The sequence below is a fragment of the Glycine soja genome, chromosome 20 (assembly GCF_004193775.1).
Source record: "Glycine soja cultivar W05 chromosome 20, ASM419377v2, whole genome shotgun sequence".
Lineage (NCBI taxonomy): Eukaryota > Viridiplantae > Streptophyta > Magnoliopsida > Fabales > Fabaceae > Glycine > Glycine soja.
The window spans coordinates 36,334,748-36,478,926 of NC_041021.1; the positions used below are offsets into that span (position 1 = coordinate 36,334,748).

A 144,179-nucleotide genomic window follows, 5' to 3' on the forward strand; every position below is an offset into this window, starting at 1 on the left:
TGGATCTTGATCAAATTGACGAGAAATGATATACTCAAAATTATTCCATGTGTTATACATGAAAAATTACTCATACCTTTTTGTGTTGCCCACTCCAACATATCTCCGCCACCACATACACACATGGTTTGCTAGCAATTTTAGGTTATGAATTTTGAACAAAAAAATATTTATTTGTAAAATGCTGCTGATCGAGGTCGAATCTGTGACTCAGAAGATGATGATGGTAAGGAAGTAGCATGAAGAAAGAGAGGGTCGTGTACAGACATTTTGAGACCTAAGGCGAAAATGTTAAAGTGATCTTTTTTTTACAAATTTTTTAAAGAGACTTAGTATATTATATAAAATATCAATTTTTATTATAATATTATATAAATTATTTCTCAAACTATTTTTTTTAGTTTTTTTATGAATTTTTTTTACCAATTAAAATCATTTTTATATGCTTTTTTTATGAATAGTAAGACATTTATCAAGAGTACTATATATTGAGATTGAATTAATTTTTTAACTTATTTTTTGTTTTAAGTTTTGAAAACCAAGTTCCTACTTTCTATTTAATTTTTTTCCTATTACTACAAAGTATAAGAATAAAATAAAGAAGTACTACATAATATAAAAAAATATTTTTTAAAATCTGATATCAATTAAGGTATTGAATAAAAGCTATTTTTAATTAAAGGAACTGATAAGTTATGCATCAATATCTCTAGCCCTTAATGTTGTAAAAAAAAATTATCTCAACATTAATAATCATATTCCTAATTAATGATATAATTTCTTATAATAAGCTACAAATTCAATTTTCAATTATATATATGATTTTGGTATTTAGCTTTTTCACCTCTAATTGTTAATTAATTAAGACAAGTAGCTAACTTTTGAGTAATTTTCCCATCATAGAACATCCTTGTCCATTGTAATTTGAACAATAAGAACTGATTCATGTAAAAGCTTACATAATAACCAGTAAAATAAAATTAAGAGGCCTAAGACAATGACCTTAATTGTCTTGCACTATCACGGCATTGAAGAAAGGTTCCTTCAAAATTGATGGACTCGAAAAGATACATGCGCAATTGGATGAGGTAGCTAGCGATGACTATCAAGTATCAAGGAACTTAGTTGGAACCAATTGAATATATTGATTTGCTGTTTAAAGAGGTGATGGGCATTGATGTGGGATTGATTGTCGTTTAACTTTAACATTTTTGGCTTTACCACCTTAAACAGAGAACAAGGGAAGTATAATTTTTTCTTTCGGTTGTCTAGACCATATTTAAGTAACCTGAAAGTTGAGTGTAAGATGAGATCTCTGTTGAGATTTTTTGTGGATTATTTAATAATAGATTGATTTTTTTTAAAATAATATGGATTATATAAAATATGAGGAATACAATCCCTCAAATACTATATCATGCAATGTAGGCATTTAGAAAAAAAAAAAGAAGGAAATACTATAAACTAGGAAGATAAGTTTGTTTACTATAGGGACGGATATATGAGTGTACTGAAGGGGGACAGATTTTTTGTACATAATAATTTAAATATTTAAGTTTTAAAAAATATTTATTATTAATTTTATGGATAAAATTAGAGATATGATCTGCTATTAAGAAATTTTTAAGTAAATTTCAACTAAAAAACATAATTTTCATACATATTTTCCTTTATTAATTTTTTAAAAACTTTTTTTTTCCATATATACACAAATGATCTAGGGAAGGGAGGGGTTTGCCCCCACTTGGATCCGTCTTCTATTTCAATAAATAAACTTATAAATTAATAAACTTAAGTTATAAATTAGTTAAAAGGATGGTACTTACTAGTTAGTGACATTGAGAATTTTGACTTTTTTTTAATTGGTGTTTATTTAGAGTCAAGAGAGAGTGTTTTATAGTACTAACCCCCGTACAAGTTAGTTTTGCAAAGCTCACACTTAGCCACTAGAATTACTCATGGCAGCTTGGAATCCTCCAATTTGGTTCTTCTTCCTTTAGCTTCGGTTATGATATATTCTCTTAGGCCGTATCTATGATATACTCCTCTCAGAGGGAGTGAGGCTCTTCCATTGGGTTAGGCTAGTTGAGTTGGGCCTTGTTAGTTATGGTCCACTTTAGGAGTGTTGCTAGGTGCACCTAGCATTTTTGCTGGTGCACCCAGCAGTTGATGCAAAAATACCTTTGTATCCTTGGCTCAATTTTTTTTTTTAAAAAAAAATGGTTCATCTCTCTCCCTCCCTCCCTCCCGCGTTGGCCTTCTTCTTCCTCGTGACCCCTCACCATTTTTTCTTCTTCTTCCTTTCGTTTTGTTTGCGTGAAGTGGTTGCAGGTTTCAGAAAAGCTTGACCCACCGTCGAGGTCCTCCGTGCTGCGTTCCCCCCGTGAGCGTCGTCTTCTTCCTCCGCGCCGGGAGTCTGTGTTCTGCGATCGTGGTGCTCGTTGGTGTTGAGTAGCCCAAGCATTTTAAGGGTGGTGTTCTCCCTCCGCGTCGACATTGTCAAGGTAAGCAGCTCTTCGTCTTCGATTGTCGACATTGTTATTTAATCCGTAAACGTTTTTTAGGTGATCCGTAAAAAGTAGTTAGCAGAATTGAAGATTACGGATCAAGTTGATCCATAAGCTCCTTTCGGATGAAGTTGATCTAGAATAAGCTTACGGATCAACTTGATCCGTAAGATGTTTGATGAAACTTACGGATCAAGTTGATTCGTAAGATGTTTGATGATAGTTACGGATCAAGTTGATCCGTAAGCTTCTTCCGGATGAAGTTGATCCAGAATAAGCTTACGAATCAACTTGATCCGTAAGTTTCATCAAACATCTTACGGATCAACTTGATCCGTAGTCTTCAATTTTAATTTTTAAAATTGGGAAATATTTAAAAAATAGTGAGTTTTTTTTAAATTAGGATTTAGGGTTAGTTGATTAAGTTTATAATACTTTGAAATTTGGGGGATTATTTGTAGAATACAATAACATTTGAATTTGGTGTCTTTTTGTTCTGAAATTTGCAGGTTACTCGTTAAGTTGGTGGATTGAGTTTCTTTCTCACAAGGTGTTTGTTTGAACTCTGAATTGTATGTACTTTATATATTTAGAATTTTTTTTCAACATTGTGTATTACTTTGGTAGAAGATTAAATAATACTTGTAATTTGGATGATTCTTATTATTAGATTGTTGTCACAATTTGGTTTGTCAATTTAGCAAGAGCATTGGTAACTGTGATGTTGTATATTATATTCTTGGAACCTGTTGGGGCTTTTTTGGTTTGAATTAAATTTTACTATGCACACTACATTTTTGGTTTACTATGCACACTATATTTGGTTCACAACATTTTGGTCATCTTGGCCTAGTTCGAGTTGTAATTGAAGGCAATCTCTTGGTCTTAACCCTCCCAACTATTCAAGCCTTCTTCTTTTCTCCTTCTGAAAAAAAGGGGGTTTATGTCTCTTGAGCAGCACAATTTTATGAAAAAGAATTTTAGTCAAAGAGGAAAAACATTTTACCTTCTCTTGTGAGGAATGTGTGTCCCATAAAAATAGCTTCTTAAACATGCTAAACCAACCTTTCTTAACCATTTAACAATATCACATGGACCAACTTCAGTTTCTATTATATGAGAAAATGCTCATAAGAATCCTCTCTTATATGGTAGATATTTTGGTGTTTAGTTATTTAATGGTCCCAGGTCAACTTGAACAAGTAGATGGGTGAAAACATAGATTTAAAAGCATATACTAATTGTATAGTGTTAGACTGCTAGTCAATGTTTAGTAAAAGTTACTTTTTGTTTATTTTGACCTTAGTAGTCACAATGGTGGATTGGACAACAGAAATAACATCTGATACAGAAAACAACAGGTGCATTGGACAATCCTTTAGGCCTTGAAGCTGTTATTTGTTGAAAAATACATATATTTTTATAATTTGATTTGCTTTCCCAGTTGAATATATTGCCTATCATGGATCAACTCTACTAAAAGCCATCATTGGAGTGCATATTAAAATTTAAATGAGGATAATGCATAGGCTTATTGTGCCTCATTTTAAAATTCAAATTTAATTAGTAGAATCTAGTTGACAAGAATAAAGGTCTTGAGTCTTAACCGCTTAGTCATGTAGATGTTTTAATATTATGTCCAAGATTAGTCTTATATCTTCTATTATTACCAATGTCTTTTGTAGTTGTTGCTGTCATTTAGAGTAAGTAGTGAAGCAACCTAATTGAGTAGCAAGTTAGGAAAATTGTTTTTATTCCTATCTTATGAAATCCTGACAACTTTTAAAATAAATAATTGAGTGAATGAAAGCCCTACAGTCAATTAAATCATGACAACTTGCATGACTTTGAGTCAATGAAATTTGCATTAGACCAATGAAATTTGAGTGAATGAAATCAGTGATGGAATTTGTGGTACTCATATGCAGATCATGGTTAGGACTTGAGAATTAGGTCGTGCCTTAGGTCACGTTATTGGCAGAGGTGTGGGCAGAGGAGATCGTGATGATTCCGATGATGCTCCGCAGCGTCGATGGCCCACCACATCCACACACAGGCAGAGAGTAGTTGTCACTGCTGAGCACGATGAGCCAGTGGTCCCTACGGCAGAGGCTGACGTATTTCCAGATGAGCCGATGGCAGGAGGTGATGTAGAGGACACTGGGGTAGACATTCCTGCACATACAGGCGCACAGGCTGCTGAGAATGAGCCTGAGGGATTTCCAGGTGGTCCGAGCGACCCATCCGTGCTAACCCAGTATGCGGATCACGTTGCAGGCAGCGTATGGACGGGAGATGTATTTATAATATTGAATTTTAGTTAGTTGTTAATTATACTTTATCATTGAAATTTGTTTTGTTAATTATACTTTATCATTGAAATTTGTTTTCCTTTAAATGATGATGTTAACAAATTATGTGTTCCTTTATACTTCAATTCAGGAGTGTCCTGAGTTGAAGTTATCCTCTCACGGGAGGAAGGTCCATAGTTTAGGCAGGCCTGTCCCTGCCATTGAGGGCCTAGTTCCTGGGACAGGACTAAGTCCTCTGATCGCGTGTTCGGTAGACACTGGCGATCGGGGACTTTTGTCATTGTTTATCGAGCGGTGGCACCGGGAGACGTCAGGTCTCCATCTCCCTATGGGAGAGGTGATGATCGTGCTGGACGACGTCTCGTCTCTTCTGCATCTGCCCGTGGTTGGTGACTTGCATGCCTTTCAGCCATTGCACGTGGATGATGCGGTATAGATGCTGGTGGACTTATTGATGGTCTCTGCAGAGGCTGCCAGGGCTGAGACAGTGCATTGTCGTGGATCGTATGTACGCCTGCAATGGGTATGTGATATCTATGAGCGCCGATGCCAGGCAGGTCATTGGACAGCTGCGGCTCACGCGTATCTTCTTCATCTTCTGGGTTGCACTCTTTTTGCTAACAAGAGTGCAACCAATGTTCATGTTGTGTTTTTGGAGGCCCTTCGTGACCTCAGTCAGACCGGGAGGTACGCCTGGGGAGTAGCTACGCTGGTCCATATGTACGACCACCTCAACGATGCTTCTATCAGCACCAGCCGAAGCTTAGCGGTTATATCACGCTGCTGCATGTAACAAACATGTTTTTGATTCGTTGAGGTTCAACAATGTTTAACTTTAAATGTTTGTAGACTTTCATTATTAATGTTTATGATTTTCATGTTACCTCTGTAGTGCTGGATACACGAGCACTTTCCCTCGGTCGCGAAGTCACTGCTGATCCGGACTACGACTAGGATTCACCGCGCGCCTGTAGGTGGATTGCTACGAAGAAGATCGTGAAGAGCACACGTACATCGGTGTACAGGGAGCGCATGGACCAACTCCGGATTTTGGATGTTTGTTGGATCCCATATGGGGAGCACTGACCAGTCCGTGACTTCCATATGATTTCATGCTATTCCGGTCTCCTGCGTTGGGGGCCCGTTGTTGTGTATTATCGACCAGAGAGGGTCCTACGACAGTTTGGATACACCCAGACCATTCATGCTCCACCTGTCAATTCATGGGTGTCGTATGATGATATACACGACAGGCGAATTCACTATTCAGATCATATTGTTGCAGCAGGTGAAGTGTGCACCGTGCCAGGTCAGTGTGCCAGCGACTACATAGACCGGTTCTTCCGCATTTCGCATCCTTTCATGACACCAGGCCAGGCATCAGATCCTCTACTAGATGGTCATGCTTCACGACCCCGAGTCGTCCCTCAGGTCCCAGAGATAGATATCCCTCACGTGCTGGAGCCAGGAGCACCATCGACATCTGCAAGGCCCGCTGTGGACGAGCCTAGACATGCAATGGTAAATAATACTAATAATTTACGTCATTTACGTCAATATTTTCATAATAATTTGTCTAATCTGTTTGTTTTGTATTTGACAGGAAGTTTGCTATGGGATTGCTGAGAGGTTGGAGCGCTATCTGAGCCTATGGGTGGTCACGCCAGGCTCATCGACATATGAGGTGATCGAAGAATGTCTCAGGATGGCCAAAAGTGTCACACAGGACCAGCTAGTATATGTTAGGCCTCAACGCAGGCGACGCACGGATCAGGCGTAGTTTATTTACATATTTTATATTGATATTCGATGTATATACATTTATTGTACTTGAACCCATTTCATTAGTAATGTTGCTTTTATTTATTTCCATTAGTAATATTAGTTTTATTTATTTCCATTGATTGTGTATCCCCTTTGCCTAATCTAGCTTAATGGATGATATTAGGATTGTGATCAACTCGCTGCCTATTAAATAATTATTTGAAAAGTGTGTTTTTAAAAATGTTTTAAAATTTAATTATCGCTATACTAGGTATAATTATAGGATTGTGATCAACTCACTGCCTATTAAATATGTTTTTTTAAATATGCAAGGGCTCGACAAAATAAATTAATAACAAATCAAGCTAATGATAGGCTCATCAATTGAAATAGTCAAAATTAAGCTCAACGTGTAGTTTATTTACTCCAAGTAGCATATAATCCATATACTTATAGGTTTATTTTTTCTAGAATATTTTTACCCCCTTAAGCAAGAGAAAAATTATGATGAACATACATTATAAAAAAAAAGAATCAGTATTTAAAATAAGTTTAGATTTTTTTTTTCCCTTGGTGTACAATAGTCTTATAGAAATTAGAATCTACAAACTTATACATACTACTTATAACCCCAATTTTTGGCCAACCCTAGAAGGTTTAATATGTTTATATCTGATCATGATCATGACTATCTTTACACCAATACATTTCATTGAAAATAACTCATTTTCTAGTGAATTTATACTTCAAATATAATGCTTTTCATTTTAATTTTTAGAATTTCAATTTTAACTTTTCATATTTTTTGCACAGCTTTAACTTTTAAAAATAAAGTATAGGTTTTATAATTGTAAATATTTCCTTTAAAAAATTGTAAATATTTTTATTTCTAAAATAGACTATTTTAGTTCTACTTGAATGTATGTTTTATTTATTTATAATCTAAGCATTCCTTTAAGTTAATCAAATGATTGAATACAAATGGTTAATATAAAAATTAAGGTTGAATTGTTTGAATAATACACGAATTTGATTTTTAATAAAAATAATTTTTAATCAAATTTAAATTAACTTCTAACTGAATTTCAAATTAATGAATTTCAAATTAATGAGAAATCTTTTTTTTTTTCTGATGAATGGGATGATTGAAAAAAACAAAAAATTCCTTGGTGCAAGGCCCACAACTCATCTAACTGACCATAGTTTTTTTTATATTTAAAATAATTTTGCAAGATCGACAAAAAAGTAAAAGTAGTAGAAATCAAATTTAACAGAGAACGACAACTCATCTTCCATTTCCAGAAAAAAGAACGATTATGCGATTCGTGAATTCGAACAGTACATTAACTTCAACATAGTCTAACGAAATTAAATTTGCATCAAATACTACAACTAACTCATGTTAATTTTGCGACAAGGACAACTCGTCTTCCATTTTCAGTACAGGTTTACTGAAAATAGCTAAAATTTCTATTGGCCCAATCTTTTTCCAGTAGTTAGACTCAATCAAAACCTTCATCACGTCATCGTTGGTTTTGAGTTCAATTATTTCAAATTTTATACCTTTTTTTGAATACTCATGGTGACTTGGTTTCCGAAAAAATAATCGCCTTACCATTTGTGTTTCATCAATACCATAAGGGGGAATCCCAGGAGGCGCAACTTGCTTGATCAAATCCTTCAGTTCATCCATAGTACATCCGGTGGAAATGTCAAACGTTTTGGGATTTTTTTCCTGTGAACGAGTAACCAACAAACTCATTTTGGCGTGACATGTTCCACCTCCCATTGTAATATAGCAGGGCATCATGAGTAGGGATCATAGTGGTTTGAAGTAAGTTTAAAATACCATTTGGGGTTCTTGCAATGCTACATAATAACTCAATCGGACCAACAAACGAAAATTCATAATTACACATTAACATTGTGTTAACATCAACATCATCTTTCAGTTGCATACATTGAAACCAAAATTGATTACCTGCATATGTGAAAGGCTGTCGGTAGTAAATTTCATCCAAAAATTGTTTGTCAGTTAGCTTAAGGGTATTGTGTATTCTGGTTTTTAGCGTTTGAAAATCACAACTGTTAGGTACTCGAATGGGAACTGGAGTGGAAGCTTGAAAGGAAACACCACTGTCGTTGTGAACAATGGATCCATTTGGAAAAATAAAACCCAATGTGGAGTTCACAACTGTCTGACTGGTTGTCTCTCCCAAGAATGCCATAGTTTTTTGTAAGAGTTGGGTTACGATTGAAACTTGTGGTTTTTTACAGTGTTAGGTTGTGTCATATATATAGATGAGTTTTAATATCAGTGCTGCATTTTTTAAAGATTAAAAATACGCATGCACATGCTTTTTGTATGTGTTGTCAATTACACCAATGACGTGACATGCTTTAGCTTGCATCAGAACTACATGTGTAGTCATACCGTGCAAGGTCCTTTCATGCACTTTATGTTAATGCAGATAACAATTTATCATACACGTTTTTTCACAATGTGTTGTCAACTCAGACAACGATATGTCATACATGCTTTTTTAGAATTAAGTAATAATTTTGTTGTGGACGTAACAAATATATAAAGACACATAAATGTGAATATCCAATTCAAAACAATCAATCATTATAAATTACATGTTCAATCATCATTTATATCAACATAGTCTCTCTTGAACATCACAAAGCTCTTGTAATGCTGCATTATACTAATATATGGATTTGGTCACGGCTTCGCTTGAGGATGATAATTGCTAAACCATAAGTATACTACAGGCGGTAAGGGACAACGTTCTTTTAAATAAACTTGTTGTACATGCGAAAAAAGTGTTAACTCAATCCTACAAAACTCATTGCATAAATATAAAAAAAAACACTTCATATCTACAATGTACCTCAACAAAATGATTGTCATTCACATGACCGATACAAATTATACGATGCAATGAAGAATTTGCTAGCGGTTGACTTCTAAGAGGAAAGAATGTCGTGCTTTGTTGTTTAGACAATGATACAACGATTACGTTATACCTTGATGCAATCACATGTCCCATGTCCGTTATATCCATCCACTTTTCTGTAGTCACCTGAGTGAAACAAATATACACGTCAAACTTAATTTCAAAGTTAAGTTTTAAAAATCAAATACATAAATTACATGCCTTGATTAACCCATCAACAAGTAGTGACATCCTTAATTCCTCAAATCTCTTCGTGCCACCAAAGAGCTTGATATAGTCTTCTGAGAATCTGGCAAGTTCTTTAAGCAGATGGTTGCAGAACACCGACCAAGAGTCTTCACCCATACCTAATAAATCAACAACCGACTGATATCCACAATTACCATCAACTTTGACATCAACAATCTTATCAATGAAGTCATGCATAAATGATTGAAACTGGTCCAACATGGGCATCATCGTTCTTCGATTCGGTTGCTCAGAGGATGATGCAGTACGCCTCACCGACGAATTGCTATTTTGTATAGATTCAAAGGCATCCACATACTCCAGTAAGATGGATTGTGCTTTGTTGACCTTGGGTTCCTGCTCATAACTTTCTTCGGTGCCCCCTTTGTGTTAACTTTTTCCGAAGGAGGACACATCAAATTCTGATCAGGGTATGAAATTTCCCAAAGTTTTGTCTTCAGAGTAAACTTGCCACAAACATCAAGTTCTTCGAATCTTTTGGATATTGTTTTTATTTCTGTCTTGATGCTCACTTCGGGCTCAGATAACCCTTGGTCAGAAAAACTTAGTCTCCTCCAAAACATATGGATTGAATCCAGTGGGATGCAATCACCAACATATTTGGATAGCTCATAAGCACATGGAAGACCAAGCGTGGTTCTCACCATGCAACCACAACTTGAGGGATTCTTGCCAGCATAGTCAAAACGCTCTAATTTAGAAGCAATCTGATTTAAAGCATACCTTGAAATCATTCCAAGAAGCCTCCTGTATAAGGTTTTTTTGAACGCATGTCCAACGACATGTGTACTTGTTTCAAATAATGCTTTAATCTCCGTGTGCTGCAACGTAATCATGTTGTTCATGGCATCCCACACACTGCATAAGTCTCAAAGGCTATTTTGTAACAATCTTTTTAAAGACGAATGAACAGATTCAACCCTACATTTCAAATACACAAATAAAAATAAACATATACAATAATACAATTCCATCAATTCATCAACGTTAATAGAAATAGTTGAACAATTTCATACTTGTTTGTTGTTGTGTTTCCTAAGTGCATCACCTTATTAGTCCAAGAGGAAACAAATTTTTCCTTGTGTGGTATTATCCATGTTTCCTTGACATAGTCAACAAACATTGGCCAAGGTGCGCAAGCCATTTCGAACTTCTAGAGGCATTCATCAAATTGTTGTTCTGAAGGACAATCAGTCAGACATCCCCAACAATCCATGACATAATTCCAAGCATTTTTTTGCCCAATTAGTGATTTACATTTGACCTTCACATTCTTATTTATGTGAAAGCTGCACAACAAATTTGTACAATCAGAGAATACAACCTTTACTGCATTCATCAATGTTTGGTCTCTGTCAGTGACAATAACTCCAGGGAGGGCATCACACTTTAAAAAAAAGCCTCGGAAGTGTTGTAAAGCCCAGACCAAATTATTAATATGTTCACCCTCCACATATGCAAAACCGACAAAGAATGTCATCCCAGTCGGTGTCACCCCAACAAAATCGAGCAGTGGGAGTCTGTACTGGTTTGTTTTGTAGGTGTTGTCTATCAAAAACACCAAATCACATGCGTTGACTAACTTCACTGCATCAGGGTGACACCAAAAGATATCACAAACCACGTCTTCATCCTTTATTCTGTACCAATGGATATACTGATCACGTTCAAGAAGCTTCATCAGATGTTGCATTTCAAGATCGCTTCCTCTTATGGAAGAACGGAATGCACTTCTTGCATTGTATATATGTTTAATGGTCGTACAACTATTGACATTGTGTTCCTTCAGAGTTAGCAGAATGTTTCTTGGCTTCACCATGGACTTCGTCATATCAGCAATAGGTGTTTTTTTAGCTTTAGTCAATCGCCCTGCATATGGATGTCCAACTAATGACTTGGCCAATTCATGATTATGCACTCCACAAATCAACTTCACCATCCAACCTTCTTCTCCAACCATTGGCTTGCAATGAAGCTTGAAGGGACACCCATATTTCCTAGTTCCAGTATGTCTTCTGATAAATTCTTTTTTCCTACACCTATACTTGCCACTCCTTTCACAACCAATTAACACAAATGTAGTCCTTTCTCTACTACCTGTGTTTGTGTTCGACCTTAAAATCACCGCCACAAATCTGTTTTCATGAGCAACGGATCGAACCCACCGCAAAACATCCTCTCAGCACTCAAACACCTACAAAGCAGTCTACATAATTTAAGTTTTCTACCAGTATTCATTTTATTAAATCATTGACAAACATTAACATTATAACCTGAGAAGTATTGAACGCATCGGAACAATCAACATGTGGTTCATTCGCACCACATGCTTCTTCATTTTCATAATCCATATCTGCTTGTTCAGACATTATTTCATACATCCACTCATCTTCGTCCATCTAACTAACTCAAATTAATACTTACCTTCACCTACACTGCACCTAATCGTTCACAATGAACCCACGAACCAGAGACAATGCCACACGAACAAAAATGGAGCTGTGTGCATTTCTGAAAAAAAAAGCTTTTATAAGGAAAAAAGAAGCCAGGGACATTTTTGTCATTTATAAATTTTGGTGGGTGCACCTAGCAACACTCCCACTTTAGTCACAAAGATTTCCTAATCCAACCAATAAGTGTTATTCTCACACTTCTACTATTCACACATCCATGTGCTTTAAAAAAATTTCTATTCCAAAAATACCATTTTCATGGAAACATGATTATGTTGACAAATACACAATGAAATCATGTTTTTATTGTATAAAAGGGGGTGTAAAAAAAAATATACAATGAAAATGTGATTCTATTGTGTTTTGTCAACATTGTGTAAATTTCTTGCACCTCTCTTACACAATGGAAACATGTTTTCATTGATTAAATATATAACATAAACATGATTCAATTGTGTATTTTTCTCAAGGGAAATTCATTTTGGGTTTGTTAAATTTTTAAAATTGTTTTTAACTAATTATAGATGTAAGTTGCTTCTTTTTTTTTTAAAAAAAGAAGTAATCAAATTAATGATGATATAAATTATATTTTTTACAAATTGAAATTAAATTAATTAAGATGCAATTTACCTTTTTTTAATAGTCAATATCATTTATATTATCTTTTTAATCAAAATTGAATTGATTAGACAGAAGTTATCATTTATGAAAGTAATCAAATTTAAAAGCATCCAAAAGAATGATACAATTATTAGGAATTTTATAATTCCTAATTAATTAATTAGTGTGGGATACATATTATATTTATCATTTATATTAGTTATTTACATTTATGGGCTCAATAAAAGTGATCTAATTTGGTGAGCCTATTAGATTATTATCAGAAATTAATATGGACTTGATAAGCGGAAACCAGTTTGACCCGTTAGGGAATAATGGGAGGTTAAAACCTAAAGCAAGGTTGTGGTCCCTAATACACCAAAATCAGAAATTGTATTCTCTTCTCCCCATCTGACGAGAATCCTAAGGTTCCAAAAGGAAAACCGTGATTTGGTTGAGGAATAACATAAAACCAACAATTCCTCAGACTCATCAATTCCGCTGCTTATCATGGATTCAGGTATTTTTCACAACCCCTCATGATAATTTAATGTAATGTGTTTCCGGTGATTATTGGTATTTTATTAAGATCCCTAAAAATTCAAACAAGTGGTATCAGAGCCACCATTATTGTTAGATTATTGGGAATTAAAGTTATTTGATTTGTGTTATACTTGTATTATTTTGTTACATGAACCTTTATTTTATTTTGGGATTTTATCTTTGCAATTATAATTATGATTGTAAGTTTGGAAATTTCTTTTTCTTTTTTCCTTTTTGATCAGGATATAATAATCATCATATGTGCGTTCATGTTTTGCGTTTGGATTTCATGAGAAAACTATTTTTTTTCTCACTCCAGAATAATCAGTCATTTTTGTTTCTCGTTCACGTGTTTTTTTTATGGCTGTTGGTTTTGTTTCCTTATGCATGCCATACATTCCATGACATGATATACATGTGATACATAATCTTCAATTTTATTATATTATCATAAGAAAACCACTGTTGCGTATTGTTAAATGCAATTTGGCTTTTGCATTTTATTTTTGTTTTCCTTGTTTTTATATCTGAATTATGTGTATTAATTGGTGATTCCCATTATGTTTTGATGTAAATTCAGAAATTATAAACCCTGAAAATTATTCATTTTTTATGTCTGGTAATTTTGATTGAGTTGATTGAAAAAATATATTGTCAAAGCAATCTTTATTGCATAAATTAATTTAATTAAAATTGCATAGATATTAGTATAAAATTATTTATGCGAATTGTGCTCAGTCCAAAGGAAGACACAATTTGACCAAATAATTTTGTACCTGTGATGATAAATGTGTGACAATTATAAGGTATTTTCATGTGAATTATAATCGGTTCAAAGAAAGACTATGATTTGATAGAATTTATTGTCAATATTTGATTATTGCGTTAAGAGTACCAATTACAAATTAATTTCTCCGTCCAAAAACTATGAATTAATGTTGTGCTAGATATCTTGTGATGGATTGTTATGTGAACTATTTTGCACATGTCTTGTTATATATATATATTTTATATAACTTATTGGCATATTTGTGAGCATGTAATTATTTTTATTTTTATTATTATTCAGTTTCTGTTACTAGTGCTGCAAATGTATCTGCTCAAGTGAACAGTATCCCTGTGCTAAATGGGACAAATTTTAAGGTCTAGAAGGAAGTCGTAGAAATTGCTCTCAACTGTATGGATTTGGATTTAGCACTAAGAACGGAATGACCCACTTCCACTTCGGAAGCCTCCAATGAGGTTAAAATTGAGAAATGGGATCGTTCCAATTGAATGTGCATTATGATCATGAAGCGCTCTATTCCAGAAGCATTTCGGGGTTCTATTTTTGAGGGTGAAAATGCAAAAAAAATTATTGATAAAATTGAACAGTACTTTGCCAAAAATGAGAAGGCGGAGACGAGTAACCTTTTGGCTAAACTCATCTCCATGAAGTATAAGGGCAAAAGTAATATAAGGGAGTACATAATGGAAATGTTTAACTTGACATCTAAACTGAAAGCATTTAAGTTAGAGCTTGGTGAAGACCTGCTTGTGCATTTAGTTTTGATCTCACATCTTGCACACTTTGAGCAATTCAAAGTGAGTTATAACACTTAGAAGGACAAATGGTCTCTTAATGAGCTTATATCTCACTGTGTGCAAGAGGAAGAGAGGTTGCAGAGAGATAGATCTGAAAGTGCTCATTTAAGCTCCACCTCTCAGAATAAGAAAAGAAACAAAACTAAGGATGCTGTTGAAGGGTCTTCTCAGCAAAAGAAACCAAAGAAGGATGAGGAATTTACCTGCTACTTCTGCAAGAAGTTTGGACACATGAAGAAAGAGTGTCCCAAGTACGTCACATGAAGTGTAAAGAAAGGTAAATCTCTTGCTCTTGTTTATTCTGAAGTTAATTTAGCTTTTGTACCTAAAGATACTTGATGGGTAGATTTTGATGCTACTACTCACATAAGTGTAACCATGCAAGGTTTCATGTGGAGCTGACTGCCAAGTAATGATGAAAGAGTCATATTTGTTGGCGATGACAAAAAGGTTACAGTGGAGGCTATAAGAACTTTTAGATTGTAGTTAAAGACTGTATTTTATTTGGATTTGTTTGAAACTTTTGTTATACCGTCTTTTAGACAAAATTTAATTTCTATTTCTAGTTTGGACAAATTTGGTTTTTCTTGTTCATTTGGAAACAATAAAGTTAGTCTCCACCAGAATTTGAATTTGATTGGTTCCGGTTCCTTAATTGATAATCTATATATGTTGGATGTTAATTGTTCCTATAATGAAATACTACAAAAAAATTCACGTGGTACAAAAAGGAAATTAAAAGAGAATTCAACCACTTTATGGCACAAACGCTTAGGTCATATCTCTAAATAGAAAATTCAGAGACTTGTGTCAGATGAAATTCTTGAACCTTTAGATTTATCAGACTTTGAAGTCTGTGTTGAATGCATAAAGGGAAAACAAACAAACATAAGGAAATTAGGTCCCGAAAGAGCTAAAGACATCTTAGAACTGGTACATACAAACATTTGTGGTCCTTTTCCAACACCTTGGAATGGGAAACAATACTTTATCTCGTTCATAGATGACTACTCTAGATACAACTACCTTTATTTGATACATGAGAAGTCCCAATCCCTAGACGTTTTTAAGAGTTTCAAGGCTAAAGTTAAACTTCAACTTGGAAAGAAAATTAAAGTTGTCAAATTTGACCGTGGTGCTGAGTACTATGGTAGATATGATGGATCAGGAGAACAATGTCTATGACCTTTTGTGCTTTTTCTCAAAGAGTGTGGAATTGTTCCGCAATACATTATGCCAGGCAAACCTAGCATGAATGGTGTTGCAGAACGACGAAACTGAACTCTTAAGGATATGGTGAGAAGTATGGTTAGTCATTCTTCTTTGCCAGAGTCACTTTGGGGAGAAGCCTTAAAGACCACAGCTTACATCCTTAATAGTGTGCCAAGTAAAGCAGTTAATAAAACCCCTTTATGAACTTTGGATTGGCAAAAAGTCAAGCATTAAGCATTTGCATATTTGGGGTTGTCCGATTGAGGCGCGACCTTGATAACTGTTAAATAATTGTATTTTGATAATAGAAAATAAGGCAAAATTGTCTTTAAAAATAATTATTTAGCGGTTATTTGCACTTAAATATTAAAGAATTGATGTTTTGTTTAAATTTTGGCTGCACATATAAAAATTGGAGGTGCTAAAAGCAAAAAGTGGGAAATAACGAAGAAAAAAAGAAGAAATCAGAAAAGGCCCAGCCCAGAGCTCGCGCTTAGCGCGCAACACGCGCTAAGCGGGCTAGGAAGCACAAGCGCTAAGTGAGGCGGTAAGCTCGAAGACTGACAACACACGCTGAGCGCGCATTTCGCGCTAAGCCCGTGATCCAACAGAAGCACACGCTGAGCGTGCAGCAGGTGCTAAGCGCGCGATCTGAACGCGCTAAGCACGGGGTGTCGCGCTAAGGGCGCCTACGAAGGTCCAAAGCCCACTTCAACAACTATAAATAGAGAGTCAGTCCAAAGGAGAACGTACACCACCATAGAACCCCCACTAATAGGGGTTTCATTTACTCCCTTTCTTTCTTTCACCCCCTTCTCATTGTAAAGCCCTCAATAGCCATGAGTGGCTAAACCCTTAGTTAGGGCCTGGCAGCCCTAGAAGCCAATGCGATGTATGATTTACTCTTCACTATTTATCAATGCAATACCAGGTTTTTCTTTCCTATTTTCTTTTCTATTTTTATCTTGCATACTCATCTTTTTATATTCTATTAAGGGTTAGATGCTCAGGAGAGGATAACTTCTAAATAAGATTTAAAGAAGATATGCATGCATTAGTTGTAGGGGTTAGACGCTCGGGAGAGGATAACTTCTAATAGAACAAGAAGAAAAGATATCATAATAAAATCATTGCTAGACATGGAGTGATTGCATTATGTCCATGCGTCAAAGCAAACATCTAGAATTAGAACTTCACGCATTTTATCAATTGAGTCTTCGCAAAGACATTTGGGAGATAGATAGGTAAAATAAGCTTGTCATTGTGAGGCATCAGGGACAAGTAAATGAATAGATGTGGGTAGGATAGAATCACCTGAATTGGTAAAGAAAAATCATAAACTCATACATCCTAGGCAGGCTAGGCAAGTCAGTTCCCAATATTATCTTATCTTGAATTTATCTTTTTTTTTTATATCTAAATCTTTTATCTTTCTTATCTTTCACTTTTCTAATCTTCTATCTTTTTCTTTATCTTTTAATTTTATCTTTAATTCTTTTATCTTTTCCTTTATCTTCTAATTTTATCTTTAAATCCTTTATCTTTTCTTTACCTTATGATGCAATCCTACCCCTAAGGGCATTGGATAGAAGACTCCAAGAAGATTGGGCCAAAGATGCAAGAGAAGGCCCTAGGGTTCTCATGAGCCTTAGGGTAGATTTCTGAGCTCATGAGCCAAGGTTGGGTCCAATTATCTTTGTACATATTAGACTAGGATGTCATTATATTAGGTCCTTGTATTTAGGGCTCCATATTGTAGGTAGGGTATCCTAGAAATATAGGATTTTTCAGCCCTTGTATTTTAGGGCACCTAGACTAGTTTTTGTATTAGGGGTAGTTTTGTAATTTCGCATGCACTAAGTGGATATTTGATGTGTGTGGTTGGAAATAAATTTAATTGAATTGGTAGAAGCCCAATCCAATTAAATTTTAGAGGGGGAGGTGAGTATTTGCTTACTACACCCCATTGCCACATCATATAGTCACACTTTGTGCATGTCCTTCATGCTTTTCATGCCTCATGACACCTAAGCACACTTAGTGGAGAATCTTGGAATTGATCTTGGATTAGTGGGCTGAACCATAACTAAAATTCACTAATCATAATTAGTGAAATTTTGGCTCCACAAATTCAATTTCAAATTCAAGTGAAATTTGAATTTCCCTCCAATTTTGTGTGACACTTAGGCTATAAATAGAGGTCATGTGTGTGCATTTTTTTCAACTTTGATCATTTGAATATTAAACTTCAGATTTCAAAGCTCATTTAGAGCACAAAATTTCGTGCTCTTCTCTCCCTCTCCCTTCATTCATCTCCTTCTTCCTCCAAGCTCTTATCCATGGCCTCCTATGGTGGTGAGCTTCTTCTAGACTCATCTTTTCCTTGAAGTGGCGTCTCCTCTCTCTCTTCCTTTCTCCATTCCGCTGCCATTCATCTCCCAAGAAGCAAAGGAATCCATTGATGAAGAAGATCCTAGGCCTACAAGCTCCAATGGAGCTTGCATCATGTGGTATCAAGAGCATCTTCATCTAGGTGATGTTCTTTTGCTTCCTCTATCTTTTTGTTCGGTGAATTCTCTTTAATTCCTTGTTTTTCATCTTATTCTCCATGTATATCCTCCATTGTCTTGTGGTTTGGTGCTGTTTAGAGTAGATTCAAAAAAATAAACCGATTAAATCTTAGATCTACACTTGTTCTTGCATTTCTATGGTTCAAATTTTGTAGATCTAGTCTTGAATCTTATTTTTGTGTTGATTTTAGGTTCTATCATTTTTCATTCATAATATTCTTGTGCTGAACCTTAGATCTAAATTTTCTTCCAAAATATTGATTAGAAAAAAAAAAACACAAAAATCTAAGTGTAAATCACTTAATCCATGTTGTCTTAGAGTCATGTTTAGTCATAGTAATTGTCACATTATGTTCTAAGTTTGTGTTGAATTTTATTTTGTTGATTGAATTCTAGATACATTTGTTCATGTATTCTTGTCATTCTTAGCCTATCTTTTGAATTTTGAGTCTAATTCATGCATGTTATTTAGTTCATAACATGTTCTAAATCAATTCCTAGAAGTAGTCTTGTTGTTGAACTTTTTTTTTTTTCTAAGTTTCCTACATGATGCCTATGATGAAGTTGAGTTGTGGTGCTGAGTTGTGGCTGGATTTGTGAATCAAAATAAGTCTTAAGCTCTCTTTAATTGTGTTATTCAAGATAATTGAGCATAAGCAAACACAAATTGTAACTATCCAAGCCTTAAGCAACATAAACACTACTCTTGATTTCTAGGTTGAAATCGCTGGTGCTGGCAGCTTGAACATACGAACTTGTATAAATTACTGGGAATTGGTCACTACGTTTTTTGAGCTGAAACTTTTACTGAATTTTCTAGACATCTGGAACAAAATTATAAAAAAAGAACCAAGCTATTTGGATTAAAGGAAAAAATAAGAAAAATCGCACAAGTTGGCAGACAAATCAGTGTCCAGGAAAAAAAAAAGTGAAAGGAAAGTGTGCTTGTTGTTTTGGCTCAAAATTTGTTCTATAATTGGTGCCTATTTTATACCAATCCTAGTTCTGAAATTTAAATTGAAAATTATTGTGAAAACAAGTGCCAAAACTAGAGGTTTCTTGAGTCGTTTTTTTTTTAGAGTTTTTCTACTCTACTCTAGAGCCATTCTAGGTTTCTCTTTGAGTCCTAGCTTGCTTTTTTGTGCTTTCCATTGCTTTAATTGTTGAATAATCCTTGGAAATTTGTCTTGTTAAAACTCTATTGGTTTAGCTTTCATTTCATTTTTTTTGGTCTTTGGTTATTGCTTGTCTCTTTGTTTCCTTGGTTGTGAGTTGCCATATAGGGAATTGGAAAGGAGGATTGGTGCCATATCTTGAAGAATTTGAGTCAAGAAGAAAGGGGCCAACCACCTTAAGAACTATTGGACTAAGAAACACTCCAAATTGAGTGAAACACTAAAGAGAGAATAGCCACCACAATTGAGGACTTTTTTTTTCTTTGTAATTTTGTAATTGGCAATTTGCTTTGCTTTCAAATTTTGTAACAAAAAGGCCTTTCATTGGAAGTAAGTTGGGAGCCTCCGCTAGGTCACCCTACTTCCATTTGTGTGTAATAATTTTAGGCAATTTTCCCTTAGGATAGTGAGTATTTTGTTGGGAACCTTAAATGAGGTCATCCAAACACTCTTAGGATCCGCCTAGTTTGCATTTCTTGCACTTTAATTTCTTGCTTACTTTCATAGCTTATTTCCTTTACCCTCCATTGTCAAACTGTCTAGATAGCTTGCCTTTTACCAATTAGTTTTTACCTTCTCTTTCACACCTCTTTTAGTGTTTATTTTAGCTAGTTTCAACCATAGTTTCTTTTACCTTTCTTTCAAACCCCCAACAAGAAAGAACCATAACTTAGGAACCAACATGAGTCTTCATTCTTCATCTAGTGTTAATGGTGAGGGTTCTACTCCTAAGGACCCCTTGTATAAGATATTAGATGAGTTGAGATCCCTTAAGTTGTGGAAAGAAAAACAAGAGAGAAAAGAAAAAGGTAAAAAAAGAGTGGAAGAAATAAGTCAAGATGAAAGAGAGAAAATAAGAGAGGAAGAAAGAAGAAAAATAATGAAAGAAATGAAAAGAGAAAAACATGCCTCCTATAGTAGTCATGACTCTTGCAAGAGTTTAAGTGAAGAACTTAGCGACTATTATAGAGGGCGTCATAGTTCACATACTAAACATCACTCCCAAAGAAGAGAAAAGGATAGAAGGCCTCAAGAGGTTAACATTAGCCTCCCATATTTCCACGGAAAAGATAATGTTGAGGCCTACTTAGATTGGGAAATGAAGGTTGAACAACTCTTTGCTTGCCATCATATTAGCGAAGAGAGAAAAGTTCCATTGGCTACCCTTAGCTTTCAAGGGTATGCCCTCTATTGGTGGACTTCCCTTGTTAAAGAACGAAGGATTCATGGGGATCCTCCAGTAGAGTATTGGAATGATCTTAAGAGTGCCCTTAGGAAGAGGCACATTCCCTCCTACTATGAAAGGGAGCTTATGGACAAGCTCCAAAGGCTTAGACAAGGGAGTATGAGTGTTGAAGAATATAGACAACAAATGGAACTACTCCTTTTAAGAGCTAGACTTAGGGAGGAGGAAAGAACAAGCATAGCTAGGTTCCTTAGTGGGCTCAATATGGAAGTGAGGGACAAGGTTGAACTCCTTCCATATAGGGACCTAGATGAGCTAGTCCAACTTTGTATAAGAGTGGAGCAACAACTTAAAAGAAAGCCTTCTTCAAAATCTTATGGCTCTCACTCTTATCCAAGGAAGGACCAAGCCCATGGAATTTTAGGGGCTGCACCTTCAAAACCCAAGAAAGATAAGGGTAAGACCATAGAGAAATACACCCTTAAGACTGGTTCCCAAGAAAGGACTAGCAACATTAAATGCTTCAAATGTCTTGGGAGAGGTCACATTGCCTCTCAATGCCCCACAAAGAAAACCATGATCATGAGGGGTCAAGACATTTATAGTAGTCAAGAGGAGACTACTTCTTGCCCTTCCTCTAGTGGAAGTGAAGATGAAGTAAGGGGTGAAGAGTCTAGTGAGGAAGTCTACCCCCAAGAAGAAGGTGACCTCTTAATGGTTAGAAGGCTCCTTGGAGGTCAATCTTGTGATCTATCTCAATCCCAAAGAGAGAACATCTTTCATACAAGATGCAAAATTTTAGATAAAACTTGTTCTCTCATTGTGGATAGTGGATCTTGTTGCAATTGTTGTAGCACAAGATTAGTTTCCAAGTTGAACCTCACTATCATTCCCCACCCAAAACCTTATAAACTTCAATGGCTCAATGAACAAGGGGAAATGATAGTTAACCAACAAGTGAAGATACCTTTCTCCATTGGGACATATAAGGATGAAGTTAATTGTGATATAGTTCCCATGGAGGCAGGACATATTCTTTTAGGAAGGCCGTGGCAATTTGATAGGAAGATCATTTATAATGGCCTAACTAATGAGATTACCCTCACCCATCTTGGCACTAAATTTGTGTTGTATCCTCAAACACCTTCACAGGTGGCCAAAGATCAACTAACTATGAAAGATAAGAGGGATGAGGAAGAAAAATTAGAAAAACAAAAGAAAAAGAAGGATAGTAAGGCCTTGTCTTCAAAGGCCAAGGGGAAGGAAAAGGAGGAAAAGGATTTCTCCAAGAATATTGTTAACAAGGAAAATCATTTTGCAACAAAATGTGATATTAAAAGAGCACTCCTTCTTAAAAAAAATTTCTACCTTCTCCTGTCAAGGGAAAAATCCCTTAGCACCACCATACCTCTTGAGCTTGAGGTTATTCCTCAAGTAAAGGAGTTGTTGGATGAGGATTTGGTTCGCAAGAGCTTAAATCCTTGTGCTTTGTTGGTGTCTAAAATAGGTATTATTAGGCACCAAATCCCTATGATAGGTGGTATCATGAATGTGTTGAGTGGTGCAACACTCTTTTGTAAAATCACTCATGCACCCAACATCTTCATCATTTGTGTACATAGGAACTCATTAGGTAGGTTTGTTCTTATTTTTTGTTTCAATGCAAACCTAGGTGCTCATGTGGGACACCTTAGGTTTGTCGTAATTTTTTGTAGGAATAATCAACATGAAAATAATGAAAAAGGTATGTTTTATTCCATTACTTTCCTTAACTTTTTAAATAGTGATCAAGGGCTTCCCATGGACCCTAAGAGAATAAAGGTCATTCCTGAGTGGCTTACTCCACCAAGTATAAGAGAAATTTGGGGCTTCAATATCTTAACAAACTTTTACAAAAGGTTTGTCCCATATTTTTCTATACTTGTAGCACCACTCATTGAGTTGGTGAGGAACTATATTCTCTTATGGGAAGATGACCAGGAAAGGGGTTTCAAGTCCTTACCGTACTCTAACATACCCAACATCACTAATACATATGCTTTTATTCTTTTTACAGGTGTTGAGGGAAAAATTAATGACTTTCAAGAACCTCTGGATTTGAGGTCAAATCATTTTCAAGGGGGAGGGAATGATGCAATCCTACCCCCCAAGGGCATTGGATAGAAGACTCCAAGAAGATTGGGCCAAAGATGCAAGAGAAGGCCCTAGGGTTCTCATGAGCCTTAGGGTAGATTTCTGAGCCCATGAGCCAAGGTTGGGTCCAATTATCTTTGTACATATTAGACTAGGATGTCATTATATTAGGTCCTTGTATTTAGGGCTCCATATTGTAGGTAGGGTATCCTAGAAATATAGGATTTTTCAGCCCTTGTATTTTAGGGCACCTAGACTAGTTTTTGTATTAGGGGTAGTTTTGTAATTTCACATGCACTAAGTGGATATTTGATGTGTGTGGTAGGAAATAAATTTAATTGAATTGGTAGAAGCCCAATCCAATTAAATTTTAGAGGGGGAGGTGAGCATTTGCTTACTACACCCCATTGCCACATCATATAGTCACACTTTGTGCATGCCCTTCATGCTTTTCATGCCTCATGACACCTAAGCACACTTAGTGGAGAATCTTGGAATTGATCTTGGATTAGTGGGCTGAACCATAACTAAAATTCACTAATCATAATTAGTGAAATTTTGGCTCCACAAATTCAATTTCAAATTCAAGTGAAATTTGAATTTCCCTCCAATTTTGTGTGACACTTAGGCTATAAATAGAGGTCATGTGTGTGCATTTTTTTCAACTTTGATCATTTGAATATTAAACTTCAGATTTCAAAGCTCATTTAGAGTACAAAATTTCGTGCTCTTCTCTCCCTCTCCCTTCATTCATCTCCTTCTTCCTCCAATCTCTTATCCATGGCCTCCTATGGTGGTGAGCTTCTTCTAGACTCATCTTCTTCTTGAAGTGGCGTCTCCTCTCTCTCTTCCTTTCTCCATTCCGCTGCCATTCATCTTCCAAGAAGCAAAGGAATCCATTGATGAAGATGATCCTAGGCCTACAAGCTCCAATGGAGCTTGCATCACCTTACCTTCTATCTTTTTCTATTTTTTATTTTAAATTTATTATCTCTTGCTTGTAAATTGGGTTTGCATTATTCTAAGTACAAACAAAGTCCCTGTGGATTCGACACTCGGACTTCCGAGTACTTTACTACTTGTGACAATTTGGTGAACTTGTCAACGAGTTAACATACCTTATAGGCCACATGAAAGAAAGTTGGATTCAAGAACAATTAGCTGCTATTTTGTTGGCTATGTTGAACGCTCTCGGGGCTATAAGTTTTATGATCCCATTTTAAGATCAATATTTGAAATGGGAAATGCAAGATTTCTTGAGGAAGTTAAGTTTGGGAAGGAAGATAATATAAGGAAAGTTGTTTTTGAGGAAGAACCTATTATTGACAGTGCTCAAGTCCTCATACCTATTGCTGTTCAAGAAACAACTTCAGTAATAGAAAACAATGTTCAAACTATTGTTGATGACATTGTTCAAGAACAAGACAACGATGAGGTTCTTCCTCAAATACCTATACAACAACCTCAACAACCTTAAGAAGTGCCATTAAGGAGATCTGATAGAGAGAGGAGAAGTGCAATCCCTAATGATTATATTATGTTTTTCCAAGAACATGAGGATGACATTGGTTTAACAGAGGATGATCCGATTAACTTCTGTCAAGCCATGCGTAGTTCTAAATCTCAAAACTGGATCAATGTCATGAAGGATGAGATGAAATCTATGCAAGACAATGACATTTGGGATCTCGTCGAATTGCCTGAAAGTGTGAAACCTATTGGTTGCAAATGGATATTTAAAACCAAAAGGGATTCAAAGGGCAATGTCGAGAGATATAAGGCTCGTCTAGTCGCTAAAGGATTTACCCAAAAGGAAGACATTGACTATAAAGAAACCTTTTCTCCAGTATCTTCAAAGGATTCTTTTAGAATAATAATGGCACTGGTAGCTCATTATGATTTAGAGCTACATCAGATGGATGTTAAGACTACGTTTCTAAATGGTGACATTGCAGAAACAATTTATATGATGCAACCAAAAAACTTTGTATCAGGTGACTCAAAGTCTATGGTTTGCAAACTAAATAAATCCATTTATGGTTTGAAACAAGCTTCCCGTCAATGGTATTACAAGTTCCATCAAGTCATTACCTCATATGATTTTGAACCAAATGCAGTTGATGATTGTGTATACCATAAGTTTAGTGGGAGTAAATACTCATTCTTGGTGTTATATATCGATGATATACTGCTTGCTAGCAACGATATAAGCTTCTTACAAGAGACTAAGAAATTTCTGACAAAATTTTTTGAGATGAAAGATCTTGGGGAAGCCTCTTTTGTATTAGGACTCAAGATACTAAGAGATCGCTTTCAAGGTATCCTAAGGTTGTCACAAGAGAGTTATATCGATAAGGTCCTAGATAGATTCAGCATGAAAGATAGTAAACCAGGAGATACCTCGATAGCTAAAGGAGACAAATTTAGTCTCAAACAATGCCCCAATAATGACCTTGAAAGAATAGAGATGCAAAAGATTCCTTATACATCAGTAGTAGGAAATCTAATGTACGCTCAAGTTTGCACTTATCCCGATATAGCATTTGTAGTAGGAGTTCTGGGCAGATATTTGAGTAATCCTGGAATGCAGCATTGGAAAGCAGCAAAACGTGTGATGCGTTACCTAAAGAGAACAAAATGATACATGCTCACTTGTTAGAAGTCTGAGAATTTGGAGATCATTGGATACTCAGACTCTGATTTTGCTGGATGTCAAGATAGCAAACGCTCCACATCTGGATATATATTTATGTTGACTGGATGAGCTATCTCTTGGAAGTCTGCTAAGCAGACTCTCATAGCTTCTTCGACCATGGCCGCAGAGTTCATTGCTTGTTTTGAGGCATCCAACCATGGGATATGGCTAAGAAATTTTGTCACTGGTTTGCGTGTGGTTGACAACATTGAAAGACCATTAAAGATTTAGTGATAATAACTCAACAGTTCTTTATTTCAATAACAATAGGAGTGCAACCAAATCAAAGTTTATTGACATCAAGTTTTTGGTTGTTAAAGAAAGAGTTCAGAATAGACAGATTTCCATAAAACATTTAAGGACTAATGATATGCTAACTAACCCACTTATGAAAGGTTTGGTACCTAAAATTTTTCATGAGCACACTGCTCATATGGGAGTGACTCCTTATAGTACCTTAGTTTAGTGGGAGTCTCATTTATGTTCTATATATGCCTTACGTTTTTCAGATATTTGTATAGATTGATTTTCTATAAAATAAAGTTGAAGGTTATCATTTCATTCTGAACTTGTTTTGTTTGCAATATTTATATTGTGTTTGGATTGATCTCTATAATGAATAAAGTTTGGACTAGTTGGAAATGAACATGAATGAGATCACATTTCATGTTATTTTCATGCCGCTTATCCATATTTGATCTATGTTATCAAGTATATGTGACATTGGTGACCATTGTGGCTCAATCACGTTGGATTGTGAGGAAAATTGCAATGGTTCTGTGTTACTATATAAGATAGACCAGGTTGTTTAAGGAAAGTCTAAAAGTAAATAACATACGGTTGCGTGTCTAAAGAGTTTTGCAATATAAATGATTAAGGTTAATATGAAACTCAAGTGTGAGATTGTTAGGAATTTTATAATTCTTAATTAATTAATTAGTGTGGGCTACATATTATATTTATCATTTATATTAGTTATTTACATTTATGGGCTCAGTAAAAGTGATCTAATTTGGTGAGCCTATTGGACTATCATCAGAAATTAATATGAGCTTGATAAGCGAAAACATGTTAAAACTTAAAGCAAAGTTGTTGTCCCTAATACACCAAAATCAGAAATTATATTTTTTTCTCTCCATCTGACGAGAATCCTAAGGTTCCAAAAGGAAAATAGTGATTTGGTTAAGGAAAAACACAAAACCAATAGTTTCTCATACTCATCAATTTTGCTGCTTATCATGGATCCAGAGATTTTTTCACAACCCCTCTTGATAATCTAACGTAATGTGTTTCCGGTAATTATTGATATTTTATTAAGATCCCTAAAATTCCAAACAACAACATCCTAAACAAATAAATAAAAGCAAATCTTGATTTAAAGCTTACGATCCAAAATGTACAAATATAAACAAAATTTATATATAAAAAATAAGCACAAATGGTAATAAAATGAGCGCTTTTACTTTTAAATTATTCCAACGAACTAGTATATTGCATTAATTCAAACTAATAACTCTTTTCTGTTATATAAATGCTCCAACATAATTTATTTGGAAAACATTTGCTATAATATTAGTGTTATATTTAGCAATCGATGACTGAATTGAATGAATGGTTTACGTATACCAAAGGGAGTTCTGTATACAAATTCAAAATGTGTTTGATAAGAATTTTGGGAAGCTTATAAGTTTCTTTGATTTGTTTATAATTTTTTGATCAAATATATCTATAGCTAACTAACTATTGCATCAACAGAACAACTATAGCTAAAGGAAATAGTTAAAAATGTAAAAAGGCTTCCCACCATGCTCCTCTGCATCAGTGTATAATGCTTGCAAGCTGTAATTGCATTTCAATCACTTGAACCTCACAAACCCGATTCTATGCCCTACATTGTGTTGGTTAATATTCTTCATTTGTAATTTAAAATTTTAAATGCAAGCCTTTTCTATTCTTTATTTTCTAATTTGTTGTTTCCCAATTTTTAGGGACTTATATATTTATTGACCGGGTATATTGTTATTGGTCATGCACGTTGCGGCTTTTATGGCTAGCAATAAAAAATAAATCACACGCGTTCATAACTTTTCTCTACTGCCTCTCTTGAAAAGGCACCAACATCTAATCTTATTTTCTATTCTTTTAAGAATATTTTTTCAAATTCAAGAGCATTGGTGTTTACATATATAATTCACATCCTTTGTTGCACATGATCGGTCCAACAAGTTTGGAAGGAGCGCATAACATCCTATGGATAGCACATTACGTGCTTCAACCTAGGCTTCTTTGAATTCTTTCTCTATCATACTTCTCCTTTGTTTTAATTGATTGTAATAAGCATTGTTTATGTTTTGACTCTACCTGAAATACTGTTGTATTGTATTTTCTGTTGCTCTGTTAATTTTTATATAACAATTATTCCTTCTTTCCTCACTCTCGCCTACATACATCTCTCCATAACTAACTTTCTGCAAAATGAGTAAAGATAAGGAGGAATCACGTAACATTCCTCCAGCTCAAGATCTCAATAAAGAAAATGTAAGTTCTTTATTTCTCATCTTCAATCATAATCAGCAAGGTTTAATTTTAGCTAGGTGGAGTCAATCTTGAGATCTTTATTAAATCAATCTTTATGGTCACCACAAACGAAACACAATCTTTTTATCCTTCAATTACTCATCAACCTACTTTTCGTGTTCGCTAAATATAAGTATTTTTTTTCCTTAGAGATTTCTGCACCAGTGTTAATTTCTAAAAGAAACATAAATTCCCTGCATGCATAACTTTTTCCCAGTGCTGACCATTTTATGGTAGTGGTTACGAAAGGAAAGGAAAGGAAATACTGTAGTTTATTTCTTGTACTTTTTCATGTCTCTTGCACGAATATCTTTAATGATGTTTATATTAATTTTTCACAGGTTGAGAAAAAACGTATTGCTGAGAATGGTGGTATGTATCACATGGTTTAAAGGTTTTTGTAATTGCTTATCTCTGGACTTCGTATTGAGTTCCTAAATTAATTATCTAATAGTTAGTTCGGTAACATGCAAATGGCAAGATATCCTATGAAGACGTGAGTTTTGTATTACAGAATATTTTGGGTATGTTTGGTTTCCATTTTTATTTTTTGTTTTCATTTCTTGTTTTTAATTTTTGAAAACTGTTTTTATTTTTAAAAGATTAGAATTCTGAAAAAATGTTTGGTTTGCCTTGTTTTCTGCTTTTAAGACATAAAAATACTGAAAATGCGTTTTCAAAAGGAAATGTATTTGATTTCAACTAAAAACGAGATTTTATTGTTTTCAATTTTTTGTTCATTTGGAAGAATATTTTCACTGAAAATGAAAACAGAAATCCAACCAAACACCTTTTCATCACCATATTCTATTTCCAATAAAAATTAATACATAAAATAACCAAACCAAACACCCCCTTACTAAACACTAAGAGATTTAAACCAATGGATTCAAAACCTTAAAGATTCTGGTTTATGAATCTTTTCTTTACTTATACAATATTTAATCTTCTCATGGGATTTCACCTCGTATTTATATTTTAACATTATCCTTGACTATCATTTTCCTTCAATTAGGGGAGGGAGGCATAAGATGACATTTATGTAATTAGAAGTGAGTACAAGCATTTTCACAAACCAAACTGGCCAGACCTCATTTTCATCATTATGGATTGATAATGTTGGGCATAATTTGTTAGTGTAATTCAATTTGTGACTTATATCAACTGCTGTGTATGTCTTATATGCATGCATTCCAACTTGTGACTTTTTCTGGGTGTATGCTTTGTTGCTTTCACACGGGGTGCATTCACAATGGCTTTACTAATTATCTATTGAAGTAGGGTTAATTTAGTGTTGTACTAAATTACTAAGTATCATGTGGCAGGTGTCAAATCTGCTGACCTTTCTACTACCTCACCAGTTGCCAATTATGAAATCAAGGAACACTATGGCAATGGAAAAACTAAGCCTAAGGATGACAAGAATGTTGAAGGACCTAGTGGTATGAATACTCCCCACACTGACGATGAGACTGAGATTAATGAATGAGTGCTGCATTCGATCACAATCACAATTGAAGTGAGATTAATTTAGTTTTGGGACTAATTATCATATGGCAGGTGTTAAATCTGGTGACCTTTCTGCTACCTCACCTGGTGTGAATGCTCCTCCTCACTCTGACGATGAGACCGAGTTTGTTGATATCATCGGTATTGATGAGGATGAGAACAAAGGACTTACAGCTGCACAAGTTCTGAGAGCCCAACTTGATGCAGAAGAGCAGAGGTGGAATATGCAAAGAGCTTCAAGACAAAGACAAAGACAAGCCCAATTGGATGAACAAGAGTGGAGGAGGAGGAATGAGCAAAGATCTGAAAGACAAAGACAAACGTCTAGTAGTAGCAGCAATGACATTGAATCCTGTGACGAAAATTCGGTTAACCCAATAGTTGATTAACTCAATCAAAAAATTGCATTTTCCTTTGTCATTACTTTTGCAGAAGTCAAACACAAGGTTTTGTTAAAAGTTCATTTGAATATGTTCCTTAAAAAATATTTTTATGATTCACTTTTTTTTAGAATTTACTTTCCTTAATTTTCAAGAAAAAAGTACTAATAATTTTGTTTTTCTTTTTTATAGTTCTTTTAGTTATTATATCTAAGTTTTGTTATACTTTATTTGTCACTCAGTCGTTTAATATGCATATTATTTAGGGTATGTTTGGATTAATATCATAAAGCTTCTAAATATCATTTGTGTATTTTAAGACATCAAATGTAAAAGTAACTCTTTTGTTGGATTGGAGAAAATGCTAATTGGAAAAAACGCCACTTACATCTAACCTCGTTATGTGTAATATTTTAAAACTATCCAAGAATTATTTTAAAAGATTATTTAAATATATCTTTTAGTAAAAAAAAAAAAGTAGATTGTTATAATCTTTTTAGTAATAGAAAAGGTCAGAGGTGTTAGTATAATAATTTATTAGATAATTGGTTTAAAAATAATAATAAAAAAGAGAAATTGGCTTATTTATAGCCGCTGAACGTGAATTGTTTCAAGTGAATTATTAGTTTAGTTAGAAAAAAATAAAAAGAAAGAGAAATGGTTGTTGATTATATTTTAAATAATAATGAGTAAAGATAATAAAATAAAAGATAAAGAAATATTGGTATACAATTGGTAGTAAAGACCAAGAATAATGAAGAATGTCCATTACTTACTTCAAGAGGTGCATAAAACAATTTTTTCTTCTAAATCTTGCATGGTACCGTTTGTTAAAAAAAAAAATATAAGCAATTGGATTTAATATGATTATGTTCCATGTTGGTCAACGTTGCGTTATACTTTTCGGTGACAATATATTTTGTTTGAATTTTTCGGAATAGAGCTCTCCTATTTCCTGCGCATGATATAGTTGATTTGAATGTGATTTGGTGTTATTCAAAATCCTATTTAAGCATATATTATCAGAGAGAGAATTATAGATTTGGTATTAGCGATTCTTTGATTGCAAAATAGAATAATTCAATTTCTTTTATATAAATACATGATGAAATTCATGTCCAGAACACATAATTATATTTTATAATATATATATATATATATATATATATATATATAAAATGTACTTATTTGTTATAATGTACTTATTTGTATATATATTTGATGTCTATAAACGTATATGATGTATATTATTAATTGAAATTATGATGCTACAATGTTGAGAATTTGTATGTAATGTATGAAATTGGGAGAATTTATTTGGTAGGTATTTGGAAGTAATTAGATACGTGTGATTAGTCATTATCTTCTTGGAAGAGATGATAATGTGCATTCTATTTTAAGAATAGGATGAAAGATATCTTCATTTGACATGATGATGAAATTTATAATAGATACATTCATTTGAAATGAAGATGAAATTTTGGATATCTTCATCTATGATGGGAAGATAGTGAGATATCATTACATGAATATGAATTCATAGATCCTTTAAAGGATTTGAGATTTACACTGGTTTCGGGAACCAAATAGTTGAGTTTAATGATTTCAAAAATCACTGAGAGTTGTGTTTGTGATGTTTATTTAATTGCATTGAGGTGTTGATGTTTATTTATTGAGAATGTTGTGAGAATAAATTGTGATTGTTTTCTATTTGACTTATATTGGAGTGTGTCTATAATATCTTATTTTAAATTCACTGCAGATATCATTGTTGATTTTTTGGATGACCACACCAACTGAAAACAACATTATTTACAAACTCCTTTTTAGACCTTGTTTAATTCACTCGGTCATCATCTCATTATAAGTATTGTTTGTTTTCAAAGTACGAGGAAAAGATTACTTAAATTAAGGAGACTTGAAAGTGTAGTTTTCTTTAGTCACATTTACTTTAGTTTTGTTAGTACTTCAAAATAAGTCTATTTTTGATGGCCAAAATCCATCGAAAACCTAAAAAATCTGTCGGTAAATTGAAATTTTTGATAGAAATATTTCATCGGATTGATAATTCCATTGGAAATTTCCCACGGAAAAGATCCAAAAATTTCCAATGGATACATCCATCGGAATTTCCGCGGGAAATTTGAGACAAAAATATCTGTCAGAAAATCCGTTGGAAATTCTATTTTATGAAGAATTGTTTATTTCATTTTTTTATTATCTAACATCAATAATTTAGGAATTATTTTTTGTATTTATATTATTTAACGTCAAATTTTAATTAACATATACATGTAATTAACGAAATACTCAAATTCATAAATCCAAAACAAATAGTAAAATAGATCATTAAGTTAAATTGTTAATAAATCTAAAAGTAAAACACATTGTAATATGTTAATAGTAATTTTGTGTTGTTAAGTAAGTAATACAAATATTCATTGGGAGAGTTCCTCTGCTGATCATCGTCTTGTTGCTGGTCATTTGGTTGGTCAATGTCATGTTGGTGTTGTTGGTCCTATGGTTACTGGTGAGGTTGTTGATGTTGATGAATAATATTATGTGCTTCAAGAGGTAGGAACTAAACAATAATTGATTGAAATACACACATCTCCTCCTTTGATGGACGAAGCTCTTCCCTTAGCGATCTCTGTGGCATCTTAAGCGCAATTGGAAGATCCTTGCGTATGTTGCATGAAGTTTTCATCTCTACATTTATAAGTTTGAGCAATGTCTCCATTATCATAAAGTAATAACGATTATTTATAAGTATATTTTGGGGTTAAATTATATAGGAATTTATAATTTTTCTCTCCTATTTCTTCCCTTTTGTGCAAATAATTATTATTTTAATATCATTTAAGTTTTTGTGTAGAAAATATTAAAAGCTGATGAATTTATGATACTTAATGATTAAAACAAAGCCCAAAAGAGTAAATTGAAAATCTAAAGAGGCGCGCTTAGTGCGAGAGACAGGCTTAACGAGAACAACACGCTTAGTACCAACAGGATAATTCAAGAAAGCAGGACTAATTGAGGAAATAAGGCTGATTCAGGAAAAAGTCGCACTTAGCACGAGGATTACTGCTACACTCGCTAAGCATGACAAGCGCATTCAACTCGAAGATTGGGTGAAAACTAAACTGATCTGTACCTATAAAAGAAGGAGAGAGAAGAAGGAAAAGACACATAAAATTCAAGATAATACAATTCCTTATAGAAAACAAAGACTGGAAGAAGGAGAAACAAACATTAGAAGTCATCCTTTCCCTTTATTCCCTTTCTTATTTATTCCCCCTTTACTAAATATTCTCCTCTTGCATTTGTAAAGTCTCTTATAACAATGAGAGACTAAATCTCCTTTGTTGGGAACTTAGCAGTCAACTACTAATTTCTTTTCTTATCTATTTAATAATACTACTTTTATTCTGTCTTGTGCTTAATATTATTATTTGTGGTTTGATCACCCATTTGCATGGTAAGTTTTAGGAGTAGCGTTGGAAAACATTATTTTCTAATAAGATTGAGAAGATGTATCTAAATAAAGTCATCACTTGGGATAGGTTGATTTTGTTTAGCATGTTATACATCTTTATTCTTAATGCAATTTAACTATTTTCTCTCTACAAAGGGATTTGGGAGAAAAGATAGATAATTTAGGCTCTTTCACTTGAAGGGATCTTGGTTAGAGTATATTAGTATATGTAAGTGTAAATTTAAATAATTATAAATAAAGAAAAATCATTAATATTACATTAAGAGTAGCTCTAGTAGGTTAAGTTTCTTACATTCTAATATTTTGAATTTACTTCTACAATAATATCTAGTTCTCTAATCTCTCCTGTTTTAATCAATTAATTTACTTTGATAATTTTTTTTTCTCTTGTTTATTTTAGTTTAATTTCCTGCCAATTTAAATTACTATTTTTTAGAACCTTTTCCAAATCTTTTTCTTAATTAAATATTCATCTACCTAAGTACAAACAAAGTTCTTGTGAATTTGACACTCAAACTTTTATTTTAACTTTACTTATTAGAACAAATTGTTAGACTAAACCTCTTAACCTGTGATATTACAAACTACAAAAGAAACACAGGTTATTAACAAAAATGTGGAAAATAAAATCAAAATCATACCTCCAGCCATTGCCATGAAGAGTTTCTTGTTTTTGGTTCTTCCAAGCTCTCTCTCTTTCTTTCTCTAGATGGTGTATCAGACTGAATTCGAAAGAGATGAGCTCAGGGACCAAATTCATGTGTTTATATAGGCATTCTACCATCAAGAATGCATTTAGTAGCCATTACCACTCATTATTGACTGTTACAATTCATTAGTGGTCATTACCACCCATTAACAGCCATTCAATTTGGCTTCCAAAACTGACAAGCGTTTTCAAATGTTAGGACCAGAAATTATTACATTCTCCCACTTGGTCCAAACATTTTGACTTAATGCTTAATCTTCTTAACAAATGAATATACGAATCATAGTGATAGTTCCTCTTATAACGAGTAATATCATCCATGTATTACAATATGTTCAATTTCCCAAGCAGTATACTCAAAGTGGTAATAAAACTTAATGAATAAACCCAATGTTTATTCTTGGTCCAAAACATAATTTTTCTCAAATAAATCAATGTGCACCCAAATATGAGAAAATATCATAATATAAAAGTTTCAATTTTAACATATAAGTATACAATCATAAAGTGGAACCAAGTCTCATTCTTTCTACATGATCCTTAAATTTAAACGGTGGCATGCCCTTAGTTAAAGGATCAGCGATCATCAACTCAATGCTTATATGCTCAATGACCACTTTCTTGTCTTTTACTCTTTCTCTAATGGCTAAGTACTTAATGTCGATGTGCTTACTTTGACTTCCACTTTTGTTATTCTTAGCCATAAAGACAGCAGCTGAGCTATCGCAAAAAATTCTTAAAGGCCTTGAAATAGTATCAACTATCTTCAGCCCAGAAATGAAACTTTTAAGTCATACACCATGTGATATAGCCTCAAAACAAGAGACAAACTCAGCTTCCATGGTAGAAGTAGCAGTCAAAGACTGCTTAACACTCCTCCATGAAATAGCTCCACCAGCCATCATGAAAATGTACCCAGATGTTGATCTACGAGAGTCAACACAACCAGCAAAGTCTGAGTCTGAATAACCAATCACATCTAGATTGTTTGTCTGTCTATACATAAGCATGTAATCTTTGGTCCCTTGAATGTACCTCAGCACTTTCTTAGAAGCTCTCCAGTGGTCAATACCTGGATTACTCTGATATCTTCCTAACATTCCAACTGCAAAAGCAATGTTAGGCCTTGTGCATACTTGAGCATACATGAGGCTTCCAACAACTGAAGCATAAGGAATGTTTTTCATTTGTTCCCTCTCAAAGTCATTCTTTGGACATTGGTTCAAATTAAACCTATCACCCTTCACAATGGGAGCAACACTTGGTGAACAATCTTTCATCCAAAATCTTTCTAGAATTTTGTTAATATAGGTTTCCTGTGATAGACCCAAAATACCTCGAGATCTATCTCTATGAATCTTAATGCCGATGACATAAGATGCATCACCCATATCCTTCATGTCAAAATTCTTTGAGAGAAATTGTTTCACCTCATGTAGCAAACCCCGATTGTTGGCTGCAAGTAAAATATCATCTACATATAAAACAAGAAAACATATTTTACTCCCACTGACCTTGTGGTATATGCATTGATCCATGGGGTTTACATCAAAACCAAATGAAGAAATTATCCCATGAAACTTAAGGTACCACTGACGGGAAGCTTGTTTTAAACCATATATAGATTTATTAAGCTTGCAAACCAAATGCTCACCACTATTAGAGGAGAAACCTTCAAGTTGTTTCATATAAACCTCCTCCTCTAAATCACCATTAAGAAAAGCTGTTTTCACATCCATTTGTTGCAACTCAAGGTCAAAATGAGCAACTAATGCCAAGATTATACGAAGAGAATCTTTCTTAGATACTGGAGAAAAAGTCTCTTTGTAATCTATTCCTTCCTTTTGAGTAAATCCCTTAGCAACAAGTCTTGCCTTGTATCTCTTAATGTTGCCTAATGAATCCCTTTTGGTCTTAAAGACCCATTTACATCCAATGGCCTTTGCCCCATTAGGCATCTCTACAAGGTTCCAAACTTTGTTACTCTGCATGGAATTCATCTCATCCTTCATGGCATCATACCATAAATTTGACTCTTTACAACTCATGGCTTGATCAAAAGTTTCAGGATCATTTTCAGCTCCAATATTATAATCACATTCTTGCAAATATACAATATAATCACTAGGAATAGTTGATTTTCTTACTCTAGTAGACCTCCTTAATGTTGCATCAACATTTTCTTGGGGATCATGTTGTTCAACTGGTTGTTCATCATTTTCATGAATTTGATGATCAACTTGATCTACTGGATTATCAACAACAGTTTGTGGAATGCCAATCATGTGTTGTTCATCATCCCTTTGAACTTGAGGGGTATGAATTACAACCAATCTTTCATTTGACGTGGAAGGTTGAGATTCTATATAATCAATTTCAGAACCTAAGTCCCTCAATTGATCACTCCCACTGATCAAATCATTTTCAATAAATTTGGCATTTCTTGATTCCACAATCTTAATAATATGATGTGGACAAGAAAACCTATAACCTTTAGACCTTTCGGCATATCCAATGAAATACCCACTAATGGTCCTCGGGCAAGTTTCTTCTCTTGTGGGTTATATATTCTTACCTCAGACGGACAACCCCAAAGGCGCATATGTTTCAAACTCGGTTTCCAACCTTTAAACAACTCAAAAGGTGTCTTTGGGACAGCCTTGGTTGGAACACGATTTAATATATACACTGCCGTCTTTAGTGCTTCAGCCCACAAGGATTTAGGAAGATTGGAGTTGCTAAACATACTCCGAACCATGTCCAATAATGTTCGGTTCCTTCTTTCTGCCACACCATTCTGATTTAGAGAACCAGACTAGTGTATTGGGCAACAATCCCATGTTCTTGAAGAAACTTTGCAAAGGGACCAGGTGCTTGTCCATTCTCAGTATATCTACCATAGTATTCTCCACCTCTATCCGATCTCACTATTTTTATTTGCTTTCCACATTGGTTCTCATCTTCAGTCTTAAAGACTTTGAAGGCATCCAATGCTTCGTATTTGTTATGAAGCAAATAAACATTCATATATCGTGAATAATCATCTATAAAGGTGATAAAATATTTCTGACCACGTGCATCCATATCTAGACAACAAATATCAATATGACTTATTTCTAATATGCTTGAACTCCTGTTAGCACCTTTCTTAGACATGTTGGTCTGCTTACCCTTAATGCAGTCCACACAAGTCTTAAAGTCAGCAAAATCTAGAGTATTGAGTACCCCATGTTTCACTAACCTTTTAATCCTCTCAATGGAGATATGTCCTAATCTCCGGTGCCATAACATAGAGGAATTCTCATTAATATTACACCTTTTAATACCAGTTTGAACATGCATAGAACTATAAGTGGCATTATTTTGTAAACCAAGAAGATAAAGACCATCAGACAAGATACCATTCCCAACACATTCAAAATTATAAAATAACTCAAATGATGTGTCTTTGAAATTAAAGGAATATCCAAACAGTACAAGTCTTGAAATAGAAATCAAGTTTCAGGAAAAACTTGGTACATAAAAAGTCCTTTCTAATTTTAAAATAAAGTCACTACTTAAAGTCAAAATGCAAGTTCCAATGGCCTCCACATGTGAGCCTAGCTTATTGCCTGATAAAATGTTTTGCTCACTTCCCACTAGTTTCCTTAGGTTTTGCATACCCTGTAAAGAATTTGCAATATAAATAGTAGATCCAGAATCAATCCACCAGGTGTTAATATTAACACTAACCATATTAGATTCATAACATACTAATGAGATTGATTTACCTTTCTTCTCAAGCCATTTCTGGAACTCGGGGCAATTCTTCTTCATGTGTCCCTTCTTCTTGCAAAAGAAACACTTTGTCACCTTCTTAATATCAGCTTGAGGTGGTATTTTACCATTACCCTTCTGATTAGCTTGAGACTTAATTGCTTTGTTCTTCCCATAAGCAGTAGTCAGCAATGCACTCTCACCCATCTCCATTACAAGCCTTTCTTCTTCCTGAACACACATGGTCATTAATTCATTGATAGACCATTTATCTTTATGTGTGTTGTAGGAAATCTTAAATGGCCCATATTCATGCGGAAGGGTGTTCAAAATGAAATGCACTAGGAAGGACTCAGACATATCAACCTCTAGTTTCTTAAGTTGAGATGAAATATCTCGCATTTTCATGATGTACTCACGCACACCTTTCACACTGGTGAGCCGAAGAGAAGAGAACTTCATGATCAAGGTGCTTGCTAAAGTCTTATCTGAAGTGATGAACTGGTCATCAATGACCTTAAGCAAGTCTCAGACCTTTTCATGCTGGTCAACAGAACCACGTATCCCAGCCGAGATTTTGGTCTTAATGAACATCACGCTGAGAGGTTGGATCGCTCCCACCGCTCATATAGTGCAACGTCAGCTGGGCTACTTTCATCAGTGATTGCAGGTGGTTCATCTTTCCTTATAGCATAGTCTTTGTCCATCCGCCCCAATTGTAGAAGAATTCTCTCCTTCCATATCTTATAGTTATCTCCTTTGAGTTCGGGAACATCACATTGAATATCAGAAAAACTAATAGTTTGAGAAGCTGCAAAATTCAAAGGCTTATGTCAAAATTTGAGGCATACTAATCTTAATTGTATCTTTTACCAATGTAAACATACCATAAAATTGAATCTTGTGACATAAAAATTGTCTGTGGGCTAAATTTTTAATTCAATAAGAAACAATTAAACCTTATGATAGAATAATCAAATTACTTGCTCAATATTCATGCTTTACGGGTATAACATGAAAATAATTTAATTTCTATCGTAAATATTTACTTTATGATAAAATCGACAAATTATACATACATCATGATGCCTGTAGGTAAATCATGAAAAATAATACGTCATTTTATCCCAATTAATTATATAGATATAATAAAAATTCCTGTGAGATAAAATTCATTATATAAGTATAATTAATTACAATATTATGTCTAATTCCTTATATGATCTTTAACCAACTTAATATATAATTTTAATCAAATATAGATGCTGTGGCTAATCCATAATTAATCAAAATTATAAAGATCACTTAGACATAAAACTTATTTTAAGAAACAAGGCCCTTCATACCATAAACGAAATCAAATCGAAAAAAATACCAAAAACCGAAAATGGACAAGGCAGAGGCAATTGTGGCTTTGATACCAAATGTTAGACTAAACCTCTTAACTTATGATATTACAAACTACAAAAGAAACATAGGTTATTAACAAAAATGTGGAAAATAAAATCAAAATCATACCTCCAGCCATTGCCATGAAGAGTTTCTTGTTTTTGGTTCTTCCAAACTCTCTCTCTTTCTTTCTCTAGATGGTGTATCAGACTGAATTCGAAAGGGATGAGCTTAGGGACCAAATTCATGTGCTTATATAGGCATTCTACCATCAAGAATGCATTTAGTAGCCATTACCATTCATTATTGGCTGTTACAGTTCATTAGTGGCCATTACCACCCATTAACAACCATTCAATTTGGTTTCCAAAACTGGCAAGCGTTTTCAAATGTTAGGACCAGAAATTATTACACAAATTAGTGTACTTGTCAATTCATTAGCAAAAATGTGTCCCTTGCGCTTTGGTTGCACAGCTCCAACCCAACATCATAAAGTACTTTCACCTAAAAAATGAGGTGAAAGTGGATGAAAGAGAAGAGGAAAGTGATAATGTGAGAAACTTTACAAAAGTGTCCTTTGAACAACCTGGTTGAGCTTGTGTAGAAGTGACTTATTTTAGCCTTCAATTTTTTATTGTTTCTCCTCTACTGAGCTGTGAGCTTCATTCGTTAATATGGCCTAAACTAATTTTTTATAAGGACATAATCGATTATGCTTTGCACCTTATTTTATTTTAAAAAAAATTAACACCAGAATTTTTTTAAATGTATTGGTGGATAAAATGGAAATTCAATAAAAACTTAATTTTATTTGTTTTTTTATTTTCTTGCCTACTAAATCACTTTAATTTAAAATTTTCATCTCTTTTTAACTCTCTTTGTCGTGCCTACTTGTAAGATGAAGATTATCTTCTACTCATAATTTAATTTGTCAATATCATCAATCAATGCGAGATTTCTAACAAATTAGAAGAATGAAGAGACATTATTTGTAATGATTTTGATGCTTAAATTAGCCAAGGAAAAAAATATATACATGTTATGTAACAATCTCATATTGATTACTTCCAAAATATATTAAATCAGATTATTTTACTTTTAATTCAGACAAACATAATTAACAATTAAATACAATCAATTAACATTAATAAAATAAATTTGTGTTAATAAATTAATTAATCAATAGATTGATGCTAATAAATTAATACAATAAATAATTAATAATATATTAATTATCAATATGATATTAATACATAAATTGATTTGATCATTTTGTATTTTACGAATTTATGTATATGAAAAATATACATTTGGTATAAATTTTTTATGCATGTCACAAGTTATATGGAAAATATATATAGAAGAATTATTAGCATATTGTAATATTCAAAAGAATTGATAACCATGCTAAATGAAAAATATATTGATATATATGTAAAAAAATAGCCAATACTAATAAATTGGTGTTTTATGATAATCAATTAATGCATTGAATATATTTAATTTCAAAATTTATTATACTTTTTTTACGGTCAATATTTATTATAATAAATTATACTGACTATCACTTTGATAATTTAAACTTAATTCATTCAAATATATTTTTTTATCATTATATTTATTCTACATGTGATTTACTGATTTATTTCTCTCCTATTTTTTAGTTTTATTTACATTCTAAAAAAAATATTCATAAAAAATTTGATAGGAATATATAATCAATATTTATTCTAATTAAATATGTATCTTAAATTTTGAATTTTTGTATCTTTTAAAAATCCATATTTAATAAATTAAAATTTCAATCGAGTAATATAATTATCAATTTAATATATAATATTTGTTAATATTTTTATTTATGTTCAACTATTTAATTACAAAATGTAGAAAACATATTTTATCTTTTAGGCTTAATTATCAATTTGGTTTCTAAATTATTTTAAATGGTTTAATTTGGTCCTTAAAATTTTAAAAGATTCAATTTGATCTTCAAATTCTTAAAAATGAATTATTTTGGTTTCAAATTTTTAAAAGATTCAATTTGGTCATAAGAATTTTAAAAATGAATCAATTCAGACTTCAAATTATTGTAAATGATTTAATTTGGTCATTAAGTTCTTAAAAACTTGAGGACCAAATTAATTCATTTTTAAGAACTTGAGAATATAATTGAACCTTTTAAAATTTTGGAAACCAAATTTAACTATTTAAAATAATTGGGGACAAAATTGATAATTAGGCCTATCATTTAATTAAAAAAATATTATGAAAAATAAATATATAGTAAATTGATTCATATTTAGTTAAAAACTAGTCTGTAACCCGTGCATACGCACGGGTCACTTGGTTAGTACAATTGCAATCACAATAGTATAATTGAAGATTAGATAGATATGTATTTATAATGTTGGTAAAACAGAGATTGTTCAGAAAAAATAAACAAAATATAATTACATATAAAACAAAATATAATTACATATAAAACGAAAATTATTGCCACTTCCTTTCTCTTCTGATGACTATTTCCCAAATTCTTTCGTGTGGCTAGTAGTAGAATGATACCTCGTCTCCGTGATGGAAATCGTTTTCCCTGAGAAACTTGTACCATGGCCAGACAATACTTTTATCTTTAATGCCGCGGTCAAGCGTAACGACGTCCCATTGCAGAGGAGGTGCATTCTTCCTTAAAATTGTCAAGTGATTCTCACATTCTTTTAGATATTTCCTTGCATGTGATGGGATTTCCTGCGTATCATTTATACAGATTAATAATGTTATTGAAATTCTCATAATAATGCAAGTTAATGTGATTGCATATTACCAGCGGTTGGGGAGCACCCAGTATACATTGGGTTATTTCTGTTGTCCAGGCATGTAGACGGGAATGAAGTATTGGTCTGCCACATGTCTGTTGATTCAGGGGAGGTGTAAAATGTAGATAAAAATGGTGTTATCATTGCAGGCAAAGAAGTTGATGATAATAGACTCGTAGATTTTTAAATCTGCCCTGACGTCTGCGAGTCCATCTGCAAAAAAATATCTGTCTCACTGTTGTTGGACTCGTATTGGGTAGGTTGCTCCATTGTATTTGAACCGAACCTCTTGTGGGTAATTGGGTGCCCATTGTTCATGGTAAAATGGGGGTATTTCTATGAATGTCTGGATATAAAAAGCAAGAAATTGTATGAAAAGAAATAATATGTTAGAAGAGAAAATGAAAAAAGTTAAAGGAACTAAACCAAAATGATATAAAGTTCGATGCGAAAACTACAGTCAAAGCAAAATGCTATATATTTAAAGTGGTAATGTGGTGAATCGAAAAGCATGCAATTGCAATGGAAGCATGGAAGCCAACAAAAATAGACAAAAACAAAACACGCAAGGCAGGAAACAGGGAAAAAACAGAACAAACATAAATGATATGATCAATCAAAAACCATGCAAATGGAATGTAAGGAATAACGAACAGATGCAAGGGAACGAAAAAAAAAGCTTTCTGTATTTTAAACTATAGCCTGGTCATTGTGGGAAGCTGCTCTAAATTGGATGATTGCAGGTGGTCTCACAATTGGATATCTGATCTGCATGAACAAAAGATTTAGTAATGTCAAAAGTTTAAAGCTAAAAAAAACTTTGTAAGAGACACTCCTTACTCTGGTTGAAGCGGTGGAGGATGAGATACTCATCTTGGGTTTTTCTAAAGTAAAAGTATGGTGATATGATGTTAAGATGATGTTTCCAGAGGAACGTGTAATATGGGTTAATAGTTAAGTAGACTTGATTAATTGATTTATCTTTTCGATGGCATAAGTGGCGGTAGGTTTTTGTTGGAAACGGTGCAACTGAATAGTTGCTTCTTGAATGCGAAAGGCAGTGATGATATGAAGAGTCTCAACGTGAATAATTGTGGAAGTAACTGAACAGTTTTTTTGTGAATGGTTTTAGAAGTGATTGGACTTTAGTGCTGTTTGTGGTGTGCATGTAATAGTTGGGCCTTAAATGGGTTAATTTTTTAATTAATAGATTAATAATGTAAAGTTCACCTAATCACTAAACTATTTTACACGTTCCTGTGGTGGTAATTAAATTTGTGGATGGTTATTATTTTGGTATTAATAAAACCACGTGTATATATATATATGTGTGTGTGTGTGTGTGTGTGTGTGTGTGTGTGTGTGTGTGTGTGTGTGTGTGTGTGTGTGTGTGTGTGTGTGTGTGTATGTGTGTGTGTGTGTGTGTATTTTTCTCACTGTGTGTCTGTGTCAAAGCGGTTATATCAATGGAATTTTCATTGTTATTTAAAAAATTATAGATTGGTTGTTGTTATTGTTGGTGGATTCTTAGTATTTAAAATCAATGAAATTGTCTGCAAGAAGTGATCACAAAAGAGTAGCACTGTTTCAGAAAACATCAGAAAAGAATTGAAACTGATAGTCAATTCTCAATATTTAATATCAATTGAATTGTATTGAAGATTGTAATAACTTAAATTATATAATGTAGTGATAATATAATATTGAACAATTGATTATTAAAGAATAGGACTATTTGAAAAAGCATGACAATAGAATTGAACCTGATATTAAATAACTGAAATTTAACTTTTAATGTTTCTGAACACTTCTTTGTATACTACATTGGTAGTGGAATTCATGCTTTTCTACTCATCATCATGAATCAGAATTTTTAATCCTTTTACTGAGTTGACCCTTGACAATGCAACATATAATTGGCCATGAGTGAATACCGGTTTCGGCAAATAAAGTCCAACCATGGATAGTGATTGTCCTTGTGACTTGTTAATTGTCATTGCATAAGATAGCATAGTAAAAAATTGTCTTCTTAATAGTTTAAACGGCCAGGGTGATTGTGAATGAGACATTGAAATTCTTGGAATATAAACAGCGAGGCCAATGTTTTTACCTGAGATAATTTCAGCTGCAATTACATGTTTTGCCATCTTTGTTACCACTAATCTAGTACCATTACATAGACCTTGATTTTGGTCGAGGTTCCTTAACAGCATTATAGGACTTCCAATTTTAAGTTTGATAGAATGAGTTGGCAAACCGGATGTGTTCAATGAATTAAGGAATTCAGTAGTAATTGATTGGAAATACGAATCTTCAGTGGTTTCTGATTTATCAACGGAATTAGAGCTTATATATTCCATGTGGTCACCTATGATTTGCAAAATTACAATTTCAGTGGTTATATTTTTGACTGAGCAAGTGTCAATTAAATAAGTAATGATATAATTACCTGGAATGAAGGATAACACGTAATGATTGATTTGTTCTACTGTTTCATTTGTTGAAGCTAGTATTGCCTTGGATTTAAAGAATTTAGGATTATTGTGGTGCTGATCTATGTCTGGGAATGTTGATTTGACTATAGCACTGATTGGATCATCATATTGAGTAATGAGTAGATGAGCAGGAACTTGAATTGTAGCATAACCATCGTTTTCATCATCTATAATTCCATCTCCAATGTCTAGAATCCATTTAGCAAATGTGGCAGTTTCTTGTTCATCAACTGATTCTAGATTGTTGTGTAACCGTATGTTTTTTGTCAAGGTCAATATTTCACATGAATCCCATAGATAGGATGAATTGATTGCTGCATTTACAATGTCTGAGCAGGTTCCTCTTGGGATGACTGGTAGTATTTGGCGAAAATCTCCACCAAATACTATAACTTTGCCTCCAAATATTTGATTTGAGTTTGATTTATTTGTGATAATATCTCTTAAACTTTGATCAAGCGCTTCAAAACAGAATTTGTGGGCCATTGGTGCTTCATCCCAAATTATTAGACTTGTTTGGTTCAGTAATTCTGCTAATTCGGTGCCTTGATGGATATTACACGTTGAGTCTTCAAAAATTGGTATTGGAATTTTAAATCTGGAATGTCCAGTTCTGCCTCCTGGTAATAATAGAGAGGCTATTCCGCTAGAAGCAACAATAATCACAATTTGATTCTCTGCTCTCAATGAACTTGCTAATGTTCTCCATATGAATGTTTTTCCTGTGCCTCCAAATCCGTATAGGAAAAACATTTCACCTTCATTGTTGCTAACAGCTTGGATAATTCTGTGATAAATTGTTTTTTGTTCATCTGCATTGATAAGTAAACTAATGTTATATTGAAATGAAGATTAATTTAGTTATTGATGGAAAGAATTAAGTGAGGGTAGATTGCCTGTTATTAATAGAATATTAACAACATCAATACAATTTATAATTCACAATGAGCATTTTTTGTAAGATGTTAACTGTCATTAATAGAATTTATAATATATGAATAGGTAGATTGCCTGTCATGGATGCAAAAAGATGCTCAAATTCTGATCTCGTTGCATCATGGTTGTAGTCAAGTTCTGATAATACCAAGTTGTTTTGTAGGTAGGATATGAGATTGATATCCTGAGGATATGGCATTGTAGGATAGTCTTTTAGTGATCTTTGGTTTATGTGCAATAGTTGTTCAATTTCAATCAATGTCAAATTTCTAAGAGTATCATCATTGATTTGTACTTCTAAGAAAAAAAAAAGCAAGTTGTTAGTGAATAAAAAATAAAAATCAAGTTGTTAGTGAATGATTCTGACCATTGTTGTGGAACATAAAAATAGTCACGACCTACCTGAGTTGATTGTTGATTTAGTATATTGATATGCAATGTCATCAGCTAGCCAATGCCAACATTGATTCCAAACTTCTTCAGGTTTGCTCATGGCACCCGTTAATAGAATTAATACAAACAATTTCCTTAGATAATTAGTTGTGCCCCAATCCTTAGCCTCTTTGATTGCCTCAACATATTCTCTGTCATCTTGTAGAAAGTCCATTGCAAAACATGCTTCTCTATATATTGGATATTGGATATTCGCAACAGTCCTGATATCCTCAAATGAAGTAGGTCCTTTGCAGCTGCCAAGCATCATTCTTAAATAAAATAATTCTCCTGTGGTTGGTGGTACCCATATGAGTATTCCAATGGTATATCCTTTTTTTTTGGGTTGCCATGATCAGTTTCTTTTATTATATACAAACTTTGACACAAATTGTGAATAAGTTAGATTCCTGACCTCATCAAAATCTTTATTAGTGTTCATCCAAGCTAGGAATTTTGAATCTGAAATAGTTGGTTTCGATAGTACATCATCTATATCATCATGATCTTCATAAAGAATGTTGTGTTGATCTGGAAGATGAAAATACAATCTCTCAACAGCAGGCTTTCTGCCGTGGATTGGAAAAGCAAATATTCTCCAAGCAGCTTCACAGGTAGAAATGTATCTGTGATATAGGTTGGTTAGTAAAAATAATAGTGGGAAAATAAATTATGCAGGTTAAGATGAAATTACCTGCAATCTATATATTCTTTAAGTTCATCATTTTGAATATTTACATTTTGAGCTGCGTTATTGCTATCAGAAAGCATAACAGCAGTCACCCTGCCATAGCCTTTGTTTATGTATTTAAATAAATATTTGATTGAAGTACTTTGATTACACCATTCAATATTTATATGTGCCTGATATTTTTTCAGTAATTTTGGATTGTAAGGTACTACATATCTGTTATCAATGATAACACCATTCTTTGAAATTGAATGACCATTGTTTCTTCTACGATAGAGTGGATAACCGTTTGAATCCAAAACAGTCTGAGGCTGAAATTGTTTCTTCTTTCATACATGGAGAGTTGGTTTGTAAAATTCCGCATGGGCCATGTATCATATGGTTCTCCACCAATCTGTAGAGTTCTGGGTCATCTCGATGGGAAGATATTTCTATTGATATTATCTGATCTATGTCAGTTGAAGATGGATATTTATTGTCTGGATGTAGAAATAGTAATAAATGCACGTGAGGGAGTCCTCGCTTTTGAAACTCTATAGTATGCATATCTGTGATCCACAAAAGATAAAGTTACGATGGTGAGTTTAATTCTGTATTTCATATCTGTAAAAGTGTTGGTTAAATTGTAATATTTTAGCCATTAATATCTGCGTTATAGAACAAAGAAAAATGCCCAAATGACCAACTTATATTTGTATTTAATTTAAGTATAAAAATGATGGTCAACTAAATTCTATAGTATGCATATCTATGATTCACAAAAGATAATGTTATGATGGTAAGTATAATTCTGTATTTCATATCTGTAAAAGTGTTGGTTAAATTGTAATATTTTAGCCATTAATATCTGCGTTATACAACAAAGAAAAATGACCAAGTTATATTTGTATTTAAGTATAAAAATGATAGTCAACTTACATGCAACCACTTTTCCCAGTAATTGACCCTTTGTTAAGTCTGACAGCATGTGTTCATATTTTAATCTGAAAATTCGTGATACAATATCTGGTCTGTCTGTTGGTTTGAGATTCAAAGGTGAAAGTAATCTACGAATTTCAGGCCAATTTGGATTACAGGTTAGAGTAATAAAAAGATTTGGAAAACCAACATGACTGCATATTGCCATACCATCAAAGTAAAGTTGATCCATATAACGTGGGCTCCCAACAAACGTTGAGGGTAAGATGACTCTTTTTCCCTTGGTTAAGCCTTTAGCTGTTCCAGTATCCAATGAAGTTTGTAAGCTAGAATACTTATCAACTCTAAGCTTCTTTTGGTTGTTTCTGATATAGCTAAGTCTTTCAGATTCCACCATGGTATAACCTTCAACAATGAATTGTTGAAATAATTTTCGAGAATGCAATAAAGTCTGTGCTTCATTTGACCTGGATTGAAGTCTATAAGCAAACCACTCTCTCATTGTCAGACGGTTTCGCTTTTTTTTTTTTGCTGGATGAAGTAGAACGGTGAAGTATGTCAGCTCTATATCCGTCTTCTCCATAAGGAAAGAGTAGAGGATACTGTAGTGGTAGATAGCTAGGGTGAAGTTCATGGATTCTTTGTAATTCTCCATTTTGAGTTTCAACAATAATATCTCTTTTTGAGCCTGGATGAAAATCGCCAACAATAAGTGCAACAATTTCCGGAACATTAGGCATATTATATACACGACCATCTTTTCCCCGAGCAGCTATGAGTTGCAATTTGATATTATTGGCTTGATCACCTGCCAATCTATCCCTGGCCATTCTAAAACTTTTAGCATGAGAATTGTGTTGATCGAGCATGTGACTTAAAGCTGAAACAATATGACTCTGAATTCCAGAATATTGACTGAAAAAACAATATTTAAAAATATTCATAACTGCACAAACTATTGTAAGTGAATGAATAATTTTATCACTGACATAAATAAAAGAAATTCTACCTCATGACATTAATTCTATTTTGCACTTAATTTTTTGTGTCAAAGATATATAGCTCTGCAAATTTGGGTTTTTTCCCAGGCATTGGTAATAGACTGCCTATTCTATGGCATGGTTGGCCCTGTATTCTGATTGTAGAAGGTCCTCTTGAATTATTAATTGTTTTATCTAGCTTAATTCCAGCAGAAGTAAAGACAAACATCATGTTATATGCTCGTAAGTTATGTTGATAATTTTTACTATCAATTGTATCATCATGAAATAGAAGTTGTTGGAGATATTGGGGTGGATTTTGTAATAATGGCAATTCAACTTTGTCATCTCCACAACATAAACTGAACCTTGGATTCTGACAATTCTTATTTTTTGATATTCTTTCATTATACCACATTTGTGCATTACAATATCTACATTGGATGAGTTGATCACCAAGATCAGAATATCCTGAAATTGTTCAATATCATAGTACAATATCATGATAAGAATTTTGAATATTAATTTAAGAGCATGTACAGTAGCATCTGAAACTGGAAATCAGAATTATAGTCATTACCTTCAGTGTTGATTATAGGTTGATTAGTTGGAGATTGACAATCCTTGAAGGGAGTCATAAAATTAGAGCATGAACCTGCATAAATTAGAAATACATATAATAACAATATTTGAACCATAGCAAAAAAGAGCATGAAACATTTTTTTTTTCAGTACCTTGTGTGGATTCAGAATTTTCACTTTTTGATGAATCAGAAACAATCACTAAAAAATAGAGAGGAAACAAAAGAAAATGTGATTAAGGCAGCTATGTAAATTGATTTCTTGTAGAACATGCTATATCAGATGTCTCACTATTATATTCTGAAGTGCAATTAACTGTTGGTTGTGAAGATGACTGAGCATAAGCATGTCGCTTCTGCTGCATAATACGTTTTTGGTTGATCCTCGCTTTTGCAGAATCACATCTCTTTGCATGTTGATAGTTCTGCATGTTGAAAATGACTAAAGGCAGAATTGAGTTAATTGTAAACTAAACAATAGATTTACGTTCAAACGAAGAACCAAATGCTTGTTTTAAATCTGCAGAAACTACAATAAAATTAGAAGATGGAAAAAATCGGACATGAAGCATTTCATTGGTTCTTCATTATAGGATGACTATTAGTGGTGGCATAAATTAGAAATACATATAATAACAATGTTTGAACCATAGCAAAAAAGAGCATGAAACATTTTTTTTTTCAGTACCTTGTGTGGATTCAGAATTTTCACTTTTTGATGAATCAGAAACAATCACTAAAAAATAGAGAGGAAACAAAAGAAAATGTGATTAAGGCAGCTATGTAAATTGATTTCTTGTAGAACATGCTATATCAGATGTCTCACTATTATATTCTGAAGTGCAATTAACTGTTGGTTGTGAAGATGACTGAGCATAAGCATGTCGCTTCTGCTGCATAATACGTTTTTGGTTGATCCTCGCTTTTGCAGAATCACATCTCTTTGCATGTTGATAGTTCTGCATGTTGAAAATGACTAAAGGCAGAATTGAGTTAATTGTAAACTAAACAATAGATTTACGTTCAAACGAAGAACCAAATGCTTGTTTTAAATCTGCAGAAACTACAATAAAATTAGAAGATGGAATAAATCGGAGATGACGCATTTCATTGGTTATGGATTATAGGCTGACTATTAGTGGTGGAATTTCCTGGATTAGATATGTTTGCATGTTGCTAATTTTGTATATTGAAAAAGGGTAATGATAGAATTGATTGAATTGTAAGGTAAAGAGATGAGACCAAAGGTAGATGACATAGCAAAACTATGATGCAACATTAACAGCTAGTAAAATTGGTAATATAGAAATCATGACACTTGGTTTCGGGAAAAATTGGGTTTTGGGACTGTTGCTAAGCTTGCAATGAAAGATATTGTCTATTTAGGACTCTAGTGTCAATCTAGACACACAAACCAAGGCCATAATTGAAAATAGGTAAGGTAGAAATGATCATAGTCATTGGCGAAAATATTGACTTCTGTAACTGCTACTAAGTTTGCAATGGAAGACATTGTATATATATTGATGAATTTTGCATTCACTAACATAAATTTGTTTAATTTGTACGCTCAAATCTATTAGCTCATGTGTTCAACTTAAAATATGAAATTTCTATTTTACATCTTTTATTTGGCATTATGTAACCTTGTTTGGCACATTACAAATTTTTCTTTGATTTCTCTTGGCCATAGATTAGATCTGTTTTATATAGTTCTACTTTGCTGTAGTTAAAATCAAGATTATAGTTGCGTAAGCCATCAATGAACTAAAAAATTGCAATTGAAATATCGAACACATGATTTTAGCAAAGCAGTGATAGCTAAAAAAAATGGAGTGATAACATTCATGGCAAACACATTCTAAATGAGGAAATATGATATCAGGATAGAAACTTTTATTAATTTAAAGAGCACCTCGATTGAGAAGGAAAACTGAAACTAAAAATTTAACACAATCCTCTGCATTCTATTTTTTTCTTAATCTGGTTTTTTTTGTTGTTATTTTCACGCAATTCAAATGGGAATGGAATTCATTAAGCAGTTAACCAAGAAACAAATTAAGAATATGAGAATATCGAGTATCAACATGATCGCCAATGTAGCTATAAATTTTCCTCCTTGGTTGTTTTTAATATTTGATGTTATTTGAGCATCAATTTATCTCTTTCACCGTTTTTTTTATTTAGGCTAACTCCTCCATTAATTTGTTAGAACCATATAGACCATCAAAGGTATGATAAACAACAGTTCAATTGTATCGAGGAGAACCAAACAATGAATACTGGGAAAATCAATTGTTTTTAGTGCCATATTTAATATAAGAAAACTTGCAATACTACAGTAGGAACACATAATATGGACAGATCTCAATTTAGAACGTCTAAAAGCATGAATCCAAAAAAACCGGTTTTCAAATGTTCAAAGCATTAACATGCTGGAAAAAAAAGCCAAGGGAATTGTCAAATGCAGTGATAACGAAAACTACATAATTGCCTGCTCAATATGACAATATTTTAATAGCACCGTGAAAACACAACAATAAGAATCTAGAATAAGCTAAATTGGCTCTTATGAGAATGTCTTGTTAATTTGTTAGATAATAGTTGGGCTGAGGAAATTTGCGAGCTCCCTAACTCATCATCAACTTCATCAGATGACATCCGCTTTTTGGGCATTAAAGGGAATCCGGCAACCGGATCATGGTCAGTTGTGACAGACAGAGATTACTGCATAAAGCATAAACTGGTAAATAAAAAACAATATAACATATCGATGTTCATGACAACAACATTAACTTACACATTCAACATGCGTAGTATTATTGCAATCAACATTGGAAGGATCTATTTTGGAACATGCCTGCATCATATATAAGTTGATGATAGTCAAACTTATGAATCATATCATTATGACAACAACGACTAAAATAGATATCAGAAAAGAACACCTCATTATCAGGCAGCATCTCGAGAACAACATTGATCAAATCTAGGTCATTTGAGTATCTAAGAACAACTGCATTTTTGAATTTTGATTGAATCCTGACCTTAAAAGCAAACACATGACCCAACAATTTGTCGAGTGCTTGAGGGGAAGCATTCAAATCAAGATCACCATCCTGCCAGAAACAGGACAAATCCACCAGCTGCTAGTTACAATCCAAGAACAAAATATAATACATAAAATGAGAAGCAGCATATAATAAGGCATGAACATACTTCAATCTTGACCCTATTCACATCATCAGCTGTTTCACCAATCAATTCAGCACATTCACGGTACCAGAGCAAAAACTTGCTACTCTCATTGTTTTGGGTAACCATGACTTCAACTCTATACCTACCAATTTAGATGCTAGTCAAATACAAAATGTTGAATAAAACATGCTAATGGACTAAAACTCCAATTACCTCAGAACAGGCTGATCATTATCCTTGCCACATCCGCATGTGAATGGTCCTGTTTGGATGTCAGTTTTCCTATGACATTGAACACAAGCTGGATAACACCATGAATGGTTATCCATGACTATTTTGCTAATAGTCCCCACCGTAACACAAACAACGTCCTTTAAAAAAACCATAACAATCAAATTGGCAACAATAAAATGCCATTGTTAGACACATTAGCTATAATATATGGATGTGAACAAATCTAGGCAAATTCGACTTCCAATTGCAATGAATACAAAATAAACACAGATAACAGGTCCACCTCAGAAATGCCATTGATCTCAAAAATAGTTTTGACTTCAGCTTTTGAAAGAAACAAATCCTTTGATGATAGCTGGCTTCCCCCTGAAATTTGTGAACTTGCTTGATCGCCAGGTAGTAAAACTGGAGTCACCTCAACACCTAAATCTAAAAGCCTAAGGCAATCGAATAAATAGAAAAAAGCAATAGAAAACACTCAAGACAATTGACACATGAATTTAACAGCCACAAAGCAAAGATGATAAGCAAAATACCTCTCTTTAAATTCCTGAATTTCCAATATAGGATCATTAATCAATAGTTTTGACGCCTTGAAGGAATTGATCACTGAAGCTGGATAACTTCCTGTAAATGCCAAGAACAACAACGACAAAACTCATCTGTTGAGTATCCAAATCAGTAAATAGAATATCATACTTACCATGCGCATCTTTTATTCTGGCATGTGTCAATATAATAACCATCGGCCCATCATCCCCACGTTCATTCAAATAGGATAGGAACTGAATACAGTAATTCTCCCAAAGTGTGCAAGACAAAATTTCACCACTACAGCAAAGAAACAACATTACATCCATCACCTCATAAGGATAAAATAGACATAAGCATCATGCAAAATGACAAATAAAATCCTCGACAAAATAAACTCTAAATAACCAAATATACATAGGAGATAGCAATAATTGTGATTAACCATAACCTCAAATCCTTCATTCTAAAAACAACCCTGGTATTTTTTGATGAAACATGCCGAAAGACCACTTGATCAACGACCCCAATAATATCTTAAACCACCAGAAATGAAAATAGGTCATTGAAAAAAACCCAAAGAAGTTATGATCAAAATGAAAGCACAAATTGTGACTGTACTCACCAACCAACAGGCTAGACACAAAATTGCCAGCAACGACATTTGCAAATTCAACAAATCTAAATTCCTTAAAAGGCAGTTCATGCAAATCAGCTTCTCTAACAACCGTCACTCCAATAAAAAATAACTTGTACTCATGTTCGCACACTCTAAATTGACCATTATTCTTGACAACTTTGAAATTATGCATAACATAAGTGCAATTCTCTTTCAAATCAGCTTTCCAAGACTTGAGGTGGTCCGATTTACAAATAGCATGAATTTGATCACCCTGAAATATGCAAACTATATAATCAATAAATGATATGAACAACAATCCAACAATCAAATAGAGAGCACAAAATATACCTCAGAATCAACAAAAACCATTTCCGCTTGCTCAGACTTGTTGGGAGTCCCAACGAACCAAAGATCGGTGATTCTAACAGCAAGCTTAAGCGTCTCTTTTGATCCATCAATAGACCTAATCTTGTTAGGAATCCTCGCCATAAAATTACATAGACCTACCAATTCTAAATGAAAAATGTAATAAATCCAAAATGATGCAAATGCTATGTAAAGAATGATGGTCAATTTAGAATAGAAAATTATGCTAACAAAAAATAGAATAGCAACACAGACTTAAATGACACATGCAATAACATTTCAATCAATGACAAAATAGCATAAAAACTATGATACTATTCATTGAACTACTAAGGCAATACATGCAACAACCTGAACCAAAAAAGAAAAGCCAAATCAGCAAATAGCAGAGAAGCAGAAACAAAAAATTATATCTCCGAACAAATAATATTGCAACCATCAACAAACAAATGGAAGGGCCGAAAACAAACACAACAAAGTTTTACTTTTGAAAAACAGAATATCAACCCATCCTTAAAACACACATGCAATAAGATTTCCATCAATGCCAACATACCACAAAAAGTATTAGACTATCAATTAATCTAGTCAGCCAATACATGTAACAACCTCAACTCAAAAACAAAATAGGCAAGTCAGCAAACAATAGAAAAGCAAAGCCGAAATACTATATCTCTAAAACAATAATATGGTTAATCAAAAACTATGAAAATGCAATCCAACCATCGAAATCAGTGAAAAGAGACTAAAAACAAAATACCCAACTCAGCAAACAGCAAAAAATAGAACCAAACAATTATAGCTCTAAAGGAATAATATGATCAATCCAAAACCATGCAAATGCAATCCAACGAACAACAGACAAATGGAAGCCAACAAAAAGAAAACCAAGAATTTGTAAATAATAAAAAAGAGAACAGAACACGTGCCAGAGGAACATAAACATGCAAAAACCAAAATCACCAAACAACAAAAACCTGACAAAAACACACATGCACAACAGACAAACAATAATATGGTTAATAAAAAAACACACATGCACAACAGACGAACAATAATATGATTAATCAAAAACCATGTAAATACAATCCAACCATCGAAGCCAGTGAAAAGAGACAAAAAACAAAATAGCCAACTCAGCAAAAAGCAAAAGAACAGAACCAAAGAATTATAGCTCTAAAGGAATAATATGATCAATCCAAAACCATGTAAATGCAATCCAAAGAACAATTGACAAATGCAAGACAACGAAAAGAAAAGCAAGAATTTGTTAATAATAAACAACAGAACAGAACACGTGCTAGAAGAACATAAACAAGCACAGACCAAAACCACGAAACAACAAAAAACTGACTCGAACCTTCAACCACAGAAGAACGGAAATCACGAACTGGAAACCATGGCCTCACGCCAAAATGCTAAACAACAGAACAGGTATATTGAAGACGGAAGCCAACTAAAAACAAATGAAAAAAGTGAAACCGAACAGGACATCAAAATCAAGAAGAAACAATGCAAACCCAGCATAAATCAGCAACTTGGAACTTGCTAGTGAAAAGACTCAAAAACGCTAGAAAAGAAGCCACGTACACCACCAACCACCAAAACTGGAAACGACAATCTAATCACTCAACAACACACCAAGCTACGTGGCTTAAAACCATAACCATATAACCACAAAATAACACATGGCAACAAGGTGGCAGAAAACCAACCCAACCTAGAGGGGGCATAAATGACCAAAAAACCAAAAAATTGGACAGCTGTCAAGCTCTCAACCATGGGTATTTTAGTATATTCCACATACTTCAGTTTTAGTATATAGATATTGATAGTATGCACAACTAAGAATGACGAAGAAAATCACAGCCACTGATATTTGTTGATAAAATTCAGAGCAGAGACTAAATGAGTATCTTTAGCGGATACTTGTGGGTAAAGAGTACACTCATATATGTATTTTTACTATCGTTAATTAACGGACACGGTAGCAAATATTATGGTACTCGTACCTGCATATATGTGTTATCCGTTAATATTAAAATATTTAAATATTCTTTATTTTTTTTACCAAGCTTAAATACATAAACATTTTTATTTGTACACATGTTATGGAGTATAGTTTTATTTGGACATATATTTTAGTGTATTTTTATTTGAGTTTATATTTTATAGAATAATTTTTAGATAATTTTGTTTGGAGTTCACAAAATTTATTTATTTATTTAAAATTATTTATGGGCCTTTTTAATTGTGTAGATTGTAGAGTATTTGAATAACTTTAGTTATAAAAATTAAAATTATTTTTCGAGAAAATATTAAAATAAATAAAATTAAAACAAAAGTGTTTGTTAAAATATTTTTAAACTATTTTTTTACAAAATATTCATGTGTGCCCACGGATATTGCCTGATATTAAAAAAAATCTACATGTATCTGCTTAAGGGAAATGAACAAATATTTATCTAATGAAGTGGGTAAAATGTAACTATTACATGTGTCTGCCCCCAATGCCACTCCCATACACAATCTCATAAGTATTTTTTTTAGAAAAAAGTTCAATAAGACACTTATAATATATATATATATATATATATATATATATATATATATATATATATATATATAATCATAATTATCTTATATATTTTTTTATATATATATACTAACATATTTAAAATTTATTATTAGAGTACATAAAATAGAGTACTAATATTATGATAATTATTTTTTTATTTATTTTTGTTGGCTTGGATCTATTGGCCGGGGATGACTATTTTGTAACTGGTTTGGGCCTATTGGCCTGGTCAGACCTTGGTTAGGACAGGTCCAAAGGACCAGAACAATATGAATTTTAGAAGTTTATAGTTTGGCACATAAATAAGTACAAAATATTATATTAATGGCGGAATGGGTTCATAATAAAAAAAATTAAAAATGATAATATTTATTTTGAAAATTGGAAATTCATTAATAAATTATAAAAGAAAAATATAATAAGGACTGCAAATACTTGCCAATATAGATTACTCAAACTATAATTCTGGAAGGGAGTCAACTCTAACAGTGCCATGATTTTGCAGTCGTCAGTATGGTTCAATAATGAGTTAACTAATAACCTAGTAGGCTCCAATGTCCAAAGTCTATCAATTTTGAATGAAAATGTGAAGGTGAAAAATTATTAAACCTTGTGTTCGTTCGTTCCTTCCTATTATGTTTGAAGAGAAAAAGAGACAAAACACATATAATGATGTTTTGGTTTTTTCAGTTGAAGAAAAAAAGTTGACCTTAAAATTTTCTCCCCTCATTTTCACTCCATTCAAACAAATGGAGGATAAATTAGCATTTGATAAAGGTTTTTGAAAGAAAAAAACACAAATAAATGGTACTATATATTTGATGTATTTTTAAAATATAGAAGAGGCATTAAGTTTAGCAAAGAGAGCGAGAGAGAGAAAGAGACATTGAGATGAAAAATAATTTCAGTGTCCGCTTTGAGAGTTCACATTTGATTGGTCATTGTGTTGTTCATTCTCCTTCACTTTCTCAAAACTATTCACAAATTATCTGTCACCCAGAACAAGTCTATTGATAAGGCTATATATTATATAGCTTCATGAACACCGTCATTATCAGTTCAATCATTATGATCATAATCAACAATTTGTTTATTAGTTTCCTGTCCTTGCCTTTTTATTAATCACTACATGAATAGTAAACAGACGCATATAAATATATTTTGTTCCTCACTCAATTATATGAGTGCAAATAATTATTTTTGAAAACTAAAAAAACTTTATGAAGCCTGTTTAATTAACTAGTACATGAATATTTTACGGGGGGGATCAAACTTGGGATTGCATAGCCACCACCCCATTATCCTCTTCAGGATTTTTGTTCTGTTCCTGTGCACTGATGATTGTAGGGCCCCAGCAAATAGACCCAATTATTTGTTTCACATGCATGGAGATTGTAAACGTACCATCACTATCTCCCGCAAATTAAAGAAATAATAAGCTTGGAAATATTTAATGACCGAGAAGACTTATTGTATTTGTGTGCACATGGACTATCAACGGGGCTGCGAGTGAATATATTGTCCTAATGTATGAATAAGCAAATCCTAATATTTCAAAGATATTCCATTTTCCGCTATAATAATAGAGACATATCTAATTAATACGACGTATGAATCTCTTCTTCCAAATGGCAAGATAACTTGTAAAATATTAGCCTTTTGACAGGTAATTGGAGGAATTTTGTGCTAAAAGGGAAAAAGAAATCACTGTCACGGATGCTTCTAAGCTATTTGAGTTAAGCTTCTTTGTTGATGCCAATTGCAAAATAAAAGATCGAGTAGCCAATAATATTTTGCTTTGATACTAGTTTTCATCTTGCAGCTGGTCAAAGGTTAAATATAATATAAGTATATGTATCTGTGATTATGACTTTCTACATACTTATTTCTCTAGTCACTGGGTTTCTCACTAGTTGCTATCCTCAACTTTATTATTACTATTATTTACTTTCTAGCAGCATATATATTAACTAACGCTAAGACTATTTTAATTTAATTCAAAGCATATATATTAACTAACGCTAAGATTATTTTAATTTAATTCAAATTTTAGATACGTAATTGTGTTAAATATTTAAAGATAAATGATAAAAAAAATTTTATCTATAGTAATTATTCTATTCGACTCGCACAAATTTTTTAATTCAATTTTTTTTATTATTCTTATTATTATATTTAATGAGAATTTTATGACGTCAAAGGTTTGTTGTAGGCAACTCAATTTTTAATGAATGTTGGATGAGTATTGGTCAACACTATTTCACTACTTTGAAAGGAAAAAAAAAAGGAAAAATATACTTGTTTCTATGGTGGGGGGTGCTTCTTCAGAACAAGTTCTACGTGAATGATGCTTGCTTTTCTTTCGTTTTCATGTTGTTTCTCTCGGTGATTTCTGTCATGTCTGTGTGAAGTGAACACCCCATCCCCTCTTTTATTTTTATCTTGCTATATACTTTCATTTTCAGAAACAGTAGCAAGTAGATGCCCTCTGAGGGACCCGTGATCTGGTGCGAAGCTTTTAAGAGGAATAGGCCCACATCGCTAAGGACATTCACACAGAATCCTTTTGTTTTAAATTGGCACAATTTGTGTCACTTCCCAATATACTAACAATAAACAAAATATCCTCTAATCTAATACTGAATTATGAATCCATTTCCTTTTTCCCTTCATTCTTCACTGTGTCCGTACGAAGATGTTAACCGAAGAAAGCTGTTAAATATGTTCTTTTTGTGGCCTTTAACTAGTCGGTGGTGTGGCAGAAAATTGCTGTGTGGTTTTTTTGCCTCTTTGTGGCTATTAGTGTCTACAACTGTTGGAGTTGGTAATCAAATCTATATATCCATGTCTCTGTGTGTGTGGCATGTGGTGTGTACAAGTAGATGACCCTTTTGAAAGAGGTAAATCAAAGGAAGACAACTATTGCATACTTTCTTGTCTTGAGTCATTGAGAGGGGAAGGGGAAGTGTGTGTGCTCAGGACTTTCAAAAAGTGAAAACAATCTCTATCTGTAGGAGACAGTGACAGACACCCATTTAAGAAATAGGGTCCCTGGTGCTTTGATAGTGAGAGAGGGAGAAAAGAAAGATGAGAAATTCAATGGATTCTCAATTTGAAAAGGATCAAGTGAAAAGCTGACTGTGTAAAAAGAGAGAGAAGAGAACAAATCCCGGACATCTAAAAGATATTAGGATTTGAAACTATTTAGTCACACGCACGCTCCATGAACTAATGCAATATCAACTGTTCAACTCGATCTAGGTACAAAATAACAACATTGAAACTTGAATGAAAGTAGAAATATATAAAACAATTAATGCTGTCAATTTGTATACACACAACACGAGTTACACATCCATCATTAACAACTGAAGAATATTTTGTAAGCCTTGGATTGGAACAAGCCTTATTCAGCAGTAGTGCCTCTATATATGTTTGATTAACAAAATGGTGGGTGGAATAAGAAGCTGGAATTAATCACAAATATTACACTGTAACATAATATACAATATGGAAAGAAAGAAAGAAAGTATTTTTTTTAACGGCACACACCTGTGGTCAGAACTCACGAGAGAAAATTCTGACCTGGATCATCATATTGGAAAATTAAGTCGGCAACATCTTTGTCTCTTTCGTTGAATTGAATTTTCCACATATATTACGTACACACACGTTACAGGGTTTGTCCGAAAGTCACTGAAAATCTCTGCAGATCCTTGCTATATATATCGGAAAGTTGAAAAGCTGGTGTCTGATTCTGATAATGGTGCCATGTAGCACATGACTCGTCTGTTATGAAACCTGTTTCTGGTTTAACCTCACTATAGATAGATTGAGAGGTTTGAATTTGATGATTCTGCGCTGTGTTGTTTCCCAGAATAAACGGGGTATTAAGATACTCAGACCATTTCAGATCTTCTTGTTCTGCTTGTAGAGGCATTTGATCAGCATCTTTGTTGATGTTAACAACCTTCATAGACTCTCCCACCCCCCACGTGTTGTCAATGAAGTTTGTGCAGCTTTGTAACTGCATACTCCCATTGTTTTTGTTTGTGCTGTTGCTGTTATTTAAGTTACTTGTTTCCCAGTTTTGAACCCCATCAGACGAAATGGAAGGGTTGTTGTTATTAGATTGGAGCTTCACGTGTTGTGTTGGGAAAATTGAAGGGAGCATGGAGGAGGTTATGGTGGAATTGTTATTAAGGTCTGAAGAAGTGGAGGCTGGAACAAAACAAAGAGAGGCGTTGGGGTTTGCAGAGAGGGACATGTTTGTTGTTGTTCCATAGTTCAAGTGCTGGAAGGAGAAGTATGATCCTACAACATCAGAAGTGTTGTTGTTGTGGTGGTGGTGGTGGCAGGTGGTGGGGGTACCAAACCTATCTAGGAACAGTTCCTGGGTGGAACTAGTTGTGGAAACTTCAAGAGGGTATCTCTCTGATGATGAATTAGGCATGATTTTTGGTTGTTGCTGGTGATGATCAACCAGACTCACTTCATTGGATCCCACAGACGCTTTCTGAGTGCTTTTGTCGGTTGAGGGTGGCATCATGTCCTTTTCGTTCTCAACCTCAGAGAGTGGCTTGTGGGTGTTTGGGTCAATGCCTCTTTGCCTCAGCTTCTTCTTCAGGCAAGAGTTCCATAGGTTCTTAATCTCATTGTCTGTTCTTCCTGGTAACTGTGCTGCAATCTGAGACCACCTGATAAAGCAAAAAATATATAAAACAACCATACATAGAAAAAAGAGGGCTTTGTGTGAGATATATAACTACATAACTAAAACTATACCTGTTTCCAAGAACTGCATGAAGTTCAACAATCATGTTTTCTTCCTGTTGTGAGAATGCTCCTCTCTTCAAATCAGGCCTCAGGTAATTTATCCACCTCAACCTGCAGCTCTTGCCACATCTCTGCAAACCTGGCATGTTTACAATTAAGGTTGTGAATTGTACTTCATAGTGCACAACTACAACATCAATTAATGAAGTGTTGAAAGTTGAAACAAACAATATTATATATGTGTATACCAGCTAGTTTGGGAACCGAGCTCCAACATCCATGACCATGTTTGGTGATGTAATTCAGCAGCTTCTCGTCTTCCTCTGGAGACCAAAGGCCTTTCCGTAACTTCTGTTTGTAGCAACAAGAGTGTCTTCCCATGTGTACAACGTCACTCACCAAGTCTTTCAATCCACCACCAATGGAATGATCGATGCTTTGGAAACTCTTGTGTCCTCCAAATTAAACCTACGGGGAAGAAGAATTAATACCTAGGAAACTAACTAAAGGGGTGTTTTGGTGGGGTGAGGGGAAGAGTTATGAAGACAGACTTTAGTTAAACTGGATTATTATTATTATGGTTAGACAAGCAAAGTTGGGAAAATAAAATGGCAGCATGATAGGGAATCAAATAAATAGGAGAGAGCCTTACAGAGGAGAAAGTTGTACCAAAGAGCTGATTGGACAGTGCCATTCTTTTTTTTTTTAATATTTAAACTTATATCCAACTTTCCTGAACTGGGCTCCTCTCCGTTCTTCACGGGACAATCCACATAATCACCTTGGTCCCACCATCTGGGTCATCATGTTTGGACGGTCCTGATTCTCCCACTGTTTCTATCCAAGAGAGTAATGCACAAGATTATTTATACAATTTAGTTTGATTTGTATGTATATAAATAGTTAGTTTCATACATATGTCCCATATAATTGGCATTTTCTTAAGAGATCTCAATTTTTTTAACAACAAAGTAGTTCTCATCCTCATGTGACTGCATATACCAATTTTTGGTAATTGCCATATGCTACAAATTAAAGCTAGTTAAGAGGGTTCTTACTTTTCACCGACCTAGGTGGTTATGGACCATGCTGCTTAGAGCTGAGAGTTTTAAATTCTAGTCTCGTGTGTTTGAAACTTCTCAAGTGTGACGAAACGTCCCCATTCTCACATGATATAATATAATAGCAAGAAGAGAGACAGTCATGGATGAAAGAACTATGTATGGAAATTGAAGGAGTGGCTTTGCTAGGCTAAACCTACTCCAAGAGTAGAAACATGAAGTATAAATTAAACCACATGGTTTGAGAAGGGCAAAATTCTCATAGACAAGTAAAGTCTGAGAGTAGCAAGGTGTGCAAAACAAAGCATACTGCATTAAATTGATGATAACAGAACCTTCTCTAGGTTCTTTTGTTCCCCTTTGGCAATTACATAAAAAAAATTGAAAACTCTATGGCCCTTTCCTTTTCTTGACTAACTTTTTTTTCTGCCAGCCAGGTTCCCTATGTAGAAAACTGCCCTTCTCTTCTTTTTGGCTTTTTGGGATGGTTTTTCAAAACCATGATCGTTTGGAAAAGTTTCATCATTTGGGAACGAATGCTAATTTGCTTTTGACATCTGTCCAGGTTAAGGTCATATTTCCCCCCTTAGAAACTGCTGGAAGTTCAACTAACTATCCGAATGATTCATCTTTTTTGCAATTTGAAAATTACGTATCTTGTCAATTAAATGTGGTTTTCTTCAATGTCAATTTTCTGACTTCATACGACTTCTATGTGTGTGTGGTAAGATACTAAAACCGTTGTTTTTTTAGGTAGGATACTAAAACCAATGTTAATAATGGAAATAAACAACTGTACTTATATATGCAAATGCGACAATCACAATAATGCAATTGTCCCTTTTGATTGCAGTCTGAATCTCTGCCTCTCAGATATATAAGAAAGCAGACAATTTTGGATGATCCAAATATTACAAACCGCAGCCACGCTCAGATGAATAAAACTTTTATTACTGCATGCAATGATATGAGCTCTTGTATTTTATTAATAAGTTTAATGATAATCACTGAGCATATGGATTAATTAATATGAAGTTATTTTAATTTAATTAAAAATATTAAATTTAAGTATGTAATTGTTTTAAATATTTTAAAAGAAAATTTTATCATTGATCATACTTATCTTTATATAATATACATATGATCTAGAAAAAAAAAAGATTTAATTATAAAATCCTATGTAAATTACCAAAATCTTTACCCTTAATTATGAGCAGCTCTAACTCTAAGGGGGCCATGCCTCCTAAATTTTAATTCTCTTTATTTTGTATTATATTATAAAATTTATATGTTTATCAAAATTTATGAGGATAAAAGATTTTATCAAAATTCACTTATTTTATAATGTTATTTGATAAATTTTTCATTATATATAGATTATGTTTATCATAGAAAAAAATTTACAATATAATAATAATAATACAAATAAACACATCAAGAAGAAAACTTAACCAAATACTACAATATATAATTACTTTTGATTTCAGATAGTAATTTTATTGTTCAATTAAATCTCTTTATTTATGAGGCAGATAACTTTTTTTCACATAATATATTATAATGTAACTTGCAATCATTTTTTTAGTTGTGCTGATATTAATATAATCAGGATTAAATTAAGTTAACTTGTTTAAATCCGTGAAACTTGTGTATAAGTAGTATCCACCAAATTTTGAAGTTGATTTGTAAAAATTTAAGGAGAGGAAATAGTGTCCCAATTTAAGGTAAGAAAAACCTTTAAACTTAAAAAATACTTATACAGGTATTTACATTTATTTCATTTTAACAAACCAGTAAAAACTTGAACCAATATCTTATTAAATTAATGTGAGATCCTATTTTATTTTACTCGACCAATTCTTGAAGATGCAAATTTTTGAAATTTGATTTACTTTCTTTTAACCAACACTAAATATGAAACTACTTTACATGTAATACTGCCTATCAAATTATTATTAAGATTATAAATTTATAAAGTGATTATTATGCAACTCATAAAATTTTAAAATAATAATAAAAGATTTAGAAAAAAATAATAAAGGATTTAGAGTGAAGTTAGACTTATTAAGAATACAATATATTATATTAGTCTAACTTCACTCTAATTATGAGATCTTATTTGTAATAGTTTCATCTAGCTTTAGCCTTAACGGAAAAAGAAAAACCGGTCTAGGAAGATGCACAAATCACAATCTTACCAAGAGAGATGTTGTTCCAACAAAGGAGTCGTGTCACTTCATAAACACAACGGAATGGCAGACCAACACTGAGTGGGATCGGAATTATTCATCTAAGTGGTGGCTATTGCATAGGCAGACAATAAAAAATAAAATTAACCAAATGATTATGAGACAAGGTAAAATGTTTTTGTGTTTGGGAAGAAAAGTTCAACGGTTTGGGTCTAATAGTACCATTTTCCCCCTCTAGGGACAAATCAGAAAAGCAGAGCAGAGAGATCCAAGGTCCAAACAGGCCACTGTATATTTGTCATTCCACAAGCTTTCTGACTTTAATCAGACAATGTCAATTTTAAATGACCGTGTCATCATGAAGGAATTTTCTTGTCTGTAATCATAAAAAAACTTAAATATCTCTAACATCTTTAAAATATATCTAAATTTGGTAATTAATTTTTATTTATTTTTATTTTTTATTGGATTTCTAAAACTTCAAAAATTTTATAGGAAATTTTTAGCATTAGTCTTTATCTAAAATGTAATAATGTATCCATTCATTATATATAAGAGATATCTTTGACATGTGTCAAGTGATTTTTTTTATATTTAATTTAATAAAATATTTTATTAAAAAAATAAAATTAAAGTAACCTAACATGTGATCAATAGATGTCATTTTGATAAGGACCTAGCACTATTTTACATATTTTTATGGGAACCTATAAAAAAATTATCAATTTCATAGGGACCTAAAAATAAAAAGGTTCAAATTTCACAAGAATTTAAAACAACATGTCATTACAAATGTTGATGTTGAAGACAACATTATCATACCTACTAGAATACTATTTCATTGTAAATGCAATGATAATAGCACTCAATAAACCCCAAAGGAACACTACAATGCATCCTAAAAACCTTGATCATCTTTCGTTCAATGTGAATATCAGTATATTGCTTTGCAATTTTTTTCCTTAGTTCAACAACAACTTTAGAATTTTCTTGAGATTGATGTTCTTCTTTAGCTAGCATCTTCTTGAACTCCATGATTTGTTCCTCATACAAACAAATTCTTTCTTCATTTGTTGCAACTTTAAGCTTCAACTCCTCCATTTGTGACAACAAATGATTCACATCCACATTACTCCCACAATCCACATTGCCCACATTACTTCCAACACCACCATTACTTTCAAAGTCTTGGTTTAATGATTTCTTCAAATCATTGTCTCAAATCAAAAATCTACATTTCTTAACTTCTTGTCATCACAAACAAAAGCAATTTAAAGCCATAGAACATAGCACAACTCCAACCCAACCATGTTTCAATAAAGAGCATAAATCCTTACGTTCCACTCAACACATCACCAAAATAACTTATTCGGATGCTTGTTGGTTTGCGATAGTAGTTGAATCGTCGGCTTCTCGCAAAGGCAACAAACAATACCATCAGACCCAGTCGACAAAGATGAAACTCCAATTGATCCCATCCACAACAAACACATTCTACTTGACCCTTGTCAAACCACCACGAGCCACCACTAACTCAGATATGGTCTCATCGACAACCCATCTTTGTTTATTCTCCTTATCCTCGTCTCATATCAAGAACCCTAAAAAATCAAACAATCCAAAACGGTAACATTTACAAAATTTCCTTTTTAAAATATTTTTTTAAATAGCATTTGGATTACATCATCAAAATTTCCTTTTTAACATTGAACCACAACAACATATCCAACATCTCCACTTTCGGTGTCCTATATTTGATTCAAGACAATGATATATGTACACATCTTTTATTCTGTGAGATGATGTTGATTTTCGACAAATGTTCAACATTTTTTACAACAACCCATCACTACCATTTTGAAGTTATATGCCATAATCTGTGACAATAATAACCCATCAAGCAACCAACATGACTCAACCTCCAATCTTGAGGACTTATTAGATGAATACGAGACTTGTTGGGTTAAAAACCATGGTAGTGATACTAACTCCTCTTTCAGGCCCAAAGGAAGTAACATGTCTCCATCCCACGAAACAATATTCAAACGGGATTGGTAATCTAGGGATGATTCATGTCTTAATTATTTCTGCTTTGAGGTTTTCATGGAGTGTCTTATGTCCGTGTTCAGAAATCACTTTACATAATGAAATAAATTTTTTGTTTAAATTTAAGTTAGTAATTTTCAGTTTATCCACTTTTACTACAGTAAATGTCATGATAACATAATTGTTGAAATTCACAACACTTTGCAACTTACACTAGACTGTTTCAAAAAATTAAATATCTCACCAGCAAAACTGACATAAAATGAACAACTCATAATCTCTTTTTTCACTCTAAAAATTATAATGGACGTGTGTTGCATTAATTACAAGGGAAAAATCACAATCCAAATTGACAACACTCTGTAATTTGCACATGTCTCTAAAAATTAAATGGTGAGGGTTTTGATGTGCTTGCATGCATAAACGACCTTTCTCTAAATTTGAGTATTCACCCCTTTGAGTTTGGCTACTAAAGAAACTGGTCTCACCAGTTAGGTATATCAGGGATTAGTTATCATTCAATTAATAAAATAATAAATTCCTAAGTTTGTTGAATAATTTGATAACTGATTCCAATTACAAATCACATTGTATAACAAGATAGTAGATATTTAGATTACTTTCCTCCGTGTCAAAATAATTATTATTTTAAATTATTTTATACAAATAATAAAAAATAATAAATAGATAAAAAAAATAATTTTATAAAATTAACCTTGTATCATGATTAATTCAGTTCTAATCTTTGTAATTCATCATTAATATACAAGAGATAAAGTAGAAAAAGATAATTAATATTACATTAAAAAACTAAAATGATAATTATTTTAAAATATTTTTTTCTTATATGACAATTATAATAGAACGAAAAAAGTATTATTATATAATCTTCATTTATTAAAAAATAATCTTCATAACTCGTATTTTATTTAAATTTAATATATGTTTTTCATTCAAAGATAAGAGTCAAATTCTCTAATACAAATTATTTTATAACAATTCACACATATGATTCAATCAACTAAATTAAATTAATTTTTTAGTTAAATTTAATGTGTTATAAATAAAATTTTAGAATTCATAATTAATTATGATCTACAATTAATATATTGATCCCCTATATTAACTATAATTCCAATTCCTCACTATTGTGTTTATCTTCTTTAATTAATAAAGCCTAACTAGCTCATTAACTCAATTATGAGAATAAAGACATTAGTAATAATTATGACATCTCACAATTAATCTCGTACAAATTTAACCTCTGTTCTTGAAATCAATTGATGGTTATATTTATTACATGGTTTAATTATGAATAAAATTTTAAATTTCTTACTCAACATACAAGTTCAATTTATGATTCATCAATAAATAAAATATAAGAATATAAATACCTTTGTAAAAAAAAAAAAAAGATTCTAAATACCTCATTATTCAAACCAAGCAATGCCTTTATCCTAGGAAAAAAAAGAGGAATTTGTCTATACTCATAGCAATGAAAACACAAAAACATGTAACCTATACAAAACACACCATGAATCAATTCTGAGAAAGAATGACATGAGATGTCTCTGAAAGTGATCTCGTCTTAGCTAGTCTTCAATGTGAGTCTCTAAGCTATTGCATGCATCTCCTTCGCTTCTCTGTTGTGCCTAGTCTTAAAGGAAATCTAATTAATGAAACCAGGTCTGCATGTGGCTACTGAACTTGTGGCAGAAATTCCAAATAAAAAATAATAATTAAAAATCTTGTCTGCAAATTAAAATATTTATAGATTTTCTTTTATTTTCCTACATCGGAATTATTAGGTCAATTGTATTTTCAAAGGACAAGGGTTACAACAAAAGTTCCCTTAAGGAATATTGCCTCTAATTTCTTTGTCTAGGATTATTGATATACATGGAGTAGTCATCGAATTCGACACCTAACTATAAGTTGAGTCAAGTCAAGTAAAATTATTAGGAGTGAACAAGTTCTTCCTCCGAACTCTAATTGTAATTACACACTATTAGAAACTTAAACCCCTAGGTCCTTTAGTTGAAAGAAAGAAATAGGTGAGAAATAAAATAGATTAAAATAGGAAATGTTTATGGAAATAGCTAGGTAAGAAACAAAGAGAAAATAAAACTGTTTTTAATTTATTTATAAAAATTGAACTCAAGTGATAAGTAGATTATACAGGTGGATGCAAGAATAGAAATATGTGAGATAATTGGTTGATTCACAATTTGAGATTAACTTTTTCAAAACGTAAAGATTATTAAAGTGTGTCTCTTTTAGTAATGTTTTTTTTCTCTTCATATACATAATAAAAAAACACTAATTAATATATTTAAGAGATCCAATTATCTACCAATAATATTGAGGTTGATAAATTCATCCTATTTAATTTAGAAATTGTTTGGTTTGAGAATATATATATATATATATATATATATATATATAATTTGTATAGAAAATAGTGAACATAATAAATGAAAACAGAATATAAAAAAAACACTTGATTGTTTTCTATATAAATTTTTGAAAACAAGAAACAATGTAAAAATAAAATGAAATCTTTATAACTAAAAGCTAAAAAAATTAAGATTGAAAATAAAAATATTTTTTAGATACGTTTATACGCTTATGGTATATTATCTTTAATTTGATAAGTCTTTTTATATATATATATATATATATATATATATATATATATATATATATATATATATATATATATATATTATTGATTTTCATGAGAAGAGAGAAATCAAGTTGCTTTAAGAATTTTTTTAAAAGAGTTATGTTTCATCATAATCGTTAATTTTCTTAAAATTTAATAATTAAAACTAGTTATACATTAAAAACAAAGAGTAACTCTAAAATAAGTTAACTTGTGAAGTTATAAATATTTTGTAAAATTATTTATTAACTATCTAATAAATATAAAATGACAATAAATGATACATTTGTATATTTTTGTTATTTTTTATAAACAAATATATTTTTAAGAAATTGCAGTGTTAGGTTTTTTTTTTAGCTAATTTCGAAATCTTATTATTATTTTTTGTTTAAGTATTAAATATTTTATTAAAATTAAAATATATAGTAGTGTAACAATTAACAACAAGGGGTAGGTACGTCATATGAAAGTGGGTATACATATGTCTTGGCAAGAAACGAGAATTAGCATTAGATTTAAACGGCGTGCTTTTATTTTATTAAGAAAATAAACACAAATACATAACCCGATCGGGGTTAAAAAGATCAAAGGACATTTGTGCCCATTGCAAATTAAACATTTCCATTCTCCTTCTTCAATGGCACAAATAGCACAATATTCTCTGCAATTTATTCGTGGCACACAAGCTTCCAAACTGGTCAATTGTCTAAAAGCGCTTATTTTTCAAGAACACGTTCTCAATAATGAAATATATATATATATATATATATATATATATATATATATATATATATATATACGGATGATATTAATTAATATTGATATCTTTCTGGGATAACCTGTCTCTTGGCACTGACATTGTGAAGGTTCCATGGCCTTAGCAATGTCCTAATTCAGCCGTCCAATTGGACAATGTTTGAATTATAAATTAAACCTTCATGGCCTTATCGTATATTTCCCATACTGTTCAGCTAAGTCAAACTCCAAAAATTTGTAAAATGTTTTATACTTTTCATTACTCTTGCGTCCTCTTTACATTAATAATATGTGTTGGCTTCGTTGTACTTTGTATATTTGCAACGATATATTTAATTAGGTCATTTAATTAGTGACCAAAATGAAGTTGGTCAGCTATGTAATTTGAACCAATGTTTTCTAGTCGTCTTTTTCCTCTCTTTTTTTTCTTTGCTTCCTTGCAATCGAATGTTGATGTCTCGGTTTATAGGAATCAATTTCTGACTTCCAATGATTGTAACGTATGAAACAACAATATTTTAACAAAAACCAAATTGGACTTTCTTTCTTAAGATCAAAATTAATTTTGTGCGTAGCAATAAATATTAGCTAGAAACGCGAGTTAATTAACATAAGTACATAATTGAAGGGACCATGATAAAATACTTATTAGAGAATAACCTAAAGAAACTCTTAAAGAATAAAGATAACCTAGTCGTCTTTTTCCTCTCTTTTTTTTCTTTGCTTCCTTGCAATCGAATGTTGATGTCTCGGTTTATAGGAATCAATTTCTGACTTCCAATGATTGTAACGTATGAAACAACAATATTTTAACAAAAACCAAATTGGACTTTCTTTCTTAAGATCAAAATTAATTTTGTGCGTAGCAATAAATATTCGCTAGAAACGCGAGTTAATTAACATAAGTAAATAATTGAAGGGACCATGATAAAATACTTATTAGAGAATAACCTAAAGAAACTCTTAAAGAATAAAGATAATGCCCCTAGAGTGGTTCTCTGCCTATATACCCTTTAAGATCCAAACATGCAATTACTCTTATCTCAAATAGCATTGATGTAACCTATCTTTTCATTATAAAATAAAGACAAATATTTCCATCTTGGACTTGATAGAGTACGTAAAGTGGAAATTTAATTCTTGTTAGAAGAAGAAACATGCATGTATGGAAGGGCTGGTTCATGATATCTGATGTTTATTTTAATTTTCAAACGAAGCTAGCTTAGTCACAAAAGGTAAGAGCCAACATTTATCTCAAGTTTTTTTCTTGAATCATTGTGATAATCAGAGGTAGACAATGGTCGAGACAAATCCAATCCGATATCGCTTGTACACTTTGCTGTGCAATATTTGTCTCTCAAGTTGCTGAGCTGGGGATTCCTTTTGGGAAATTTGAATTAATATACGGATGGAAATTTTAGTAAATGGAGCCCCCGGTCCCCTAGTTTTTCATGAAAGGAAATTAAACTGCATAAGAAAAAGAATTTAGTGGCATTATTGTCAATGGGAATATGTGATACTAATCTTGGTAGGCCATACTAAAATTAAGATTTTTATTTAGGTCCAATGCATAGTGCCACAAATAATGAAGATTAAAAGAGGATCAATTAAAGTCCTCTTTTATTTATTAACACTGTTTTGTTTTCAGTCTGCTTGATATTTGTCCAAAAAATCATTGATTGTTAATGTTGAAATAGATAGCAATAATCTTGTCCTTGCAACAAGCCCTCCCTTGAACAACACGGTCCTAACAATTATTCACAAGAGCCCTTTGCTTCGACATATGGTCCAATTGTAAAAAGAATAAATGGAGGGTGAGAAAAAAAAATTCTGAATATGTTTGTTCTGTTTCTTTTTTTTTTTTTTTCAAGTACAAAAGCTTGTCACTTAGGTAAGGGAAATTCATAAACTTTTATCAATTTATAATATTTGTTTTTAACTAAATAAAGAATATGATAAATTAAAAAAAAGTGGCCAAAACAATGTTATGCAAGTTGTAAGATTTTTATAACACTATCTAAAAGTCGATGATGTCTTAACACTTGTCTTGACTACCTATCTATAAATTGCAGTATCTATCCTTCAAGTCTATTCCCTAGACTAAACATAATCTCATGTTTATCTTGATCGGAGTTGAAATCGGTTTACAATCTACCAAGCCGTGTTTCTTTAATTTGTAGACTCTCAAGCATATTTTGTTGGGATAAAAATAACCCGTCCTTGGTTTTTTCAACCCTAAGTCCTAGAAAATATTTTAATACTACAACCTCCTTCATTTAAAAATGTTCTAACAAATTACCGCTTTTTTGTGAACCTACTTTTCATCATTTTCAATGATTATAAGATCATATACATAAACTAGAATTATAACACTCTTGCTATCTCGATCATTTATGAACAAACTTAAGTTTGTTTGTTGATGTCACTAAATATCCATTTTGTACTAAAAAATGTACATTCTTTTTACAATGTTCTTAGTATTGTATATTACTTTCTTTAGTTACACGCATAATTTGGATAGCCTTACTTTTGAAACCCTTTGGGTGTTTCATGTATATTTCTCAGTATAACACAACATGCAAAAATGTAATCTTGAGGATCCATTTGTCAAGTAATCTCAAAGACTTATTAGCTATAATTAAGTGCTAACAAGACACGAATAATGGTGATGTTGTTACCTTGATTAAATGTTTCATCCTAACCATATTGTATCAATTCAAAATCCTTGTGCCACTAAATGAGACTTACATATATTGCGTGAATTTCTTTTATTACGTTAGCATGTTAGTGACCCTTTAGCCACGGTATCAACAATCCATGTTAGTGACACATGTGCTATCTCATTAACATCAAAGTGTCACGTTAAAAGGACTATGATCAATCAAAGATGATGATGAATAAATCTAGTTAAAGGGACTACCAACCTTGAATGTACAAGATAGCATTATTTGTCTAGAATGATAAAGCCCATGAACTATATGAAAATTCGAGATATAGAGTAACGATACTGATTAATAAAGTTAATGCGTCTAGGTGTTTTTAGATTGCTAAAATAGCTTTCAATCAACAAAAATTGATACATGATCACATTTATTAATAATTTATCAAGGTATATGTGGGTAGACTTTATGAAGGAGAAATTAGAAACTCTAATGAAGTTTAAGCACTTTAGAGAAAATATTGGAAAAGGAAGTTGGGTGCAAAATTCAATTTTTGCATACTAACAATAGAACAACCATACTACTTAAATAGGCATTCTTTTGTTACAATCACATGTTTATGATTGTAACATGTAGCAAGAGCTACAATGTCAGTCTCTATATTCTTCTTATTCTTTATTGACTATAAAAAGATGATTTGAAGTATAATTTGGTTCTATAAATTACCTGTAGCTGCTATAACAACTTAAAGCATACATTCTACGAAGCCTATCTTACCATGAGGGAAAGTTTAATGTCAATTAGTATTATAACAACAATTTTCATCATTTTAACAAGTGTAAACGATGGCATCCATGTAAAGCAAAGTATGATGTTGATGGGAAATTTGTGAAAATGAAATTCATGAAGCGAAAGATTTGGAAAATCATAATGGGCATTTGAATGAGAGGGAGACATAATCGATATGTCCTTGAAAAATGGAGATTTAAAACCATCTTTTCTTAATATAATTCTCCAACAGTCAACTAATTGATCACAAGAAAAAGCAATAGCTATATCTCATTATTTCATAAGAAATTTTTTCTTTACTTTAAGCAGTGCAATAGTTATCTATTTGCAACTATTCGATTAAAATTAGCTGCATGCTACTATAGCAGCAGTTGCAAGTTGAAACCACCATCAAGTTTAGTTTGTAATTTTTTTTTTGTCTCTGTCAAAGCTCCCACTAACTATTTTAATCGATGCATGTAACTTTTTATCAATATGATAATACTACTAATATATTAAATTAAATTAAAGACTGGGTTAACGTTAATTAGTTATTTGACTTAAAAACAAATATATTTTTAACTTGGGTAAATATATTAGTTTTTGGTTTAACTTTTAAATATTTTTATTAGATTTTCATTTAACTTTTTTTTTTAAAGTATGTCTTTAGTCCATGTTAGTAATAATAGTTTATGAAAAAAATTGTAGGAGCAAAGTTGTCCAATACAAACATGATTTCCATCACCTCACACTAGTACATATCTCACTTTTAACAATATTTTTTTTCTAACAATTAATAAAAATATTACTAAAAATTTTGGTCACATTCATAAAATGTTGTCTATGAATAAATATTACTAATAAGATGTTTTTGTGACATTTTATCCCTAAAAATATCACAAAAAGATTTTAACATGAATTATACGTAACATTTAATTAATGCTGTAAAAACATATTAATAATATTTATTTATAATTTTGTAATATTTTTCAAATGTCATTAAAAGATTTTAGTAACATTTTTATCAAATGTTAAATAAAAAAATATTACTAAAGATCATATTTATAATAGTATCATTCATGAAAACACCTAGCTATAGCAAGAGAGATTTTGGTTTAATCTTGTCTTCTCAGGGATCAAAGACCTTTTCATCCCATCCCATACGATCGAGTGTGAATGTACATGTGAGTTGTCACGATCAAGCGAAGCCAGCAATTCCAAATTGGTATATGCTTGGAGGGTAGTGTCTTTCACTTATTTGCATGAAGCTTGGAATACTAATCCGTTCCTAAGTAACTGAATTGAAGCTTCATATACCGACTTATTGAAATGCATAAAACCCTGTAGTGTTTCCAAAGTTAGAAGAAGATGAAGTAGAAGAGAAAGGAATGGAATGCAATAGGTGGTGAATGAAAGAGAAGTGGTGTGGGCAACCAAAGAGGAAGAAAACGAGGTAGGTGAGACATTCTGTTGAGTACATCGTCACGCAATAGATTACCATTAATTCATAGCAAAAACGAAAAAAAAATATTTAGACCAATAAATCAAGCAAAAGTGTTTAGGAATATGAAATGATTTTCTGTATTATTCTTAAATTTTCTTCCATTTTATAAGTTTTCTTATCCGGAAGAATAAAAAATAAGTATTAGATATTTACAACAATTCACACACATCTGCTCAATCAAATAAGTCAGGTTTCCTTAGTATCTATCTTAATTATAATTGATCATACAAAAAGCCATATAATTAAATAGTTTTACATTGACTGAATTATTTTTTTCTATTATCTTATATTTTTAAAACAAATTATTATACTTTGAAGAAAGATAAGCAAAATAGATAGATTTTAATAAATTAAGGGGCTGTATTTGATTTGAATTTTAAAAGATTTTTTTAGCATAAAAAAATTTCTCAAAATCTTAAATGATTTTAAGAGGATGTAGTGATTTTAAAGATTTTTTGAAAGACTTTTATGATTTTGATTTTGTATTTTAGATTTTAATGGATTTATAAAAAATAAATTCATAAGATTTGAAAAGACTTTATGAATTTATAAGATTTTAAAAAACTACATGAATTTTTAGAAAACATTTAAAATTATAAGAGTCTATAAAAAAATAATTAATAATTTATAAAAAAAAATTCCACTCATAAAAATCCGACGAACCTTCAATATTTTTAATTTTTTCATGAAAAATAAATAAGTCACATGACCCTTAATTATTTTTTTAAGGCAAAGCAAAATATAATACGGGTTTTCAAAATAAAAAAACAACAATCACAAGTCATGAGGGAAGGAATGCTCTAGGATAGATGCACCACACGGAATAAAAGGTTTCTGATTGAGCCTTAACTTTGTATAATAATCACTTTCCTGAACAAGTTTTAATAGATGAGATGAGTTTCAGATAGTTCGGTCTACCATTATTAAAAATGATAGTGTTCCTCATCAACCAAATCCCCAACATGTTGTATGCCAAAAAATGTATCTATGTTTGCAGGTCTTTATAGTGTTGAAGCAAATCCTCATTTGAGTATATAGCTGAAAATGATTGTATTTGTATTAAGACTTAAATATGTTTTTGATTCCTAATAAATATTCAAATTTTGCGTTTGTTCCATAATAAAAAAATTTTGCGTCGAGTCTCTAATAAAACAATAATTTTATTTTCGGTCCTTGATATTTTGTTTTAGTCCCTAATAAATTAACGAATTTTATTTTAGTCCTAACTAATAACAAATAATTTTTTTATCAGAGATCAAACACAAAATTCGTTAATTTATTAGAAACTAAAAAAAGTATCTTGTGTTAATGATAAAAATCTGAATAAGTCACAAGGCGTGTCATAAACAACTACAAATACAAAAAAGATAAAGTCCCCATGGGCCAAAATAAGAAGTAACTCGCACATGACAGTGATAAATTAACATGTGGTTATTGAAGATTATCAAGATATTAAAGGTTATGAAGTGTTGTACATGAAAATATATATTGCCTTCAAGAAAGAGAGAAAAAAAATTATGAGTAATGAAAGAAAAAGAAAAAAAAAATCCCAGCAAGTCTTACGATTTTTTTGTGAGATTGTTTGATGTATATTTTTTTATTAAAAAGTCACATGAAACCCATCAAAATTCATACTAAAAAAGAATCCTTCAAAATCTTTATACTTTTTAATACTAGAAGATTTTTTGTAAGTTGCAAAAAGTCTTATTTGAATACCATTGGATTTCGTTGTATTCCTTAAAAAAATCATAATAATTATAATTGAATATTATAAGACTTATTTATATCATTTAAAAGTCTTGATTGAATACTTTAAGATTTTTTTATTAAAAAAATCTTTTAAAATCCTTCAAAATCATAATCCAATATACCCCAATAAAATAGATAACATATACAAATGATTTTGTTAATAATTTATATCATAGAGAATATAAGAAAATGACGATTTAAAAAAATAGCATAAAATACAGATGGGATCCACTTATTATATTCTCTTCTTAACTCTATTAATTGGGCATCATCTAGTATTAATTACTAATTAGTCACTTTTTATTTGTCATTATGTTATTTCATAGTCGTAATATTATTAACATATTTTTTTCCTATTTACTTGTGTTAATTTTTATAATTGATTTTATCTATATCAAATTCAAATCATTTTCCTCACCAGGCTAACTGAAACATTTTTGTTTAGGCTAGCTTCCCCCGGCCCTTACACGCGTTATGTTATATTGTTATTAACATTGCAAACAAAGGAGCGATCTTTCACAATTTTGACTACGTATGGGATCAGAAATAGAATATCTTCCTTAATTAAGTAATTAGGAAGTTCATATGAGAAGAAGTATCAGAAGTACAATACAAACTATGATATGATGGAGCAGAATTTGTGGTGCCAGCTCCCACCTTAATTTGTTGGATGCCAGAATCTATATATTAAGGCTCACAAAAGTTCCAATCTGAGAAGACCCTCAAGTTATCCTCATAAATTGGCCCATTAAGGTTAGTTGCAACACAAGCACATGCATATTTTATAAATTTTAGTTACCATCAGCTTAATTATCTTTTGTCTTGTCAAAGCAATAAGCGATTATGACAAAAACACGAGCGTCTCTTTCATGGCGTTGCTTTCCTTATATGGAAGATTAATAGCCAATAAGTGTCATTATTAAGCTAAACTCTATATTACATTCCTGATTCCTCGTTACTCACTGGGATAGTTACTTGTTATATTATTATTTATAGAACATGTAAGCATCTAGAAAGTGTTTTCAGTGAGACCGAGAGAGGAGGACACAGCGAACAGGGGATAATAACTTTTTCTTTTGTATCCATCCGTAATTAGGGCATTTAGTTATTTGAACTATCTATAAGATTAATCTTCAGTTTGAACTTTTTTAGTAATCACTCTAAATAGAGTTTTGGACTTTCTAGTGAAATTCTCCGTATCTTTACAAGTTCCGATCTCTTGAGTTGGCTATAAAATTAATCTTTATTTTGAAATTAGTCACACTTAAAAAAAAATTTCCTTCTCAAAGATGTATTGCACGGGGATCCAACTTGGGTCTTTTTTCTATAAACTTAACTTGTGTTGCCAGTTATCTAGCTGAATCTTTAATTTAGACTTTATTTCACTTAAAACTCTTTATTCCTTTTAAAGATGTATTATGTAGGAATCAAACTCAATCTTCAATCACAAACTCATCATTTGTTATTAACTAAGCTACTCCCATTTAGTATTGAAAATTAATTTCGATGTCGAGGTCAAATTACAAGAGTTTTTAAAGGCACATAAGCTCATGAGAAAAAGCCTTAACCGCATCAATTATCAAAAGCTTTGTCTAGTTGAAATGTTAATTTGTACCCCATCCTTGAATAGTTACATTTTCACTTTTGCTTTATGGTGGGAAATGATAGTCAACTTTATTGCTATATATACATCATTGCTTGTGATTTTGGGAGAAAGCTTATGCCTGTACATGGACTATTAAAGATTCTAATTAGCATTTGCTCCTAAAGAATCTTTTCAATCAATCTAATTTCAGATCTTGTGTTGAGTTCGGGAAATACTTAACAGAATTTGATTACAGGGGTCTAATCAAACTCAAAAAGAACTCGTGCCAGACATGAGATAGCCCAATATCAAATCCAGATGGTTACTTTATAATACAACTTCATGCATCTAAGCTAACCCATAATTTTTATGTCTTCAACGTGCCTTGTTCCGTTGTACGAATAATGTCACTATCTTCTTGCTTTCAAGATTAATTTACATTTGAGATTTACGGTGATTCTGTCAATGGCTTTTAAGAATAAAGAATATATATATATATATATATATATATATATATATAATGTTATCATAAATCATGATAAATTGTTGAGTTTTATATTTAAAATCTATTATTAGAGTTAGTAACCTAATCTATTGGTCTGGCCCAATATTCATTAATAAACTACTACAGAATTGTTAGTTCATGCACCTCCAGTTGTTTTTTGCACCCTCTCAGAAATGTTTTTACCTTTTAATTGATTATTTTGGAAGCCAAAATATATAATCTGGAATGTAATTTTTGTTTGAAGTGAAAAATCACGAACGCAGTTGAACTTCTTGAGGCGTGATAATCATTGACGTAAAAGATTTATTTGTGGTGTTCCACGTAAATCTCCTAGGATACAACAAGAATGTCTTAGGAGAGCTAAGGTTACACAACTTGCAAAGATAAACAACTCATGAATAAAGAAGTAGAAAGATTAATAGAAGCAAAGAGGAGAGGAACAACAATATCACTTGATCAATTTTTTTTTCTCAAATACACACTTCTTTTTCCAACGTTAATCTCCAACGTTTGAAAACAAATTATGTTAGTTATCAAAATTGCACCTGCCCATCATTTTAATGTTAAATCATTAACCAAGAATTTGAATAAGTCAAATGAACATTAAACCAATATAAAGAAAACTTGAGAAAAAGAAATTGAGTTATAAATAATTTATAATATTCTTTAATTAAATCTTTTAAAAAAAAATATTTTGAAATAAACATCAAAATTACAACAATCTCCCACATATTTCAAAAGAATAAATTACATTTAATAAATAAAAGAAAATTCCTAGGTTAACATGAGATGTAATGCATCGGACTTGGTATAGTAAGCTATATGAACCAGACCTAGACTGATAGGACTTAACACACAGTGTAATTGGTGTAGCAAGCTATATGAACCAAAAACACTTGGCGTGTGATAGTGGTCTACCAATCAAAGACACCCCCACAATATTTGTTGTTATCGTTGTGTTGCACTACTAGGCCATATGCATGCCTGATATTCATGAGTGCTCTAGAGATCTCGCCAAGATCTCATGCAAGTGACCCCACTTGTTACTCATATAGGTGATTTCATCAAGTGTATGTTGCAAATCATACACCACCCATAAGGGATATGAAAATCATTAAAAACTTTATAAGATGTAAAGCTTTCTCAAACACGTAAAGTTTACTATAAAGTTTATCCTCTCATTAATGCAACTCTAACACTTTCTCACACCATAGGAAGGGACTAAGAGCAAATTGATAGAAATCAATTTGAGTGTTAGCGGAACTGACAAGTTACTTGTTTTTACCCATATGAACCTTCTTCATGGGATTTCCAATCACAAAGGTTGGGTTACCATTACTTGTTTATTTTCAAGTGGCTTGATTCCCATTCCCTTCAATGTTTCTAATATCATATTCCTACCTAGGGGTTTTATTAAATGATCTCCTAAGTCTACTTCTGACTTCACATTATCTATGGAAATTGTTCCATCTTTTAGCAGTTGCTTAACCACATTATGTCTCAGTTGTATATGTTTATTTTTTCCATTGAATGTTTTATCCTTAGCCACAACTATCACTGACTGGGAATCATAATGTATACATATTGATGGGGTCAATTTCATTCCCAAAGGAATGTTAGCTAAGAAGTTTTTCAACCACTCAGCCTCATTACCAGCCATTTCTAGAGCAACAAACTCTGACTCTATTGTTGATTGATAACTGCTAAATAATAGTGAATTAATAGTGGAAAATCAGTCTAAAATTAACTTAGAATTAATTATTTAGCAGTTATTTATGCTTTAATTTGGAAAGATTTAATTAATTTCGAATTTTGATTGCAGATGTGAAAAAGGGAGGTACAACAAGCAAAAAGGAGCAGAAATAAAGGAAAAAAAAAAAGAAGAAAATCAGAAGAAGCCCAAGTCCAGCAAGGCGCTAAGCGTAGGACGCGCCCAGCGCGCAAGAAGTCAAGGCGCTAAGCGCACGACACGCGCTGAGCGTGAGGCTTTGCGCTCAGCGAGACTACGAAAGGCCCAAGCCCAAGTTTGCACCTATAAATAAGAGGGTCAGTCTAGGAAACTCAGTTTTCAGACTTCTGGCACTTAGTTCTCTCATTTTCCTTCCCTTTTCTTATATTCTTATTACCTTTCTTTTACCCCCCCCCCCCCTTCTCATTGTAAAGCCCTCATGACTATGAGTGGCTAAACCCCCTAACTAGTGCCTGGCAGGCCTAACAAGCCAATGATGTATGAAGCATTTCAAGAGTTATCAATAAAAAGAGGATTTCCTTCCAGGTTCTTATTATTTACCGTTCTTTCTTATTTATTCTGTATCTTGGACCTTATTTTATGTTAGGGTTTAGTCCACTCGGGAGAGGGTAAAGCCTAATTAGGGGTAAGGAATGAATGCGTGAATCTATTTTAAGGGTTAGGCCACTCGGGAGAGGGTAACGCTTAATAGAACACTAAAAGGAAGAAATTATCGGGTTATCATTTAGAGGGTTTTCCTTCCAGGTTCTTTTATATGCTTTTCTTTCTTATTTATTCTGCATCTCGGACTTTATTTTCTGTTAGTCTTTAGTCCACTCGGGAGAAGGTAAAGCCTAATTAGGGATAAGGAATGAATGCGTGAATCGGTTTTAAGGGTTAGGCCACTCGAGAGAGGGTAACGCTTAATAGAACAATAAAAGAAAGAAATCATAGGGTTCACATGACCCAATGTCCATGCTTTAGCAAACATCTATAATTTAATCTTAATGCATCTTAATTATTAAGTCTTCGCAAAGGGCATTTGGAAGATAGGTAATTAAGGTAGGCTTATCATCATGAGGCATCAGGGGCAAGTAGATGGATAGATGTGGAGCATAATTAGTTCACTGGTATTGATAACAGACAAATCCTGAACTCATATATCTAGGCTAATTAGACTTGTTAGGTTTTAGCAATTTTATTATATAGATTTTATTCCATATTTCATTGTTTATTGTTTCGTATTTTATTGTTGGGTTTTAAAAGAAGTAGTTATCCCCTATTTAGGAGTAAGTATTTAGGCTTAGTAGAATTAGTAATATTCTATATTCTTCCTTTATTTGAGTTTCTTAGAAGTAGTTATTCTTATCTTTATCATATCGCAATTTAAATATTTTATCTTCTAATTTTATCTTTTAATCTTATCTTTAAATCTTTTATCGTTCTTTATCTTATCTATTATCTTTATCTTTTATTTTTAATTTCTTATCCCTTGCTAGATTTAAATTGCCTTTAATTTTATGCACCAAATTTACAATTTGCAAACTGAAAAGTATTTCATATAAGTGCAACAAAATCCCTGTGGTACGACACTCAGCTTACCGAGAGATTATTACTACGAGCGATTTGGTACACTTGCCAAAGAGTTAACATTGATCTAGCAATAATAGTTTGTTTGGCTGATCTCCAAGCTATCGCACCACCACCAAGAGTAAACACATAACTGTAACACCTCATTTTTCATAAAATATATGAAAAAGTATTTTATTTAAAAATAAATAAAATTTTAAAAAAATAATGAGGTTTTTGTAATTAAATAAATAAGGAGAAATAATTTTATTAATTGAAATATTTTTTAAGGTAAATAAAATAAATGTGTTTTTAGAAAATAAAAATGATATTATATTTATTCGTTTGGTAAGGAGAAAACAAAGTTCATTTTTATAAAACAATAAAATAAAGAAAAATAAAGTAAATAATAGCCTCAGAGTACCCTAGCTATAAATAGAGACATATTAGTTCAGTTTTTACATTAGATATGTTTCATGTTTCTATGTTGTTTCTTCCTCCCAAATTCGTTCTTTCTTCTTCTTCTCCCAAAACTCTCTCTTTTTCCTACATACATACAAACCTATTCCATTAGAACTATGATCCTAGACTCGTTAATCGTTGGATCGTCCTGAAAATTTGACACCAGGTTTGGAACTCATTTTCTCACATTTCCATCGTTGGGATTTGTGAAATAATCTTTGTGGAGAGAAAAACTTCCCTTGTACGGAGACAATGAAATTGAGGCTTCAATCACTTCTCTTTCTCTCTAATGCTTGGAAACCCTAGCAAAACAACCAGAGGAAAGGGTTGAATAATCTTAGAGGTAACGTATGAGTTATTCATAGTTGGAGAGTAGTGAGAACATGTGTAGGGATCCTTAGAGGATTAATTAAAATGAGTTTTGAGGTGTTTCTGAAATTTTAATTCTATCTTTACAAATATAACTGTGAATTATATATGTTTGACAACCTAATTAATGTCTCGATGCAAAATTGTTGTGAAATTGATGTGTTCTTGTGTTGAGTGTGAACCCTAGAAAGTGAGTTTTTTCTAATTAACGTGAATTGATGAATTTAAGTAAAAAGAGATTTACCATAAGAGGGACTAAGATATTGATTTTGTATTTTTCTCCTTTTTGTGCTTTTTAGGATTTTTTTTATATATAGTTTGGAATTAATAATATAATTTGGAATTAGAATAGGCTAACATAATGGCATTCTCAATTATTGTTTTAGTTTTAATATTTAGTATGAGTTTATATATTGTTTCATATTGTTATTCTTTAAAATTTGTCAAAGTCTATTTAACAATAAGGTTCTTCGAAAGTTTTAGTGAATCCTTTGTGCAGTTTTGTTTGATTATATTTCACTTTGTAAATTCATGATTATAATATTTGTGTGTTTAGTTATTTATATACTACATGTGTTTATATATGTAATACTATTTATATATTATGAATTGCGATTGAGATTGAGTATAAGTGACAAGTTGAGCATGTGTTAATTTGTGAGATACACGTGAACATGTGATAGTGGATTGTGACATTGAGAGGTGTTAAATTATGGACATGGGATATGGTTAGGAAGTGTGTGGTTAATACTTGATTTGATATTACTTGTGTTTTGAGTTGTGAATTATACAATAACCCAACTGGTTTTTACCTTGAAAAAAGTGTTTACGCGTGAAGTGTTAAAAGAAAAGTGTAGGGTTCCAAGTTAGGAACATGAGGTGTTAAATTATAGCGCGATGCGCGGGGTGTTAAAAGGAAAGTGCAGGGTTCCAAGTTAGGAACCTGAGGTGGTAAATTGACACAATGTGTGAGGTGTTAAAAGGAAAGTGTAAGATTCATAGTTAAGAACATGAGGTGTTAAATTGTAGCACATTGTGCTAAACGTGTTTTGAAAATAAGTGAGGTCATGTGTATTGTATAATTCATGAGTAGTGTTTACATGCAAAAGTTGTGTTAGGGTTGGACCTGAATCAGGAAGGTAAGACCCTCACAAATTCTTCAAAGTCTAGGCCTTGGGGGTAAATACACTCAATTTAAGTCCTCCTTTAAGTCTATGTTAATCTCATATGGTTGGAACATTCTCATAAAATAGAGTGACCCTAACTGGTCACCTTATGATTTCACTTAGTGGGAGTGACTTGACATACCCATTGTGTGGTGTGTCATGTTATGTACTCTTAGGCACCTTGGTGTTGTTTTTCATTGACATGGTACCACATTGCATATATAGGATTGAGTCTTAGTGTATCTGTTGCATAGCGCCTGTGTAATGATCATTGTAACTTGTTACGTGATAGTAGGTAATGAATTGTGTGAGTGTGAGATGTTGTGTTGTACTAGAGATGTGTTGTTTTGAACACGTGATTAATGTGAAAGTGTGGAATGTAATATGTGATTAAATCCTTGGGGACAAGTGGCGTTATGCAATAAGTTGTAAAATGATACGAATTGTGCTAAGTTGAGCTTGTTATACTTATATTATATGTATATATGTGTTTTTATTTATCTCTACCTGTTTAGGAATGTGATAACCCAGATATTTCAGGTTACCTTGATAAGTTCGAGATTGGTTCAGCGAGGAACCTAGAGAGAAGTTCTAACAATTTTTTATTAAATGCCAAAAGTCTTCTATTGAAAACGAAATCCATACATATAGTGTATCTGAACGAAAAGATAGAAATAAACATGGGCCTTCAAAACAGTTTGGGCCAAAATTACAACGAAAAAATTATAAATAATAAAATAGAACATATTTGGCATGGGCCTTCAAATTAGTTTGTGCCTTCAGCAACAATTAATATTCTTAGTAGTGCATGTGCCTTTGGGCCTTCATTTTTCTCCACTTGGGTCTTGTTAAGTATGTCTGCTACCATTTGTTGAAGGGTATCCACTGATTGTTTGGTCCAACTCCTGGTCATAGGTGCTTGTATTTGGGCAGTTTTAAGATTCTCATCATTTCCTCCTTCTTGGAAAGCATTTGCCCTCAAATGTTTAGAATCATCACCTGCAACAAATGGATTCAAGTCAGCAACATTAAATGAAGGACTAACTCCATACTCACTTGGAATATCGATCTTGTAAGCATTGTCATTGATCTTCTCTAGTACTTGGAAAAGTCTGTCTCCTCTAGGTTGAAGTTTGGACTTCCTTTCTCTAGGGAACCTCTCCTTCCTCATGTGTACCCAAACCCAATCACTTGGTTCAAGTACCACTTTCTTCTTATTCTTGTTGGCTTGCTTGGCATAACTTTCATTCTTCTTTGCAATTTGAGCCTTCACTTGCTCATGCAATCTTTTCACATACTCAATTTTAGCCTGAGTTTGGCCATCGGTTTGAGGATAACATGTGGTGGGAAAAAAAATCTTTAATCCAACCCTACCCTATAGTGTTCTCCAAAAGTGACTAAGGAACTTGGTGTCTCGGTCTGAAACAATGCTTCTTGGGAAAGACATCCTTAAATTCCTACAATAAGAGTTCAACACTAAGAGAAACAAAAACAGTTAACTCATTAGAATTACCAGTAGAAATTTTACTGTTTTTACAATACGGTAAATAGAGTGGCTCACGAGCAAGTAACACTTTCCTTACTTCAATCGCCTTTGCTAAACAATTAAATTTTCTCTCATGTGTATCGCTCTTTCTCTCATGTGTATCACTCTTGTTTTTCCTATTCCTCTTTGGTGCCTCACTCTTTTATTTCTCTTGTTCTCTCTTTTTTCTCATTCTGATTTGGTCATCACACGCTTTTCTAGGGGATAGAGGTTTCAGAATAATTTTCTGGTCATGGTGCTGGAAAGAAATCTTGTTGGTGAAGCCATCATTCAATGCTTTGGTGTCATACTGACATGGTCTTCCCAATAGTATATGAGTCGCCTCCATTGGAACCACATCACATAACATCATTGTATCTTCCAATGGTGAAACACACCTTAACCTACTGAGTCACTTTTACCTATTCATCTTCACTAAGCCACTGAAGCCTGTATGGCCTAGGATGAGGCTTAGTATCCAAATTAAGTTTGGACACTAAACTGGAACTTGCAACATTGGTATAACTTCCTCCATCAACAAATAAAGAGCAAAGCTTACCATTAATTGTGCACCTGGTGTGGAAAATCTTTTCTCTTTGGGTGTTGTCCAGTGGTTGCATCTAACTCCCAAATAGCCTTTTCAACATTAGCATATCACCCTGCATAGCTGCCTCCTCAAGCTCTTCTTCCACTTCTTCTTCACTGGTGATTTCTCCATCTGCCTTAATGATCATGGTCCTCCTAGTTGGACAGTCAGAAGAAATATGTCCTCTACCTAAGCATTTGAAGCATTTTATGTTTCTGGTACTGGTGTTGGATGTTGAGACAGAATTATGCTTGGTTTTAGCATTGGGCATTGCTAACTTTACATGTGAACTAGACAAGTTGCCTTCCTCCTTCTTGAATCTGTTGGTCCAATTCTGGTTGAAATTGTTGGATGAGTTCCTTATCGCTACAATTTTCCTCTTTAGTTGTTGTTCAACCCGGACTGCCTTATGCAACAAGTCATCCAATTCCACGTACTCTTGTAATTCAACAACATCTCTAATGTTAGGATTTAGGCCACTCAGAAAATGAGTCATTGTGTCCTCAATTTCCTCTTTAATATTGGCCCTTACTAGTGTCATCTCCATCTCCTTGTAGTACTCTTCCACAGTCAAACTTCCCCAGGACAACCTCTAGAGTTTTTGTCGCATGGTTCTACTATAGCTAGTTAGGACATACCTCTTTCGCATCACTCTTCTTATCTTAATCCATGTATCTATCTCCCGACCCTCATCTCTCATCATCTTTCTTTGATTTTTATTCCACCAAACAAGGGCATAGTCTGAGAATTCAGTTGCTGCTAACTTCACCTTTTGTTATTCAGTATAATCATTGCAGGAGAATACATGCTCAATTTTCATCTCTTAATCAAGGTAGGCATCTGGATCACTCCTGCTCTTGAAAGGAGGTACATTGAGTTTTACTCCCTCAATTCTGTTCTGCCCATCCATTTTGTGTTGCTTGGGTCCAACATTGTCCACTATGTTACCACCATAATGTCTTCCAGTAGTCTAATTCAATTGGTTCTTCAGACCATTTATTCGTCCATAAAGCTCTTCATTGTTATGGTGCATCAATCATTGCATTTGTGTAGTCATTATGTCCAATAAAAAACACTGAGATCCGTCCAATTGATCATAATCATCACCACCATCACCAGCTCTGCCATAATAAACAGAGAAGAGAATCTTTTGTAGTAATTTAAAAAAAAAAGTTTCAGGACCTCACCACACTCTACTCATGTGTTTCTCTCTTTGATGGTAGTACACTTGTGTTTGATGCTCTCAATATAGGCTTTTGTGTGATGTTTTTACTCTTGCCTTTTACCACTCACTCCCTCTTAAGTTCATGGATGAATCAAATTAGACGCACAAGGTAATATAACAAGAAAGACAGTTTAATTATCACAGACTCAGTAACATATTTGATTTGGATAATTGATTAGATTTGATTTGGATAAAAAATTAGATTTGATTTGGATAACAAATAGAAGAAACAAAGAAGTTACTTAATCACAGAGAAGAAGAGAACAAAATTAACGAAGATGACATGTAAACTTCAAATGGTCATAACTTCTGCTACGGTTGTCTGTTTGAGGCCTACTATATGTCAAAACACTCAGAATTTAGAGGAGAATTCCATTTAGTTTGCGATTTTTGCCAAAAAAAAATGCCTCTAACTGCCTCAAATCTGCGTTCAAAGATCAAACACTCACTTTCTTTTTTTCCTTCTTTTTTTAAACTTTCTGCAACTTTTTTTAATGCCTCTTTTCAAATTCGTATAGGATGGAAATTAGGAAATTTGTTCAATAGGCAAATAGGCAAATAGATTCAAGAGCCTACTAAACCCCTAAATTCTTCCAGGAAGCCAAATTGTCCCCAAACATAATTTTGTAACATAATTTTGAAATGAAATTTTTTTTTGACACAAAATCTAAAAGAAACAAGAACAAGAACAAGAACAACAACAAAAACAAGAACACAAACAAGAATGCAACAAGACGCAAACAAGAACGCAAATAACAAAACACGAACCTGAGACAAATGACAAAGAAAAAAAATTGGATAGGATAGAACCCGGATCAAGAGCCAAAGCTCTGATACCAGATTATGTGATCCTTACTAGGAGTGGATCACTTGATACAGGCTACAGAGTTTTGGATGACGCCACTTCTAGAGAGGGAAGATAAGTCAGGGTAGTAGCCACAAGGATTACCTTGATAAGTCCGAGATTGGTTCAGCGAGGAACCTAGAGAGAAGTTCTCACAATTTTTTTATCAAATGCCAATAGTCTTCTATTGAAAACGAAATCCATACATATAGTGTATCTGAACGAAATGATAGAAATAGACATGGACCTTCAAAACAGTTTGGGCCAAAATTACAACAAAAAAAATTATAAATAAAAAAATAGAACATATTTGGCATGGGCCTTCAAATTAGTCTCTACCTGCAACAATTAATATTCTTAGTAGTGCCTCTACCTCTGGGCCTTCATCCTTCACCACTTGGGCATTATTAAGTATGTCTGCTACCATTTGTTGGAGGGTATCCATTGATTGTTTGGTCCTACTCCTGGTCATAGGTGCCTGTATTTGGGCAGTTTTAGGATTTTCATCACTCACTCCGTGTGTGCTATTTGTGTTTGGATCTTGTGATGATCTCAAACCTTGTGTTCGTGGAAGTAGATGACAAGGTAGATTGCTTTAAGGAACTTTGTGCTGGAGGACGTCAGGACACAATGATTTAATAGGATGTGACATTAGGGCATAATTTTCTATTTTAATTGCATGATGTTTCGAACATGTTATTTTACATTATTTTATTCTGCTGCTTAACTTGAGTTCTTTTATAAACTTGAACGACCTTGTTTTGAGCCAAAAATGTTTCTGAAAGTTTTATTTGGTAACAGTGAAGTGAATGTGAACCTTTTACGTGAACTCTTTTATGCTTAGAAAATAAAATCTCATTTTATGTAATTCCATATTTTCATGTATTTTACTATATAAATATGTATATCGGGTAAAGGATGGCAAAATAACCACCAGTGGATTTTGTCTCATCTGAATCAGAGATCCAGTTAGCATCACTATACCATTCAAGTACTACGGGAAATCCATTGTATTCAATACCATAATCCATGGTACCTCTCAGATATCTCATGAGTCTAGCAAGTGCATCCCAATGGCCATGATTAGGACTATGGGTATATCTACTCAATTTGCCTACTGCATATGCAATATCAAGTCTAGAAAAGTTAATCAAATGCAGTTAGCTCCCAATGATTTGGGCATATTGAGTTTGAGCAATTGGTTTTCCTCTATTTTTATTTAATTAATAGTTAGCATCACAAGGGATACTCACTAACTTAAAGTCATAATATTTATACTTCTGAAAATCTTGCCATGGTGGCCTCTTAAGACTCCTCAATTTGAGCCTTGATCAAGGAAATCTCCATCTCTTTGTAATACTCATCCCCACTCCTATTTTCTTGAATTGGTCTTTGAAACTTGTTATGAAGGTCTCTCCCATAGTAGGACAACATAAATCTCTCTCTCAAAACTCTCTCCATGTCTAGCCAAGTATTAATTAAAGGCATTTTCATCCTCTTAACATCATTCCTCACTTGATTCCACCATACTAAGGCATATCCCTCAAACTCCAAGAGGCCAATTTGATCTTCTTCTCTTAATTGTAGTTGTAGCAAGCAAAGACTTGCTTGACTTTCATCTCCCACTCAAGATACACTTCTGGATCATAAGCCACTTTAGCAGTAGGGATCTTTACCTTCACTCCCTCAATCGTTTCCTCTCCTTGCCTACCTCCATATCTTTTATGATTTCTTCTCTCCCTATACATCTCATTCCTCATTCCTCCCTTATCCTTTTCATACCCCTAATCTTCTCCATGAGAAGAATTAAATTATCTATCCTCTCTTTTTCGCTCTATATTTTCAATCCTCACACTTAAAGCTTCACTACTCATGTGTATTCTTCCCAAACTCAAAAGGAATGTCAAGGAAGACAATAAACTAGGAGACTCCATAATCAAGAAAAAGAATTATCCAAGAATTGAACTATACTAGATGTAAATAACCAACAAAACACAATTTTTTTAAAATATAGGTATGTAAAAACTCAAAAGACTATGAATGCAAAATTTTTTTTTTTGCTTGCTTTTTTTTATCTACACTTTTTTGGCACAAAATTCAAATTTGAATGCAAATATGTGATTGGGAAAATCCAAATCTAGATTGTAACAGAATTTTGGCTCCAAATTTGAAAACTAGATTTGTTTCTTTTTTTTTTTTACTTCTTTCTTTCCTTTTTTGCACTAATTTTGATACTATATATATAAAAAAAAGATATAAAAATATTGATACTAGATAGAGTTCATAAAAGAAATATAGACTCGAAGAAATAAAACAAAGGAAGATGAAATAATAATATAAAGTTAAACAAAAGGGAAAGAGCAAACAAAGGAAGAAACACACAAGAAAAAGAAAACACAAAAGTGATAAATAGCACCTGATTTCAAGAACCTGGCTCTGTTACCAATTGATTGAACCCCAATTTACGGATCTAAGTTTTTGCATCAACAAACTAGGAAACCTATTTGAGACTCTCTGAAATTGGGGAAAATAAAAAGGAAAAAGCAGAATTAGAAAAGGAGATGAAAATAACACCACAATCTTGGAAGATTGATAAGTTGAGGATGATTCGCCACATAATAGAATTCTTTGATAAGAACCTAATGTTTCACACAAGAACCAAGAAAGACATTTTCTTAACTGTGTCTAATATGAAATTTCATAAAAAACTGCCAACAAAGTATTTAAGGAGTCTATTTATACTCCTACTAATAATCCTAAATTAAGCTTAAGGCCCAATAACTAATCTAATAATTACAAGACTTAACAATAATAATAAAAGATCACTACCCATTACAAGTCCAAAAATAGGTCCCAAATACAATTAAAAACAAAAAATAAATCCTATTCTAAAATTTGGCTAAACTTTATGAGCCTCGCTTTTTCTCTTTCCTCCATGAGAGAATTTAGTCTCTTGGCCAAGCTCTGCTTGAAATCTCTTACTCCTTACTCAATTGATTGGTCCATCCATGATGAACCCCCCAAAATAACACTTGCTTCACCCATGTCCTTCATATCAAATTTAGATACTAAGAAAGATTTAGTTTTAAAAATTATATCATTGCATGTACCAAAAATAAGCATGTCATCCACATACAAGCATATAATAACATGAGCATCATTCACAGACTTTGTATACATGCATCTATCAGCATCACTACTAGAAAAACCATCAACAAGTAAAGTCTTATTAAACTTTTCATGCCAAAGTTTTGGCACTTGTTTTAAACCATATTGGTATTTCAAAAGTTTGCACACTTTGTTCTCTTGACCATCCACCACACACCCCTCAGGTTGAGTCATATATATCTCCTCTTTTAGATCGCCATTCAAGAAAGTTGTCTTAACATCCATTTGATGAATCACTAACTTATGGATTGCAGCTAACGCTATCAAAATCCTAATGGAGGAAATCCTTGTAACAAGTGCAAAGGTATCAAAAAAATCTATGTTAGTTTTCTGAGTAAATCCTTTAGCAACTAACCTTGCCTTGTACTTATCTATAGATCCATCAGGGTTATACTTCCTCTTAAAGATCCATTTACATCCAATAGGATTTGCACCCTCAAGTAGATCTACTAAAGTCCATGTATTATTCTTTTTAATAGAAACAATTTCAATTCTAATGGCTTGTTCCCAAAGGTTTGCATATAAAGAACTAATAGCTTCTGAAAAACTTAATGGATCATCCTCAATAAGATATGTATAAAAGTCATCTCCAAAAGATTTCTTTGTCCTATGTCTTTTACTTTTTCTAAAATCCTCACTTATAGGTTCACTATTGGTTTCAACTAGTTGTTCAAGACTAGAAATGATACTGGAACTAGCACTAGACCTCAAAGGGAAAACGTCCTCAAAGAATTTGACATTCTTAGTCTCCATGACGGTGTCACACTCAATCATATCACTCTTAAGAACTAAAAACCTATAGGCAGTGTTATGTTCAGCATAACCAATAAATAAGCAATCAAAAGTCTTAGATTCTATTTTCTTTTTCTTTGGATCGAGTAACATCACTTTGGCTAGGCACCCTCATACTCTCAGATATTTCAAGTTTGGTTTATATCTTTTCCATAACTCATAAAGGCTTAAACTTGTTTTCTTATGTCGAATTCTACTTTCTAAAAAATAAGCAGTCAAAAGGGCTTCTCCCCAAAGGTTGTTAGGAGCAAAGGAATTAACAAGTAAAGCATTCATTATTTCCTTAAGGGTTATATTTTTTCTTTCAACTACTCTATTTGACTTAGGTGAACATAGTGGGGTTACTTCATGAATTATACCTTTTTTTCACAAAAGTCATTAAACAAATTGTACTCACCACCCCTAACAGATCTTAGCCTCTTGATTTTTCTATTCAATTGATTTTCAACTTCGGCTTTATAAGATAAAAACATATCAAACACTTCATCTTTGTGTCTAATTAGATAAACTTTAGTATATCTAGAGTAATCATATATAAAGGTTACAAAATAACTCTTACCTCCTATTGTCATAATTTGCTTTAAATAAGCAAGATCAGAATGAATTAAGCCTAGCAGTTCAATTTCACGTTGTACATTTCTCATAACTTTGTACCTGCACTGAGGAGCGAAATGTCCTGGCTGCCCGCAAACAAAACAAGCTCCTTTTTTTCTTGAAAGAAGGATTAGAAGCAGGAGCACGAGGGATGGGATTAGAAGGAGTAGCGCGTGGGTTATTATATTTGTACTTATTCTTGTTATTGTGATCAGTTTTGTTGACATACCTCTTATGAAACGGTTTGTCTTGTACTGTGTTTGCCTTGGCATACATTGCTTAGGTCCTTGTTGCAACACTTTTTGTCTGTATCTTCAATGATAATGTGGGTGATAAGGTCTGGCAGTGACATCTTTTGTGCTTGTGCTTTAACTGTTGTTTGTAGTCGGTTCGAGACTCTGACAGCTTCTCAATCAGGAATTCAGAAATGAACTCATTAGGCAAAGAGATGTTTTTAGTCTTTAGGTCTTCCAGCAGCTTGTGGTATTCATTAATTTGTACCTTGATGTCTTTTTCTTCATTCATGGTCCAACAGTAGTAGTTGGCGATGATGAATCTCTGTCTGACCACGTCCTTGACAATGTATTTGAGTATGAGAGAGTCTCATATCTCTTTAGATTCCTTGTAGGAGCAGTAGACATCGAAAAGATCATTAGACAAGGCACTTAACAACATGTGACGACATATCTTATTGGCCCAAACTCATCGTTAAAGTTGACTGGCATCAACAACGGCATTAGGTTTGGGAGTGGAAAGAGCGAAGACAACTCCATGCATGTCCAGCAAGGTATAAACGTGTTCTTTCCAAGGACAGAAGTTTTGGCAAGCGCAGACCTCAATTTTTGAGATGTCAGGCAGTGGCTTGACAACGATTGTAGTCAATGGCATGAGGTTGGAAATGTTGACATTGTTGACAGGTTTTGTAGCTTTAGACATGATATAAACCTTTTAGATTGTTGTTGCTGAAGTCGAAAATCACCAGCATGGTTGAACTTCCTAAAGCGTGGCAGTCACTGACTTAAAAGATTTATCTATGGTGTCCCATCCAAACCTCCCACAATACAACAGGAACGTCTTAGTGAAGCTAAGGTTACGGAACTTACAAAGATAAACATCCCAGAAATAAAGAGGGAAAAAGACTTATAGAAGTAAAGAGGAGGAACAACAATATCACTTGATCAAAAAAAAATTCTCACATACACACTTCTTTTTCCAACATTGAAGAGTGTGTGTAAACAAATATTGTTAGTTAAGCAAATATATGATAATATCACAAATGAAAGATATTATCAATTAATTGTTTTAAATGGTCAAAGTAATATTGTTAGTTATCAAAATCTCCAACGCTTGAAAACAAATTATGTTAGTTATCGAAATTGCACCTAACCATCATTTTAACGTTAATTCATTAACCAAAAATTTGAATAAGTCAAATGAACATTAAACCAATATAAAGAAACCTCAAGACAAAGAAATTGAGAGTTATAAATAATTTATAATATTTTTTAGTTAAATCTTTTAAAATAAACATCAAAATTACAACAATTTTACATTTTAAATTAGTCATTTACAAAGTAGAAAAAATGCAAAAAGAAACCTGGAGGTGCAGGAAACAACAATCCTTATTGTAGTAGTTGTTTTCTTTTATCTTGTTCTAATTTTCGATAGTTTGTTGCTTTGAGCACCAGGCATATTGCTTATGCACACAACAATATTATAATATTCCAAAAATACCTCTATGTGTTCTTCTTCTTCCTTTTAGCTTTTTCTTTCGCCTTGTTGACTCATTCATTCATTCTTTATGTGTGTTTCGTCGCATTCATTCATTTTTGTGAGAGGAGAGGTCCATTGTGTCTGCATTGGTTGAGGTGAAAGTTTTACGAAGGTACATTGACAAGTGGTGGTTGGTGTGGTTGTTAACGGCAGAGGTAAGCTACAACTTGTCTTTAATAGTTTTATTTTTCTGTGTATAATGCTTACGGATTATGAATCCGTAAGTTGTAAAATATTTATAAATTGATAATTCATAAGTTTTATATAACTTACGAATTTTTTATTCGTAAGTTAATAGTTTTTTCTTTTTTAGTTTTTTAAAAAAATTGTTTTATTTTTTTTTAAAATGTATTTAGTATTATTATTTTAAATATTTTTAAATATGTATAGTTTGATAATTAATTTGTAAGCATTTGTTTTTTATATTTTGAAAGTGATATTAATTGTAAAATAATTTAGACTTATAATTTATTTGAGTTGTTGTGCTTTAAAATTGGTTGTTTTTAGTGTTTATAATTTGATGAATTACAATTAAGTTCAATAATATTATTTATTTTAGTATATATGGTTAGGTTATCAATTTTTATGTGTTATATGGTTATGAATTTTAAGAAGAAAAACTTGATGTTATTGGTTTTTTAATGTATATGGTTATCAAATTTAATGTTTTATATTATTAAATGCAATAAAAAAAATAAAAAAAAATTGTGATAGTATATGTATGGTGTGGTTAGGGGTCGCTTGTTTGTCATTGAAACTTTGTAATGTTTTTTTAAGATGGACGAAGATTAGTGGATGCATGACAATATAATCTCTGAAGAAGTTGATATGAATGAACAAAATGAAGATGAAGCTAGTGTGAAATCAGAACATGTTGATTGTTCTTATGCCTTCATTACTTCTCAGGTATTAATATATTTTTTTGTTATTAAAGTAAGTTAATGAATGTCTCTTGAAGACTAAAGATGTTTGGATTGCATTGTAGGTGTTTGCTACCTGTGATGATGTTTTGAATTAGGCTCGAGTTGTTGCTTATGAAATTAGTTTTGCAGTCGCCATTATAAGATCAGACACAAGTGCTGGTATAAGAGGAAGGACGTCATTTGTCTTAATTTGTTTGTGAAAGGAGTGGTCAGTATAGGGTCAGGAAGAAAGATTTGGTAAGAACAGATACTGACAGTAGAAAACGTGGGTGTCCCTTTATGCTGCATGGGAAACCAGTGGTTGAAGGCCAAGGATGGATGATGAAGTTAATGTGTGGGAGCCACAATCATGAATTGACCAAGTCATTAGTTGGACATCCATACATTGGTCAATTGACTAAGGATGAAAAGATTATTATTACTGATATGACAAATTTAATAGTGAAACCAAGAAATATTCTACTAACGTTGAAGGAGCACAATGCCAATAGTTTTACAACAATCAAACAAATATACAATGTAGGAACTGTATATCATTCTTCCATAAGAGACCAAAATGCAAAAACTAATGAAACTTCTTGAATGAGATCAGTATATTTATTGGCATAGATTAAAGGATTAGGATGTTGTACATGATATCTTTTGGTGTCATCCTAATATAGTGAAGCTATGTAATGCCTGTAATTTGATATTTTTGATAGATAGTACCTACAAAATAAACAGGTATAGGCTCCCGTTACTTGACTTTGTTGGTGTCACACCAACAAGGATGACATTCTCGACTGGATTTTGCCTATTTGGAGGGAGAACGTCTAAATAATATTGTTTAGGCTCTAGAACAGTTTCGAGGTTTTTTTTCTCATATGTGATGTCCTCCCTAGAGTTATTGTTATCGACCGAGATCTACCATTGATGAATGCAGTGAAAGTTGTATTCCCTAAGTGTACCAACTTGTTGTGTCAGTTTCACATTGATAAGAATGTGAAGGCAAAGTGTAAATCTCTGGTTGGTCAAAAAAATGCATCGGATTATGTCATGGAAGCTTGAGGGAGTTTGGCTGATTTTCCTTCTGAGGAAGAGTTCAATGACTGCCTTAAGAAGTTTGAAATTGCTTGTTCACCAAGGCCAATGTTTGTTAACTATGTCAACCAAACATGGATAATTTCCCACAAAGAAATATTTGTTAAAGCCTGTATGAATAAGGTGATGCACTTAGGAAACACAACAACCAACAGGTATGAAAATTGTAATCTTTTTTTTTTGCTTAGATTTTAGGACTTAATGGATAAAAATAGTTGTCTTTGCTTTTTTTTTTTTGTATTTCATATGCAAGGTTGAATCTGTTCATTGGGCCTTAAAATGACTATTACAAAATAGTCATTGTTAGACTATTGACAAGTGCACCAAATTGTCACAAGTAATAAAGTTAAAACGGAAGTCTGGGTGTCGAATCCATAAGGACTTTGTTTGTACTTAGGTAGGTGAATATATAATTTTTAGGCAATAAATAAATTGCTTTGAAAAGATTGTGAGAAAACAATAAATTAAATTGGCATAGAATTAAAATAAGCAATGGAAGAAATTAAACATGAATTTAAATTAATTAAATAATTATAAATAGAAAAAAATGAGAAAAACCAATTTTATAGAAGTTAAATTCAAAAGATGAGAATGTTAGGAACTTAGCCTACCAGAGCTACTCTTTGATCTAATATTAATGAATTTTCTCTATTTATAATTATTCTAATTTACACCTGCATCTGCTTATTTACTCTAACCAAGATCCCTCGAGTGAAAGAGCCTAACTTATCTATCTTTTCTCCCAAATCCCTTTGCAGAGATAAAATAGTTAAATTGCATTAAGAATAGAGATGTATAACAGGCTAAACAAAAATCGACCTATCCCTAGTGATGACTTTATTTAGATACCATTTTCCAATTCTATTAGAAAATAATGCTTCTCAACGCTATCCCTAAAATTTACCATGCAAATGGGTGATCAAGCCATAAACAATAACATTAAGCACAAGAAAGGATAATGCAAAAGGTAATAATATTAAATAAATAGGAAGAGAATTACATCAAAAGTAGTTGGCTGCCAAGTTCCCAATAAAGGGCTTTTAGTCTCTCATTATCATAGGAGGTTTTACAATTGCAAGAAGGGAACATTTAGTAAAGGGGGAATTGAGAAAGGGAATGTAGGGAAGAAATGACTTCTAATGTTTGTTTCTCCTTCTTATAGTCTTTGTCTTCTATAAGAAATTGTATTCTCTTAAATTTTTTGTGTTTTTTTCTTCTTCTCTATCTTTCTTTTATAGGTGCTAATCAACTTAGTTTTCACGCAACCTTTGCGCTGAGCGAGCTTTCCGTGCTTAGCAAGTATGGTAGTAATCCTCGAGCTAAGCACGTCTCTTTCCTGAATTAGCCTTCACTTTCTTGAATTATCTTCCTGACACTAAGCGTGCCTTGCCCGCTGAACCTGTTCATCGTGCTGGATGCCTGGGACACGCTAAGCGCGCCTCTTCAAATTTCCAATTTGCTCTTTTAGGCTTTACTTTACTCACTAAGCATCATAAATTCATCAACTTTTAATATTTTTTGCACAAAAACTTAAATGATGTTAAAATAACAATTATTTGCACAAAAAGAAAGAAATAGGAGAGAAAAATTATCAATTCCTATATAATTTAATCCTAAAATATGCTTATAAATAGCAATTATTAATCATGAACAACATGATCACGCTACAACACACTGAAATTAAGGCATCTTTTGAGACAAGTACACATGTGGTTGGACATGTTTTTAAAGTTACCTTATACAAGAAATTACTTGGCATAGTATCAAGGTATGCTTTAAAACATATTTTTGGTTAGTATGGGTGTGTGAGTTATGCTGGTATTGACAGTTCTCGTTGTGAATGTGTAATGAGAACTACTCATGGTCTTCCTTGTGCATGCGAGCTAGTTAGATATGTTTTCAGTAGCATAACTTTAGGTGTAATCCATATGTTTTGGCGGAGGCTAAGTTTTTCATACCAAGGATTATCTAAGCCCAAAGTCAACATAACCAAAGAGATGAAAATCATATCCAAGCGGTTTGAAGACCTTGATGTTTGTGGTAAAGTTACTCTAAAGAGTAAAATTCGAGAAATTGTGTACCCTAATCTAAACTCTATGTGTCCTCCTCCAAAAAAGGTCAAAACAAAAGGTGCTCAGAAAAAATCGATAACCAAACATCAAAGATCAACAAAGTGTGATCCATCTTACTGGAGTATGTTAATGCATTACATTTTGTGCAAAATAGTAATTCTTCAATCAAACATAGTGCATTATCATCTGAGCAAGCAATTCCAAGAAGGACTATGCCGATGTTGGATCAATTTCACCCATGCATTCATAATTCCATTGAAAACATTGTTGATGTCAAAGCTGACGGTAACTGTGGATATCGTGCAATTGTTGTCTTATTAGGTATGGATGAAGATTCATGGTTGCCAAATGGTTTAATGAGTATATCAACCTACTTGGTGGCATAGACAAATTTGAGGAATTAAAATGGTCCCTACTTGATGATGAATTATCCATGGTATATAATTTTTGTTGTTTTATTGGATTAAATTTAGTTTAAATAAATGTAATTATAACTGTTACATGCAGGTTACCATGGATAAGTAGATGAATATAATTGACATGGGATATGTGATTGCATCAAGGTATAATGTCATCCTTGTTTCTCTTTCTCTCCAACAAAGTATGACATTTTTTCCTCTTAGAAGTCAACCACCAACAGATGGTTTTGTATATCACGTAATATGTATGTATGACAATCATTTTGTTCAGGTAAATGCATGATCATCCTATTTGTTTAATTTATGTATTAAATTGTGTTATAATAATTTGAATAAGGATGTCCTTATGTAACAAGTATTTCTAAGAGATCGTTGTCCTTTACCGTCAACAGCTTTGTTATGGTGTGCACACTGTGATTCTCAAGCAAAGCAATGGCCTACACCATATATTAGTAGAATGCAATAGTACAAAAATTTGTTGATGTTGAAAATAAACTTTGTTAATTTAAGCGAAGATTGAACATTTTGTTACTTATATAACTATCATGTAAAACGATAATATAACACATGCTTCATTGGACGCTCATATAATTATCTATTTTACTTAACTTTCAAATGGTTTAGGGTTACTATAATACCTAGGGTTTAATGTTACATGTGTTATTAGGGTGTAGGGTTACTTGAATAATGTGGGGTTTATTGGTATGTAACTAATTAGGGTTTAGTGTTAATTCAATACTCAGGGTTTATTATTATGTGACTAATGTAAGATTTATGGTTTAATTCACGACCTAGGGTCTAGTGTTTTGAGAGTTATTAAATAATAAACATTGTGTAGTAACAAAAATAAATAAAAAGGTTCTCAAATAAAATAAAATAATAAACATTATTTAATTATATTGCATACAAAAATCATGTAAAACCTAATAAATCTAAAGGTCTTCATGCTTCGTCGCGACTATACATATACATTGCATTTTGCAATCACACCTTTGGCGATCCTTAGGCAGTCTTTCGTGATAGTGTATGCTTTTGTACCTTCTATCATTATCCTTAGGTTGAGCATTTGTTGCAACCTTTCAGTTATTGCTTGGCAAGCCTCCTATGACATTGGCAACAACGGAAAAAGTTTATACTTAATGCATGTTGAAATAAAATGAATAACAAAGTTAATTGAAAATATATTTTACCACTGCATGTTGAGGCTGCTCTACAGGATCAGGTGCATCTGTAGGTGCTTCCTACATAGCTTCTACCGCCACTGGGTGCTGAGGAATATCTGGTTCAATAAATGTGTCATCGTGCACCATAAATGGATGTCTAGGTGGATCCGTAGGTTGTGCCAAACTCATGAAGGGATGAGAAATCATGTAGAACCACTCGATGTAGTTTGTTGCACATTGTCTAAGCACAACACATATCTGACCCACCGGTGCAAGATATTCAGAAAATTGAATCCATCTATCATCAATATCTTCTATGCATAACATTGACGCAGCACAGTGTGAAGGAATGGTCTACACATACCCAAACTGTCGCACAACCCTCTCTGATCGGTGTATAACAACAGATGGACCCCATCAGATGTGTTCGGAAAACAATGAAATCAACTCAAATTCTCTATATGCACGGTGGTCACCAGAAAGAATCTAGCACACAGCATCAGACGTCAATCTATCCAGTCGCTTCCAATACATTGACATTGGTAATGCCTTCCAAGCTTCTAGCAATAGGCACGTGGTTTCCTCTTATCATAATCTTCAGCGGCAAAAGACTCAGGAACAGAAGGAAAATGTTCATAGATCCAACACTACACATATTTTGAAAACAAAAAACAAAAATTCGAAACAATAGTCAACATAAAACACATAATCGAACTAAAAAATTAAATTCAATTATAATTACCTGTAAGAGTGTGATATATCCTGCAAGTTGTTTGGTGTTACTCTTAGATGCATCATTCAAATTGTCATACATATGGACTAGGGTAGCAACTCCCCATGTGTAGCTTCCACTCTGAGTGAGATCACAAAAGACATCCAAGAATACCACATGCACATGTGTGGCACTCTTGTTAGCAAAGAGAGTGCAACCTACCATATGCAACAGATATGCTCGAGCTGCTACAATCCATTGTGCGGCATCACATTTGCTACGATAAATGTCTTGCAACCACGATAGTCAAACATATGCCACATGGCATTGTACTATCTCAGCTCTTGCAACAAAACTTCATCCAAATGAAAAGCCTTAAAGCTATGGAAGACGCTTGTGATATGCAGATGAAGCAACGATGCCACATCATCGAAGGTAATAGTCACCTCTCCTACAGGAAGATGGAAACTACTAGTTTCCTTATGCCACCTCTCCGCAAAAGCTTATATAAGTCCCTTATCGCCAGTGTCCAAGGAACATGTGATCAGAGGACTTAATTATGTGACAGTGACTAAGCCTTCATTCTCTGGAGCAGGCCTGCCAAATTTTTCAATCTTCCTTCCATGGGAGGATAACTTCAACTCAGGATGTTCCTAAAAATAAAAATTTAAATCGTTTCAACAATAATAACAAATACTTATGAAAATATTATTTATTTAAAAATATAAATACATCTCTATTCCAAATAGTCACTACAACATGATGAACATAGTCAATAAGAAATTATGTGTCATGGGGATCGCCTGAAAAACCCTCGGCATTAGGAACTACATCATCAACAGCTGCTTCTTCAGGTTGTTCATGGACCTCGTCAGTTGCATGATCCACATGTTGAACATCCTCAGCAACAAGTGCAGCTTCTTGTTGCCTACGTGCAGATGTTGTGGGCCTTCACCGCTGGAAGCTTCATCCGAATCGCAATTTGCTTCTCTCCCTAAGGCTCTTCCTATAATCCTACATAAAGTCCAATCCAAATGTCTGATTCTAACCATAATCTACACATTTAAACAATCATAACAACTAAAGTCATCATTCAAACAATACTACAATCAATTACTATCTTATAATTGTTAAATAAAAAAATATTTTTAAAATTACTTTTTTATTACTTTTATAAATTTAAATGTATATGGAAATTTTTTTTCCAAATATATAAACTTCACAACAATAATGAAGTAAATTTAAATTAATGACCAAAATGTAAGTACAATTTTGGTTTTGATTTCTAAAATATGACTATTTCATTTTTTAACAAACTACTAACACAACAACTTTTAATTTTCTAAAAAAAACAAAATATTTTTTTTATACTTGCAATCACTATTTATATAAATATTTTATACTAAAATATACACCACTATATGGATAAAAAAAATTTAGTTACATGTCAAAAATAAATAAACTACTTACATTTTACAAATAAAGAAATAACAATAATATTTATACATGAATTTTTAAATAAACAAAATACTTATTTTTAAAAAAAAACTTCAAAAAACAAATATAATTAATTAAATATAAACACATAAAAAAATATAAACCAATATTTTTTTCTTATAAAGAAAATTTTAAAAAATAATAATTTATTTCTTTTTATTTATAAAAAATTAATTATATTATTTTATTAATTAATAAAATAAAAATAATAATTACTTAAATATATGGATTAAGAATCCGTAAAACACATACAATCTGTATGACTCATACAGATTGTCAATTCGTAAGAGTTATATGGATTTCGAATCCAAATAACTCAGATACACCCATTTCCAAAGAGATAAAGGAGAGGCGCTTACCGCGACAGCGATGGCAGCAATTGGCTAAATGGTGGCAACAAACGCAAACGGCAACAGTAGTGCGACAGGAAGCAAAAAACAAAGGAGGAAGGAGGCACACCACGATGTCATACGGAAAAGAGGGAAAATGTGAGATTTTTAAAATTTAAGTGAAGGATATTTTTGTTACTTCACATATTTTGTTGAGGGCATAAGTATCTGTAATGAGTGCATCTAGCAACACTCTTTTCGATATAGTGAATTGTTTCTTTTCTACCCATTAACTTTTTTTCTATCAAGGATTTTCCATGTTAAATCTATTATCTATGTGTTCATTCTTCTTTCTCTATCTCTATTGTGCATTATTTATAACAAATTGGTACTAGAGTTAGTTAGTTTTGGTTTCTCGATTATAATGACATCTGTGAAGTACAATATTCCGTTGTAGGATCTCATGACCCTAGATTTTTGGTATGACAGGTTAAGAACTTAAGATGCCAGTTGTTCTTACATAAATGGGTTTAGATTAGGCCTCAAAAACATAATGATTGTAAAGTAAAGAGTCATATTCATCTTAATCCGTCAACTCAAATTCTGCAAGATATTTTGGGGAGCTAATTTTTAAAGGGAATTGGTATTATCACCCAAACAGTGAATGATGTGTGATGAGGGATAGGTATATTTGAATTTTAATTGAAAGATAATTTAGGAATTTTATTTTAATTGTTGGATGTAAAAGAAATTGGATTGGTGCAAGAAAAATAACCCAACATACTATGGTCTAACCCAAATTGATTAAACTAGCCCAACTTAATAGCCCTAAATCTTTTAGTGTTTTTTTATCATCCCAATTCCGTTGATTGACACAATAATATGTTCATATGTAAACATGACAATGGGACAGGATGAATATTGTCTCCCTAATCCCCAACTCCAATTCTCTAACATATTCCCATACTTGTTCTCAATACTCGATGGGTTAAAATTTATTATCTCATCCCCGTACCTGTTGGATATCGAGTATCTCCAACCCCGTCCCGTACCAGATTTAAATTAGAAAAATAATTTTTTTTGTAAAAAAATATTAAAAATGATTTTAGAAAATAAATTAAAAAAAAGAGGGGAAAATTTACCTTTTGCAAAAAGGAAAAGACAATACCTGGTATCCAATTGAGATGGAGCTTCAAATCGAAGGTGTTGCAAGTAAGAAACTTAGGAATTAAGGCGATGCAAATTCAAAGAGGAAAATTAAACAATATTATTAATTACAAAAGTTGGTAGATTCATACAAGAGAAAGCAGAATAAGACACGATCAAGAACAATAATAATAAATTGAATTGAGGAACAATGACAATTGAAAGAGAAACGCGCGCGAGAAAGAGATGGAGAAGAGAGGAATTGGAACAGTGAGAAGAATGAATACCTGAAGAGAGGTCAATGGCAATGTGAAAGTAGAAAGAGGAGTTGGATTTGTTGAGGAAGTGAGAAATGAAAAAAGAGCCAAAAGTTGTTGCAGCACGGTGGTTTATTGGTGTCGTGGTGGCTTGTGTGGAGGAAGAAACGAGTGAGAAACTGAGGAAGCGCGACGCCACATAACTTTTAGGTTTTAGGAATATATAGGATTTTTATTTATGTTATTTGTAAGTGACGAGACAGGTTCGGGTTCAGGGTCAAGGCGAATGTTAGTAATCTCATACCCGTACCCGTCCCCACTTTTGGTTATCGAGAAAAACCCAAACCCAAATTCATACTCGATTAACTCGGGTATTACTCGTCAAAGTCAGGACAGATTCAAACGGATACCCACGAGTACGAATTTTATTGTCATGTCTATATAAGAAACAGTTGAAATTAATCAGTGATGCTCTAAACAAAAGTAGCCTTAATATAATCGATATGTGAAATAAATAAGTTGAACGACTAATTTGGAATGAAAAATGGTTGGAGGAAATTTTCAGGGGAGAAATTAGAGAATGAAAATAATTTTTTACCCTTTATAATATCTAAGAATAGTTGGATTAATTAGCCAAATTTTCCCTTAGTGATGTGCCAGAAAATGTCATCCATACCATAAAACTTACACATGTGAGATAATTGCAACCTACCTCATCAAGTATATTATAATGTTATCAGTAGGCGAAAAAGAAAGTGGGTGACAACACCAGTTAGTTTTTATTGTCATAAGCAGCTATATTCTGGGGCTCACATTCAGGACTAAACAAACGAACCAGCAAAGCCGTGCCTGAGCTCGCAGTTACAGCTCCACATGCTGCCCAACGAAGACTCCTAGGATTTGTAATTCGAGGACCTGCATAACCAACAAAGATTGAGAGAATACATAAGGATGAATTACAGTCAGAATTTTTTACACTGTTTAAAACCTCATAAAATCATCTCAAGAGAGAAACTCCATCACAAGAAACAAGTATGAAGGCTTTGTTCTAAATAAGAAGCACGCTCCCCTCCTTATTAATCTGGCCACTCTGTTACACTGAAATAACTGAATGAACAAAAAGAACAAGCTTGACTAGTTTAAAAAGCTGCTCATACTTTCACCTAAAAAAAAAGCTGCTAATATCAAGAAAAGAGTACTGACTACTCACTTAGTTCAGTTAAAGTGAAATAACTAAGTAGACTTTATAATACTAAAGACTAGACTAGAAAGCTGCAATAGTCACGTTGGCTCACAGTTGTGTTGAGACATCACATATTACAGAAATATCATAGGAGATACGATACATATTTGATTTAGTTGACTTAGTTCCTATATATATCACAGATTAGATCGCCTATTTTTAGGATATTTACTGTACATTTTCTAATTAGGATCTTAAATGTCCTATATATTTTTTATAGAAAACAAAAAATGAAAAATTACTCGATATTTGACATTTTACATTTTGATTAATGCAATGTGGATATATCTTCCGGATAAAAAAAGAAGTCATTTCATTGTTTTTCATTCTTGGTAAAACAGAGAAAAAAAATTGTTGTTTATTTAGTTCCATCCTTTTTTATATATTTGGCTTCTTCAAGTATCTAACTATCTATATGTTTTGACTAGGGCATGGCCCAACAAGGAATTGTCCACATTGGTGACTAAAGATAAACATAAAGATGTTATCTAAACCCTAAACTTAGCCGCTTCAAGGCATGTTATCTCTCTGTTACTCATCTCTTGACTCTGACCTACTACTGACTTGAGTGTTAAAGTCTTTGTAAGTTACAACCCACAGCCCCACAATTGTGGAGCATGGAAGACCAACCTTCTACTTTGAGGCTGTGAGGTACTGAGGTACATGATCAATTTCTCTTGGGCTTTTGAAGGTTAATCTATCAGGAATCTACATATTTATTTTACAACCTTTTTCCTCAGGTCTCAACTAGTTGACTTAGAGATTCAGAAAAACATTAAAACTGTCAATAGAAAGCTCCAGAAATGCTGGATTTACTTTAATTGCCATGCACAGGAAAGCAATGTTGTCAGCAATTCAGTCACAAAGTTCAGATAGAACAAGAAAGAAGTGAGGGAAAAAGGTAGCACAAACCATAGTGCATTCGGCAAAGGACCCAAAATCCTAATGCTCCACCAACACTAAAGATTGCAGCTGTGTGCCTCATTAGCCTGGAACAAGGTTTTGCATCAGACCTCATGACCTCACCATCAGAATAGCCTAAGAAACGCCTCAGCGACATTGTGTTATCTACCTGACACAAATATCCCTTGGTAGTTAACAGCTAATGCCTCAACATACTGTTCAAGAATGCATAAGAAAGTTGTGCACTAGAATGGCTCTAACTTTAATATAACAGTAAATATCAGAAAGTCATTTTGCATCAGTGTGCCTGAGATTGCAATTGAGAGATGGCAATTATAAACTTAAAAGAGGTTGATTTAAAATGAAAATCAAGCAGAATAAAAGAAATAATCATTGTAAGGGCAGAACAGAATAAAGTTGATACCTAATTGGCTAGTAGGATGGAATCAAGTATATGCAAGGAACAAAATATCTCCTGATGCTGCTGATATTGCATGTTGTGGAAACTACTTTGAATTTTTTTAGTAAAACTATCCCTATGATAGTTTTTAATTCTGCAATAAACTGTATAAAAATAGCCACACAATATAAAATGTTATGCACTTTAAGAATCAAAATTGACAAAGACAAGCTTCATTATCACAAAGTTAATGCAGCAGCAGAAGCTATAAGGTCATATTGCAGCAGGGTGGGGTAGCTATATACACTACCTATTAAACAGCTTTATCTCATTTCTTTCAAAAGTCAAATTCAGAGAAGTCACATTTCAGACCGTGGAGGTATTGTCTCATAATAAAAACTAGGATTTAGGTCCTGTTTTGATAATATTTTCCATAAGCCCTATAAGGAAAAGAAAATAGAACGGAAAAATGAAATAAACTTCTTTTATAAGCTAAAAATAACTCATAAGTTAAAATTAGGTTTTGGTGAAACTAATATAAGAGAATTTCTACAAATTAACTTATGCATACACTAATTTTAGCTTATAGGAGAAGTTTATTTCCTTTTTCTTATTTTATTCTCCTATAAGTGCTGATGAAGAAGTTTATCTAATCAATATAGACACTTCTATCCAAGCAAAGTAGAAAAATGAAAAGAAACAAGACTTCCTAATAACAAAAGTAACATGATCAGAACAGAAGCCTCTGTATCATTAAGATTCCAAGTATTCTACACCAATTATTCATTAACAAGGAACAGAAGTGACCAATATATCATCTCTCGACCCAGTCTAACTGCACTGTCCCCATTGGGTGATGTCAATGAATCAAGATGTGAAAGCAATTTGTTTGAAGATTTTGCATATTAAAATGATTTTAAGAGAGTTTTATTTCTAAAGAAATGGTGGATGTAGAAAATCAAACTGAAATATAAAAGCTACAAAAGATTATCAAAGTTAAGGAAGATTAAATCTATCTTTGTAATTTTTTATGATTTGATAAGTATTTTCAATTTTAAATTTGTTCAAATGCAAGGTTATTTGTATTGAATTTATTCACTTGAATGTATGTATTATGCCTCATATTAAAATGATAAAGGTACAAAAGATTATCAAAGTTGAGGAAGATTAAATTTATCTTTTGTAATTTCTCATGGTTTGATATTTAAGTATTTTCAATTTTGAATTTGTTAAAATGCAAGGTTATTTGTATGGATTTTTTTTCAATTGAATATATATATTATGTCTCTAAATTTAAATAGATTCAAATTATACTATAATGATGTCTTTAAGTTTCCAATGCATTTACTTTTAATATATATTATTTCTTTAAAACAAAACATTAACATTTAAATTTATTTTCTCAACGAAACTTATTTTGATGAGATTCTTAAACATATGTAATACATTGTATAAAGAAAAACTCAATGCGTCCATCTTAAGAAAAAAGAAGAAAAAAAATCATTTCTTTTATTATTAGTCACTCTTAAGTAAAATAAAAAATATTAATGTTTCGTTGAGGGAAAAAAAAGGCATTAATGGGGGCAAGAGCGAAACGGGGGCGAGGGCGGCCACACTTGGTGCCCCAGTCGCCGGTAACTCATCTTCCACCACCGGAATCATCAATGGAGGAAACTCTAGTTCGATTAGATGATCGAATTACTGAAGATCTGAATGTGAATGCTGAAGAATTTGAGGAGGAAAGAGATGTAGAAGTCGAAGATGCGGAAACCCTAGAATCAATTGATAATCGTCCTGTATCACCAAAAGCTGAAATCAAACCTATGGATCCACCAAAGCTATGGGTGGATGTTGTTAGTGACAATCGTAACCCTTCAAAAGGGTTATCTAAGGAGTATGTTGCTCCTAATGTGGTTAATGGCGAAGTGGAGATTGAGATTGAAGAGGATGATATAGCCACTGAGATGAAGTTTTGGGAGACGGCACTAATTCTGTATGCTTTGGGTGAAGATCTTAGTATGAATGTTGTGAAAAGCTACATGGTGAAGATGTGGAATTTCGTTAAACTCCCAGAGATGTATTACCATGACGATGGCTATTTCATCCTGAGATTCAATTCACATGATGACATGGATGCTGTTTTGATGAAGGGCCCCTACACAATAAGAAATGTGCCATTGTTGCTGAAGGAGTGGAAGCCAGACTTCAACTTGCAAAGAGACATGCTGCGAACACTACCTCTTTGGGTCAAGTTGCCGAAGCTACCATTACATCTGTGGGGAGTTGAGAGTTTGAATAAGATTGGAAGTGCCATAGGTGTGCCTTTGGTAACAGATGAGTGCACTGCTAGTAAAATTAGAGTGTCTTATGCTCGTATTCTTGTAGAAGTTGACATTACAAAGACCCTGGTGAAAGAAGTTACCATCAAAGACTATGAAGGTAGGAAGATATCACAGGGTGTAGAGTATGAGTGGAGGCCATTATATTGTGAGAAATGTCATAAACTGGGTCATCAATGCAAAAAGAATGGTATTAAAAAGGAGAAGCAATGGAAGCCTAAGACAAAACCACCTGATGAAACAGTGGTGGCTAATGTTACTGCACCACCAGATGTTCATACTAGTCATGAAGTCATAAACGAAACAGGGGTGACAAATGCTGTTGTGACACCAAAAGAAGACCAATTGAAGATAAATGAGGAGGACAAAGGAGACATTTGGACAAGGGTTAGCAAGCCAACTAGAGACAGAGGTAAGAGGAAGATTTATACTGGATCTACTTCTGATGTTAATTGTATGAATGGGTTTGAGGCACTTAGGGTTTTGAATGACTCTACAGTGGCCCCTGATAGGGGTCCATGATAATCTCATGGAATGTCAGGGGGTTAAATAAATCAGGTAAGCTTCGAGAGATTAGCTCATGTCTCTCCAATTTAAAGTCTGATATTATGATATTACTGGAAACTAGAGTTAAGGAGACTAAGGCTAGTAGCACAAGAGAAAAGCTTAATTTGCATAACAACTATATTGATAACTATCAGTCTCATGCTAATGGTAGAATCTGGGTGTCTTGGGATGATATGAAACTGACTGTGCAACAAATTAGTAACACAGATCAATTTATTCATTGTGGCATCTATGATAATATGGGAAAGTTCAAATACTGGTTGACTGCAATATATGCTCAAAACCAATTAGAACACAAAAGAGTGTTATGGAAAGATCTGGAGCATTTGCATAGTACTATTCAGGGTCCATGGTGTGTCATTGGGGATTTTAACAATGTGGCCAGTGCTAATGATAGAATTGGCGGCAGGATGGTTACTGAAAATGAGTATATTGATTTACAAGAGATGATGAATGTTGCTGGCTTGAGTGAAATGGAAAGTATAGGAGATTATTTTACTTGGAGCAATAAACATAATGTGGGAACTATCTACTCTAAGATTGATAGAGTATTGGGGAACGTGCAATGGTTTCAAGACCGTTTGGATTGCCACCTGAAAATTCTACCTCCTAGTGTTTCAGATCATGCTCTGTTATGTGTGGAATGTAAGATGCAGCCCAAGAATAAAACCAGAAGATTCAAGTTTTATAATTGTATGGTTGATATGATAGGTTATGAGGAAGTGGTTTAGAATAGTTGGAATAGGCCTATAAGAGGTACTCCTATGCATGTTCTGTAACAGCCGTAACTTTTCGTAAATTTTAATAAGTAATTAAGAAATTAATAAATAAATAAGTAAAAAAAATAAAAAAAAAATTATTAGATCATAAATTCCAACTATATAAGCCAAATGTTAACCTAGAACAGCTTTTTATAAAACACATTTTGTTCCTTTCTTCTTTTCTGACACACAAGAACCCTAACAGAGCAACCAGAGGAGGAGCTCTAGAGAGCACCAGAGACGCCACAATTGCTAACAAAGAACATTTAAGCGACTACATCAAGGTAAATGATGAGTTACTCACGCTTGGGGATTAGAATGAACATGTGTAGGGATCCCTAGAGGATCAATTTTTGGGTTATTTTGTGGTGTTTATGAAGTTTAATTGTGTTTTCATGTTTAACCGCGAATTGAGTGTGTTTGATGAACCAATTGGTGTTCTGTTGCGAGTTTGTTGTAGAATTAATGTGTTCCTATGTTAGGTGTGTACCTTAGGAATTAGAATTCTTTATAATTAGCATAAAAATTGTGTGGTGGTGATTTTGTTTATACCAGATATGTTGACCTTTCAATCTTGTTCTTTTTATTTTTTTTTTCACACCGCAGTGTATACGTGTACATATATATTAATACTGTTTTTTTACAAACTTTATATTTTATTTCACGTGGATGATTTCTCGTCATGAAATTCATATGTGTAGGGATTGTTGGATAATTGAATTGGCTAAAATCATTTAAAGAAATTAACTAAAGTTGTATTCACATTGTAATTAGACATTTTCTTGATGTTGGTAACTTAGTTGAAATATATTTAGAATATAGGTATACGTGTTGTTCATATAAATCAATATGAGTATATATTTTATTGTTATATATAATTTGTATTTACTCAATGATATATTTGATATTATTGTGATTATTTTATATTAATATATACTTAATACTTTTTATATGTTATATATATATATATATATATATATATATATATATTGAATATAATATACTTATATATATATTTTACGTGTATTTTATAGTTATTTATTTATAAGCCTTGAAGTTAAATATTGTATGTTATTATTATTATGATACATTGTTATTTAATTGTTGAGTATATTTTGTAATTAGTTAAAGTGTGGAATGTTAAACTGTAGACATGAAATATGGTTGTGAATGAGTGTGTGATTGATATTTGTAGTGATATTACTTGTCATGTGAGCTATGAGTTATACAGTAACCCGACCAGTGTTTACCTTGAGAGAACTTTTATGCGCAGTGTTAAAGGAAATTGTAGGATTCTTAGTTAGGATCCTGAAGGGTTAAATTATAGCGCAATTTGTTAAATATGTTTGAAATATAAGAGTGAGGTCATGGGTATTATATAACTCATAAACAGTGTCTGCGTGCAAAAAAAAAATATTTTAGGGGTTGGACCTGAATCAGGAAGGTGAGGCCCAAACGAATTCTTCGGAGTCTAGGCCTTGGGGGTAAATATACTCGATTTAAGTGCTCCTTTAAGCCCATGTTGATCCCATGTGGTTGGGGCATTCTCGCAAAACAGAGTAACCCTGACTGGTCACCTTATGATGTTACTTAGTGAGAGTGACCGAGTATACCCATTGTGTGGTGTGCTTTGTCATGTACTCCTAAGCGCCCCAGTGTTGTTTTTCACTGACATGGTACCACATTGCATATAGGTTTGAGTCTTAGTATAATTGTTGCATAACGCTTGTGTTTGAATTTCATTGAGTTAACAATTGTGGTTGATGTTATTTTATGGAGTGTGTAAACTTGAATGGGTGTGAATAATGTGTGCGATTTTGTGCAGTAATGTTATTTATATAAATTCAGCTTTAAGTATTATATGTTTCACATGCTCTAATGTTTTATTATATACGAATGTGACAACTCAATCCCGATGTGTGTTTGTGTTTGGGCTGATTGCCACTTTATTTCAGGTGAGCCTTCATATGATGAGTCACATGCTAGAGATGGAGAGACTTAGTCTGTGATAGAGATATGCTCTGATAAGTGTGACATTGGGGCATAGGATTTTACTTCGCATATTATGATTTTCGCATGTTATGATTTCCTGAATGATATAATTGCGTTAAACTTTTCTATTTTAGTTTCTTTTTATTATATATTTAGAGTGGACGGCCTTGTTTTGAGCCGGGATAATCTTATCTTTTATTAAAAAAAAAATTCTATTATGTTTTCACTAAGTGGATGTGAACCTTTATCCTTTTGAATTGATTTAAATTAAATGTGTTTAAAAAGAAAAATTATTAATTAATTTTGCATGTTTTTTTTCCTTCTTTTATTATTATGTGTTTATAATCTTTTAAATAAATTTTGTATGATTTATTTAGTTAATTAGTTATAATTGTAAGGGTAGAGGGTGTCACATTTAGTGGTATCAGAGCAGGTCGGACCTTTCGGCTATGTGTGTTATGAGCTTTATGTGTTTCCTTGTGTACTCTGATGTGTTATGTTTGTTTTGCTTGATTAGAGGTGTACTCTATTGTGTTGGTATATTTTTTTCTTTCAAAGTTTTGTTTCTTGCGTGACATAAGAAGTAATGGCTGCGAGAAATGAGCAAGAACGACTTCTTACCGAGGCCTTGAACAACTTGGCGCAAGTTATGGCCAATCAGGGAGGCGGTGGAGGAGAACCTATGTACCATGGGTTAGATCGCTTTCAGAGGAACAACCCACCTACTTTCAAAAGGGGTTATGATCCTGAGGGTGTTGAGGCTTGGCTGAGGGAGATTGAGAAGATCTTCCGGGTGATGGAGTGTCAGGACCATCAGAAGGTGTTGTTTGCTACTCACATGCTAGCAGATGAGGCAGAGTACTTGTGGGAGAACACTCACCCACGTTTAGAGGGAGCAGGTGGTTTTGTTGTCCAATGAGAGACTTTCAGACAACTTTTTCTGGAGAAGTATTTTCCAGAAGATGTGAAGAATAGGAAAGAGATGGAGTTTCTCGAGCTGAAACAGGAAAGTATGACGGTGGCAGAGTATGCGGCGAGGTTTGAGAACCTTGTAAGGTATTTTTCTCATTATCAGGGGGAAGCTGGGGAGAGGTCGAAATGCGTGAAATTTGTCAATGGCCTTCGACCAGAAGTAAAGATTATGGTAAATTATCACGGTATTCACAACTTTGCACAGTTGACCAACATGTGTAGAATCTTTGATGAAGATCGGCGGGAGAAGGCTGCTTTTTACAGGAATGCCAATGCTAGTCATGGGAAAGAGAAGAAGCCTGACTCACAATCATGCTAAGTCATATTTTGCCCCTCCTGAGAAATATGGAAACCATTCTAGAGGACAGAGGACTAGTGGAGGACTTCAACCAGTTGGTGGGAGTTCTCAGCCAATTAACAGGGTGTCTCAGTCTGCGGGTAGAAGTAGTGGTGGTAGTGGTGCTCCTGCTATTGTTACTACACCACTCAGGTGTGGGAAGTGTGGTCGGCTTGGGCATATTGCTCGTGAGTGCACAGATAGAGAGGTGACTTGCTTTAACTGCCAAGGTAAGGGCCACCTCAGTACTAGTTGCCCATATCCAAGGAGGGAGAAGAGGAGTGAAAGTCTGAATAACCAGAGTGGACGACCAAGGACCACAGGGAGAGTGTTTGCTCTTAGTGGTGCTGATGACGCACAGTCTGATGAACTCATCCAAGGTATGTGTTTCATAAGTCAAGTTCCCTTAGTTGTATTGTATGATTCAGGTACGACCCATTCATTTATTTCTCGTGTCTGTGTTGAAAAACTTGTCTTGCCTATGTCTTCCTTGAAATTTGACTTGATTGTGAATACACATACTAGTGGGTCTGTTTTAACTTCTGATGTGTGCTTGCAATGTCCTGTCTTAATTTCTGATAGATAGTTTCAAATTGATTTAGTTGTTTTACCTTTGAGTCAGATTGATGTTATTCTTGGTATGGACTGGTTATCTTCCAATCATGTCTTATTAAATTGTTTTGAGAAATTTGTTGTCTTTCCTAAGTCTGGTGTGAGTGAAGGTGATATGTTTTTGTCTGCTAACTAAGTTGAGGCATCTTTGAGGAAGGATGCACGGATATACATGATCTTAGCTAGTATGAGTGTCGAGACTACAAACCTTGTGAGTGATATACCTTTGGTGAGAGAGTTTCCAGAGGTGTTTGAGGAGGTGTCAGGATTATCACCAGAGAGAGAGGTCGAGTTCTCTATAGACCTAGTACCTGGTACTGGACCCATATCCATAGCACCTTATAGGATGTCCCCTGTGGAGTTGAGTGAGCTTAAGAAACAGTTAGAGGAACTTTTAGAGAAACAATTTGTGAGGCCTAGTGTGTCACCCTAGGGAGCACCGGTGTTGTTAGTTAAGAAGAAGGATGGGACTATGAGGCTATGTGTAGATTATCGTCAGTTAAATAAGGTAACAATTAAGAATAGGTACCCTTTGCCTAGGATAGATGACCTGATGGACCAATTAGTAGGGGCTTGTGTGTTCAGTAAGATAGATCTTAGATCAGGTTACCACCAAATTAGAGTAAAGCCTGAAGATGTTCCGAAGACTGCCTTTAGGACTCGTTACGGTCATTACGAGTACTTGGTTATGCCTTTTGGTGTGACCAACGCCCCTGGTGTGTTCATGGATTATATGAATAGGATCTTTCACCCCTACCTAGATAGTTTTGTAGTGGTCTTCATAGATGATATCTTGGTGTATTCCAAGACTAGAGAGGAACATGAGGAGCATCTGAGAGTTGTGTTGCAAACCCTCAATGACAATAGACTGTATGCTAAGTTGTCCAAGTGTGATTTTTGGCTAGAGGAGGTGAGCTTCTTAGGGCACGTTATATCTAAGGGAGGGATAGCAGTAGATCCTTCCAAGGTAGAGGCGGTGATGAGTTGGGAGAGTCCTAAGTCAGTGTTTGAGATTAGGAGCTTTCTTGGCTTAGCAGGATACTACCGTAGATTCATAAAGGTTTTTTCTAAGCTAGTCTTACCTTTGACTAAGCTTACTCGTAAGGGTCAAGTTTTTGTGTGGGATGCCCAATGTGAGAGTAGTTTCCGTACCCTTAAGGAAAGGTTGACCACTACACCAGTTTTAGTGTTACCTAACCCGAGTGAATCTTTTGTGGTGTATTGTGATGCGTCCAAGATGGGTTTGGGTGGAGTGCTTATGCAACGGGGACAGGTAGTTGCCTATGCTTCTCGACAGCTTAAGATACATGAAAGGAATTATCCCACACACGATCTTGAGTTAGCAGCCGTAGTTTTTGCTCTTAAGCTTTGGAGGCATTACCTTTATGGATCTAAATTTGAGGTGTTTAGTGACCATAAGAGCCTTAGATATTTGTTTGATCAAAAAGAGCATAACATGAGGCAAAGGAGATGGTTAGAGTTCCTTAAGGATTACGATTTTGAGCTTAGCTTTCACCCAGGTAAAGCAAATGTAGTAGCGGATGCCTTAAGTAGGAAATCCCTTCAAATGTCTGCTTTGATGGTTAGAGAGTTGGACCTCTTAAAGCAGTTTAGAGACATGAGTTTGGCATGTGAGATCACCTCTAGTAGCATTAAGTTGGGTATGTTGAGAGTCACCTTCGAACTCTTGAGCGAGATCCGTGGGGGTCAGAAGTCTGACCCATTCTTGTCAGCCCAGTTAGAGTCCATAGTCACAGGGGGAGAGAGTAGTTTTAGAGTGGGAACTGATGGAGTCTTGAGGTTTCAAGATAGGGTGTGTGTTCCTAGTGTACCCAAGCTTAGAAGAACGATTTTGGAAGAGGGCCATAGAAGTAGTCTGAGTATCCACCTAGGAGCAACTAAGATGTACCAGGACCTTAGGCAGATGTTTTGGTGGCCGGGTCTGAAGGAAGAAGTTAATGAGTTTGTCCTTGCATGCCAAGTGTGTCAGAAAGCTAAGATAGAACACCAGAAGCCTTCAGAGAAGTTGCAACCTTTAGAGATACCTGAGTGGAAGTGGGATAGCATCTCCATGGATTTCGTGGTGGGGTTACCTAGGACCCCCAAAGGTTTAGATTCCATTTGGGTTATTGTAGACAGGTTGACCAAATCTGCTTACTTCATTCCAATTAACATCATATATTCTTTAGAGAGGTTGACTAGCTTGTACGTCAGTGAGATAGTTAGACTACACAGTGTTCCTTCTAGAGATCCCAAATTTACCTCTAGATTTTGGGAGTCTTCATAAAGCCTTGGGGACCAAGCTTAGGTTGAGTTCTGCTTACCACCCACAGACTGACGGTCAAACCGAGCGCACCATCCAATCCTTAGAGGACCTCTCGAGAGCCTGTGTGTTAGAGCAGAGGGGTAGTTGGGATAGTTTCTTACCCTTGATAGAGTTTACATACAACAATAGTTTTCACTCTAGTATAGGTATGGCGCCTTACGAGGCATTGTATGGTAGAAGATGTAGGACACCTTTATGTTGGGTAGATTCCAGTGAGAGCATTGCCTTAGGACCTGAAGTAGTTCAGCAGACCACTGAAAAGGTCAAGTTGATCCAAGAAAGGATGAGAGCAGCCCAAAGTAGGCAAAAGAGCTACTATGATAAGAGAAGAAAGGATCTTGAATTTGCTATAGGTGATCATGTATTTCTGAGAGTCACTCCGTGGACTGGGGTTGGTAGGGCGTTGAAGTCCCGTAAGCTCACACCTAGATTCATTGGTCCCTTTGAAATCCTAAAGCGTGTCGGCCCAGTTGGGTATCAGGTGGCTTTGCCACCATCTCTCTCAAATCTCCACAGTGTCTTCCATATCTCTCAGCTCAGAAAATATGTCCATGATCCGTCGCACGTGATCGAATTAAACAATGTCCAAGTGAAAGAGAACTTGACATATGAAACACAACCATTGAGGATCGACGATCGTATGGTTAAGCAGCTAAGGGGGAAAGAGATTCCCTTGGTCAAAGTAGTATCGGGAAGTGCTTCGGGCGAAGATGCCACCTGGGAACTAGAGGGTCAAATGCGTGATGCATATCCTACCTTATTCGATACCGGTAAGTTTCGGGGGCGAAACATTTTTTTTAGGGGGGTGAAATTGTAACAGCCGTAACTTTCCGTAAATTTTAATAAGTAATTAAGAAATTAATAAATTAATAAATAAGTAAAAAAAATGATTAGGTCATAAATTTTCACTATATAAGTCAAATGTTAACCTAGAGCAGCTTTTTAGAAAACATATTTTGTTCCTTTTTTCTTTTCTGACGCACAAGAACCCTAACAGAGCAACCAGAGGAGGAGCTCTAAAGAGCACCATAGACGCCACAATTGTTAACAGAATTTAAGCGACTACATCGAGGTAAGGGATGAGTTACTCATGCTTGGGGATTAGAATGAACATGTGTAGGGATCCCTAGAGGATCAATTTTTGGGTTATTTTGGGGTGTTTATGAAGTTTAATTATGTTTTCATGTTTAATCGCGGATTGAGTGTGTTTGATGAACCAATTGGTGTTCTGTTGCGAGTTTGTTGTAGAATTGATGTGTTCCTGTGTTAGATGTGTACCTTAGGAATTAGAATTCTTTATAATTAGCATAAAAATTGTGTGGTGGTGATTTTGTTTATACAAGATATGTTGGCCTTTCAATCTTGTTCTTTTTATTTTTTTTTATTTTTTTTTCACACCGCAGTGTATACGTGTACATATATATTGATATTGTTTTTTTTACAAACTTTATATTTTATTTCACGTGGGTGATTTCTCGTCATGAAATTCATATGTGTAGGGATTGTTGGATAATTGAATTGGCTAAAATCATTTAAAGAAATTAACTAAAGTTGTATTCACATTGTAATTAGGCATTTTCTTGATGTTGGTAACTTAGTTGAAATATATTTAGAATATAGGTATACATGTTGTTCATATAAATCAATATTAGTATATATTTTATTGTTATATATAATTTGTATTTACTTAATGATATATTTGATATTATTGTGATTATTTTATATTAATATATATTTAATACTTTTTATATGTTATATATATATATATATATATATATATATATATATATATATTGAATATAATATACTTATATATATATTTTACGTGTATTTTATAGTTATTTGTTTATAAGCCTTGAAGTTAAATATTGTATGTTATTATTATTATGATACATTTTTATTTAATTGTTGAGTATATTTTGTAATTAGTTAAAGTGTGAAATGTTAAACTCTAAACATGAAATATGGTTGTCAATGAGTGTATGATTGATATTTGTAGTGATATTACTTGTCATGTGAGTTATGAGTTATACAGTAACCCGACCAGTGTTTACCTTGAGAGAACTTTTATGCGCAGTGTTAAAGGAAATTGTAGGATTCCTAGTTAGGATCCTGAAGGGTTAAACTATAGCGCAATTTGTTAAATATGTTTGAAATATAAGAGTGAGGTCGTGGGTATTATATAACTTATAAACAGTGTCTGCGTGCAAAAAAAAATATATTTTAGGGGTTGGACCTGAATCAGGAAGGTGAGGCCCAAACGAATTCTTCGGAGTCTAGGCCTTGGGGGTAAAGATACTCGATTTGAGTGCTCCTTTAAGTCCATGTTGATCCCATGTGGTTGGGGCATTCTCGCAAAACAGAGTAACCCTGACTGGTCACCTTATGATGTTATTTAGTGAGAGTGACCGAGTATACCCATTGTGTGGTGTGCTTTGTCATGTACTCCTAAGCGCCCCAGTGTTATTTTTCACTGACATGGTACCACATTGCATATAGGCTTGAGTCTTAGTATAATTGTTGCATAACGCTTGTGTTTGAATTTCATTGAGTTAACAATTGTGGTTGATGTTATTTTATGGAGTGTGTAAACTTGAATGAATGTGAATAATGTGTGTGATTTTGTGCAGTAATGTTATTTATATAAATTCAGCTTTAAGTATTATATGTTTCACATGCTCTAATGTTTTATTATATACGAATGTGACAACTCACTCCCGGTGTGTGTTTGTGTTTGGGCTGATTGCCACTATATTTCAGGTGAGCCTTCATATGATGAGTCACATGCTAGAGATGGAGAGACTTAGTCTGTGATAGGGATATGTTCTGATAAGTGTGGCATTGGGGCATAGAATTTTACTTTGCATATTATGATTTTCGCATGTTATGATTTACTGAATGATATAATTGCGTTATACTTTTCTACTTTAGTTTCTTTTTATTATTTATTTAGAGTGGACGACCTTGTTTTGAGCCGAGATAATCTTATCTTTTATTTAAAAAAAATTCTATTATGTTTTCACTAAGTGGATGTGAACCTTTATCCTTTTGAATTGATTTAAATTAAATGTGTTTAAAAAAAATTATTAATTAATTTTGCATGTTTTTTTCCTTCTTTTATTATTATGTGTTTATAATCTTTTAAATAAATTTTGTATGATTTATTTAGTTAGTTAGTTATAATTGTAAGGGTAGAGGGTGTGACATGTTTTGTGGCAGAAACTCCAAAGACTTAAACCTGAATTGGTTCAACTTGGTAGAAGCATGACCAATGCCAGACAAGAATTGGTTAAAGCCAGAAGAGATTTAGACTTAGCCCAAAATGCTATCACTCATAATAGGATGGATGGCAACTTGATTGATACTGTGAAAAAGTGTACTGAGAGGGTGATAAATTGGAATGAAATGGAGGGTAATATGTTAAGACAAAGAGCTAAGGTGGATTGGCTTAGAATGGGAGATGAAAATAATGCTTTTTTTTTCATTCTATCATCAAGGCCAAGCATCAGAATAGAAGTATGAGTATTCTACAGAAAGGTGATGGGACTATTCTTACTGAGCAAAGTGACATCCATAATGAAGTGATGGAGTTTTATAGAAAGTTAATGGGAAGTACTGCTAGTAATTTGAGGCATATTGATATCCAAGCTATGAGGGATGGTAAGCAAATTACTTTTGACCAAGGAGCTTTTCTTACTGCAACAGTTACAGAAGCTGAGATTGTTAAAGCTCTGCAGGGAATTGGTGATTTGAAAGCACCTGACATAGATGGTTATGGGGCAAAATTCTTCAAAAATAGCTGGCATTTAGTAAAGAAAGATTTTATTGTTGCAGTGAATGAATTTTTCGAGAAAGGAACTTTATTAAAGGTTTTTAATAGTACTCTTGTGACACTCATTCCTAAATCTATTACTGCTAAGACTGTCAAGGATTGCAGGCCTATTGCAGGTTGCTTTACTTTTTATAAAGTGATCTCAAAAATTTTGACTAGGAGGCTAGGGAGTGTGATACAGGATATTGTTCATACTAGCCAAGCAACTTTTGTGTCTGGTCAAGTCATTCACAATCATATTCTTGCAACTGAGTTGATGAAGGGGTATACTAGAAAGGGTGGGACCCCTAGGTGTATGATGCAAATAGACCTCCGAAAAGCTTATGATATGGTTGATTGGGGTGCCTTGGAGGGGGTTCTTACTGAATTTGGATTGCCAAAGAAGTTTATTGGGTGGGTCATGAAAGTCATTACTACTGTGAATTACAGGTTCAACATTAATGGAGAGTTGTCTAATGTGCTAGAGGCTAAAAGAGGAATTAGGGAAGGGGACCCTATTTCCCCTTTGTTGTTTGTCCTAATGATGGAGTATTTGAATAGGATTATGGTCAAAATGCAAAGAGATCCTAACTTTAATCATCACAGCCATTGTGAGCGATTGGGGATTACTCATCTGTCCTTTGCAGATGATGTTCTTCTTCATTGTAGAGGTGATGAGAAGTCTATAGAGATGATTCTAAAGGCCTTCAGTTTCTTTTCTAAGTCTACAGGACTACAGATTAATCCAGCAAAGTGTAAGGTGTTTTGTGGTGGCTTGAATTATGATAGCATACAAGTTGTGAAGAATTTCACAGGGTTTGAAGAGGGAACTCTGCCTGTCAGATATTTGGGGGTTCCTTTGTCTTGCAAAAAACTCAATGTCCATCATTACCTGCCTCTTGTGGAGAAGATAGTGGGGAGAATCAGACATTGGTCTTCTAAGCTGTTAAGCATAGCAGGTCGAATTCAGCTTGTGAGGAGTATTATCACTGCTATAGCTCAGTATTGGATGAGTGTTTTTCCTATGCCAAAAAAGATTATTCAGAAAATTGATAGTATTTGTCGGTTGTTTATTTGGTCTGGCAATGCAGAGGTGAAGAGGAAAAGCCCTGTGGCTTGGAAGCAGGTTTGTAAACCTACTAGATGTGGTGGTCTAAATTTGATTAATCTTGAGTTGTGGAATTTAATTGTTATGCTTAAATGTTTATGGAATATCTGTTCTAAGGATGGCAATCTTTGGGTAAAGTGGATCCATGCTTATTTCTTAAAGGGAAACAATGTCATGAGTACAACTGTTAAAAGTAATAGCACATGGATACTGAAGAGTATTATGAAACAGAGGCCTCAAGTTAATAATCTGCAGCAGATTTGGATTGAAATGTTGCGTAAAAGGAAATTCTCGATGAAGCAAGTTTATATGGAATTGGTGGAGGATCATAACAGGGCTGACTGGTTTAGGTTGTTGAGATATAACAGAGCTAGACCAAGAGCCAATGTCACTTTGTGGCTTGCTTGTCATAACCGATTGGCCACAAAGACTAGATTGAAAAACATGAATCTGATTCAATGTAGTTTGTGCAGTCTTTGTAAAGAACAAGATGAGGACTTGGATCACTTGATGTTTAGCTGTAGAGTCACAAAAGCTATTTGGTTGGAGGTCCTCAAATGGATGGATATTGATCACACACCTCAAATGTGGAGGGATGAAGTTAGATGGTTATGCAATATACAAAAGGAAAAGGATGGAAAAGGGAAATTCTGAAATTAACTTTTTCAAAGGTTGTTTATGGCACATGGATCTATAGAAATAGAGTTGTTTTTGAAAATGATAGTGTAAATATGAGTTTAGCTAAAAGTATCATTGATACAATAGTGCATAGAGGGTGACATTATGCCAAGTATAGGGCTCATATAGCAACAATGTTAATATAAGTTTGTTTTATCTTTTTGTCAAAAAAAGAAAAATATTCAAAAAACTTTTGAGTTTTGTAAAGATTTTATTATCTTCTGTCAATTTTATCCCAAATAAAATTGACTTAATAATTTTTATTTATATATAACTTATTCGACTATATGAAATGGTAAGCTATTGATATTAATACTAATAATAAGAATTAATGAAAATCATTTAGGTGGAAATTGAGTAAGAGAGTAAGTTTACGCATACTACCCTTTAATTACATTCCAAATCAAAATGTTTTCCCTTTTAAAAAAAATAATTTTTAAAATTAAGTTAAATTGCGAGACAAGTAATAATATATAAATTTGTGGGGCAATTTAATATTTAAAAACTAATTATGTAACAATTTAATATTTTGAAATTAATTTTTATAACAATTTAATATTTTAAATTGTTTTCTACTACAATTTAATTTATATAAGTATATATGAATATACATTATAATATATATGTGTGTATATATTTTCTACTACAATTTAATATTTTAAATTATTTTCTACTACAATTTAATTTATATAAGTATACTTGATTCTCTCTCTCGCGCGCGATTCTCCTTCAATTGTCGTTGTTCCTCAATTCAATTTAAACTGAGGAACAATAATAATAAATTGAGGAACAATTGTAAAATTCAACTTATTATTATTGTTCCTGATCGTGTCTTGATTCTCATCTTGATTTGCAGGTACGACCTGATGATGTATGCTCACAGGTTGGCTTATGTTTCAAAAGGACTAAATCAGAGAGGTTAGGATTTGTTCTTTTAAAATCGTAATTAGCATTTTTATATTTCAATGTTTTTGTATCCCCTTTTTATCATATTTGATTCAGTACACTTCAATTGAGTAATGATTTGAAGATGTTGGATGGATGCTTAATAATTCTGGCTGTGAGCTTAAAGTCAAGTTCTAAGTATAATCAAGTATACAATACGCAGAGATTTTCTGCAAAAAAGTTGTCAAAGAACCTCCCTTACCAACCAACCTCCATTACCTACCAATCAAATTTACAATTACTGGTTTATAAACTTCTTTTTTTGCCATTGGGAGAGTTTAGGTTCCATTCTTGCTTATAATGCTATCAGATTTTGGCTGAAACAGACTCCAAAATTTGCTTTGAATCCTAATGCTGTGCAGCAATGGAATTGAGATGGTGACCGAAAAGGAACAGAGAGAGTTGTCAACTGAAGATACTGCTTTGTGCACTTCCTGTCAGATGCTCGTGGTTTGGATTCAGAATCAACTAAAACAAAAGAAGACCAAGGAGATAGTATTCAACTATGTAAATCAGGTAGGGCTTCTGAACCATCCTGTCCAGAAACCCAAGTTGTGGGTTACATTTATATCAGTATACAGTGTGCTGATTTTTATTTATTTTTTTACTTGATCCTTGGCAGCTGTGCGAGAGCTTGCCGAGTCCAAATGGAGAGTCAGTAGTAGACTGTAATAGCATTTATGGATTGCCAAACATCACGTTTACTGTTGGAGACAAACCTTTCACCCACACTCTTGAGCAGGTTAGGTATTGAAAATTTTAATAAATTAAATGAAGTTTTGGTGGATGATTATACTCCATATATTTACTGTGAGCGTCAAAAGAACATTGGGGTCAGTAAGTAGTGAATATTTTTGCTTTTGGGTTGGAATATGGAATTTAGTTCAAAGAAAAACTAATAGCAATAACTTTTCAAAAGATGTAGACATATAGTTGAGTTGGAGGGGGGCATATTGAACTACGAATTATGATATTACCTATTATCTATATCCCAAGGCTAACTCTTAGACTTTTAATTTTGTTTTGGTTCTGAATATGCTTTGTGATTTCAGTATATTCTGAAAACTGGAGAAGGCATTGCAGAAGTTTGCCTTAGTGGGTTTATTGCTTTTGACATTCCTTTCATTTTTCTCATAGTACAGAACAGCGCATGAAAGGAATTAACCAATGCATGGGGGGGGGGGGGGGAGGGCAAAGAGGCAAGCAAACAAGTGAAATCTGTATAATGCATATACAGTGAATGATTCAAGTAATAGTACCTAGTATTCAGACAACTTCAGTTCTGAGTAAAAGATGGCTAGACTATCCCAACATCCAGAAATTAGACACAAAATTTACTTGAGATCTTGAGCTGGAATTTCTTCTATACCCAGCTCCTCCTGCACTTTACAAATGGTATTCAATTAGTTCTGGAGACATTTTCTTGCATCACTGCTTCCCAAAAATATTTCTGCCATCCTAACTATTTCACAGCATTCCAATCACCAAATATAGAACAATCAGACTATTTAACCAATAATCAAACCCTCTAAACTACCAATGCTTGCTTTCTCCTTGCTTATCCCACACTGCCTAACATCCATAAAACCTCTCTAGGAAAAAGAAATACTTTCTCAAGTTAAATTAATAAAATACAACCAAGCTGATCCCATGCTACTGGATAATCTGGCAACAAACAGAGCTTTAAGATTACCAATACAGAACTTAATAGAAAAACCACTAAGAGATGAAAACATACATCTTACAGAAAATCAAACCAAACAAACTATGGCACTACTTCAAAGTGCACACCGCACAGTACATTTTCTAATCAATTTTCTAAATAAGAATATAAAATCACTAGCAGAAGTTTAACTGCTCATCATCTGTTAACTTTTAACTGTTTGCAAATCCAACAAAACCTTTCCACCTGTAATTGCTACAGCTTACACTTCACGAGTCAGAATGCCTTTTCACTACCCCAAGGTTTTAGAAAACGGTCAGCAACCACGATTTAGGTCGCAGCATCAAGGTTTTTGGAGTGCCCGCGACCGCAATGGAACCACAATTATGGCCACATCGACATTTGTCCGCAATTTCCCGCAAAATCATGAAACGCGACAAAACCGCAACCGCGGCCGCTATTTAAAACCTTGCAACCTGGCAGTACCCTTAAAGACACACAATAACAACCTCCAAACAAAGGTACAAAATATAACATACTTGTCAATCCGAGAGTGTGTGTGTGTGTGTATAACGTTATTCATTGCAACTCTAACTCAACATTGTTATAATAAAGTCTAAATATTCACAGAACAATAAAGCTATAAATGCGAAAGGAAAAAAAAACTCAGCTTAAATTGAGAAACAGAGGAAGGAGAAGAAGTAGGAAAAAGAACCTGTTGAACGGGGAAAAGCGTTACGAAGTTAGAGATAGGGTTTTGGAGGCTGAAAACGGGAAAATGGAGGAATAGGGTTTTGATCTGAAAATGCGGGAAAAGGAAAAGCGCAAGCCCAATTACCGGAACATGTACAGCGAGTGAGTGAGTGACGGTCACTTGTTGCTTTCGTCACGTCTCTTTATCTCACTGTGATTCTCGAACCTTCCGAGGAATGAAGAGAAAACGCTATCGTTTGGATATGTAGTAGAGGAGGCAAATTTCCCACTTTGGGGTTCTTTTACAAAGAATTTTTCAAACTAGGACTTTTTTGTAAGTTTTTTCTCCCAGGTGCTGTTTTCTATGTACGAGGCCATGCATGGCACCATCACCACTGGCGCCTTTGACAGGGACGAGCCACGTGGCCATGGAAGCGTCATTCCCACCAGCGCGTCCCCTTTTGTCGAGGTGGCTTTGGAAGCGCCAGCAGTAGTAGCGATTTGGTGCTAGCTCAGTCAAACGCGTAGCCCTAAGTTGCAGCATTGCAAACTGGCCTGCAGAGTTGCTCAAGGAGGCGCCAGTGGTGGTTGCGATTTGCAGTAGGGAGGCGCCAGTGGCGTTTGAGGGTGTTTAAATACCCAAACTCTTCTTCATTTCTTCAGCACTTTCCCTTTGAACATTTTGCTTTCGTTTTCGTGGCTTTGGCATTTTGGTGGCTTTAGAAATTTCTGTGGTATGAAGTATTTATTTTTTAAAAAATTATATCAGCTTTTATGTTTGATAGACCTTTTAGTGTGTGTTTAAATGTCAAAAATAAACAGAAAAATTGTGTAAGAATGTTTATTTTTTTTAGAAAATATTTTCAGTCAAAATAAAATATTTTGAATATGAAATTTGTATTATTATTTTATTAAATTAGGTTGGTGTTGATGAACGTTTGAACTTTGAATAAAAAAAATTTATAGATGATATTTATTTGAAGTAAGTATTTTGAGTACGAATTTTTTTGTTGATATGAAGTTATAGTATTTTTTTAATTAGATTAGGTTGGTTTGTTGGTGTGTTAAAAATTTGCAAATGTTGAACTTGAAAGTGTTATTTGATGCTTTGTTTTTTCTCGTACTACAAATATTTTATTATATTTGTAGTAATTTTGTAATTACCTTTTTCCATTTTAAAGTTATTAATGGTTAAGATTAATTATTTATACTACTAACTTCGTTAATGAATTATTTAATTTTCTGTTAAAAATGACTATCTTGAAATTGTTCATTTTTTTATGTTTGTCCCATAAAATTAATTTGAAGTTAATTAATTTTTTTTAAAAGAGAAATTGAATGTGAAGTTCCAATAAAGAGATCTTTTGTGATTACATTTTATTAGTTTTGATTTAAAGTTTTATAAAATCGTTTGTGTTATTTAAGTGTGTTGATGTGAAATTTATTTAAAGTTAATAATTTTATTTACATCTTGATTAGTTTAAAATTACTACATTGAAATCGTTAATTTTTTTAAAGTGTTTTAATGTGAAATTGATTTGAAGTTAATTTTTTTAAAAAATAAAGTTTTATTTTGAAGTTCCAGTAATGACTTTTTGTTATACCCATTTTATAATTTATTTGACGTGTTAAAATATTTTTTTTGTAGGTACACGATGAATTCGGTTATAACAGTGTTGTATTTCAATGGAAGGGTATATGAAGATAATGATGGTGTAATATTTGAAGGCAGTAAAAAAATGATTCAGATTAAATGTGGAATTAGTTTCAATGCTTTGAAGAAAAAAATTGGAGATAAGGTAAAGTTAAAAAATAATGAAATTATTTCTGCTATCAACTGTAGATTTTTAGTGTTAGGAAAATATATTGTCTTGCAAATTTGTGATGACGAAGACGTCAAAACGATGCTGGAAAGTTTTAAACAACAAGACCAAATGTCAGTTCTAGAATTGTACATAGAAAAGGATGTGACTGGTGGTTCAATGTTTCATTCTGCCAATTTGCTTACATCATGTGAAAATTATTTATCTAATGATGAGACACAACCGGCAACAAATATGAGCAATTTACATATTGACGAAGACGATGATGATGATTATTATCTTGTGTTTAACTCATACATTGAAGAGTCTTTAGATGAAGATGACAGTGTTAACAGTATATCTGATACAGACAATGAAGTCACCAACATTTCTCAACCAGTAAGAATTGTTCACCTAGCAGAAGGTATAATTTGTTGTATAAAAAAATTAGACAATACATTTATTATTTGATGACAATTGTATTTAATGTTAAATAAGTATTATTTTATTTTTTATTTTGAACTGTTAGGTGCACAACGAATTAAAAATTCATTTTGGAATGATGCTTTACATTATAACAATATCAACTGGAGTTATCCTGATGAGGAGGACATTTGCGGTTTGGAGATGTCGTCGACCTTTAATGTTGGTCAAGAATTATATGTTGGCATGGAATTTGATAGTAAAGATGCGGTAAAAAATGCAGTCAAACAATATGTATGAAGGTGCATAAAAGTTTCAAAGTTGTTAAAAGCAAATCGAACAAGTATGTGGTTTGTTGCTTGAATAAAAATACAGAGTGTCCTTGCCCTTTCTATATGAGGGCAATTTTATCTAAAAAACAGAAACGTGGAAAGTCACACAATGGGGTGGACCACACACATGTCTGAATATGACCATGACACAAGATCACGAGAAACTTGATTCAGATTTAATTGTCACTTGTGTAGTAGGTACGTATTTTATGTTCATATTATGTTCATTTTTTGTTAATTGTCATTTAAATTTTGTTATGTTATTGACAGGCATGATCAGAGAAGATCCATCAATAAAAAAATTTTTGATTCAAGAGAGGATTAACAGTGAATTTGCATACAAGGTGTCGTACAAAAAAGCTTGGTTGGCGAAACAGAAAGCCATTGCAATTGAATATGGCGATTGGGATGAATCATATGCGAAACTTTCATCGTGACTAACACACATGCAAAATCATTCTCCTGGATCATATTTTCAAGTACTACATGACGATTTTATCATTGGGAATACGGTTAGTCGCGAACACCGTCAGTTTCATAGAGTTTTTTGGACTTTTGGCCAATGTAAAGAGGTTTTCAAGTACTGTAAGCCAATCATACAAGTTGACGACACACATTTGTACGGTAAATACCGTGGGACCCTCTTAATGGCCACATCACAAGATGGAAATGGTGGTGTCCTTCCTCTAGCATTCGCGGTGGTTGAAGGTGAGACGTTGACAGCGTGGTCATGGTTTTTGGCACACTTGCGTGAACACGTCACAGATAAAAATGGTATTTGTCTGATATCTGATCGACACGCAAGTATAAAGTCTGATGTCGCTAACGAAACACTTGGTTGGCAACCTCCCCACGGTTATCATGTCTACTGCGTACGACACATAGCAAGCAACTTCAATCGGAAATTCAATAATGCCAAACAAAAAGAAATGTTGAAGAAATTGGGTAAGATTTCATATTTGATGATCACGTTTATTTAACTTTGATACATACTTAAAATTGTTATTCATAACTAATTTTATGCAGCCTACACTCCTTACAAGCACAATTTTTATCAAAATTTAGAAAAATTTCATGAATTGAGTCCAGCCATAGCAACATGGATTGATCGCATTTCAAAGGAAAAATGGACGATGGCTTATGATAGAGAAGGACGTCGATATGGCCACATGACAACCAACCTCTCAGAATGTATCAATAAGGTTTTGAAGGATTGTCGCAACATTCCCATAACAACATTGGTCAAATCAACGTACAGTAGGTGTCGAAAGTACTTTGTTGAGCGTGGCCGCCAAGCCCAGAGACAATTAAATGAAGGGAGTATATTGTTCAAAGCTTGTTAAAGAACTTAGAAAAAATCAAGAACAAGCTTGTTTGCACATCGTTCGCGTGTATGACATCCACTCCACAAGGTTTAAAGTAGAGGAGACCTTCAATCCTATTACGCAACGTGGCGGACAAAAGTGGGCAGTTAACTTGAATGTTCATTATTGTCAATGCGGAAGGTATTCTGCGCTTCACTATCCATGTTCACATATTATTGCAGCTTGTGGTTATGTGAGCCTGAACTACTACCAATACATAGATATTTTTTATACAAATGAACACATCTTAAAAGCTTACTCCTCACAATGGTGGCCTCTTGGGAATGAAACGGCTATTCCTCCTTCTAATGATGCATGGACACTTATCCCTGACCCAACTACAATTCGTGCGAAAGGTCGGCCAAAATCAACAAGGATAAAGAATGAGATGGATTGGGTCGAACCATCTGAGCACCGACAAAAATGCAGTAGATGTGGAGCCGAAGGGCATAACAGGCGTCGCTGTCCAATGCAATCTAAGCGTGGGAGTTGTTCAAATCATTGATTTATGTATGTTAGTCGAGTGACTTGTATTTGTTTAAGTTATCTTCCATGTATTGAATTTCTGGGGTTGAATCAATTTGTTAGTTAAAAACATTACTTATTTTGTGTACATTAGCTATTTGTCGGGTTCAATGAATTCATTAGTTAAAAACATAACCATAAACCCTATTCATAACCCCTAATCCAAAACCCTAAGCCTTAAACCCCTAAGCCCTAACCCCTAATCCAAACCCCTAAGCCTTAAACATATAAGCCCTAACCCTAACCCCTAATCCAAAACACTGAGCCTTAAAAACCTAAGCCCTAACCCTAACCCTAACCCCAAGCCCTAAGCCCATCCCCAAAGCCCTAAGCCACATCCCTAATCCCTAAAACCTAACCCTAACCCTAACCCTTAATCCAAACCCCAAAGCCCTAACCCTAACCCTTATTCCAAACCTCTAAGCCTTAACCCTAACCCTAACCCTACCACAAAACCCTAACCCCTAATCCAAAACACTAACCCCTAAGCCCTAACCCTAACCCTAATCCAAACCCCTAAGCCCTACCCCATAATCCAAAACACTAACCCTTAAACCACTAAGCCCTAACCATAACCCTTACCCCTAATCCAAAACACTAATCCTTAAACCCTTAAGCCCTAACCCTAACCCTAACCCCTAATCCAAACCCCTAACCCCTAATCCAAAACACTAACTCTTAAACCCCTAAGGCCTAACCCTAACCCTAACCCCTAATCCAAACCCCTAACCCCTAATCCAAAACACTAACTCTTAAACCCTTAAGGCCTAACCCTAACCCTAACCCCTAATCCAAATCCCAAACCCCTAACCCCTAATCCAAAACACTAACTCTTAAACCCCTAAGGCCTAACCCTAACCCTAACCCCTAATCCAAAACACTAACTCTTAAACCCCTAAGGCCTAACCCTAACCCTAACCCCTAATCTAAACCCCTAACCCCTAATCCAAAACACTAACTCTTAAACCCCTAAGGCCTAACCCTAACCCTAACCCCTAATCCAAACCCCAAACCCATAATCCAAAACACTAACCCTTAAACCTCGAAGCCCTAACCCTAACCCTAACCCCTAATCCAAACCCCTAACCCCTAACCCCTAATCCAAATCACTAACCCTTAAACCCCTAAGGCCTAACCCTATTTACAATGATGAACTATGGTCTTAGTTAATGTGGAGTATCTGCACATATGGCGTTGGTGTTTGGCTTTAGTTACTAAAACTACTTATTTTTCATTTGTGTACTTTAGTTTTATTTTTAAACTTTGTTTTATTATTATAGTTTGATGTGCCACATAAACTCTATACATTAGTAAGGCATAATAAATGAGATGCGATAGATTAACTGTCAAAATCAAATGTCTTACAAACAACAAGAAATTTACACAGAGACATAAAAATCAGTCATTATGGTGTCCGTGATGTCGTGAGGATGTGCCACATGGTCGATCCTATCTTCGCGCTTGACGATCAGGATTTCTTCTATCACATTGTCTCCCCGCTTCTGCTTGCTCAGCCTCAACAGAAAACTCCTGATGCAAATCAACACCTAATAAGTTGCCCATATTAGGTATTGCTCCGGGTACATTCCATTGCGGAGCAAATGGGGCGTTAGGTGTTGCCATGGAGGCATCATGCTGCTGTGAAGGAGTCATAGTGGGCCATGAAAAATGAGGTTGTGCTTCGGCAACACCACCGAACGAATGTTCGCTCGCAGAAGTATCAGTGTGATGACCTTCAAAAGGATACTGATACATCTGTGAAGGATATTCGGAAAATGTTGTTGGCGTGTAATACATTCCATGATCATGCTCCATCATTTGTTGGGAATATTGCTCCACTTCAACAGACTCCCTTCGTCTGCCTATGCCCCGAGTTTCAACACTTGACTGAAGAATGTGAAACTCTTGTGGTGGGAATTCACGCTCTGATGCTGGACCATGTGACACTAGCTCAGTGATTCTCTCTTGCTCTTCTGATATAATCGCTAACTTATCCACGTAAGGCACGAGATCATCAACTGTCCATGTGTTCCTCCCTTGTGGTGACACCATATACTGTAAAGTCTCCACAACTTTACCCTACAATTATTAGCGTCAACAAATTAATGCTCATGCTTAAGAAAATAATTAGAAGTTAAACATTGAAAAACAGATAAATACCAATGCAACTGTGTTTGCATTGTTTGGGTTGACAAACATCTTTGTTTTACGCCTATACCACATCATGTAGTCTGAGTTAAAATCCAGTAGGCCCTCCTGTCGAGGATAAACGTCGACCCTAAACTCAGCTCGATTGTTCCACTGACTAATCATTGGGGCCAACAGGTGGAACCAATTCTCATCTTGCTTGCCTTTGAGCGTTATGCCATGAAGATTCTGCGGTTGCGAAGGACACCCGGGAATAGGTTGTTGCAATCCAAATTGTCGTAAAACTCTATCGGGTTGGTGCCACTAAACAACATGGAAACAAATCAGTGGCATCACCGCAAACCAGGCTACACTTCCAACCACACAAATTGGAGGCAACGCTGCCATCCCAGTTGCTGTGTATGGCTCCCAGACAAACTGCATATAACAACACACTTGTCAATTTTCAGTCAAACATAACATATTAAAATTTCATTTAACCAATACATTACGATCTTCTTACCTCATGTCGTTTCATCAAATCCAATTTACGACGGAAAACTCTAAGATCATCATTGCCAATATGCTGATTTCCACGTCGCAGCCACCTACAATAAAAATGAAATCATCATTGTCAACACGTTTCATCATTAAATATTTTCAATTCAAATGTAACTTTTTAAACGAAAAACCTGTGTCCAAGTGGTTTATTTTCTATGACGGGAGGCGTCCTCTTTGGAGCCAAAGTCGTGCATCGTTCCCATGCCCACATTTGAATTAAGATGCACATACCTCCGATTGATTTAACTTTGTAATCGGTGGCGCTGCACATCTCTCTATATAAATACGCAAGCACGGCAGGTCCCCACGCATACGTGTTGCACTGTTCAAAGTCACGTAAAAATTGTAGGTACCTTAAGGAAACTCTGCTACTAGTTTTGTTAACAAAGAGGACACCTCCTATGAATCGAAGGATCCACGCACGAGTAAACCTTTGTAATTGTTCAACGTTACCCTCATCAATATTTATGTGAGGAAAATGGTGAGCCAGCCAACTTAATTTTACCACACTGCCTTCAATTTCGCCTTCCTATGGTCTGACTCTTAATAATTCTTCACACAAATCGGCCCAATCAAGATTTGTTGAACCAATTAATGGTGCCCCGTCAGTACGCAGACCTAATAAAACTGACACATCTTGGAGAGTAATGGTAGCCTCTCCGCATCTCAGGTGAAACGTGTGGGTTTCGGGCTTCCATCTTTCAATGAACGCACTAATTAAGGCCGCATTTATCTTTAGGTATCTCATCTTCATGATCCAATAAAACCCAGATTGCCGAAGCAGAGGAACAATTTTCTCTGGTATTTGTTCTTCACCTTGATACGTCGGGACTGCTCGTCTGATGTGTAGTTTTCTGTCTGGTTCCCCATTCCAAACATGTTTTGAAACATGCTTAGATTGCATCCACAAGACGTCACCATCAATTGGACCAGACCTTGTTTGTATACTTGATGAGCATGACGACGGAGATGCCATTGATCCTAAAAAATAAAATATAAAACAATTAATTGACGATAAAATTTATACATTAATTATACATACACAAATTAAGTATATTTACAAAAAATTTAATTAAAATAAGGGAAATTTAAATGTATTATACAATCACAGAAATTTAAATGTATTATACAAAATAAATTAAATCACATCCAAACACAATTTTACATAAATAACAATTTATATTTTTTTTTAATTTCAATAATAAAATATATTATACAAATAACCTAATTCACATATATTTTATAAATAAATTAAATTACATACAAATATAAATTTAAATATATAAAATAATATTTATATTTTTGACTAAAAATTAAAATAATATATATACAAAATTAATAATTAAATTTTCGACTAAAAACTAACGTAATATAAAAAACTAAAAATTATAAACTAAAACTAACGTAATATAAAAAATTAAATTCTAACCTAATTTAAAATTAATAATTTATACTACATAAAATTATTCTTAATCTATCATATCAAATATTTAAATTAAATATAATTTACCATATACAAAATTAATGACTTTAAATAATTACGAGTAAAATAATTTAACATACAAAATCAATAATTTTAAATACGTAAAACTATTATAATTTAAATATAACATATGAAACTAATAATATCTAAAACTACCGTAATATAAAAAATTTAATACTAACCTAATTTAAAATTAATAATTTACACTACATAAAATTATTCTTAATCTATCATATCAAATATTTAAATTAAATATAATTTACCATATACAAAATTAATGACTTTAAATAATTATGAGTAAAATAATTTAACATACAAAATCAATAATTTTAAATATGTAAAACTATTATAATTTAAACATGACATATGAAACTAATAATAACTAAAACTAACATAATATAAAATATTTCATTCTAACCTAATTTAAAATTAATAATTTCCAGTACATAAAATTTTTCTTAATCTATCATATCAAATATTTAAATTAAATGTAATCTACCATATACAATATTTAAACTAAAGCTAATCTAAAATTAATAAGTTATGCTACTTCAAACTATTTCTAATCTATTATACAAAAAATTTCAACTAAACCTAATCTATCATATAAGAATTTAAATTATTCCTAATCTACCATATAAAATTAATAACTTAGAGTATGTAAAACTATTCCTAATTTATCATATAAACCTAAATCTAATCTACCATATAACATTAACAATTCAAACTAAACTATACAAAATTATTATCTTATAGTACCTAAAACTATTCATTTATCAAAATATAATCTAGCATATAACATTAACAATTCAAACTAAACTATACAAAATTATTATCTTATAGTACCTAAAACTATTCATTTATCAAAATATAAACATCTACATAAATAAAACTTATAAAATATATTCAATATATAACTTACAAGCTTTTAGAAAATGGAAGAACACAAAGTGAACAACACCACCAGCTACCTCTCTCAACACAAGCAAGCACCTTCTTTTTCACCTTCACGACACAAATTTTACAAGGAAGCGCAACCACCACCCTCTCTGCACTTGGGTTTTTAAATCCCACCTGAAGCTGAACGCGCTACCACCACTAACGCCTCCCTCACATGCAACTCGCCAGCTTGGGTGGCGCCTTCCAGCTACGGCCTGACCAGCTGCAGCTCTGCAAAGCTGAAGTCGCTGGTCAAACCAGCGCTTCCATGCACCTCCTGGACGCGCCAATAGGAGTGGCGACATGTAGCCAGTGTCTCCAGTTATAGTGACGACATGCCACGTGGCTCGTCCCTGTTGAAGGCGTCAGTGGTGATGGCGCCATGCATGGCCTCGTACGTAAAAAACAACACCTGGGGGAAAAAACTTTCAAAACAGCCCTAGTTTGAGAAATTCTTTGTAAAAGAACCCCAAACTGAGAAATTTGCCTAGTAGAGGACTGTGTGCTGTGTAGAATTCTACTCCTTTATAACTCGTGTTCACAACTTTGGGGGTTCTTCTATTATTATTTTAAATTACTATTATGGTTTCTCTTTTTATTTAAACTATCTAATATTTAATCATTTAATTTGATCCATGGGAAGGTTAGAATTTGACTTTTTTAACATGATAAATAATTAATAAAAATATTATATTATTATTTCATTTTTAAGCAATTTATATAAATATTTTAAATAAAATTTATAATCAAACAAACATATTTTATTCACCTATAAAAATCATGATTTTTAAAATTTGATTTTTAGAGATAATGATTTTTGAGCATGAAAAAAATTTTCCGATACCAAATAATCCCCTAAAGATACTTCATATAAAAATCTTAGCCTAATGTTTTGATGTTTGAGCATCTTTACTTTCGCTTATCTAATACTAATTATTTATTTTTAATTTTTAATTTTAAGTTTAATTAAATCCTAAAAGTTAATTTGTAAAATGAATCTCATTCACTCACTTATACATTTTATATTAAAGGTCACTTTCAATCGAACTCAATTTTAAAACTAAATTTATGAGAGAAGAGAATATTCTTTTATTTGTATATTCTATTTATTTATTTTTTGAATTTTTTCAATATATCTTCTTATGGCTAATAATATTGGACTTAGTGCATTATGATTAAATTTAGGATAGGCTTTCATATTTTAGATTTTGGTTTCTCCAGCATGATGAGAGGTTAGAAGTTTTATTTCTTTCTTCTAGTGCACTTTTTATTTTTTTCGCTTAACTTTTCAAGGAAGTAGCGCGTAACAATAAGGAGCAGTGGAGAGCGCGGGAAAGCTTTGACAATTGCACAGGAAGTTGTTACAATCAATAAAAATGGGACACATCACACATGGCCTAATCAGTAAATGGTAAATAGATAGACTTCATCCTCCGTTTTGAGGATTCTTCTTGTTTCGTGAAACTGCGCTATGCCACTAACTCTATTTGTAGCCCAACAACCCCAAATATAAGTAGGATATACATAAAAAAAAATTAAATTGGTCTATATACGAACATATGTTACCAATTCGATTATTGTCATCATATGTTAATTTCCTTATACATTCTTAATGTAGTCCAATTTAATAACATATATAGAAACCAAACTAAAAATGCATAAAGGAATTAACGGTGGCATATACTAAATCAGTATGATTTAATAAGTTTTTAGTGTAGGATTTAACCAATAAACAAATTGTTATAAGGAGAAACACAATTTAATAAACTTTTTGTTCATACATCCTCAGCAAAAACTGCCTTCTTATTTTTACCCCTACCAAATTAGAAGCAATACACAAATTTAAGTTGAAGATCGTCAAGACTCAAGATTGCACCATTACTACTTAAAAACGAGGAAATAAATATTCAAGAGAGAAATTCCATAACTAGTAATCGAAGCACTAACAGTATGCATTTATCCAGTCTCCTGCCATAAGAATGAAAGAAAAAATAAAGAACAAAAATCAGATATAAGTAAGGGATTAAATCCGAAACCTTAAGGATTGCACCAGCTCCAAACCATACATCGCCTGTCACTTTTAGACTATCAAGCTCAACAGTACAGGGGATTGACTTGAATCGGCTCAAGAAGTTGCTAACTTGTGAAGGAGAGTGGGAATGTCAAACTCATATTCACCACCTAACACAAAGTTAATAGAAATATTGCTCTTAACCTTCTTAAATTCTGGCCCTAATTCAATGGAAGGATTTTCCCTAGCTTGGTTCCTAATAACCAATTGAAAGAACATGAACTGAATTTGAAGGAAAAAATAGTTTCCGGAAAATTCTCCTTGTGCAATATTATGCATTGATCAATAATTAAAAAAGATTACAAGAGTAGTTATATATACAAACAAAGCTAAGGTTAGGAAGATAACTAACTAACTAAGTAATGGCAGAGAAATCATCTAATCCTAATACTCCCTCTCAAGGTGGGCAATGTATATCAACAAGGCCCAGCTTGCACACGTTTTGCTTGAAAGGAGTAGGATACAAGGCCTTAGTAAACATATAAGCAAGTTGACATCCAAAAGGAACATAAGACAAGGGAATGAGTCCTTCATGAATCTTGATTCGAATCAAATGACAATCCACTTCAATATGTTTTGTTCTTTCATGAAAAGAATGATTCTTTGCAAGCTGAATTGCAAATTCATTATAAAAAAAAGTGCAAAAAGGAATAGGAATGGAGAGATGAAGATCACCACAAACATACTTTATCCATTGTAATTCACAAGCAAGAGAAGTAAGAGCTTCATGCTCAGCTTAAATAGAGCTCCTGGCAACTGCTGATTGCTTCTTAGCCTTCCAAGAGATCAAGGAATTACCAAGAAAAATATAATAGTTGACCGACTTGCAACTAACTGGACATGTTGCCCAATCAGAGTCAGAGAAAGCTTGGATTTTCTGGTAATTATCAACAGGATAAAAAAGACCTAAGCCTGGAGCACCCTTCAAATATCTCAGAATTCTTAAGGCTAAGTGAGGAGTTCTAGGGAAACGAACTGACTGGCTTGTTGCAAAGCAAAAGCAATGTCTGATCGGGTATTGGTTAAATAAAGAAGTCTTCCAATAAGCCTCTTGAAAGAAGTGACATCCTCTAAAAGATCTCCCTCATCAAAGTTCAATCTAATAGAAACATTGGCAGGAGAATTGACTAGTTTGCCACCAGTAAGACCAAATTCAAAAAGTATTTCTAAGCAATACTTTCTTTTATTCAAAATCAAGCCAGTCTTAGATCGTGCAACCTCAAAGCTCAAGAAAAACTTTAAATCACCCAAATCTTTGATGTGAAATTGATCATGAAGCTATTGTTTGAGTGCAAAAGAAGAAAAAGGAGTTGGATTTGTTGAGGAAGTCAAAAATGAAAAAAGAGCCAAAAGTTGTTGCAGCGCGGTGGTTTATTGGTGTCGTGGTGGCTTGTCATGTGCCTGTGTGGAGGAAACGAACAAGGAACTGAGGAAGCACAACATCGCATAACTGTTTTAGGAATATATAGGATTTTTATTTATGTTATTTTTAAGTGACGGGGCGGGTTTGAGTTCGGGTTCGAGTCAGGACAGATGTTAGTAATCCATACCCCTCCCCGCTTTTGGTTATCGGGAAAAATTCGAACCCAAATCCATACCCGATCAACTCGAGTATTACCCTTCAAAGTCAAGACGGATTTAGACAGATACCCACAGGTACAAATTTTATTACCATGTCTATTCACATCACCTATAAAATATAAAATTAGTCATTCATTTGCAATCCAAGTCCAACCAAAAGTGGTATGAAAAGCACTACGTTTCCAAAATAATTATGATTTTATTTTTATTTTTTATCTCTCAAGAAAATATTTGTTAATAACAACTCTTAAATATATTTCGTTGTCTAACGAACCATAATATTTATGTGGGGGTTTATTTCCCAAATAATAGATAGAGTTTGTTTAGTGAAAATAGGTCAAATTGTTGGATAAAGATTTATGGTCTAGTTTACGTTAGGTCAAGTTAGACTAGATTAGATCGAGTTTTTTTAGGAAATAAATTAGACGAAGACTTTTATAAAAACTCATTTAATTAAAAAATATTTTTTCTTATTCAAAAAATATTTTAAGCCTAACAAGTCAATTTATTTAAATAAATATAAATGTTATTTTTCTAATATTATTTTTTATAGGACTTACAATATTATTATTATACTGATTTTTTACAATGTATTAAAATCATATAATTATTTACTTCCTTAAAAATATTAAGTATGTTGACATATATAAAAGTCAACTTTATAAATTTATTAAACTTATGTCCTATGTAAAGACATTATTGCAAAATACTAGAATTTCAAATAAGTTATTATGAAGTCCATATTAAAGCTTAAAAATAAATTTGTATCATATAACTTTTTTGTTGGTGAATTTTGTATCATATAACCAAGTTAGACTCTCATAAATTTTAACTTATCTATTTCCGCTCTCGTCCCATGTCCTGACTAGAATAGCAGTGCTTTTAAGTTTCATATTCTATAGTTTATTTAACAATTCTTTTTGTCGTTAGTCTATTAGCCTATTTAAAAATATGCATATTTATATAAAAAATCAAACTGGTCAAACTAAACTTTTAAAAATGTCAGGTAAAATGTATAAAAATCTGTGACAAGTAATAAGTTAAACTTAGACATTAAATTATTTTAAATAAAGTCTTGTTTAACACAACCTTTTTTCACCTCTATGTGCAACTTTAATTAACGCTTAGGCCTGTTACAGATGTTAACGAAATTGCAACATTTTTTCATACCATAGAAATCAATATTTTTTGGTTCAAACACCACCGTTCATCGACATGATTATAACACCAATTAATGCTGGCCTTTGAAATTATTTCAGGGAAGTGCAAAATGAGGAATTTCCCCCTCCACCCGATGTATGGTTGTGTTCGTTAATTACTGGCTCATATCTATACAATAAAGCCATAATATTTGTTTTATCTAAAAAAAAGCTTTTTTCATAAAAAAAAAACATTTTAATAATAAGAAATTAATGGACTCAAACCCTGAAAGCATGGAGTCAGATTCTTATGTCCTTTGGCCGTTTTTTCTGGTGCTTTTAATCTTCTTTTTTTTTCAGTCCAAGAGCTCATCTGCTCATGCATTAAATTGAGAAAATACATTTATAATATTTGTTTCTTTTAGAATGTGTTCTAAAACACAATTTTTCTTAAGTAAAGAAAAATCTAATACCACTAACTCTGTTAGTTTGAATTTTTATACATATAAAGTTCAAGTTTGAAACCAAACGGAAAAAAAATAGTTAATTATCTGCTAATAAAATTCGTTTATAAATTATAATATGAAATATTGTGACTTTTACTTAAATGTACACGAAAACCATAGCAACGATGAGAAAACAAAAAAAAATATTAAAAATGTACCAAAATATGTAGTTTGAGTAAAATTAAATTTAAATTATTAAAAAGTTATTTAAAAGGTTTAAAAAATTATATAAAAATTATTGAATCACCTTTAATATTATTTATATTAGAAAAAAATTATTTTATTAACATTAAAACTAAGGATCCATCTTAAGTAGTTTTATATTTTAAGTTTTTAAATTTTTTAAAATTAAAACTAGGTTTTAGTTTGTAGTTTCAGTTATTTTTGTTTTAGTTTTAAAAGTATGTTATCAATCATATAATTTTTCATTAAAAAATTAATGAAAAAGATGCAAGACTCTCCACATAAGATTATGATGAACTGATATGGAATGAGACTAGAGCATAATAGAATAGATTCAAATTATTTAAGGATTTTTGCATGGTTAAGTCCAAATCATGTCATGATTGAATTAGGTTAAAAAGACCTAAATTTAATTTGTGATCAAAATTCAATGTTGAAGCCCAACAATTCATTGAGTGGGTTTGGATAGGACAAATCAAATAATTGATGGTTGAGTTATAATGGATTTGGCCAAACAATCCATATTTAATATAATTTTCTAAAATGAGGTCCAATGAAACCATAATGTGGATCAAGTTTTTGTAGGTTAAGATTAGATTCAATGTGCTTAAAATTTAAAGTCTAAGTCCTACTTTTTATAGAGGGTTATGATTGGGTTGTGCCCGTTGTGAGCCAAATATAGGTTGTAAGCTAGAACGGGTTGAGTCAAGAAAATTCAAAATCAATTTAGACTTTCAAAAAGAAGTTCAATTCCACTAAAATCGATATTGTTTGCAGAAGATTTTATAGGTTATTCTAATATTGAGGAAAAAGTACTCAATTGAATTTGTGCTAAAAAATAAAGCCCAAGGCTAGCATTTTATCAAGAGGATTTTGGGTTGGGCCTCACAAGCTCAATATGAATCAAGAAAAAAACAAAAATTTAATTTTGACTTTTAAAACGAGATCCAATAAAAGTCTAATTTTTACAAATTTTTGTTGACTAGGCCGAGATTACAGCATGATTGAGTTGAGCTAAAATGCTCGAATTTAGTTCACTTTCCAAAATTTAAAGCTTGAACCCTACATTTTATTAAACGAGTTTTAATCTGTCTAGTTGCGGACTTGATGAAGGTTGCAAGCTATATACTGTAGCCGGTTAAGCCAAAAAAAAAAGCTTACATTTATTTCAAATTTCTATAATAAGGTCCAAGTCTAAAGAAAGTTTAACTTTGTACAAACTTTTACAACAAACTAAGTCTAAATCAAGACACAATCGAATTAGGCTAGAAAAATACAGAGTTAACTTAAGCTTAAAAATTAAAGCTCAGGCTTCTCTGATTTTATTAAAACTAGAGTTAGTATAAATTGACGAAGTAAAGCTATAATTCTAATCGAAGAATGATATAAGAACATCTAAATGTAAATTTTGTCCTAAAACGAAACCAACTAACATTGTAACATGCGTTTGACAATTTGTACCATCAACAATGATGGCCAAAATGACCTTACCCCATTAACCAGGATTCTTCTAACTCAACAAATAACCACATGGGCCCAAACTCAAACCTCCCCATAGGTTTTGGAAAAGAAAAAAAAAAGGTATGAATTAAAACGAATGGCAAACGACAGAAGACCAAGTTGGGGCAATAATACAAAAAACAGTGGTTTGTGTTTGGAATTGGAGCAAGAATATGATTTAATGCGGCCTTATCAGTGTTGTACGTAGCTGACATTATGCAAAATTGTAATGGACTGCACAAGAAGATAAAGGTGCAGGTGTGGCAAATTCATGATTCTTCTGTGTGCAGAAATATGTTGTGTAAGGTACTCACATGCATGCAACCTATCTTATACAAATTTTTAGAAAATAAGAAAGAAAACGGAAATAAAATAATGTATTTTTTTCAATAATTATCGGTGAAAGTAGACTTTAATTACCAATAACATTGGCAAGCTGTTAGTTTTCTTTAACTATAATCTTGAATTAATGCTGGAGCACATGAAACAATCTTTTGAAGCAAATTAAAGAAGGATCTATTTCTTCAGCTGTCTCACAAAGCTGTGGATCCAAATGAAGCTTTCCAAGTAATTAAGAGTGACCCCATTTCGTTGCACATCTTCACTTCACCACCACTCTATCAAATACTTTACTGCAAGCAATTTGATCTCTCATCTATGCCTTAACTAATTTTGTAACATCGTTTTCGTTATGCTCCACCATTATCTGGAACTTCACAAAACTGAAATTGATCTATGAGGGATTGGCACTAGCCACTCATGCTCATATAGAAGCAAATTAAGAGAGTCCTAAAGGAAAAGGGAAAGAAAAAAAGTATACATACACTCAGTTGGCATTCTGAGGGATCATGTCCATTCTCCATGGAAAAAGATCTTTTTGTGTTGAAGAGAAAAGAGAAAAGTTTAGTGACAAACACCAAACTTGTGATGACAAGCAAAGAATACACTAACATCGATCATAAAATTAAAGCTAGCTAATTAACACATGTTATAGCTCAAGTGATAACCAACTTAATTAGTTTTCCTTAACAAAAATAAATGAGGAGCATTTTATCCTCATAAATGAGTCTACCCTATTCCACTTTAGATTAAACCCATCTTAACAAAAATAAATAAATAAAAACTTAGATTAATTATATTGTGGCTTCTAGATGCCGAAAATTAATATCAAAACGAAAAAAATTATACTATACTCGAAGGAAAGGCCAAACACCAAACTTGACTACTTTAAATTAACGAGTTTGTTTAATTTCCTTTTCGGTGTGGAAGAGACATTTTTCTTTTGGAGACAATTAATGGTCAAGTTGGGTCCATATATAAATTTCCAACTAATCAATACCTTTCAAGCATGAATGTTCATGCCCATAGTGTCCGCTATACTTTACTTGGACAAAGAAAAAATAGCATCCTTCACTATAAGAAAGCATTTTTTTTCTCTTTTCTAATTTAAGAAAATTACACCACCTTGAATCTTAGACAGCTTGAGTTCAAA

The 144,179-nt window shown here is 33.2% G+C and overlaps 7 protein-coding genes and 2 pseudogenes across 8 annotated transcripts in view; 2 read left to right on the top strand and 7 right to left on the bottom strand.

Moving 5' to 3' along the window:
- Positions 1 to 3,821: 3,821 nt before the first annotated feature.
- On the top strand, positions 3,822 to 5,773 carry LOC114402055. The gene is made up of 5 exons (XM_028364597.1): positions 3,822 to 3,868; positions 4,489 to 4,789; positions 4,950 to 5,204; positions 5,287 to 5,401; positions 5,712 to 5,773. Exons 1-5 carry the CDS (start codon positions 3,822 to 3,824, stop codon positions 5,771 to 5,773), a joined length of 780 nt encoding a protein of 259 aa, XP_028220398.1.
- A 5,175-nt stretch (positions 5,774 to 10,948) lies between these two features.
- LOC114402056 lies at positions 10,949 to 23,347 on the bottom strand (annotated as a pseudogene).
- Positions 23,348 to 37,355: 14,008 nt separating this feature from the next.
- On the bottom strand, positions 37,356 to 38,835 carry LOC114402057. The gene is made up of 3 exons (XM_028364598.1): positions 38,716 to 38,835; positions 38,388 to 38,604; positions 37,356 to 37,414 (listed from the first exon to the last, which is right to left on the bottom strand). The coding sequence occupies exons 1-3, from the start codon at positions 38,833 to 38,835 to the stop codon at positions 37,356 to 37,358; spliced, it is 396 nt and encodes a 131-aa protein (XP_028220399.1).
- Positions 38,836 to 44,359: 5,524 nt separating this feature from the next.
- Positions 44,360 to 50,039, bottom strand: LOC114402059 (annotated as a pseudogene).
- Positions 50,040 to 50,387: 348 nt separating this feature from the next.
- On the bottom strand, positions 50,388 to 53,786 carry LOC114402060. Its single transcript, XM_028364599.1, has 8 exons — positions 53,744 to 53,786; positions 53,577 to 53,667; positions 53,316 to 53,477; positions 53,020 to 53,088; positions 52,828 to 52,948; positions 52,557 to 52,727; positions 52,409 to 52,468; positions 50,388 to 50,567 (listed from the first exon to the last, which is right to left on the bottom strand). The coding sequence occupies exons 1-8, from the start codon at positions 53,784 to 53,786 to the stop codon at positions 50,388 to 50,390; spliced, it is 897 nt and encodes a 298-aa protein (XP_028220400.1).
- Positions 53,787 to 60,442: 6,656 nt separating this feature from the next.
- Positions 60,443 to 62,701, bottom strand: LOC114401657 (transcription factor MYB61-like). The gene is made up of 4 exons (XM_028364232.1): positions 62,566 to 62,701; positions 62,162 to 62,381; positions 61,923 to 62,052; positions 60,443 to 61,834 (listed from the first exon to the last, which is right to left on the bottom strand). Exons 2-4 carry the CDS (start codon positions 62,292 to 62,294, stop codon positions 60,811 to 60,813), a joined length of 1,287 nt encoding a protein of 428 aa, XP_028220033.1. The 5' UTR covers positions 62,295 to 62,381; positions 62,566 to 62,701; the 3' UTR covers positions 60,443 to 60,810.
- A 38,719-nt stretch (positions 62,702 to 101,420) lies between these two features.
- On the bottom strand, positions 101,421 to 101,797 carry LOC114402061 (protein MAIN-LIKE 1-like). Its single transcript, XM_028364600.1, has 2 exons — positions 101,603 to 101,797; positions 101,421 to 101,507 (listed from the first exon to the last, which is right to left on the bottom strand). The coding sequence occupies exons 1-2, from the start codon at positions 101,795 to 101,797 to the stop codon at positions 101,421 to 101,423; spliced, it is 282 nt and encodes a 93-aa protein (XP_028220401.1).
- Positions 101,798 to 105,455: 3,658 nt separating this feature from the next.
- Positions 105,456 to 126,410, bottom strand: LOC114401585. Of its 2 annotated transcripts, XM_028364135.1 has the most exons (4): positions 126,174 to 126,410; positions 125,055 to 125,174; positions 106,957 to 107,116; positions 105,456 to 105,716 (listed from the first exon to the last, which is right to left on the bottom strand). In XM_028364135.1, the coding sequence occupies exons 3-4, from the start codon at positions 107,102 to 107,104 to the stop codon at positions 105,574 to 105,576; spliced, it is 291 nt and encodes a 96-aa protein (XP_028219936.1). In that variant the 5' UTR covers positions 107,105 to 107,116; positions 125,055 to 125,174; positions 126,174 to 126,410; the 3' UTR covers positions 105,456 to 105,573. The 2 variants fall into 2 exon arrangements, with proteins under 2 accessions (XP_028219936.1, XP_028219935.1); XM_028364134.1 differs by lacking the exons at positions 125,055 to 125,174; positions 126,174 to 126,410 and adding an exon at positions 107,372 to 107,511.
- A 17,614-nt stretch (positions 126,411 to 144,024) lies between these two features.
- LOC114403092 (enolase-phosphatase E1-like) overlaps positions 144,025 to 144,179 on the top strand; it is a 6,163-nt gene continuing 6,008 nt past the window's right edge. Inside the window, exon 1 of the mRNA XM_028365823.1 lies at positions 144,025 to 144,179. This exon is cut by the window's right edge and continues 72 nt beyond it. The gene's annotated coding sequence lies outside the window, so the exon portion shown is untranslated.

Excerpts from the sequence above, each read along its gene's own strand:
- LOC114402055 (XM_028364597.1), top strand. The coding sequence starts at position 3,822 with ATGGTGGATTGGACAACAGAAATAACATCTGATACAGAAAACAACAG. Across the intron at positions 3,869-4,488 it reads TCTGATACAGAAAACAACAG|AGGTGTGGGCAGAGGAGATC; the intron begins GTGCATTGGACA and ends CGTTATTGGCAG. Across the intron at positions 5,205-5,286 it reads CTCTTCTGCATCTGCCCGTG|AGGCTGCCAGGGCTGAGACA; the intron begins GTTGGTGACTTG and ends TGGTCTCTGCAG.
- LOC114402057 (XM_028364598.1), bottom strand. The coding sequence starts at position 38,835 with ATGAAGTTCTCTTCTCTTCGGCTCACCAGTGTGAAAGGTGTGCGTGAG. Across the intron at positions 38,605-38,715 it reads ATATGTCTGAGTCCTTCCTA|GAAGAAGAAAGGCTTGTAAT; the intron begins GTGCATTTCATT and ends ATGTGTGTTCAG. Across the intron at positions 37,415-38,387 it reads GAAATGGCTTGAGAAGAAAG|AATGGTGTGGCAGAAAGAAG; the intron begins GTAAATCAATCT and ends TCTCTAAATCAG.
- LOC114402060 (XM_028364599.1), bottom strand. The coding sequence starts at position 53,786 with ATGGTTATTATATTGACACATGCCAGAATAAAAGATGCGCATG. Across the intron at positions 53,478-53,576 it reads ATTCAGGAATTTAAAGAGAG|GCTTTTAGATTTAGGTGTTG; the intron begins GTATTTTGCTTA and ends CGATTGCCTTAG. Across the intron at positions 53,089-53,315 it reads GGCATTTCTGAGGTGGACCT|GAAAACTGACATCCAAACAG; the intron begins GTTATCTGTGTT and ends TCAATGTCATAG.
- LOC114401657 (XM_028364232.1), bottom strand. The coding sequence starts at position 62,294 with ATGGGAAGACACTCTTGTTGCTACAAACAGAAGTTACGGAAAGGCCTT. Across the intron at positions 62,053-62,161 it reads CTCGGTTCCCAAACTAGCTG|GTTTGCAGAGATGTGGCAAG; the intron begins GTATACACATAT and ends TAAACATGCCAG. Across the intron at positions 61,835-61,922 it reads CATGCAGTTCTTGGAAACAG|GTGGTCTCAGATTGCAGCAC; the intron begins GTATAGTTTTAG and ends TTGCTTTATCAG.
- LOC114402061 (XM_028364600.1), bottom strand. The coding sequence starts at position 101,797 with ATGGTAGGTTGCACTCTCTTTGCTAACAAGAGTGCCACACATGTGCAT. Across the intron at positions 101,508-101,602 it reads GATATATCACACTCTTACAG|TGTTGGATCTATGAACATTT; the intron begins GTAATTATAATT and ends AAATATGTGTAG.
- LOC114401585 (XM_028364135.1), bottom strand. The coding sequence starts at position 107,104 with ATGTCGCTGAGGCGTTTCTTAGGCTATTCTGATGGTGAGGTCATGAGG. Across the intron at positions 105,717-106,956 it reads CCTTTGCCGAATGCACTATG|GTCCTCGAATTACAAATCCT; the intron begins GTTTGTGCTACC and ends TTGGTTATGCAG.